Genomic DNA, 142133 nt, shown 5'->3' with positions numbered 1-142133 from the left:
TTTGTATCCATCCTTACTCATTGGAGCAACTAGTTCTGTAATTATTAAACTCAGATGGTCATAGTCCAGAAGTGCTTATGGTACTTTAGCACAAGTCTTTTATTGCTTCTCCTCCTAAACTACTTGGATAACTGTTAAGAAACTTTACATGCACATTCACCACAAGGTCTTGTTGGTCCTAAATGAAAATTGTTCCACATGGACCTCCGGTATGGCAGCCATGCAGAAAATCATCTTATTATCGTTAATCATTACTCCTCCAGTATGGATGGGCATATCAATATGGAATTTTCACTAAAAAACTTTTTATGATGTCTAGTTGATCTTAAATGAAAATGGTGCCAATCTGACATCCAATATGGACACCAGAATAACCATCTTGAACATCATATTGCTACTTGACCAGAATAAAAGTCATATCGACGAGGGGTTTTCACCAGAATTATGGTAGTCTAGATGGTCCTGAATGAAAATGGTGCCAGTCTGACCTCTAAAATAACTACCATCAGTGTCCTGAAGATATTCTTGTTGGTACTCCTCCTGAATGGAAAGTCAAATCAACATGGAGTTTTTACAAGAAGACTTCTTATAGTGTTATTTGCTCCTCAATAACAATTATGCCAATCTCACTTCCAATATGGCCACCATGGTGGTGATCATGAAAATCGTGTTGTCACTACACCAGAAGAATTTATGGTTCTATCAATATTTCATCAAGAGTCCTCCTATAATATTTAGTTGCTTCTAAATTAATATAGTGCCCTGCAGACATCCATATATATGGTTGCCACATACTGAAACCATCTTGTCACTTATTTTCCTGAATGGATGGTCATATTGGCATGGGTTTTTCATCAAGTCTTCTAATGGTGTCTTCTTGTTGAAAATCTCATTGCTTAAGAATATTGTTATGGTGTCAATACACAGCAGTTAAAAAGAAGAAATTTTTTGAATTCCAGGAAATTACTTTTGGACTGTATAGCGCCAGTCCCTTGAAGGACTCTTGTCTGTGGATCTGTGTGAAACTTTGTACATGTTAAAGATATGCATATTGAAAAATATTTGTGCTTCTGTAATGTTTATAACAACTTGTGCCCCTTTTAAGGTCATTTCTGGCAAATTAATGTTATGGGGAGAAATCCCCCCACCACTTTAAAAAGAAGGAGCATCATTTTCTGAATATATGAATAATTTAACGAAGACAAAAGTATAGCATGAAAATATGAAATACGTTATTTTCGTGCATTTGGTTGATTTTTAGACGAAATGTTTAAGAAATTTGTGTGATTCACAATGGTGTGTCTTAGAATAGACCCTGCCATTTGTCCATACAGCTGGATGCACTGTGTGACATTAGTCTGTGAGTGCAACAGCTTTTAAATTTTGGGGTGGATTGATGTGGAACTTAGCAGATATTATGGTCATCATGAGAATATATGCATGCTGACAAACTACAAATGTTACGCGGTTATCTTTACTGTATACTCATCTCCATTATGTAGTGGGGGAGAGAGGCAGAGGTGTGTAGACAAATTGCACATCATTCGTCTTGTTTCATTTGCTTTTATGTCCTTAAACATTGCTTTCATTCACACGAGGAACGAATCAGTATGAAGCTAAAACAAATCAATTTTCAGCATGCTCAATCATTCCTTTGTCCTTGGGTTGGAGGTAATGTGTTTGATATATTGGCCTTGGCCTTCTTGTTGGAGGTAATGTGTTTGATATATGGTCCTTGGCCTTCTTGTTGGAGGTAATGTGTTTGATATATTGGACTTGGCCTTCTTGTTAGAGGTAATTTGTTTGATATACGGGGTTGGCCTTCTTGTTAGAGGTAATGTGTTTGATATATGGGCCTTGGCCTTCTTGTTGGAGGTAATATGTTTGATATATGGGCCTTGGCCTTCTTGTTGGAGGTAATGTGTTTGATATATTGGACTTGGCCTTCTTGTTAGAGGTAATTTGTTTGATATACGGGGTTGGCCTTCTTGTTGGAGGTAATGTGTTTGATATATGGGCCTTGACCTTCTTGTTGGAGGTAATGTGTTTGATATATGGGCCTTGGCCTTCTTGTTAGAGGTAATGTGTTTGATATATGGGCCTTGGCCTTCTTGTTAACTTAAACTTCTTAGCAAGCTTGAATCAAATGATTGAGAAAATGCTGGCATTAAAGCCCTTCTGTCTTGTAAAAAATGATGCACCATCAAACATGAAATCGTTACTAAATTAGAACAACATTTAAACAATTATAATAAAAGCTGTTAAATATTTACCATTCAGGTTTCAACAGATTACATTAAAATATAGTAGAGAGAACTTTTGAACTTCACCAGCGTTGGACCTAAATTGATAAAGCATCTTGACATCAAGGACTTTCAGTTTTATTCATAAAATGCCCATTCGAAATCGAATATGGTCACTGTTATTTATAATAGCAAAATGTTAAATAATGTCACAGTATTAACCATTTGATAGATATGTCAGTGGAATGAATGAAGATCATTTAAATATATGCCGGAGATAATCTCTGTCAAATACGACTATTACTATACAAAGGAGAGAAGTTATTACTGGCTCCAAAAAAGGCTTGATCAATTTCAAATGGATTTGACGGATCATCATGACACTAATTAAGGTCTTTCAAGATCATACAAAGGATGATAATATTGCCCATACTAAATATAGAACAACAAACTTTTCATTGATTTAACATCCTCCTAATGTTGGCGCGATTAATCAAATAATCGGGTACTCGATCATTCGATATATATGATAAGAGTGGTTAATGATAGAGGTTAGATAATGTTTTAGGATGGCCTTTTCTTTCATGCAAATTACATGTACTCATTTACACTTCTTTTAGAGCTACAGTTTGCTCAAGATCAACTACGTAAGCATGATGTCACCAAAGTATGCTCTCTACCAAGTTAAAAGAGGATTCGATGACTTTCCCCTCCACTGACAATTCCATCGAGGATGTGATGGTTCTGGTGACACCTACAATAAAGCTTACAAATTGTCTGATGCACCTTCACATTAATTGAATTTTAGTGCACTAATTTGGTCCATTTCCGAGAAATAGAGTAACATTTTCTTTTGGTTAAGAACTGTCTCTTTGATTCCACTGTATTTAAAAAGATGTCGACTGAATGGCTTGTCTTTCTCCCATTCAATAACAGCATGAAGAAAAAGAAACAATGATCATAATTATTTTTTTACAAATATTATGATTTCGTTTTGAAGCCAAGTTATCAAAATAAAAGGAGCATGTAGTGCAATGTACGCGTCTTTTTGCGCATTTGTCTTAAAAAGATTAAAATTGAAAGGAGTTATTTATATAGTTAGTTCGATGATCTATAATGGCTTTGAATCAATTATCGATACAGTCTGACACCATGGACCGCTCTAGTGGCCTAGTGGTTAGAGCGTCCGCCTCGCATGCGGGAGGTCATAGGTTCGATCCTTGGCCGAGTCATACCAAAGACTTACAAAAATGGTACTTACAACTGCCTCGATTGGCGCTCAGCATTAAGAGGTTAGTGTTAGGACTGGTCGGCCTGGTGTCAGGATAATGTGACTGGGTGGGACATCATGCTACATGTCTGCGGTATGATGCCCCAGTACTAGACATCACTATAAACTGACACACTGCAGACATCGTAGCGATATGACTGAAACAAATTGTTAAAGCTACGTTAAAAAACTAAATCACACGTAATCGATACAGCCTGGCACCATGGTCTTTCAGTTTTGTACAATTAAATCCAATCCACCCTCAAAGAAAACAAAGAAAAACAAGAACTACCAATCTTACAATAAGCTTGTATAATTATATTCGCACTATTGCTGATATAGTGTGGTTCAGGTCTATTTATCCGTCTGTAAGAACATCCATTCCTCTGACTGTCAGTGTTCTACTTTTAGACTATGATACGTTTGCAGAAACAGAGGGAGGTCATATTCTTTTGTGATGTCTTAGGAGACTGAGTAGATGACGAGGAAACTAATTCTGCAGTCCTCTGGATAGGAAGCCGTGGGGGTCAAAGGTCACATCATCGATAATATGGTAAATCACCAAACAATTTCACAGAAAACATTTTAATTTGTTCAAATTATGCCACTCTTCCATTACGTATGACCGCTATTGCACATAATAGAAAACGTTTAAATGCCTTGCCCAGTCAGTCACCAATCACTATTTTCAACTTCTGATAAAACTATGGACTAATTCCAACGAAATGTGACAGACAGCATCATGGTGTGGAGGCGTTTCATGTTTGTGCAAAAGATTCTGAGTCATCATTAAATATGGACGTATTACTAAAATATATAAACATTTGAACGACTTCTCAGAAGCCGATGAACATAGTTTTACCAACCTTTAGAGGAGGCATTCTGGCATGAATGTCCTTCAAATATATGAAAATAATGCCCATCGCTCGCCATATTTTACCCTTCTTGTAAACAATATAAAATTCTTTAAAAGACCACTAAACTGCCTCTAGATAAAATTTAACGAAATTTCGCATAAAGCATGCTGGCATGGAGTCCTTTCAAATTCATGCAGATTATACCGATCCGCTGTCAGGTATGGCAGCCACAAGTAAAAATAACTTTAACAAACTTTGTTTTATCGACTTTGTTGCAAAGAGCACTGAAGTGAGTTTAACCAAATTAGGAGTCACCATTGCAAGTTTGTATAAATTATTACCAATCTGCCATGAAGCATGACTGCCGTTACTTTAAAAAAAGATGAACAAAAATGACTTCTCAAAAAGGAATTTAACCAACATTCACATAAGGCATCTCAGCATAGATGTGTTTAAGACTGGTACAAATTTTCCCGATCCGCCGTCAAATATGGACACTCTGACTAAAAAGAGAAACAATCTTTAACGATTTCTAAAAGCTTTTGAAAATACTTTAACAACAATTTTGTTGGCACTATCCTGGTATGGATTGGTTTGTATTCAACGGCACTTTCAGGACTTTTTTTTAGCTTTGTCATGCCGAAGAAATGGGAGCTATGTGTATTTCCCATAGAACACCAAGGCAGCCGATCCGGGATGGCCGAGATGGGTATCTAACCCGCCTCGTTTGGATTACGAGTCCGATGCCACCTGGACCTAAGCTAGTAATAGTGTCCATCTAATAAGCCGATTGACATCGTTTCTACATATATTATAGGACTTCATTGCAAAATGCTTATTGTACACTTCCATCAAATGCTGTAATACGCTGTTTGTTTTCTTAACGTGGAGGTAGAACAAGAAATTGTATTAAGGTTTTTGTCGCTTTAAGTCTAATGCATTTAGACAAGGATACTTCAAGCAAATGATCATCCAATTTTATTTTTAGATGCACTAGTTTTCTGTATTTGGCCACGTCGGTTGTTTTGCATGACATGTCCGCATCGTTGTCAAGCTTTAATGGACCCCATACCGGAATGTTTTCCATCGAACTTGGAAACATTCTGATTGGCGGCTTTTAACAAGTGTTTTAAAAAGCTGTTTATTTTTTATTCTGTTATGTTTTGGATGAACCATTATCATTTATATCATTTACTGGCCGTTAATATTAGTAACAGGCCATACTGGAATGTGGATAGGCACTGTTTGCACAAACCTAAAATGCCTTTATGCTATAATGATTTCTTCCAGATTTATACAGATTTAGTTCAGTTTTGGTTTTTAAGAAGTCCTTTAAGGGATTTTCTGTTCTAAAACAGTTGTTTTCATAACCAGTGAACAGAATGCGAATGACTTTTATTAAATATTCTACTCACCTTTGTCTTGGTCATGTTCATCCTGCATTCGGTTATTACACAGATCTAAGCCCTCTGAGCGATCTCAAACACACCTTGGCCCCTTGTTTTGTTTTGTTGTGGGTTTGTTTTTTGATTGTTTTTTGAGGGTGGAGGGGAGAGGCTTTTTTTTTGTTGAAAGGATGTCTTATTAAACTCCGAATATCGAAGCATATATGAAGAAATCACAGGGAATTCTGAGCTCACCAGTCAATCTTCAGTTGAACTATAAATTATGTGATATCTGCGAATGAGCGAGTATTTATGCCTATTGTTCGCTAGTAAAATAATTTTGAGTTCATTGTTGTTTAAGCATATTTTATCCAATCCACATAACCTTTGCGTTACCAGAAGCATCGTTGGTTCGTCTCATTACTTCACCGAAAATAGATGGCTTATCGAGCAACAACTTGTTTAAAATATGCGATTAAAAATGTCAGCGTCGTCATCAAAACGAAAGGTTAATTATTTTCCATTGTTTTGTACAAGTGTTAATGCAACCTCTACCACAAATGGCAACAACAACAAAAATCCTTCTTACAGACTTCACTGATAATTTAATAATTGTGGGAAACAGTTGATGTAGTTTCTTATCCTGAAAAGTCTAAAGTTAAAGTTAGGTGTATCATTTTTAATATAGTTACCATTTATATGAAAATCTTACACCCTGAACTTTCCCACATCATACATTCTACAAATATCTTCATCGTTCTTTTTTCTCCAGGAAAAGAAAACATTCGTCGAAAGTATTAGAACCGCAGATCCCTACTATTGGGTCAGCCCAGAATAACACTATGATTTTAAAATCTGAGCTTCATATTCCTAGGTAGAGATCTGATGGGAACCAGTTCATGTTCTGCTGACCTTGTGGTTCGCCAATCAAATCACACTTTCAAATTTCTGAATGTGACACAAGTGAGTCGGAACATATCGCTAACAATGGTAAATCGTCTTAACACAATTGACAATGTTTTATCTAATAGGATTTTAAAAATAAATGAAATGGAAATTCCAAAAATAACCAGAACATATACTTGTATCGTTATCTATCAGATCTCTACGTATGGCTGTAGAAATTTAATTTGAATCAGTTTGCACAGAATGACTACCTGCTGTGTCTTTTTTGGACAAGGCACATTACTCCAATTGCCTCGGCACTAAATAACCTACGTGAGTTGCTGTGCCGTAAAATACCAAACCAAACTAAACTATTAACTCAACCATGAAAGCAATGGTGTCTTGGCTTTCATCATATTTTCAGATCTAGTTCATAGTGAGCTTCATAAACATTGCCAACTAAAGTTCCAGTCAGTATCAATGTGAATTCCTATCAACCATGCATTTCAATGAATCTTTCCATTACGTACGCAGTTGTGTACGTGTACGGTATTCGATTCCTAATACTAACTCTTGAACCAAAGCAGTTCAAAGATGGCATACAAGATACGAGAACAGCTCTAGCAACAGTAGTTTGCGCACACTGATGGACAGTTAAGCCGTCAGCATTGATCGCATCTACATGAGCTCCTGCATGGATGAGGGTCTTCATAATGGAGTTTTGTACGCATGCATCAACACGTGAATTGCTGGGTTCGGAAGCTTTATGTAATAGAGTGTCTCTGTTGTTGTTCGTACGGTTGACATCGGCTCCGCATTTAATTAGCTCCTCGTACAATGAAATATTAGGGAATTTCATGATCCCCAACTGGGCAAGATAAATGTCAGAATTGAGACAGTTAGGTTTCCCTGTCTGCATATACGTCCATGTATCTTAGCTGGTCTATAAACCCTGTGTGAGCAGGTCCTAAAAACAATTCTCGTATGGCCAGCGCTTCCATGTGAAGCAAAACGTCATCGTCTTGAATACGATACAGATCCTCTAGCGTGTTACATTCGGTGTGATTACCATAGGCAGCTGTTTGCCTAACATAGGGTTTCAGAATTTTGCTGTTGTCTCTCAGTACCATTGCTCTTCGATAATAATAAAAAAAATGGTCAAAGATTATTTATGTCTAGTATTGCTAACCTGAAGCCCAATAACTCTAAGGCTTGTATTTCTTCCTCTACCGTGTAGAGATTATTAGAAACAAAGAAATCGACTGAATCATATTTTGCGAATCCCGCAGTTCTCATAATAGGAGTAAAGCCAAGATTATCTTTCATATCTATCCCGGACCTACCAAAGCACAGTAATACATCCATAACCTCAACATCATCGCGTTCTGAGTCAACACAAAGAGCTGTCAAACCTGGAGAATCTTTGCTGCCCACATCAGCTCCCTGTTCACATAAATACTTCACGGTTTGAACATTACCGTTATATGTAGCAAACATAAGACACGTATTACCGAACTTACTGCATGCATTCACACTGGCGCCGTGATGTACAAGATATTTTACTATTTCCAAACTTCCATTATAGCACGCAGGACATATTGGCCTGGAGTTAATTTCAGTCTGAGCATTAATATCTTCACCGTATTGAAGCAACATTTTGACCAAATATAAACGATTGAAAATAAGTGCACACCACAATGGACTAGCATTTACAACAAGATGTTTGTCAAAACAAATATCTCCTCTGTCTTCTATGTTTGTCTCGGGTACATTTAGAAGCAGACGAACGATATCCTCGTGTCCGTTACTTATGGCAATAATTAGAGGAGTCACATTATGTCCATGCATATCTGTTGGATGGCTAAGAATTTCTCCCAATATCCCATCGGTCTCCGTGTTTGCAAGCAAAACTTTAAGACGGATGTTCTTCCATCTCTGGTAGCGAAGAAGATTTTCTTTTTCACTACTTTGAAATATGCCTGCCTCTCATCCATATTTTTGGAATCGGGCTTCTGAAATGAGAATGAATTGGCTTGTAACAAAGGATTGATAAGCATGTTAACTTTACTACCAGTGAAAATGTGCGAAATGTTGTGGAACAGCAATTTTGGCAGTAAAGGAATAATAATAATAATAATAATAATAATAATAATAATAATAATAATTGTGGATGTGCGAAGCAGATTAAATGATTGACAGGACGTGTCTATTGCATCACAACATACAATATTTTGCACACTTTTTATTATCAATACTCTTTCAATGATGTGAAGGAACAGCCCATGACGCACTGCTGCATGTCGTAGAGGAAAGATTAATGATGGCTCAGTGGTTAGCGTGTCAGATTCGCGACCGAAAGGGTGCAAGCTCGAATCCAAGGAATCATCTTCTGTCGGCTACCGTGGTGAGTCCCTGGACAATATACTGATAACTACTTGTACTGATGCACCGTAAAACTAACTCAATTCAAGCTGATTATAAATTTGATACAGTAAATAATTCCTACCCCTGTACTCGTATTTCTGTACCACAAAACACCCAACCAACTAAATTCAAGCAGTTTATAAATCTGATAAAATAAGTAATTTCTACATTTATAACTACTCGAATTTCTGTACCGTAAAAGATCCAACCAGCTCAATTCAAGCAGATCATAGATTTGATACAATAAATAATTTCTACCATTTTCAACTATCAGTTTAAAATGTTGCAAATATATATTAGGAATTCATAACAAATCCTCTAAAATAGGAGCATGATGCGAAATTGGTCGACTATCCCATTCCGCTTCATTTACTAAAAGGTCTGGGTCGGTATCCTACTAGAATTAAATTATTAAAATTTCTGTGTCGGTATCATATTCGACTTCATTTGTTTAAATTTCTGGGTCGTATCCCATTTTACTTCATTTTCTCAAATTTCTGAGTAGTTATTGCGTCCGTTTTATGTCAGCTTTTAGCCAGTATATCATTTTGCAGGGCAGATAGATGAAACCAAGAACTGTTTATTTCCAGAGGCAAATATTTTGTATAAAACTAGAAGCATGGAGGGAACGTCTCGATATATGTTCACTTGCGATTTTGTAGGCCTCACCAAACAAACAAACGAGTCCACATTTACCGTTAATTTAATGAAGAAATGAAGAATACCATAAATCATTGAAAAGCCTCAAGGCACTAAAAGGTTAACTACATAAAGATATACACTGGATGACTTACCAGGCTAAATACTTGGTATTTGACTCTGAAAGGAAAGCACAAAACGCTCACATGACAAACTTTCAAGTAAGATCACAGTATTTAAATGCAGAAAAAGTATGATACAAAAATAATTTTAAACATTTCATATATATTGGTAATTTTGTCCAGACCAAGTAGAATCGAAATATCACTTTCTATACATTTGTAAGCATTATAATTCTTGGAAAATCTCTGACTTGTTTGATAATCCTGAACGACAACAAATTAAAACAGTAATTATGATGCTGAATTTGCAATTATTGCGTTACAACTTACAGTACAATTATTATACCAATGCATTTTCATATATGCTATATAATTCATTAAATTTTTAGAAATAATGCATTTGAATTTAGCAAAAAAGGACTATAAACCAGAAAAATATATATATATTTAAATACCATATTTACAGTCATATATGGAAACATTGCAAATCATGTTGTACTACCTTTAATTGGCATTTTGGGATTTAATATGGAATATACTATACTACATTTGTCAGTCTTAGTAAAAACATTGTCTTTTGTCATTGTCAAATAAAGGAACTAGTTGAGAATCCAGACGTGTGTTCACACCCCACCACTTTACCTGAAAACTGATCTAGACGCAAAACTTTACCAATAATGTATGATTGGCGGACGAATAGACAATGGTAACTTTATTCGCTACTCCTATCATGATGAGTCCTAGCAACGTCGTATATTGAAAAGTTTACGAAAATACATGTGTATATGTCATGATGAGATAGTTAGAAAACCTCTCGTTTAACCAACTCACTACAGTGAGTTTACCAACCTTATGAGCCTCTGTTTTTGAGAGGTTCGACTTCTTTTTAAAAAAAACAATAATCGGCAGCTAAAAAAGAGTTTCAATGTTGTCTTGTTAATTTGTTTCCTTTGGCGGCAGCCATGAATACGAAAACGATCGGGCTTCGATCTTGTTTCGTTACATGTATCGCTACAGAGTCAATGTTGATAATAGCAGTTTTAATTAATAAAGGAACTGTTGACGTAGATGTTGGGTTTTTTTTTATGTTTATGTGTTGTTTCTTTGAGGGGGTGCTTTGGGGATGTTTGTTATTTTTTTTATTTTTTTTAAGTGACGGAGAAAGATCCAAGGAAGGAATGTTAACTCTTAATAGTTATAAACTTCCTGTAAATGCATTCGCGCCAGGAGCACTCAGAAAATAACAGTACATTTCCTGCACGTGTAGTAATTGGTTTGAGCATGTAATCTGTCTATCAACATCATTGTAAATTACGCAAATGTAACTGGTTATTATGTTTTGTACACCTGTAGTTCAGCGTCCATCAAACTTACTTTTTTCAGGTAATATTTTTTATTTTTATGCTTCTGATTACAGGTAATGCTCGTATTGTTTGTTTCACACAAAGAAGTGCTGGTTTGTTTATTTCTTACCGACTGCGTCGTGGGCAAAATGCAGGCAACAGCATTTGCATTCGGCAGTTGTCGGAGAAAAAGTAGGTCGTATGTTTAATAATCTAAGCTGTAATATTTTACAACAGTGGACTTGAAAACTAGTATTACTACTACAACAATCCCAAACCTATACAATGTATGGGTACAGAGGTAATTATATATCTACCGTCTATAGTCGCAAATAAGTTGAGTCCACGTGCGAACTACACAGATCATGATGCGCCGGTAGATCTGAGTGTCTGCAGTTTGTAAGTAGTAATCAGTAGAACAAACAACACAGGCACTGATCGGCCGGCGTATTATGCGACGGCAGATCAGGGTCTGTGTTGTCTGTAGTCGGGCTCGACCTATAAGCGAGTAGAGACGGTATTTTTCTATCTCAAAATTCAATAAACTACGTAAACAGTACCCATAACATTCAGAGAGTTGATTTAATTGTCACTCACAAAGTACCCCATTCGGAATTAGTATGTATGTCGGCGTGTGTGATTTACAGAAAAGACATACAGTTTGTTCGCCGGAAATTTCCCCGCATAAAAATAAACCCAATATATCCGAATTGCCCTGACTATTTCTGCGTTTGGATTGAATATAGGCTTGTCTGAGATGCTGCGAATGAAGAAAAGATCCTTGTTTTTAAAATAACCAAAGTGATCCGAATGGGAGATATCGACATGCATTCGAGGTGTGTGTGTGTGTGTGTGTGTGTGTGTGTGTGTGTGTGTGTGATTTGAATTTTTAACGTAGCTTTAACAATAGTAGTGAATGGGGTGAGATTAGCGACAGTGGGAATTAGCATTAAAAACACCCCCTGGGTAAGATTAGCGACAATGGAAATTTAACATTAACCACCCTGGGACACTCTAGGGACAATGGAAATTTAACATGGGCAAAAAAAGACATCCACTCTGGGGACAAGGGAATTTAACATTGGAGAAAGGAAATATCCATTCTAGGGACAAAGGCATTCGAACAATGGAAAAAAAATATCGATTCTTGGGACAAAGGCAATTGAACAATGGGAGAAAAAAATAATATCCATTCTAGGGACAAAGGCAATTGAACATGGGATTTTTTTTTTTTTTTTTAAATTAAAAAAAAAATAAAATTAAAAAATAAAAAAGGGGTAGGCAATGGAAAGTCAATCTCTTTTCGAGAAATGTGGGTGGCCCTGAAAAGGGCCTTTGGTTTCATCATCTTCTTTTATTTCCTCCACTTCTGTAGCCATCCTCTTATTTTTTCCATCATTCCTTTCTTCTTCTTCTTTTCTGTTTCCGGTATCCAGTCCGGGTGACCCATGGCTCGGAACTTGGCCTGTATCTTCATCCAGTTGTTATTCAATCTTTCAAACTCTAATTTCTTCTTATTATTCTCTTCTTCCTTTCTCTCTTTGCTCCATTTTTCTTTTCTATTCATCACTTCTACTTTCATTACCTCTCTAATTAGTTCTTCTGCTTTTATCAACTGGTTACAACCCCACTTTACGTACCACCAGTCAGTCCAATGAAAGCTGTTTTCTAGGAAGCTCCTGACTTCTGTGATATGATCCAAGGCTTCCTTTAAAGTACCTATTCTTACGTAAGGTGGGTCAATGAATCCTCTGATTCTTTCTACTTCTTCCTCAATCATTCCCCCTATTTGATCTTTTGTTACTCCAAGATTCTTCACATTGTTCAGGGTACCTTCAAATCTTCCTTCCTTATTCAATCTTTCTACTACATAAGTTCCATCCATGATCCAAAAATAGCTATGTCTCAAATCGTTAAATAATTTTGTCACCTCCATCTTCTTTGTTTATTCCTTAGAATGGTTTGAACGACGAATACTGTGGGTTCTTATAGTGAAAGCGCGGACGTGAAGGAAAACATCCCCCTACTTTTCTCATTTCATATAATATACTATTCACGTAAGTGAATCAGCAATAAACTAACCCCAAATCTACTATCCACACAATCGTACGTGATCGGTTACAAAACCTAAACTATACTCTTCACATACGCTAAGAAACAATAAACAAACCCCAAATCTACTATTTACACACCCAAATCATTAAAACAAAATCCATAATCTACTATCCACACAATCGTACGTGAGCGGTTACAAAACCTAAACTATACTCTCCACATACGCTAAGAAACAATAAACAAATCCATAATCTACTATTCACACAAACGTACGTGAGCACTTACAAACACAAACACACAAACACAAACACACAAACACATACACTCACACTATGAAAAAGGGTCAGTGTTTATATTCACACTACTCTACCTACACACATTGGCAAATCGATTGTTACTTCTTTTCTAGAGTATTGGGTAGCCCTGAAAAGGGCTGTTGGTTTTTAACTCCAGATGCACCTATCTAATGCCGGCACCTTCCTGGCCTGGCGCCACACACACATCTTTTTCCCCAGTCTCTTTTCACTCTTCTTTGGGGAAGAGCAGAGGCGGGATATGTGGCTTCAGAATCCCAATTTTCTGTCTCTGGGATTCTGAAATTTCTTCTCTCCTTTTCCTCCTCTTCTTTTTTTCTTCTTTCCTCCTCCTCCTCTCTCATCCTTCCCTCTTCGACAATGGCCTCCGCAGCCAGTTCGTTCAACAGGCGCCTGGCATATACCAGGTGCATCTGGAGTTCTAGAAGCTTTACAATTCTGGTATTCATTCTCTTCATCAATCAACAAGGCTAGCTAGACTGCCCAGCGAGTTTCAATTTATACTGAAAGCAAGGACGTGATGGAAAACATCCCCCTAAAAACATAAAATTGATCTTACCTAGATCATGACCAAAACAACCCGCGGACCTAAAAGAAACACTCACTCACTTTTTTATACTACCCATTACTATTCTAAAAAAATTTCATTAATCGCTTCAATATACTATCCACATACGCAAAGCAATCCAATCAAACCCCCAAATCTACTCTCCCCACACCTCAAACAGCCAAAAACATGATCTTAACCTACTATCCACACCAACGTACGTGAGCACTTACAAACACACAATCCTATACACAAACACATACCCTCTCACTATAAAAAAAAGAGTTAGTGTTTATATTCACACTACTCTACCTACACACATTGGCAAATCGATTGTTATTTCTTTTCTAGAGTATTGGGGTAGCCCTGAAAAGGGCTGTTTTTTTTTTGTTTTTTGTTTGCTATGGCAATCTTTTAGTTTCTAAGAATGCGACGTCCTCTGAGGATAGACTTTCTGACGATAGGTCTGCTTCTTCGGAAAGAGAAGAAGAACTCTTTGGTGTCGATACGACAATCGACAAAGCCTCTCTCAGGTTCAGGTTCCTGCTGCTGCTGCTGTTGTTGTTGTTGTTGCTGCTGTCTCTGAAGTCTGTACTTCTCTGTCCATTCTTCTTTCTCTCTGTTCACTTCTTCTCTGAAGAGCCCTTCTATCAGGTCTTCAGTGACTTTTAGCATTCTCACATTCTCTATCTCTTCTGGCTTCGGTATCAGACTGTGTCTGACCCTGTGCAAATTCACGTAGGCTTCGTTTAATTTAGCTAGTTTGGAGCACATCTTCATAGGAGGATGAGTCGACAATGGATGGTTAGACTGGAAACTGCCCCGGTTCTTAAAGTCAAAGCGCGGACGTGAAGGAAAACATCCCTCCACGGTTTTTTTCGAGCCGCAACGTTCAATGAGTGTCATGAGAGGGATAGTAAGAAGTCAAAGAGCATAAATCAACATTCTTATAGCCAAACAAACTACAAAGGCATTTTTTTTCAAAACACAACATTTTTTATTCAAAATCACTTAACACTAACCAACAATTCTAACATATTTTAAAAATAATCCAACCATATAACATCAAACATTAAAAAAAAAAATGACAAACATTTTTTTCAATTCACACTCTACTTTAAACAGGGCTGACAACGTTGTGAATGAAATTGTGATTTCCATTGTTGGAAGTCATTAGGCCATTGATGGACACTACGTTTCCTAGCTTGAGACAAAAGATAAGCATACTGGTCACAGAACCATCGATCTACTTTCACATCGTTTCTTGAAGAAGAACGAGGATCAAAATGAGTCACTAAATGTTCTAAGGAATAGCCCAGGCTGCGATGATGCAGAAAATACACACAATATTGTCCACACACCAAGGAATCTGTGCCTTATAATTTCACATTATTGAATCGGGTGGTCTGAGCATTTCTTCTCATAAAGTCAATGATATCGTCTTCCAAAGGGGGTATTCCATACGAATCGAAATATTCCACACATCCTTCTTGAGGAAAGTAAACGGCTACCCAGTGGGTTCCTGGGAGATGACTGTCATCCGTGTTGATCACATAAGCTTGATGGTCTTGAGGTTTGCGATGAGGGAGTTCATCTTTAGCACAGGCGACAGGATTCCAAGAAGCCGTGTACGAACTGTGGTTCAAAAGGTAATAAAGTTCCCAGGTATCCATTGATTTGTGTGTTTTCTTCTTCACAGGTAATAATAAGTCATCAATTCGATCCTGACTTTTTGCTTGAAAATATCTGACAAATAACCGTTTCTTCACTTCGTCTCCTCACTCTGATTCAGGGGAGCTTCGATACGATGGATCTCTTGAGTGGTTAATGGTGGACAAGAATGTTCACGCAAGTCTTTATACCACTGATGCAACACGACTTCGTCCGAGATGAGACTCCAAGCTTCGTCCAGATACTCGTCCAATTTTTCTTCTTGATTCAGCATCATGCATTTATCGTGTTGAATTTGACTGGGATGATCGTTTTGACATCCATAGCAATTTTTCTTGATCAATTCCGTCATTTTTTCGACCAAGTGTTTGGCAAAACAGGAGACTAAATGGGCTTCTTGTTCTGGCCATCGAGACTTCATCATGACAACTTCTTCGTCTTTGTCTTGGGGTTCTTCTTCCACGATCTCCTTACATTCCATCTCCAAAGTTTCTCCACTTTGTAAAGAGGGATAACAGTCTTCCATGGTTTCTAATAATCTAGAATGACTTCTCTCAAACTGTTGATTTCTATCGTATTATTGAATTCTGCATACAGGATGACGTTCACCGTTTCATCAGGGTCTCGTTTTGCAAACTGAATTTCCACACGAATCTGGCCGGATTTTATAGGGTGGAAATGTCCCTCGTCGCTGCCTTGGTCTGGAGTGAAATCGAAAGCCCACAAAGCATAGCCTCCTGCATAATCTTCGTACGATATGCCATGACTGGTGTTGGTTCCTCACTGTCCGGTAGCTTCGTACAAGGACAAGTACGACCTCAAGTAATTCTTCTTGTCAAAGTCGGGTTCGAAAGGTCGGGTACACAAGGTTTTGCCATCGCGACTGACTTCGATCTTGGACACGCCAAAGTGTTGAAAGTAGAAAGGATTTTTAATGGCAGCTCCGTTGAAGGCTGTATTCTCGACGATACCAACGATCAAACGTTTGGGTAACTGTCCTTGGAACAGATGATCTTCGATCATGGATCGCTGTCCCTTGGGAATGGTGAAGGTTTTCACTTCCACGCGTCGTATGGGATACTTGGCGGTCGTTCTGCTCAACGTCTGACTGATGTCGTTTCCCACTTTAGGTAACACTTCCACACGGCGTACGTAGAGTCTGGCTTCTTGGATTTTGGTTTTGTAATCGTCAGCACCAGCCATTAAATGGAAAGCGCTACTGCTACGATTCAGTCTCAGGCGGACATCCACCCCGTTCAGCAAATACTTTTCTTGCAACCACATTTCCAAATGCAAACGATCCATCAGTTCTAAACTCTGTCCGTCTTTGATTTTGTTTCTTCGTTCTACAAATCCCTCACTGTAATCTTTCTTTTTATCAGTTGTATCAGTTTCCAATAATTCAAACTGGCCTGCATCGTCAGCTTCCCATACCACACAGGCATTGAGAAGAGTGTTCTTGGCGTCTATTCCGTACGTCAAGAGATTTTCCAGGTAGGCACGATAAGGGTAAGTATCCATGCTGCTACTGACTAGTTTGTTATTCAAGTACAAGTCCACTCCACTGAACAAGGAATGCATGAAATTGTTGACGGGAGCTACTGCTTCAGTGTCTATATCACCTCCTGTCTTATCTAGAACTTTGACTTTCAGGTACAAGTAACTGCTATTCAGATCGATGTAATCTTCGGGCTGTCCTTTGATTTCAAACTCGATGGGAGCGGAATCGGTCAATGAGGAGACGGGGTGAAATTCTACCCATTGGGATTCTTGCATGGTCATCATGGTGGGTGGCATGGCAAAGAGATCCAGTTCCGACTTGGAACAAGCGCAAGACTCTCGGTGCATCATTTTTTTTTCTTGCTGTGTCTCAATAATCGAAAACGTCTGTCTCGAACGGTTCTTCTTTTCTTGGCCTTTCTAGCTTTAGACGTGTGAAGTCTGGTGAAAGGGTGTTTTCTTCGTCGTCTCTTTCTGCCTTGTCCTTGCTGAATGCCTGACTCGGTAGCGTGCAGGGCATTTATAGGTGTTTCGCGTCGGTCCAAAAGGTCTTTACCCGTTTGCAGCAAGACATTTTTGCCTGCCCTCATGAAGGCTTCTTTGGGGTTTCGTTTGTCGATGATGACATTTTGGAGAAATTCTTTGCCTTGCGTCAGTGCCGCATCTTTCAAGGCGTGCAATCCGCGTGTCACCATCGGTTTCAACACCGGAGCCACCGAACGAAAGGCCGATTTTAACATATCTCCTAAACCGTGTCCTCGCTGTCGAGCAACCCCTCGGTACACTGGATACATGACTTACGAGTCGTGAGAGAACCGTTTTCGAAAATGGAGTTTCACCGTGACTTTTCCTTTGGTGAATGGAATATTTTGTCCCAAATCTCCTTTTATAGCAATGTTGACCGTGTCCAAATACGACTTGCTGACGGGCAAATAGTGAGGATGTACAAATTCGCGGTGGACGTGATAAGTGTTTCCACCTTCCTCGTCATTGGTCGTGGCACTATCCACTTTGAAAGGAATGACACGCAGTAACGGCACAGACGTGTGTCCCACCACGTTGTACTCCACCACATCGGAATACGCAAAGATCAAATTCAGTCCTTGGTTCAGTTCTACCGGGTTTCCAAAAGCTCTGTAAAAATCCATATTACTGTTGATCTTGGGGCTCCAATTGTTTGCGACCATTTCTGCATGTCCACCCAAAATTTCAAACAAACTACCATTGAACCTGAGGGACAACGTTTGGGTATCCTGAAATTTGATCAGTAAGCGACGAGCCATTTTATGGTAGTCCAGGGTGACACTTTTTTTGATTTTGTTCAGGGCTTTGCCAAAGGCTAACTCGAACCTGGAAGCAATGGTATCCACCAAATGTTGGCCACTAACATAAAACCCTGCCAGAAATTTCAAGGTGTAGATGTTGAAGTCTGGATTGTTGGCTGGTCTTGTCATCCCTGAAATCCCGATGTCATTCATGGTGTCTTGTAATTATTGGTTCATGATTTCGACCTCAAAAAAGTTTTCAGTTTCAGTGATGTTTTCGATTTGAGTAGGTTGAATCATTTCCACTAAAGCCAGTTCCCAATGGGCTTCGTGATCTAACTGGATGGCCTGAGGTAATTTGGCCGTGTAACAGCACATCGTGTTCTTGGGAAACACCTCCATGGAACTGTCACTGGGTAAGGTTAAGTAAAATTGGTTTTGGTGACTCATAATTCCAGAGTTCTGTGGCTGTTCGAGGGGTTACTGGACGTCAGAGGCGTGTCTCCGCCTAAAATGGGGTTCTGGTTGTTGTTATTCGAGTGGTGACTGACACTGGCACTGGACACAAGGTTTTCGTGGTTCCCGTTCGAGGAGAATTTCAGGGAGGGATTGGGAAGCAGGTAACCGATGCAACTGCTAAATAAAATGGTCCACAATTGTTTGTCTCCTTGTTGCAAACTCAAATTGGCGATGGCTGCTCCGATGACACAATACACCACAAAGATTTGGCAGAAAAAGACGATTTGCGTTTTAGGCACACGTTCTCCACACCAGACCCACAAGGGTTGTTTTTGTAAATCTTCCACAGAAGAACTAGGTGAAGGAGTGGTCGACGTAGCTGCGTCTGTGTGAAAGGGCATGATGGTCACTTCTTTTTATAGTCGATGACTTGCGAAGCGTCGATCCAGGAATCAAAACTGGGTGGATATCCTTTCCAACGTACTTTGACTTCTTTGACACGTCGTTTGCCCACTTTACGGGTTCTGCGTTCGAGAATGCTTTCGATGTCGTACACGTCGTCTTCTTTTTTGGTGACACGTTGTAACTCGGGCAAATAAAACGTTCCTTTGAGCACTTCTCCGTTCATGTCTTCCAATTTATAGACGGCAGGATGACGGCCATGCACTCGTCCAGTGACGCGAAACAATTCGGTCGTCCAGTTAGGTAAGTAACCTTTGTCGAAAGTGCGTTTGGTTTTGCCAATGCGCACCCAATCTCCTACGGCCAACTCTCCACTTTTCTTGGGGACAGCCCTCGTCGGGGACGTACCAAACAGGCGCACAAACACCAGCACTTCGTTGTCGGGAGTCACTTCTTGCGGGGCACGTCCGATGCTTCGATGGTAAGATTGGTTGTACGCTTGCACCAGGTGCGGTAAGATGTCGATGTACTTCAGAGTGTGGTGATGCGTAAAATATTTCCACATGCGTTCTTTTAAAGTGCGTTGAAAACGTTCCACGATGCTGGCTTTGGTTTCGGGATTCTCGGTGGTAAAAAAATGAATGTCACGTTTCTTTAATTCTTTTTGGAAAGCTTGGTTCAGAAATTCGGTGCCTTTGTCCGTTTGCCATCGAAGAGGGTGACGACCGCTTTGTTTCAACACTCGTTGCAGAGCTCGCACTAACTCGTTGCTGGATTTGGAAGTCAAGGGCACGACCCAGGCAAATTTGGAAAAGACGTCGATGACACAAAACAAATATTTGTAGCCACGATTGTAGCTGGCCAAATGAGAGACATCGGCTAAATCGGCTTGCCATTGATGATCGATGCCTTCCACTCGGGTGCGACTTCTGGCAAACTTGCGTCGAATGGGTTTGTGTAAAGTGTAGGTAGCTTGTTCTTGTAACCATCGTTGCACTTGAGGTAAACGGAGACTTTTCAATCGAGTTTTGGCAGCACGATACAATTTTTGAACTCCTGCGTAACCTGCAGGATGCGAGGGATCGTAGTAAATGCTGGCTAAGACTTTTTCCATTTTTGTGTTTGTGTGTTAATAAGTCACCCACTCTTCGGTGATGCTACTTTGGGTGGGTCGAGAGTGTGGTTTAGAAACGGATTTACGTGTCCGATGGGCTACGGGACTAGAAGTCGAAGGTAGTGGTGGTGGAGGTGGCAATGGAATGGCTTTGGTCTTCTTTTCTTTTTTCACTTCTGGTTTCCCTTCTTTCTTTTTCACTTCTGTCGAAGGAGGAGTGGACATTATCTTTTTAACCCAAGCTTTCATTTCTTCTCGTTGGGGTGTGGGGGACGGGGTCAACAAGGATGCTGCAATCTTACTCGAAATGGGAGCTGCTGACGGTGTTTGAAACACTTCTCGCATCTCTTCTTCCTCAGGTCTTCGTGGGGGAGCATCTCTGGTGACCCCTGGGGATGGTAGTAGTGGTGGTGGTGGTGGTAGTGATGATGGTGCTGGAGTTTTCATCAGGGTCTTAAAATCTTTCAGAGTGGGTAGAGCTGTTTCGTCTAAAGCTTTCTGGTGAAAGAGTTGCAGTCATTGCAAGAGTTGACCGTACTTTTGCGATTTTTCTGTTTCGGACAAATCTTGGCGATCCATCAAGGACTGCAATTCGTGTTGTAACTGGGACATCTCGCTCAAATGGGGATTGGGAGGTAAATGCGGGGTGTGTTGTTCTTGCCAACGATGCTATTCCATCCATCGTTTGTAAGGCACTAAAGCCAGTTTTCGTCCTTCCAAGGGGTTGTCAGGGGTCGATTCTGATGGGACGTCCGAGGGCCTTTTTATCTTGCTCCCACCAGTCCTCCCAACATGGTTCCCAAGACTCCTTTCAGTAAGGGACCTAACAAGAGGGGTAAAATGCCTCCACGTTGGACCAACATCTTCTTCTTTTGACGAATGGGAATTTTCTTTTGAACCATTTGGCGAAGAACGTGACGATGTTTGCCTAAGCATTGTTTCTGGTGTTTGGACAAAGGGATCGTGCCTTTCAAGACGTTCAAACACCATTCGCACACGGTATCGATGACCTCTTTGGAGGCTGATTGAATGAGTTTTTTTCGTAGAGGTGGAGAAGCTTTGGACAGGACAGATAACATTTCCCCATGTTTGACTAAACGAGGAGGCAGTCCTTTCATTTTCTTTCCTTGGAGATATTTAGAAGAGGGATGCTTTCTGGAGGGTGACATCTTTGAGTCTTCAGGAGCACCAAAAAACACTGATACCCTACTTGGTCACACACCTTTTTTTATACTGGAACGCGTCGCCACTGATTGTCTTTACGTCGTATCAATTTGAGGACAGGCATGACACGTCGTGCATGGGAACGCAACGGACTAAATCGAGGCAGTTCTTGCTTGGACAAATCCAGTAAACTTTGTAACATGCCAGATCTTTCTTGGACTTTGATTTTGGGAGAAGGTACTTTGTGAGCAGCAGCCACTGCCACTAAATTGGAGGGTCCTGCCACTGGGGAAGTTCTTCTTGGGGTCATCAACGGAGAAGTTCTTGGTGTGATCAACGTCTCCAAGTACTCTTCAGTTCTTGGTGTCATCAACGGAGAAGTGGATGAACTTGAGGCTACCGGAGACACGGTCACCGCCGTGGCAGGTCGTGGTTTGCGAGTGTAAAGTTGCGTCCTGGCCGAAGTGCCTCTCTTGCGACTAGTTTTCTTCTGTGGACTTTCTTTTTCTGGGGGCTTCTTTTCTTTTTCCGGGGTGGTGTCTGGTAAGAGGAGGGTCCCGCCACTGGAGAAGTTCTCCTTGGGGACCTGGTCTTTTTCTTTTTCTTGAAGCTTCGTTTGACTTTTTTCTTGGGGAGAAGTTTGGGGGCATTAGGATCCCATCTTAAGAGAGAGCGAATGATGACCGCTAGAGTACCGCTCCCTCCAGGTTTCAAAATGATTTGTTTTTTGGTTTGAGTGTCGATGCGGGGATCGGCCAGTTGGGTCAAAGCGACTTTGTTTCGATCAAAAAAGCGTTTGGTTTGATGAGGAATGTGAATGATCCCTTGGAGTAATTGACGTGCCGTCACCGTGAACCATCGTAAGACTTCTTTGAGACTAGCTTCTAAGACAAGAGCTCGTATTTGTGGATTTTTTTCTCGACTGATGCCATACAAGGCACGAATCAATTTGACGGGAAGATGCGACTGAAGGGACGTCATGTTCAAAATGTGTGTGAGACAGACGAAAAGGGTCTGAGATTTTTATAGATTTTTTTTTGTGGAGTGAAATTAAGTCGAGGACGGAGACGTGTACAGGACAGGCCCTCCGTCTTGGCACCAGTGGTGAAACAAGTGGGTACGAAATCGCAAATCCTCGGGGGTCGTAGGGTTGCAATCAACGAGTAAATAGGCGTGTGGAGTTTGAGTGGCATCGTCGTACGCCTGAGTCAGCCAAGGTGTCCCTAACTGTTTGGCTAAGACTTGCACTTGCGATTTATCTCGAGGGCTTTTAAACAAGACCACGTAATGCGCATTGAGACTGATGGTGCGATGGGCTTTACTTTGTTGAAACAAATTTTGGGTGATGTAAACGACACTGGCATTACGGTGATGCCCTTTGCGCGTGAACCACAGTTTAATTTCTTCTTCGTCTTCTCCTAACATGTCGTCAAAAGTGACCAAATGGGTTTGACGGGAGTCAGAGACGATGCCGTCGTCTTCTTTAGGAATGCCTTCCACAAACACGATGGAATCGCCTTGACTTTCTCGCAAGAGGCTGTACGCCGATTGCCACTCTTTGTAACACCACACGATCCGCTGAGGTGGTCGATCGATCAAATGATGTTTATGTTCGATCAAACGTTTGACAAATTCGGTTTTGCCTGAACCGCTAGGTCCAGCAATGAGCATGTTAAAGGGATGACGAAGATACAAAGCCTCCCAACTGGCACGATCTAAGTGTTCGTCGATGACTTTGACAGTGGAGGAAGAGGGAGCAGAGGTAGCCATAGTGTTAGGAATGTCACTTGTGACACAAAAACAAAGAAGACGAGAGTTTATATACTTTTTTTCAGAACACGTTTATTGAATGTTTTAAACATGAATACGAAAGACAAAAATACATAAAAGCCAAAGACTTAACTACAACGATAAAAGGCACATGATAACCATCAACGTGGAATAAACACAAGTGTCTGTACAACATGTTTTGGGTAAAATTCTGACCAGTTCTATAGGGGGTAAGGTCACACAAGTGTCCTCCCGAAAGGGTCTTTCAGGTCTGTCCACGATAGTCCTGTCCTGGGTGACGGGTTCTTCTGGTACTGTCACTAACACAGGTTGAAAAGTCGCAAGGCTCACAATCGCATTCCACTTCAGAAGCCCCACACTTGAATTGTGCCTGTCTAAACTTGTTTTGTGTTTCTCTGAAAGTATTCATCTTGTTCGTTTGGTCCTGGTAGTCCCAATGAACTATCGATCTTGCCTAGGGTTCCTTTTTATATACAGACCAATATCGATGTGACCCGTAAGGTGAAATGATTGGGAAGTCTCACTCGCTTCTGGTACACGATTTGATAGACTTTTTCCAAGGGTCGACTGACGATGTGGTGAGTGGGTAAACGTACAATCTTGTTCGGTTGGTGAGTGGTCACTTTAAAGTGTCCATCCTCTCCCGATTGCAAGGCTTCTTTCAATACCCCAAAGTTGACCACACGACTGGTACGATAATTCAGAGTCAATCCTTTCACTTTACACGTCGTGTTACTTCTCCTTGTGGGTCCTGGTATTCGTAGCCGTAATTTTTGGGACCGCCACTGACGAAACTTAGAATCTTGTCGTTGGGATGCTCGTCTGTCCAGGCTCCTAAACGGTCTCCTTCGATGTCAGGGTGCTGTTGACTCGGGTGATGGATGTAAATGCAACTGTCCGTGTCAAAGTACAGGACGCGTTCCCCTAACAGTTCTAAAGCTTCGTACAATTTTAAGCGAGCATGGGCTGTCACATATGCCGCAATGATGACATTTCCAAAGGGGTCGTCTTGTACAAAGTCCAGATCTTCTTCGTAATTGACCAAGATCAAATCCTCACGAACGACGTCCACGTGTTTCATGTATTTGGTTTTGTCGTGAATCATCTGGAAGTAACGGGAAGGTTCTGTCAAATATTCCGTCTTGGGTAAACACGGTCGTTGTGCCATTTTACCTCACAAGCAATTTAACATCACTTTGGCAAACGATCGCCTGCCTTCGTTTTTCTCGATGTGGTCTAAAGAGATGCCTTCTTGTTCATAGTATTTCTCTTTGAATTTTATTTGGTCTTCGGGAGTGTGACACCAGGACGGATAGCCACTGGCTTCTTGCTTCAGTTTCAAAAAGGCATCCACGTAGTCGGCGAAAATGCCTTTCTGCGTGGGGTGACCCTTGTGGTATTGTTGTGTCTTGGGAAAGTGGCAAATTTTGTACACTTCTAACAGTTGGTATCCCATGTCCAGAGCTTTGAACAATTCTACGCTGACCCAGGTTCCCGTCAAGGCCCGTTCTTCCTGGGTGTGCTGACAAGGTTGGTCTTGGTTGCACGTTTCGGCACAAGTACGGCACAAAGGAAACATTAGTTTGCCTTGGCAATGGTGAGGTAAGATGGGATGGTATAGGTTCGTGGGAGGCAAAACTTTGCACTTGATCAGACTTTCGTATTGTCGAATGTTTTTCAGGTCGATGTGTTCCGTCAATAATTGCGGGTGCCCTGCAGGAAAGTGACAATATTTGCACACGTAGGGATACAGCGAACACACGTCCAAGTATTTGATTTCTTCTCCTTTCTCTTCGTCGACTTGGTACAGCAAACAGGTGGCATTGGTCCTTACTCCGTACAAACTATCCCTCGGGTTCAGGGGATCCATCAGCTTGTAACTTTCCACGACACGTTTAAACTCGGGATCGGTTTTCAAACGGCGATCGTATTCGTGTTCCCACATTTCCACCACTTGGTATCCTTGCTGTTCTAACTTTAGGCGTCGCTGACAAGTGTCCTGGTACAAGTCTTCCATGGTTCGTTGTAAAAACTGATTTTTAGTGCCACGGTCAGGGTAACAGACGGGACATCCGTGAAATAAGCAACCGTTAAACTCGTACACGATCTTGGGGTTTTCTAAGTCCCAGCCATCGACCGAATACGTTCCGATGGTCTTTTCACCCCCTCCGTTGCGGGCATGCTGAATCCATTTGTCTTCCTTGTCGCACAAATATTGTAACCAACGTAGGGCTTTGACCGAGTACTGACGTTTGACATAGTGGGTCGTTTGAGGACTGATGACAGCCACGGTGTTTTCAGGCATGAATCGTTGTCGATACACTAAGGAACACGCTTTGGCAATGGCTTCTTTCAAAGGATCGACCCCTCCGTGTTTCATGAACAGTTCTCGAAATTTTCCACAGCAACGCCGTAAAATGTCCACGTCCGAACGACAATACTTTAACATTTCTTCCTGAAAGTCAAAAGGGTCGGAGGCGTGAGCCTGGTACCAAGCGTAGAAAGCTTCTCGTTGTTCGGTACGCATGTTGTCGGGGTCGTAATAGTGAGCCTCAGGTAAATGGGGTAGAACGGCGTGTTGATTGGCTTCCGTATTGAAAAAGTGTGGAAAGTATCCTTTAGCCATTTCTGTCATTCCAAACGTTTTAGCATTCGACTCAAAGGCATGGCCAAGTAACTCATCGAATCTTTAAACTGCACTTGTCCCACTTGCATGAAAATGATTTTGGCTCCGTTCAAAGTGACTTTAGGACGTTCGATGCCTTGTTCCGTATAATACTTCAAAAGAAACTGTCCATCGTATCCGGAGAAATTGTGAGCCATCACTGTGGCATGACGATGACAATCTCCGTAACGTTCGATGTCCTCTTGGCTCCACGTCTTGTCGATGGGGTCTAAGACACATTGGGCAAAACCGGCTAACGTGTTCGGTCCTCGAAAGATTTTTTCCCGTCCTCCAGGAATCTTGCTGCAGTGAGGGCAATGACTGAAGATAGGTTCTTGAACGCACTTCTCGCACGCTCGATGAGCCACGAAGAAATTAGGAACGTGAATGCCAGTCTCTTGCATGCATTCGAAATCGAAAAAGATGAAATTGCCTTTCTTCTTGTGTCCATCCTCTTTCTCTGGTGGGGGTTGGTATTTTTGCACGTAGCATTGATGTTCCAAGTCCACGATGTGGTGACAAATGTGACATTTTTTTTCCCTGAACATTCGTGTGTCTTGGCACTGTTGGTACGTAGGCCTTGTCCACACGTAGGGCACAATCTCAGGAGTTGACAAGCACATTTCTGCTGTGAACCTTGCGTCTTCAGATGTTTTTGGTAACAGGCAGGGCTGACAAACGTGCTCAGACAAGCAGGACAATGTACTCTTTCAAAGAATCCCACATCTCGGTGATAAACCCTTCTGCTTTCTCCAATGGTACGTCGGACTTGAAATGTTTAAACTTCACTGGGTAGGTGTAAGCCGTGGTTCTAAATTTTCTAGAGGAGCGCTTTTCCATCTCTCGAATGGAATAGTACTTTTCAGGGTTGATTAAGGATAGTGAACTTTGTTTAGAGGGTTCAGATTCTGGTTCACTCATGTCCTCTTCAAAATCACTGGCATGAATTTGTGCCAAGACTTCAGCTCTGGTACGAGGCGATAGATCACGTTTCTGCCTCTTACTTTCTTCTTCTTTCTTCTCGAATGAATAGGATCGTTTCATCTTGAGTACAAAACGTCAAATGACTCAAGTTTAAACACCATAGACTAATTTATAGTCATGGCAAACCAGCGTATATAAAAAGGGTGTGTGTCTTGTCCTTTCACTATTCATTTCACTCTCAAACCGAGGACAACGATGGAAGAGACTAGCCAAATCGAACGTTTCATCAGAGCTTTGCGAGGGGTCAGTAGAAAATTCTCTTCAGACCAGCCTACGGACTACTCTCCATCCTTTCGAGATAAAAGTCAAGATACTTGCTATATCTGTCAGAAGAAAGGGCATTGGTCTTCAGAGTGTCCAGACCGTCAAAAAAGAACAAAAACAGGGGCTAGAAAAGACAAAAGTCAAGATACCTGTTATTATTGTCAAGAAAAAGGACATTGGTCTCCAGATTGCCCAAAAAAGAAACAAGAGGAGTCAGAAGAAAAGAGGGATTCTTCAGAGGAAGAGAGAGATTCTTCAGAGGAAGAAAGCAGCCAGGTGAAGAAAAAGAAACAGGAGAAGAAAAGAAGAAGGGAAGAAAGTGAGGAGGAAGAGGAGGAAAAGACTGTGACGGTGAAGAAATTGAAAAAAAGAGAGAGTAAAAAAAAAGAAACAGAAGAAGTTAATGTAATTTATAATGTGTTCTGTTGTGAATTGTGAATTGGATTGTAATTATGGAGAAAAGAATACATTAATTATATAAGGTAAGTGTCTTTGAATTTTGATTTTAAAATAAGAACGTACACTCACGCACTCATACACAGACACGTACTATAAGGGTAAAAATGTTTTTTTTTTTTTTTTTTGTTGATTTTTGAGTTATTGGCAAATTGAAAGGCTATCTCTTTTCGAGAGAAGTGGGTGGCCCTGAAAAGGGCCTTTTTTTTGGTGTAGGGGTGAGTTTAAGCAATCAACTTTAACTGCCTTAAGCCTTTGCCACGACCGAGGCCTACTTCTGATGATGATGATTGGGTTGAAATCACTAAGGGTGGTACGGTAGGCTTAGTCGCAGGGTTGGCGTGTTTAGCTCGGGAAGGTCGTATTCTCTTCGGTCGTGATAAAGAAGTCTGATACATTTGTTTCAGACTTCTTAACTCCGCTAAAATGTCCAACAGTACCGTGGCCGTTTGATTTTCACCCTCTTGTTTCTTTGCTGCTACTTCTTCTTCTTGTTGTTTTTTTTTTCTTACCTCTTCTTGTTGCTGTTGCTGTAGGAGAAAAGCTTGTTCCGCTTCCTTTTGTCGTTGCATAAATTTCTCCAATTCTTCTTTCTGTCTCTGTCTAAAATTATCCACTTGCGGTAATGAAGAATGAGACGAAGGTTCCGGAACAAATTCTTGCGAGGTAAGAAAATCCACAAAATCCCAATGTACCTCTTCTGAAAGTAAGTCCGGGTTCCCTTGGGGGGTCTCCACTGCTGGTGCACCCCAGTGAATCGTTTTCTAGTTTCCGTCATGTTGAATCACTGTCGCATAGATTGACTGCACACAGGCGCTAGCGAATCTATATAGACCACGTGACGTCACAGACTGCTCTCTTCGGATTGGATGCGGGCTGACTGAATTTTGTCACGCGTGTTTGGATTGGTCAATGAACCCAATCCGTTTCAATCCTTCCTCTCCCTATAAATAAGCGCAGTTCAGCGCAATCACTCACCTGTTCTCGGAGCCTCAAGATGTGGACCGACGTTCAATCTTCCACCCTTGTGTCAACAATGATGTTCAGGACGGACATACCCATGTATGTCCGGTCCAAGTGGACTGTTGTCGATAGGGCAGATACTAGTCTATGGATGAGAAGAGTTTACATAGAAAGACAAGGATGCCCCAAGAGAGTACTTGTGTATGGACCTGCAGTTAGAAGGAGTTTAAGAAGAAGAAGATGTGACAGATGCCGTCTATGTTAATATTAACATAAAACCAAAGGCCCTTTTCAGGGCCACCCACATTTCTCGAAAAGAGATTGACTTTCCATTGCCTACCCCTTTGTTATTTTTTATTTTTATTTTTATTTTTTATTTTTTTTTAAATTTTTTAAAAAAAAGACAAAAAAAAAATCCCATGTTCAATTGCCTTTGTCCCTAGAATGGATATTATTTTTTTTTCTCCCATTGTTCAATTGCCTTTGTACCTAGAATCGATATTTTTTTCCATTGTTCGAATGCCTTTGTCCCTAGAATGGATATTTCCTTTCTCCAATGTTAAATTCCCTTGTTCCCAGAGTGGATGTCTTTTTTTGCCCATGTTAAATTTCCATTGTCCCTAGAGTGTCCCTGGGTGGTTAATGTTAAATTTCCATTGTCGCTAATCTTACCCAGGGGGTGTTTTTAATGCTAATTCCCATTGTCGCTAATCTCACCCCATTCACTACTAACAATGTTTCAGTCATATCGCTACGATGTCTGCAGTGTGGCAGTTTATAGTGATGTCTACCACTGGGGCGTCATGCCGCAGACATGTAGCGTGATGACGCACCCAGTTACATTATCCTGACACCAGGCCGACCAGTCCCAACACTAACCTCTTAATGCTGAGCGCCAAGCGAGGCAGCTGTTAGTACCAGTTTTATAAGTCTTCGGTATGACTCGGCCGGGGTTCGAACACGCGATCTCCCGCATCCGAGGCGGAAGCTCTAACCACTAGGCCACCGGAGCGGTCTGCATTCCAGGTACGTTCCTTAGGTTAGTATCTTAACTGTCAGCATTAAAAAGGATAATGCGGACAACAGCTAAAATTAATCTATATAATTCGCAGTTACAATTTTGGGAAATTAATCATTGGCTCCGATACACAACACAGGCAACAGAAAAACACAATGGTTAAATGCAGTGGCGTCGCTAGGGGGGTGCGGACCGCACCGGGTGACACCATCTCAGAGGGGTGACACCAAAATGAAAAATTGCAAATTTTACAGAGCACACACTGCTCGGTCTAGTCGGATTTCATAAGCGGATAACCGATCATAGTTAAATACATGACTAGTAGACACAGCAGTGGCGTCGCTAGGGGGGATGCGGGGGGTGAGGACTGCACCGGGTGACACCATCAGAGGGGGTGACACCAAAATGACATTACTAAGGATTCTGTATGGTCTGTTACGGAAGGAGGACCATGGGGGTGACACCATGAGCTACCGCACTGGGTGACACCAACCCGAGTGACACCACTGGTTAAATGCTATGTACTGTACATATTTATCAGCATGCCGGTAATACGTGTTTTGAAAACTACTTTTAATCAAGTACCAACACATGAACTCGTAGATGCTACAAGCAAAACGGTATGTCACTGTTTGTTTATGGAGTGACGTGATGTTTGTGAAGGTATTCCCAGCCGTTCGAGTTTACCTTAAAAAGGGTCCATCCAAATTCGGTAGTAAACTTTCTAAAATATACACATGGCGCTCACTTATTTGTATGCATTTACATGTTCAGATAGTTCTGTAAGCTCGTCATTTACACTGGAATATCATTTTTCTGTATACTGAGCGGCTCCTGCGAAATGCTTAAGCGTTCGAAATGTCCTTTTTCTCAGGTTACTTCGTATTTCGTTCGTCTGTTTTCTCGACTCGGATTGAGCATAACACTTACTGTTTCAGTGGAGTACCTGTTCGCTTGATTCAACAATAATCATTTCTCTGTTTGATTTGTTTGAGATTTGCACATTGTAGTAACACGATGTTTTTATTTACGAATATTTTCATTTCTTTCGCGAAGCTGTGTTATTGCTATGATCGATCCAAATGAAGCGCAAACCCAATACAGTGTCGATAAAATAACCATAATAACTTCTATTATTATTATATTACCTTGAAAACTGTACCTGTACAGGAATAACCATCATTGTTCAGGAAGCAAAATTGAATATACGTCGCCCAATCTATTAATTTTTACCATAGGACGCTAATTTAAAATTTGATATCATCTTTTTTTTTTTTTTTTTTTTTTTTTTTGCATAATCCCGGGTGTGAGGAAAGGGAGTGCATATCTACAACACAAAAGGTAGCGTAAATTATGCTATTTAAAAATAAAATCGGTGCAAAGTTGAAAATCGTAACTTCTGGAAAACAATCGTTGCTACGGTGCAGTTAAAATCCAGAAATTAGATATACCGCACAAGCGTACACAATCTGGGTAGGGAGTATACATTAAAACGGCGGATATTTTATTTTACAATTATCCTGTCCATGATTTTGAACTTAAAGAACCCAAGAAACAGTCAGGTCTTTTAATCGAACGTACTCATGGCGTCACAGAAAATGAGACGCCTATATATAATTTGACAACCCAGGTAGGGTTCAATATATCAGTATAGCACTTGATCGATCAGTATATGGTGTGAACTGTGTAGTCACACTTCTTTTGTACGGACATTTAACTGCAATTCGGTCCCCATATGTAATCGACAGGTTACACAAAATTAATATTTCTTACACTGTTTCTGTTCGAATCCGTTTCTTTTTAATTCGAAAATGAAATACTTAAATATAAATAAGACAACACCTTCCATTTAGACTATTCAGAAAGAAAAAAATGGCAGGTCATGATCTCTAAGACTGTTTTCAAGGAGTACTAAACTAAACCAATTTATCGTAATTAGGCAAGCAAAAAAGTCATCAACATAATACAATCAGTGCCTTTAAGACTCATATCGTTGTCATACACCCTTGCTTAAAGATGGTTGAGAAGATGGAGACCAGATTGAAAATGCCATTGTAACACCCTCTGGGACCATCTAGAGCAGCCATTTTTACCACAAAAATTACAGACATACTAAAAACCCTCTTCCACGTCGAAACCTCTCCAAAAAAAATCGTTTTCTCCTTTATATTCCATTTCCACACAGAAAGGTTACATTTAAAAACCCGTTAGTATTTCAAATCGTACAGAAACTTGATTTGCACGTCCGTTTCCGAATGGAAGATTCCATAAACTGCATGCATACTTTTGGTGTGGTAACCATGTGGCACAAAGAATTCAGCGTAAAAAAAATACAGGTAACTATGTTTCCTTGCTAACTACAAAGACTCTACAGAATTTCAGAAGTTTGTTAGAAAACGTGATAGAAAATTTGCACATTGAGTACAAACTTTCTATCAGTATGTATGTATGTATGTGTTATTTTCTATAATCACTTGTTCATCCATTAATCCTTCAAGGCAAGAAAGTAAACCTTCTTTTTCGATATTAAATTTAGTCGTGGACTTACGAAAACTTTAATTTTTAAGATCCTAACATTTGTTGCAATGCATGTATATATATATATATATATATATATATATATATATATATATATATATATATATATATATATATACTAAGATTGTTGAGTTCAAGATAAAGTTTGCCACAAACGGTTTATCTGCAATTGTTTGGGGCCAGTAATGGAGAGCGTTAGCAGCACATTTAATGACAAAATAGGGAATCCGATAAACAAGTTTAAGGAAATTTAGTCGTAGCCATATACTGGTTTTGAGTATTCTCGTATCCCTTATAGGGATCATGCAACCCAATCTGGTACAGATATGTCGCTTATATGGAGCATGTAACACAGTCTGGAATAAATGTATCGCCTATAGTGAGTATGCAACCCAGTCTGGTACAGATGTGTCGTGCAACCCAGTCTAATACATATATGTCACTTTTCAGGAAGACTCTAAGCTTTTACGCAGTCAACAATTATCATCATGTCAACTTAAACGAAACTCTTTGATTAGATTGTACTTAGTTTACACTTGTTTTACTGCTTTGACATATACTTACATCCGAGTGTACGAGTTCTCCAATTTTACTTGGATTGCACTTACAAATTGCATGCATACCATGCAGAAAACACGCAGAGACGATAACAAGAAAACAGTCCCAAGTCTTATTGACATGAATCGGGACTAAAATGAGACGGACAAAACGTGAAAGACATTGACTTTATTCAATTACGACCTAATTCTCTTCAAGCGATGAATTTGTAGAATGGTATCCAGTTTTCATTAGATCTTCAAATACATTTGTCAGTTCATAATGGAACCGTTAGAATTAGTTCATTGCACAGAGAAGTGTTAGAAAATTAGTTTAGCCCAGAGTGGGCATGATACGTGCGTAGGTTTGTGTTCAAAAGCAGCCATGTACAGCTGCGGTAGAGTTGAGCCAACGTAAGTCTGATTTGACATGAAGAACTTGTTCACTTCTAAACGCAAGACCAATAGCTCATGGTCGTGAATAACACACTGAAGGCATGTTCCAATACGGTGAAGGTTAATTCCAGCACTCCTCTCAACAACGTTAATTGCGTCGATTCTTTCATTTTTATCCCTGAAGTTCTCACGTGACGAAGGGCCCAGGAGGCACCAGTATCGTGAAATATCAGTGCTGGGGTTGGATTTCCTCTCACATAAAACCAAGCCTTTTCCTAACGAAGCTTCCATCTTTTCCACATGTAATACATTCTATCGAAATAGAGTTTCACACCCTCATATATCACAATGTGACTGGAAATTTCTTCGCCAAAAGAAACCACAATCTATCCGGATTTCCTCGTGACAGAGACGTTGGAACTGAAATAATAGTTCCATGCTTTTTCAATTTCTCGGTCAATCCTTGTTTTGTAAATAGCAGTGGTTCCAATGGCAGCTATCGACATACATTCGATGTATAATCCGTAGGATTTGCCTTGACATTGTTAATGTGTATAGGCGGTGCGTGCGGGCTTGTTGCTATAACAGTTTCAGTTGGCGAAGACCGTCAATCGCAGACCAATGCAGGCAGTTATTTTTACGAATCCATTTGATGTCGATCTAGATTGCTTTCAACAAATTTGAGTCTCATATAGCACAATTTTTCTTAGTGGGATTAAATTCACAGCATCATCATCGATGGATTCTTAGCAATAACTTTAATATTGACAGGAATATTATCGAGGGATTGTTGGCAATAACTTTAGCGTTCACACGATCAATATCGACGGTTTGTTGACAACACATTTAATATTGGAAAGATTATAATTGTTGACAATAACTTTAATATTGACAAGATCGTTATCCAGATATTGTTGACAATAACTTTAATATTGTCAGGATCGTTATCAAGATATTGTTGACAATAACTTTAATATTGACAGGATCGTTATCCATATATTGTTGACAATAACTTTAATATTGACAGCATTATCATCATGGGATTGTTGGCAAGAACTTTAAAATTGCCCTGATCATTATCGAGGGATTGTTGACAATAACCATATAGTTCAAAGAATCGTTACCGAGAGATTTTTGGTAATAAATTTAATCCAGAGGCATTAGGCTTGTGAGATTTACATCAGTTTGATATACATTTATGTTCAACAAATGTGAAAGTGGGGAGGACTAGCGATTGTACTAGCCTTGGCATGCAACAGCCTTTCTATTCACAGCAGTAAGTATTTAAAATTCCACAACTACTCAACAATTACAAGAAAATTCATGCCTTAAGTAGATTCCTTGATATGCTTCTCCTGCCAGCTGCCATTTTTTCTAACGTTTCTTTCTTTCCTAGACAGTGAATTCAGTCTAGAGTAGCCTTCAAACTTCGTTAAAACCTAATGCTTGTCGACTATATCTGGAATTTTCGTACCGTTAGCTGAAAATCATAATTTTTTTCCCACCAAATTGAGATCTGGTCATTTCCCTACGCTTGCTAACAATAAAGTGAATTTTGTCAAGTTTCTTCAGCTCGGATAGATTATCATTCAACTTTAATTTTCCCAAGCTTCTACAGCTCAGATACATTATTATTCAAATTTATTAAAGATCAAGGACTGCAACATAAATCAGTTATAGCATATTTTATAGGTTTAGTCGCACCATATCAAAATACTATATCAAGAGATAACGATTTTCTGCATTCTGTGTAACTGAGATGGTTTATCTTCCCACCAACGTACTTATTCGTGGCCTTCGTACCATCTCATTTTTAACCTTGATGTCAAAGCTACCGAATTCATCTTGTATCTAGAGCAAACTATGGCCTATGACCTGATTTGATCCGTTAATTTACATCGTAGGGTATGGCTTTAAAAAAAATCACTTATCGAGGAAGTTGCCAATGCCTGATCTAGAGCCTGCGTTCACTGGATACAATGTACCCATTTAAACCAAACCTGTATTGGGAGTGTATCCTGATCAAACCGCTTGCGAATTTATACGTCTATGACCTCGCACTATTTTCAGCAGTTCGTATTTTTATCTCCTTTCCAAGCAGGTAAACAAAACCCTGCTGTATGTCGTAATTACCGTTATATCTACATTTCCCGGTATAAATTACCTATTGATATTGTTGCAATGGTTATCATTTCTATTTTCAATAAATATTTTAAAAAGATAAATGTTTTCTGTGATAGATGAAGAAAATGTAATATAATAACTAAACCGATAATCAAGCCGAAAACAAGTAAGTCAATCTGTCATGCAAAACTTGAAGGTCTGCAATCACTGAAAAATAGAAATTATGAGGAAAGAAAGAGAAAATAAGACCAATTTTGATCTTGTGAGAAGTGGCCGGTGAAGGTGGTGAATCCAAAGTTCGATCTAAAAGTACATGACATTCTGTTAGAAGTTATGAAAAAATTAAGGCCGATAATTCGAAAAAGAGGAAAAAGCAAAGCAATGAAAGAATAAACCATTTGGTCCGTCAAATCAAAGTGGAAAATATGGAAGTTGATGTCAAAACACAACATTAAAAAAAAAACTTTGAGAAATGTAATCTCAATTCGTACATTTCTGAATAGTTAAAGACGGACCCCGAGATAGGTACACAGTTCTCACCTACAATCTTAATGCTCATTTGTCAACTATCATCTTGTCAGTTAGGAAAACAGACGACAGCAAGTTTGAATCTGGCACCCTACAATCACCCATCAGCATCTTGGATAAAACTTTAAAAGGCAAAAGAACGACCACAATGCAATGAATCATGATGACGATGCACTTTGCCCTAAAAAGGGAGGTTCTAAAAGCTAAGATGAAATCATTGAAAAGAAGCAAAAGCAAACAGATGTGATTTTATATGTTGGTATTTGCCATTAATGTTGTAAGCGTGTTAATGTTGTGGGTGTGGGTGTATACGTAAAGCTGCGCAACTACACTAAGAACATAATTTAAATTGGTTTATAGATGTGTGCAAATGTGTTTGATTTTTTTTGCACAAGATTGTTCCAATTTTTTGGGTGGGAGGAGTCGAGTGTTGTAGATTAATGAAAAAAAATTATTAACAAAAGAAAAGTGTGGGGACATGCATACACTGAAGCAGATTTTTAAGTCCTAATGAATCGCATCAATTTGGATTGTCAGCTTATCATGCACGTACCGAGATGGATCAGCATTGTTGTTAGTCCATTTGCTCCTGTTTATTCAGTGGTCGGAATATGACCAGATTACCCTATATGAGACGCGATTAATCGAATAGCATCTATATAGGTCAGTTCAAGGTAAGAGGGTGGTTGTTGTTTTTAGTAGACCCCACAACATGGCGTCATTTAACCTGGATGAATTTACCCAGAAGTATGAAGTCCATCCCGAAACGGTGTCCTTCCTGAAAAGCCGGATAGCGGATGGTATAATTCCAGTATCCTCTCTTACCCCAGAACAAGCAAGAATAGGGGGTGAGACAATTTGTACCAAGTATGCTGGAACGGCTGAATTTGACGGTGTCGTGGAAGAAATTGTCATACCATCGCCTTTCGATCCAGGTACAATATATTATGTCAGTTATTAAATATAGTAACATTTAAAGTAATGATCTGTTACGTAACAGATAGAGAGAACTTTATTTACAGATTTTTTTCAGACAGAGAATATAGATACAGCATCTAAAGAAGTTTCATATTAGAAAGATCTCTCTACTCATAACTCTTCAAAGATCACCAGTTTTTGTTTAAATGTGTTCTCAGTTAAGAAGCGTACACCACCAGTAGGTAATTTTGGATTTTCTAAGGGAAAACAGTTTATATATATAAATTTGACCCTATGATTTAAGGAGTTTACTTTTTTACCTTAATTTTTTTTATTTTATATAAATACTGAAGCAGATTTGTAATATATATATATATATATATATATATATATATATATATATACTATTATTTAAGGTGGGTCGTGGGCAGTTTTGTCGTCCTCAGACGGTTTCGTGGGCAGATAAAAGTTCGTGGGCAGATTTCCATCTGCCCACGAAGCACGTCGTCCTTTTCTGCACTCTTGCCACAAATATCAATAAAATAAATGCATATTTATGCTGCTGAATGTTAAATATTCGATAAATATTCATCTGCAAAATAAATAATTGCCTTTTTACCTATTTATTTCCATTTTTTCATTAATGAATTGAATTGAATAGCACAACTTGAGTTACCTCCCATTATGTACTAGTATATATTGCACCTTAAAAATAGATTGACCCGGAAGTAGTATGTTTCAAATTTACTGCCCATGATGACAGGGGGAATCAGTTCACAATTAATACTTCCAGTTCAGTACCCACGAATGTAGTTCTAGTCTATTTTTAGAACATTTTTTCCTCTCTCATTTTGGTGGTGATAGAAGAGTTTTATTTATGCATTTTTGGTAGGGATTTAAAGGTAACTGTTTATTCTTCATAATATGAGCTCAGGGTGTTGTTGTATGTGTGTATTTCGGCGACAGTGCACAGTGAGTAATAAGGCCTTGGTGATGCTCCGGAAGTGAAATGTGTGTTCTGTTTACATGGTGATGTGTTGACAGTTCAGCATCTAAAAAAAGAGCAGGTCAACCTTTGACGAGAACTTCACCGTGAAGTCATCTTTGAAGGTAGTTTAGATTAGCATATGATTTGTATTGATTGTCACACAGTGGAAAGGTCAGTACTGAGAAACCAATGTAGATAACATATAGTAAAATTAATTGTGTCCTATGTCCTGTCAGGGAAGCATTGATTCAACTTTAAATTGCTATAATATTTTTATTATTAATGATAGACACATGAGATTTTCACACCTTGTGTATATTGACTGTAGCAATCCGAAAATATAATTAAAATTTTAAAAAATTAATTAATTTTTTTTTAAAATTAATTTTAAAAAATTTAAAAATTAAAAAAAAAAATTCCCTATAAATTCACAGAAATGGTATCTGTTGGAGATGACACTCATTATTATTAGCAGCAATGTATTCCTACACCATATTGAAGTTGCAATGGAGGATTTTTTTGAAAGCCTGTCAGCAAAAATTTCATTGAATTCTGTAATAGCACATAATAGTGTTTGTAAAATATGGACAGGAAATGTAACAGCCAATGGATTATATGGCCTATTGTCATATAAGGATCCCACAACAAACACGTGGAGGAAAAAACATGTTCACAGACTGGCACTGATGGTGAAGTTGAGAAGTCTGACTATACCAAAGGAGCTAGATGCATCCCATTTATGCCATAATAGTCTGTGTGTGAATGTGGATCATCTAGTTCTAGAGCGTCATTCCATTAATAATAATAGACAGTATTGCAAAGGTTATGGTCATTGCATTGGCCATGGTGACTATCCTGACTGCATGTTAAAGTTGAAATTGTAATATGGAATAAATTCAGGTATCATGATATATCCTTTACACCCACCCACATCCATATCAATGTATGTCTGGCATGGAAGGAAGGAAGGAAGGATGGATGGATGGATGGATGGATGGATGTATGTATGTGTTGAGTAACAAGGAGAAAGGAAAGAGTGTGGTCTTTATTTTAGTAGACCATGCTGGTATGACAGTGCTTTCTTAAATACATTCCTTCCTTCCTTCCATCTTTCGTTCCTTTTATTTATTCATTCATTCATTCATTCATTCATTCATTCATTCATTCAGCTAGTCTAGTAAGTCATGTCTTGTCATGTCATGTTATTTTAATATTGATTTTTTTAATCTTTATTTATTTTGCTTTTTAATTTCTATATTTGTGTCTTCATATTCAGAGAAAACTGTTTCGACCTCTCCATAGGTCTCATCAGGTGGTAGTAAGTAACACAACTGCACATAACATGCGTTGTGTTACCTACGGATTTCCCCACTACAGTTTTCCCTTCTGTACAATGTGTTATTCATGGTGTATTTGAGCGCTTTCATTTTGCACATGGAATTAAGATAACTTTTTCTGTCTGCAGTGTCCATTGGCTCCTGCTAAACCTTTGCATAGGAGTGATCGCCCTTGGTATCTAGCAGTCCTTTGCAGTAGTCAGACTTCCTATTGCCTTGCTGTGTCCTGTACCTCAGATGGGCCTGTATCATATTTCCTCGTCTTGTTAGAATACGTTTCCTGGTTTTGGGATGCTTTTGATACAACTGCTGGTAAGTGCAGTCTTTATCCATTGTCTCCAGTGATCTCAGAGTCCTTGTTGAAAGTTTACCTCCCAAGTGTGTCACTTTTTTTTTCAGTGATGATCCCAGGCTGTTATTGAGTCTGTGTATTGTTGAATGCACTCTTGCCTCAAAGTTTCTGGAATAGTTCACATTCTTAGGTAATGAAACACTGATTGATCTGTTCACTGCCTCACATTTCTGTGTGTTTGTGTTCAGTCGCAATCTTTCTACAACATCACAGGAGAGTTTCATTTTCAGAACTTCTAGCAGGATGTTCTTATCATTTTCTGTCATGTTGAGATGAGTCATTTGATGAGGGCCCAGGTATGCTGATCGCATCCACCAGCTGTTAGTACTTCCTCCCCCACAGACCTTTGAATAATGCCGGCATTTGGAGCAGTCCCCTGAATAACAGCGCAGAGTGGCATCCAATACTTGGGGAAGTTGACATTTAATTTTTTTAACATCACCACTATTGTCCTCCATCATTTGTTTGAAGATTAAACCGCAACGTGCTTTAATGTCTTGGCTGAAAATTTTCTGTTTGAGCCTTTTTCCTTCTCTTGTTCTTATTCCTGGAAACATGTTTTCACTAAATATTGCAGAATTACACCGTTTGAACTGTAAACGACCCAAATGGATGGGATCCGACAGTCTTTCTACTTTCCACATTGGATGCAGAATGGTATAAGCATTTTGGAAGCCAGCAGCAGCCTGTGCATCTCCATCTGTTGTTGCATGTCTGATGAGAATCTCTTGCAGAACAAATTTTTGTCCCATTTCTCTTGCCATTTCATACTCTGAATGTGGTGCAACTGGTGACAGATTTGCTGTGCAGTCAACATGGCCTCCTGGACATTTCACATCAAAACCTTTTCCCTTCAGCCATGCTCCAGTCCAACACAGCTTGTTTTCTATTGTAGTTCCCACAATGTATTGCTTCTCTGTAACAGTTTCGCAGGCAATTCCAACAGCTTGTGATGAACTTTGACCAGGTTTCTTTTCATGTCCAAAGCTAATGGCATTGTATCTCGCATCAAAAGCAACATTTATTTGCTCAGGATGCTGAACACCACGCATAACATTAACTTGTCTGACTAGTTTCAGCTTCTCTGTCATGTCCATTTCATTCAGCTCCACAGTTGCTTTGCCTACAATGTTGGAGGCCCTTTGCATAGATGTTTTGCTAGGTGGCGGAATGTCAGTGGCTGCAAGCAAGTATCTAGCCCTGGTGTTGCCCATTGGTGTATCTTGTAATCCAGCTTGAAACATCATATTTACAGCAGCAGGATTTGGCCCAGGTTTATTTGTTTTTATCTCATCATACAACTTATACTCTGGTGACTTAAAGCTGCAGTTTTTACACATCATAGTATGCTTCCAAGCAAGTCCCCATTTTATTTCATTAGCAATTTGGAACTCTGGTCTACCACATATGTTGACTTGATTGCCATGGCGATGAATGATATCATTCCACATTTCAACATTTTTTTTCATACAGATCATACGTGTCCCATCATGCTCATTCAAATTTGTCTCTTTCAGGTCCAGTTTTGCTTTGGATGATGGTTGTAGAATGTTTGCAGTCCCAGGTGTGCCATTACAGTCTGGTGCCTGAACTGACTTGAGACCCCCATTTGTCGGCTTTGTCACTGCTGTGAGAGAGAACTTGTCTGCATCCATTCTTCTTGTCACTGGAACAGATGCAGCACTGGAACTTGGTAGAGTATTATCAGTCAGATATGTGACTCCTTTGTTATGTGGAATATATCCAGGTTTAAAAAAAGTTGTCTTCCTCTTCTTGTACCCTTTCATGGTTTCAGTTACGATAACTGCATGTAAAATACAAGAATCATCCTCTCTCTCTCACTTATATAGTTAGGAGAAGGCATGCTAGCTTGGTTTCAGAGAACTTCACCAACTCTTCAATACTACTGGAAGCCTGACATCTGAAGACTCCTCCCCTTCATGGGTGGAAATGATGTCATGTACTTGGTTAGACCTAGCTTGCGTATTTAGATGCTACCAGATTTCAGGTGTTACCTTTCATTGACAAGCTTTGGTTTAATTGCTTCACACCTGATAAGGAAAACCATTGATGTTTATGACAAAGGATTGGAGAGACTTTGCCATAGAACAAAATTTGTCAACTTCAGGTTTTAAAATTTCATTAAAATTTAAGTTAAATTTAAATTTTCATATCAAAATATGTATGATTTTTTAAAATTGAATTTTCTAAGAAAGTTAAACAGTCTAGTTTAATTTCTAGTAATTTCCAGATTGGTGTTAGAACTAAAAACTAATTACAGTTTATTTGAAGTGTTTATCTTGATTAGCAAAATCACAATTAAACTTTAAGTTTTGTGCATTTTTGAAATTCGGCCATTTGGAATTGAGTTGTGTCTGTGTTACAGTGGTGTCAGCTAAAAGCCTGTATCTGTCCTATTCATGGATGAAAGTCCTTAAAACTTTGCAGCAGCATTTAAGAGACATTGATTTGATCATGGATGGAAGTTTTATCCATGGAGGTGAAATTGTCTAACCCTGTCAGGAATCAGTTCACAATTAATACTTCCAGTTCAGTACCCACGAATGTAGTTCTAGTCTATTTTTAGAACATTTTTTCCTCTCTCATTTTGGTGGTGATAGAAGAGTTTTATTTATGCATTTTTGGTAGGGATTTAAAGGTAACTGTTTATTCTTCATAATATGAGCTCAGGGTGTTGTTGTATGTGTGTATTTCGGCGACAGTGCACAGTGAGTAATAAGGCCTTGGTGATGCTCCGGAAGTGAAATGTGTGTTCTGTTTACATGGTGATGTGTTGACAGTTCAGCATCTAAAAAAAGAGCAGGTCAACCTTTGACGAGAACTTCACCGTGAAGTCATCTTTGAAGGTAGTTTAGATTAGCATATGATTTGTATTGATTGTCACACAGTGGAAAGGTCAGTACTGAGAAACCAATGTAGATAACATATAGTAAAATTAATTGTGTCCTATGTCCTGTCAGGGAAGCATTGATTCAACTTTAAATTGCTATAATATTTTTATTATTAATGATAGACACATGAGATTTTCACACCTTGTGTATATTGACTGTAGCAATCCGAAAATATAATTAAAATTTTAAAAAATTAATTAATTTTTTTTTAAAATTAATTTTAAAAAATTTAAAAATTAAAAAAAAAAATTCCCTATAAATTCACAGAAATGGTATCTGTTGGAGATGACACTCATTATTATTAGCAGCAATGTATTCCTACACCATATTGAAGTTGCAATGGAGGATTTTTTTGAAAGCCTGTCAGCAAAAATTTCATTGAATTCTGTAATAGCACATAATAGTGTTTGTAAAATATGGACAGGAAATGTAACAGCCAATGGATTATATGGCCTATTGTCATATAAGGATCCCACAACAAACACGTGGAGGAAAAAACATGTTCACAGACTGGCACTGATGGTGAAGTTGAGAAGTCTGACTATACCAAAGGAGCTAGATGCATCCCATTTATGCCATAATAGTCTGTGTGTGAATGTGGATCATCTAGTTCTAGAGCGTCATTCCATTAATAATAATAGACAGTATTGCAAAGGTTATGGTCATTGCATTGGCCATGGTGACTATCCTGACTGCATGTTAAAGTTGAAATTGTAATATGGAATAAATTCAGGTATCATGATATATCCTTTACACCCACCCACATCCATATCAATGTATGTCTGGCATGGAAGGAAGGAAGGAAGGATGGATGGATGGATGGATGGATGGATGTATGTATGTGTTGAGTAACAAGGAGAAAGGAAAGAGTGTGGTCTTTATTTTAGTAGACCATGCTGGTATGACAGTGCTTTCTTAAATACATTCCTTCCTTCCTTCCATCTTTCGTTCCTTTTATTTATTCATTCATTCATTCATTCATTCATTCATTCATTCATTCAGCTAGTCTAGTAAGTCATGTCTTGTCATGTCATGTTATTTTAATATTGATTTTTTTAATCTTTATTTATTTTGCTTTTTAATTTCTATATTTGTGTCTTCATATTCAGAGAAAACTGTTTCGACCTCTCCATAGGTCTCATCAGGTGGTAGTAAGTAACACAACTGCACATAACATGCGTTGTGTTACCTACGGATTTCCCCACTACAGTTTTCCCTTCTGTACAATGTGTTATTCATGGTGTATTTGAGCGCTTTCATTTTGCACATGGAATTAAGATAACTTTTTCTGTCTGCAGTGTCCATTGGCTCCTGCTAAACCTTTGCATAGGAGTGATCGCCCTTGGTATCTAGCAGTCCTTTGCAGTAGTCAGACTTCCTATTGCCTTGCTGTGTCCTGTACCTCAGATGGGCCTGTATCATATTTCCTCGTCTTGTTAGAATACGTTTCCTGGTTTTGGGATGCTTTTGATACAACTGCTGGTAAGTGCAGTCTTTATCCATTGTCTCCAGTGATCTCAGAGTCCTTGTTGAAAGTTTACCTCCCAAGTGTGTCACTTTTTTTTTCAGTGATGATCCCAGGCTGTTATTGAGTCTGTGTATTGTTGAATGCACTCTTGCCTCAAAGTTTCTGGAATAGTTCACATTCTTAGGTAATGAAACACTGATTGATCTGTTCACTGCCTCACATTTCTGTGTGTTTGTGTTCAGTCGCAATCTTTCTACAACATCACAGGAGAGTTTCATTTTCAGAACTTCTAGCAGGATGTTCTTATCATTTTCTGTCATGTTGAGATGAGTCATTTGATGAGGGCCCAGGTATGCTGATCGCATCCACCAGCTGTTAGTACTTCCTCCCCCACAGACCTTTGAATAATGCCGGCATTTGGAGCAGTCCCCTGAATAACAGCGCAGAGTGGCATCCAATACTTGGGGAAGTTGACATTTAATTTTTTTAACATCACCACTATTGTCCTCCATCATTTGTTTGAAGATTAAACCGCAACGTGCTTTAATGTCTTGGCTGAAAATTTTCTGTTTGAGCCTTTTTCCTTCTCTTGTTCTTATTCCTGGAAACATGTTTTCACTAAATATTGCAGAATTACACCGTTTGAACTGTAAACGACCCAAATGGATGGGATCCGACAGTCTTTCTACTTTCCACATTGGATGCAGAATGGTATAAGCATTTTGGAAGCCAGCAGCAGCCTGTGCATCTCCATCTGTTGTTGCATGTCTGATGAGAATCTCTTGCAGAACAAATTTTTGTCCCATTTCTCTTGCCATTTCATACTCTGAATGTGGTGCAACTGGTGACAGATTTGCTGTGCAGTCAACATGGCCTCCTGGACATTTCACATCAAAACCTTTTCCCTTCAGCCATGCTCCAGTCCAACACAGCTTGTTTTCTATTGTAGTTCCCACAATGTATTGCTTCTCTGTAACAGTTTCGCAGGCAATTCCAACAGCTTGTGATGAACTTTGACCAGGTTTCTTTTCATGTCCAAAGCTAATGGCATTGTATCTCGCATCAAAAGCAACATTTATTTGCTCAGGATGCTGAACACCACGCATAACATTAACTTGTCTGACTAGTTTCAGCTTCTCTGTCATGTCCATTTCATTCAGCTCCACAGTTGCTTTGCCTACAATGTTGGAGGCCCTTTGCATAGATGTTTTGCTAGGTGGCGGAATGTCAGTGGCTGCAAGCAAGTATCTAGCCCTGGTGTTGCCCATTGGTGTATCTTGTAATCCAGCTTGAAACATCATATTTACAGCAGCAGGATTTGGCCCAGGTTTATTTGTTTTTATCTCATCATACAACTTATACTCTGGTGACTTAAAGCTGCAGTTTTTACACATCATAGTATGCTTCCAAGCAAGTCCCCATTTTATTTCATTAGCAATTTGGAACTCTGGTCTACCACATATGTTGACTTGATTGCCATGGCGATGAATGATATCATTCCACATTTCAACATTTTTTTTCATACAGATCATACGTGTCCCATCATGCTCATTCAAATTTGTCTCTTTCAGGTCCAGTTTTGCTTTGGATGATGGTTGTAGAATGTTTGCAGTCCCAGGTGTGCCATTACAGTCTGGTGCCTGAACTGACTTGAGACCCCCATTTGTCGGCTTTGTCACTGCTGTGAGAGAGAACTTGTCTGCATCCATTCTTCTTGTCACTGGAACAGATGCAGCACTGGAACTTGGTAGAGTATTATCAGTCAGATATGTGACTCCTTTGTTATGTGGAATATATCCAGGTTTAAAAAAAGTTGTCTTCCTCTTCTTGTACCCTTTCATGGTTTCAGTTACGATAACTGCATGTAAAATACAAGAATCATCCTCTCTCTCTCACTTATATAGTTAGGAGAAGGCATGCTAGCTTGGTTTCAGAGAACTTCACCAACTCTTCAATACTACTGGAAGCCTGACATCTGAAGACTCCTCCCCTTCATGGGTGGAAATGATGTCATGTACTTGGTTAGACCTAGCTTGCGTATTTAGATGCTACCAGATTTCAGGTGTTACCTTTCATTGACAAGCTTTGGTTTAATTGCTTCACACCTGATAAGGAAAACCATTGATGTTTATGACAAAGGATTGGAGAGACTTTGCCATAGAACAAAATTTGTCAACTTCAGGTTTTAAAATTTCATTAAAATTTAAGTTAAATTTAAATTTTCATATCAAAATATGTATGATTTTTTAAAATTGAATTTTCTAAGAAAGTTAAACAGTCTAGTTTAATTTCTAGTAATTTCCAGATTGGTGTTAGAACTAAAAACTAATTACAGTTTATTTGAAGTGTTTATCTTGATTAGCAAAATCACAATTAAACTTTAAGTTTTGTGCATTTTTGAAATTCGGCCATTTGGAATTGAGTTGTGTCTGTGTTACAGTGGTGTCAGCTAAAAGCCTGTATCTGTCCTATTCATGGATGAAAGTCCTTAAAACTTTGCAGCAGCATTTAAGAGACATTGATTTGATCATGGATGGAAGTTTTATCCATGGAGGTGAAATTGTCTAACCCTGTCAGGAATCAGTTCACAATTAATACTTCCAGTTCAGTACCCACGAATGTAGTTCTAGTCTATTTTTAGAACATTTTTTCCTCTCTCATTTTGGTGGTGATAGAAGAGTTTTATTTATGCATTTTTGGTAGGGATTTAAAGGTAACTGTTTATTCTTCATAATATGAGCTCAGGGTGTTGTTGTATGTGTGTATTTCGGCGACAGTGCACAGTGAGTAATAAGGCCTTGGTGATGCTCCGGAAGTGAAATGTGTGTTCTGTTTACATGGTGATGTGTTGACAGTTCAGCATCTAAAAAAAGAGCAGGTCAACCTTTGACGAGAACTTCACCGTGAAGTCATCTTTGAAGGTAGTTTAGATTAGCATATGATTTGTATTGATTGTCACACAGTGGAAAGGTCAGTACTGAGAAACCAATGTAGATAACATATAGTAAAATTAATTGTGTCCTATGTCCAGGGGGTCGTTACAAAGAAAATCAAGGGATGGGGTTCTAACCTGTAACAGTATAATATGTTAATAGTGTTACAGGTTAGAACCCAAATCTGTTGATTTTCTTTGTAACGAGCCACTATGCCCGTGATTATTATTGTGAGAGATCAAAACTGCCCGGGAACCAGGATGTGGAGTGAATAATCTGCCAATGTCGCCAACAAGCACCATACATATATACTATTTATTTTGATCTCTAAGAAGTTTTCAATAATGCTAATTAGTAACATTATAATGAGTGAGCTGTTATATGTCTTTCGAAATACCTCTATTCACTATTGCTTGTCTTGAGCCCAAACTAAGAGGATTGTGGCTGTCATTAGAAATACAAGTGATACCATTTATTTAAATCCAGGCTTAGTAAGTTCATAACTTCACTTAAGTTCATATTATATGCTGCTGCATTTTCTTCTCTCAGTCTACCATTAACAACGACAACAAAAGAAAAATGGTGTTTACTCAGAATTTGTTCCTATATTTATCAAAACATTTGTTTTGGAACAGATATTTTGTTGGAAAAGCTGAAAGAATAAAATTGGGGGAAAATCATGATGGTATAATAATACAATTGTTTACTTATAATAAAAGAATACTGGATTTAGTGTACAACATCCTTGCAATAATTAAATGGCATTGTGAATATGCAGAACCCCAATTCTTTAATGTACATGTACTGTTTAAGGTACAAAACTGTTTTGCATACTTCATAACTTATTTCTCTAATAGTACAAATAATAGGAGACAGAAGACATTTAGAAAGAATTAATTTGTCAAAATAAGTTAAATATCAAGATTAGTTTAATGGACGTTTGAAAATTTACTATTAAAGTAAAATTGCCTATTTTTGAGAGAAACATCCTAATAGTAATACACGTAATTTTATTTAAATTAGCAGTAATGTAGAGGATGCTGATTTATTTATGAAATATACCATAAACGTGTGTTTCATGTTCATTACTCCAAAGTAAAATACCCAAGAACCACCTCAGAAAATCAGTAATGACATATTCACGTAAAACACAAAACACAATTCTAAAAAGGTGATGGAGATGCAGTTATCAGCTGTGAGTCACATAGCTAACACATGTTGAGTAGCAGACTGGATGATTGGTATGGAACGAATTGTATTTGCCTTGTCAGAATAGTTGGTAAAGATTTTAAGAGGACTTCCTGGTTGGAAAAAAGTGAATTGGAGAAATGTATTATTTTTTTCATCGTATGTGTCCTTGTTTCACTTCATTAATAATAATGATATGACTTTTGACAAATCTTTTTGTCCGAGTGACTCAATGCTGATAAGTGTAAAAAAAATGTCGAGGCTGCGACAGATGTGTCCTCTGTAGAAATGGGTGTTTATTAAACTAGGTCAAAATTAGGTAGTGTAAAAATAGGAAGTGGAACAATACACAATATGGAAAACGCTCGCTGTGGAAGACATTGGGCGGACATACAGACACATCAAGATGTATTTAATAAGATTCATACACATATTATATACTGTTGTATAGCTCTCCTTGTATGCTTCAGATTTATACTATAAACATTGAAGTGTGTGATACCGAGACAAACGGCAATGGAAGATGCACGTATCAAGGTTATGAAGATTGTTAAATTCACAAGCGATACAGAGTCAAATATACCAAAACTTTCATATTGCATTTTCTTACATTTCTACTATCACAGATCGATTTAGACTGATGCGAAACCTATCAATTTATATCAAATTTGTCAAAATCGGGGTTTATTTACTATTGTTATGAGTTATTCACCTGTATGGAAAACGATCGTATAGGAAGACATTAGGCGAAATGACAGACAAAGGAAGATATACTTAATAAGATACATACACATACTATTTACAGTTGTACGGCTTTAATTATATGCTTTAGATATATAGCAATAGCATCGAAATATGTAGTACGATCGCAAAACGGCAATGGTAGATTCACGTAGCAAGGATATGCAGATCGGTAAAGTCGCACCCGATATTCAGTAAAAAGAACAAAACCTTCTATTTTGCATTTTCACACATGTCTATTGGCACAGATCGATTTAGTATGATTAGAAACATATCAATTAAAATCAAATTTGTCATCTGATATCAAATGTGTCAAAACCGTTGTTTTTGCGATTGTTATGACTTATTCGCCCATATGAAAAACTTTCGTATAGGTCGGATCTAGGCGCACGGACAGACAAATAAAGACGTGCTTATTAAGATATATACACACATTTTATAATATTGTATAGTTTTAATTCTATACTTCAGATCTCTAATATTAGCATCGAAGTATGTGCTACAATCACAAAACGGGAAGGGTGTATTAAAGTAGCAAGCATATGAAGATCGGTAAAGTCGCACCCGATATTCCGTAAAAAGTGGAACTTTTTTATTTTGTATTTTCACACACGTCTATTGGCACAAATCGATTTAGGCAGATGAGAACCTATATATTAATATGAAATTTGTCAAAAGCTGTGTTTGTTTACTATTGGTATAAATTATTCACCTATATGGAAACCGTTCGGATAGGAAGGCATCGGGTGCACAAACAGACATATGAAACCGTACTTAATAAGATACATACACATATTATTTAATGTTGTACATCTTAAATTATATGCTTCAAATCTATAGTATTAGCATCCAAGTATGTGCTACTATCGCAAAACGGGAAGGGTAGATGCACATATCAAGGATATGAAGATCGGTAAAGTCGCAAGCAATAATGAGTCATAAATACCAACTTTTTTATTATTAATTTTCTCGACTTTTTTTTGGCACAGATCGATTTAAACTGATGAGGAACCTATACATTGATATTATATATGTCGAAATATATGGTTGTTTAAGATTGGTACAACTAATTTACCTATATGGAAAATCTTTGTGTTGGAAGGTATTTGGCGCACGGAAAGACAAATGAAGACGTACTTAATAATATATGTAAACATGTTATATGCTGTTGTTTAGCTTTAATTTTATGCTTGAAATCAGTAGTATTAGCATCGAAGTATGTTGTAACCCCCCTCCCCTTAGTACGCTACTGCAAGCAGACTTTGTTAAATGCTAAGAGACACTAATTGCTCGAAAATTATAATTTAAAAATATTTATGTATTTATGGACTCGTATATTATAACCTTATAATGCGCCTTCATTTTCCATCAGGTAGGTCTCCAGGTCGAGTTGTCATGAAAAACAGGAACCAGTATCGTACATTCTTTACTAAGCGACTTCTCCGATGGTGCAATGTGTCTATAGAGCGTCCGCCTCGGATGCGAGGGGTCGCGTATTCAAACCCCGGCCGAATCATACTAAAGACATAAAAATGGTACTAGCAGCTGCCTCTTTTGGTGCCGATCATTAAGAGGTTAGTGTTCGGATTAGTCGGCCTGGTGTCAGGATAGTGTGACTGGGTGGGACAAGTTTGTCTTATGTCCGCTAAAATGCAAAAGCCTACTGAACCAAGTCGAACAGGTTACGTATTATACAACTTATTTTCGAGGTTTCAGCGCCCCCCCCCCCCCTTAAATGCGTACATATATTATCAGTATACCTCCATGCTCAAGCCTATGCATTTGGGTTACCCCCACCCCCACCCCTCTATGCGTACATACTAAATGGACGGCCCCTAACCATTCATGAGATGGTATTGATTCAAATTTACGAGTGCGATTGTGATGTACGCATTTCCCTACACAAACACGGGATGGTATTATTCAACCGTACATGTCCACAAAACTATATATATTTATAGATATATGTATACAACCATGGTACATCAATTAGGTATCTAATTACATAATGACAGTGTAGTGGTTAGCAAATTTGAGAAATATACTTTTTTATTCAGACACCATGCCAAAAGGAAAGAACTAACTTACAGTTTACGCTGAACTAAATTAAATTTACTATTTTTGTTTCCAGCATGGTCGGAATATGTTTACATGTTTCATATTAGGAAACAATTTGCATTATGGCTAAGTATATCTAAGAAGGAAATAAGATGTTCTTACAAACTCTTATTTTGTTGGTGTATTGGTTACCTCTCAACATATGAACCATTCTTTGCCATCTCACGATTATAATCCGTATGTACTTAAGCGTTGTCTCATTTGTAGTGTTAATTTTTAAATGTATACTTTGCTTGTAAAATGATCCCACTTTATATAAATGTACAAACACCGCAATCGTGATGTGCTTACAGGAATACATTCTTCTGAGTTCTACTGAAGTCAGTTATTCAGTATAATTTGTAAAACGATATGGACTGATTGATAAAAGTGACTGTTTTCTTTACTTTGGTTTGTCGCAATATTTTTCTAACAAAGTACTAATATACACTGGTCACACATGACGCCCCAAAGAAGCAGTTGTAGTTAATTCTTTTTTACCTGTAGTAATGGGATTTTTACAATATATGGCTGTGGCAGATGTACGTCGATTATCAGACAATGGTCGGCTTTTGCACTATTCGCTTATTTCCCTACTTCGAGTGCGGACTGATTGACCGTTAAGCAAAATCTCAATTAATCTCTGCGATTTATGTGCAACGTACGATATTGTCCCCAGTGTTTATTTAATTCCATCATCGTTTAACAAAACTTCTTTTCTTATCCTCTCTAAATCAACTTTTGTTGACCAAAGACAATACATTTTATAAGCAAGGCAGAACGCAAAATCACATTACCCATCCACGAGTACAATGAAAATATGTAAACAAAAATAGTTAATAAAATTCCAAGGTATGTATAATATTGTAATATATTTTGGAGTATGCGCATTTGTTTACCGCTCTCCATTTTAAGGATTCCTTATATACTTGCTTGAATATGGGAAGTCGGTGCTGGGATTATAGTCTTGAGACCAAAATAATTAGCCAATTACTAGGGGCAAACGTTACGGAGTGAAGTGTAAGTGAGTTTCAAGATGACATGGTTTACTTTTGGTGAATTCAGGTAAGAGCCGCATGAGTATCCCTGTCACTCAGTAGTCCCTATTCAAATCTAATTGCGTGAATTGATCGTGTGACTCCAGGTGCAGTATTTATGACTGGAGATTGGTAAATTATACAATGGAATCAACAGAAAAGGACTGTTCCGCCGTCGGCGGGCGCCATTTATTGTTGCTGTGGTGGTAAATATGTTACAAAGTTACAGGCGAAATGAAGCTAAAAATCATGATTTAAAAGGCCTAAGGTGGCGTAGTAAAAACGGTTCCCTGTATTAGGTTGTTGAGTTGTATAGTTTCACGGCGTGAAATAATGGCGGTAAGTTACGGAAAGTTAACGAAGAGAAGCTTTGCAGTTGTGACATTGACATACAATTGGGAAGTTGGGATTTGTGGTCATGTATTAATTAGAGTAACATTACTGATAGATTGGACGCGTTGGACTTTCCAGTTTGCAGAAGTAGTTGTACAGGATTCCTTTGAATCGGGGAAACCTATGACTCGTAGCGGGATTCGCGCAAGGGCTTGACATCGCTCGGTCAAGAAACCCATTTGGTTGATACAATATTTCTTGCGTGAGCATAATGCAAATTTGTATATTGGCTTGCACTGTTTGCAGCTATGATGTACGATGTTAAGATCTCAGTCGGTCAGGATATTCTTTAACAACGGTATCTTTTATCCTAACACGTCTTTCAATACGGTACCATTTACCCCTTGCAATAAAGTATATCAGTTGGAGGTTGAGGATGAACTAATCGATATTGAATTTCTCTAAGTACTGTTTGGTCAATGTTCGGATCTCATTATCTTGTTATTGCAAAAAATATATATTGGTTATAATCAATTACACCTTTAGTTTTATGATTATTTAGACATTCTATATAAATCCAGCATGGTATCAGTTAATATTTCGACGATATTGTTATATGTGACCAGTACATTTGAACATGTATGATTATAAACAGTAAAATTAGGCATTTAAACTGTAGGAAAAAAAATTCTACTGAAAAATGTTTCATCAGCATAAAAAACTAAGGCTTGTCAAATCCGAGACTAGCAATATTTTATAGTACCTATATTTGCTCTTTTCAGGCCAAGTTCTCACGTAATGGCTTGTTTTAGTAAATTGCTTGTTTTTGTGTGGGGTTTTTTTTGGTGCTCCCACACAAAATGCGCATGCGCGGAATTTATTTTCCGTTGCCATGACGTATAAAAGTTACCGGCCATGCACCAACATTTTTCTTTATACATCAGATTTGCATAACATGATTAAAAGTAGTTATACTTGAACAAAAAGAACCAAAAAAAACCTATAAAGTGTACAGAAAAAATAATTTAATTTCTCGAAATAAAAGTATACATCACTGTTACTTAGATACGATTTTCCACCTATAGAGGACGCCAGCAGGAAATGACGTACATTTATCCCCACAAGACGAAGTACTGGGGGGGGGGGGCCGGCACCAGACAGACCCCCCACCCCACTTTTCCAAAAAATTACAGTGTTTTATGTGTATTTATCCCCCCCCCCCCATGTGTTGTATGTTTTATATTATGCAAAAGAATTTAGGTCAAAAAAATTTAATTCTCCTTTTTAACGGGGTATTTCTTTTAAAACCTAGTTTTATCTATAGGGTTGTTTTTCCGAATAGGTTTCCATCTTTCCATCACCTGACTTGAAATCCCTTCCCTATACTCTTGGTTGACCTTGGCTAGAGGTCGCCTATATCCCGTGTGTGCTATATATATATATGCTATAGTTTGTGTATGCTATATTTTGCTTCCATGTTGGGATAGCCTTTATTTTTTCCCAAATCTCCCCAGTAATCTTAGGACCTTATAATCGGATCAAGAAAAGGTTTATTTTTATTTATTTAATATATTTTTGAATTTTGGCTAAGTAACGGTGTATTATAATTTAATTAAGAAAAAAAAACTTAATGTGTTCTGTGTGCAAATATATTATGTCATTATTCACATATTGGATTTGTAAATTGAAATCCGCTGTACTCGAGTTGGAGTCCATAGACTTTTTTATTTGCTTGTATTTCTCCCACCTAGAGTTAGGCCGTCTCAAATTATTTATTGGATTTCTGCCAAAATCTCTAAAAATGGTTGTTCTTCCCACACACACACACACACACACACACACACACATACACACACACAGTGGGGATTTACCGTGCAGTGCGAGAGCTGCACATTTTGAGCAAATAGAATTAGAAGAGAGACTTATTAGATCCTTTGTTTTCGTGTATGTATGTAAAGTTTCCTATATGAGGTGTTTTTCCCGACTCTTTCATAGCCCCATGACGTCATTATCTCGTTCTTTTCCCATATAGTTTCTCTGTCCCGATAATTAGGATTTGTGATAGTTTACGTAATATCATTAAAGTCTATTTAATTATTTAATTTTAATTGTAATGGATAATAAAAAGAAACTGAAGCTGTTTAGGAAAATTTATAAGAATCTAAAAGGGTGGCGGCTACAGCAGATTCCAATCCGGGGTGGGGGTATGAGGGCAAGGGTTCACTTTGTGATGGTCCCCTTTAAGGGGAGATTATCCATTGCCCCATCTCCCTCCCCTTCTTTTCACCCTTTGCAGCCCCGTCCCTCCCATTCACAAATCTTCCTAGAAGTTCTTTTTTCTAATTAATTTGAAAGGATTACAAAAAAATTTGCCTATTCATTTTTTTTATGTTTATGACTTGGTCACACGCCATCATGGTTTTAGTTATGTTATCTGTTATTTTTCCTATTAAAGTTTTGTTAAAGTTGCCGTCTTGATATAAAACTTGGTTTCTTCTGTATTTTTATTTCTTGGATATCTCCATAATTAATTGTATCCTGTCTTGTTTCCTAAACTCGCACTGTGCCATCGCATGATATTTTGTGAAGTTCGCACATTTGCACATGAGATAATTTACATGTATGCATATGTCGTGTAGATATTTGAATATCAAGCTTTGTATTTTTGGAGAGCTGATGTTGGTCCAGTACCTCTAAGGTCTGTCCCAATTAACCGAGATATTTCCTCCTCTACTTTATTTTTAATTTTAGAGGTTAAATTTTCCCTTATCCAATTATATGTTTCCTTAGTTTCAATTCCCCAAAGTTCCTCATTTTCCCTATATTTACATAAAAGTTCCTTTATACTTCTAAAGGTCCTTGTTGTTTCTAGTCTTTTTACCAGTTTATTATTTTTGTAGATGTCACTTATGTTTTTCATGCTAAAACCAAACCAGTAAATGTATAAAGCTTCCTAAGGGGTTTTGGGTTGGATATTTACTTCTTTTACATTATAAATTAAATACTAGAGAGGAGGCCTAACTCGAATCGGGAGAAACACAAATAAATAAAGAAAGAAAGTGCGGACCCTGACTCGAATACAGCCTACCTCATTTTGAAAATAGACTTTAATGTGAGAAACACCACACCATAGTCAATCACATAAAACAAAAGGTTTTATTTTAATTTCAAATGGTAGTATACCGTTCATCTCGCCGGAATTCTAAATTGCAAATTAATTCAAAAGCAACTAAATTTATACCAGGACAAACAAATAAATTTGAAAAGTCCATAGAAAAATATATATTAAGACAACAGAGACAAATTTGACATAGTATTGCTGTCCCTACACACAGACTATATAGCATACACACACCATAGCATTGATACACATAGCATACACGGAACATAGAAAATTCTTGACAAAGATCACTAAAAATCAAGGATATGAAATCTGAAAATGGGAATAAGACCCATGTTTCAGACTACTACCCTTTAGAAAACACTAGGACTAATTATAAACTAAAAGTTTGATCAAAATTCCTTTTTTAAACTTTAAACAAGCACACACATCTTGGGGTATACAAGAGTACATGAAAACACTTTATTTTTTATGTGGTGGGGGTCATCTGTCTGGTGCCCCCCCCCCCATGATACTTTCGTAACTCATACCTGCGAAAGATTATCATTTGCACTCACATTGTATGTTCTTTAAAATAATGATTTTTTTTTTTATTTGCGAGATATCGTCGTATAGTTAACCTGGATACAATATAATCTTGGTCCGTTTGCACCTTGAAACTTATCATGCGTGAATGGCAGGCGCCTTCAAGCAATCTGGTGATATTTTCGTCTCTTTTGCGATATTTTTTTTATCTGACATTAGCGATACACACACAGTAAGGATGCATACGCATGCCGGCATCCGCTACATTTACGGAGTTCGTTGATATATTTTGTTCTGTAAATTTCGCATGATGAAAAAAGAAGGAATACATTATAACAATGCAAGGTTAGTTTCTTTTATTTTATTTTCAATCAAGTGTTTGTTTATTGTACCGTGCCGGGGCGGGGTGGGATGGGGGGGGGGGGGGCACAAATTCAACACAAAATTAGTTCCTTTATTATCTGCATGGAATAATGGAGCAAATATGATTGACGATATTGACTGGTAATAACAAGCTTTCAATTTACGCGCGCACACACGAAGACAACTTGAAAAATAGAAACAAACAATAAAATTAACTGGTAACTTCGCACTTGCTCAAGGCTTTGTAGTTACAATGGGGGGGGGTCTGTGCTATTATCTGGTTAGGCATGACTATTTCGCAGAAATACAAACAAATCTTTTGAGATGAGCATAAAATACAATTATTTCTTTTCCTCCATACATTTACGATGCTCTCAAAGGACCCACATATTTAGGTAAAAGTATGACCGTTACCAGGCGTTACCGAGTTGAAAATATGCCGAGTAAACTTACGAATTACGCCACGTACAATGTATAAACAACACTTGGCAACTTTTAATGATAAAAGATGGTGTTTTTATTTATTTACTTATTTATTTAGTTATCAGAACTCTTTCAGAATAACAATGTAACTGCCGATTATACAGCTCGCCTCTAAGAAGATTTTCGTAGTTTCCAACTGCCATGCATAAAATAAGTTTATGCCAAAGTGATCGTGACCTACAAAATGTTGGCCATTGTCACAGGGCATAAAATTCATAAAACAATAAAGAACATTCCTTTTTGTTCTACCAAAGCAGCGGAACCATAATGAGTTGATAAAACACAAGGATATTTGTTGTTATTTTGCAAACCATTGCTAATAAAATCAGCTTCAGAAACTATTATTATTGTCCGCCCTAGAGGAAAGATTTTACAAGGTGGAAATCACTGACTGTCAGTATCCCTGGAATGACAACCAGTATGACAACTATAACTAGTTTGTGCATCAGTAAATAATCTTGAGTAGCCACTGCACCTGAAATGCGTGCAGTCCATTCATCGAATACCTCCTATTCATTCATTGTATAATACACATTTTACTTACTAAGAATACCCTATCACAGTATAAATGTTTAGTCATAAATCGGGAAAGTTTACAACTGTATATGCATATTTATTTCTATTTTAACCGTACTGTCATAAAGGTACTTCTGTGGAGGCTAGTGTGTATATGTCATGATGAAAGCTTATGTCATTAATAGTTTTCTTTCTTTGCTCTTTACAAAAAATCAAAATAATAAGACTTTCGTTATCTTTTGTCAGATTTCATATTTTCTTGAGAATTTTTTTAAAAATGTATCTGGAAAGTAAACATAAAAAATACGATAATTTAAAAAATGAAATTTGGGTCTCCATCTAAAGAATTTATATATTCTTAGTTACTACTCAGTAATTTTTAATTATTCATAAATGATTGTAAGATAAATTAGTTTTACAGTGTAAAAGTGCGATTTTGCTCCATTTACAGAAGGGTTTACTTGCTATTCTCTTTGTATAATTCTCCCAGCTTTAAACTACAGATACAGAACATTACATAAGACAGCGAATTTCAGTCTTAACCTAAAGCTCGAGGCTGGAGAAGAGGTCACTAAATTACCGTTTCCATAGTTACACACTGGTCAGATAGAGCAGTCTCCCGCAGGTATCATTCCCTATAGATGAATTAGAGGCCAAGTAAACTGCCTTCATTTCATGAGCTATACTAGTGTAGTATAGATGAAATAAGTTTTAAATTGCAAAAGTTGTCTCTTTTGTAACCAAAGTGCAAATCAATAAAGAAATATAATGACATGTAAAATTACATGAACAGCAATGAAGGATCTTTTCACGAGAGTCGCAAAAGATTGAAACTATTTAACGAATTTCATAAATTTCATTTTAAATAAACTTAAATGTAAGATTATGTTATGTGTATCACATGACAGAAATGATATTCAATAAAAAGCATAAAAATAGGTTACATAATTGACTTTAAATTGCATTCGTCATTACACCTTCAATTCATATGTCGTCATGCCGGCATTTGCTGAGTTACTGGGTGTTATTAAACGTATCATATAGTTACGTATGATACTGGAAAATATCATATGGGTATATTAATCTTAAGAGGAGCAACATTGGCTCAGTGGTTAGCGTCTCAGACCTGCGACCGAAAGGATGCAGGTTCAACCCCTGCCATCGGATCAAATCCTCGACCTTATTGGAAAATAATGAGATAACAAGTACATTCTACAAAGACATGGAACCTATTACCTCCACTGAAACGTACGAAATGATCATCTAAATTTGCAACAAGTGATCAGGAGAAGTGCGACCTGTTGAACTCGGAAGTTTGATATGTTACACGTTTAAAAAATTATGATAAACAGTTACCGCATTTTGAAGTTAGAAATGAAACTTTTATTTCTGCCATCATTATATATAAACAAGAAATTATAGATGTAGTAACTAGTCTTGACCTAAACAAAACCGCTGGAACCAATCCAATAAGTAATAAACTTGTACAAGTATAGTTGAAGAAATGTATGTTCCATTGCAAATACATTTAAATAAATCACTCCCAGCCAGCGTGTTCCTAACACAGTGCAAGCTAGCGTATGACATACCGATGTATAAGAAAGGAGATAAAACACTACCGTCTAAATGCAGACTAATTGTTGACTTCAGCTAAATTATATACACTATTCATAAGTCCAACCTTAGAATATACTTCTGGAGTCTGGGATAATTGTTCTATTGAAGATTCGGAAAGATCAGAATAAAGGGGGGAAAATCAGATGGAAGATGCACGGATCGTTCCAGATCTATACCCATTAATTCTTCTAGATAGTCTCTTTATGCGGAAACTGCTTGGTTTGCACAACGAAGGAAAAGGAAGAGATTATGCATTATGTATTCGATTATAAATACTCAAGTACCTAACTATTTAAACGAACTTCTTCCACAAAGGAGATATGAGGCATCTAATTATCGTCTACGTTACTCTCAAAGTATCACACCAATCTCAACCAAACTTTATATTTTCACACGACCTTTTACCATATACGATTCGTCTTTAGAACTCTCTGCCTGATGATATCCGAAATCCTCCAAATCTTTCTATTTTTAAGAAACGTTTCTCTAATTTAACTAACGGGTCATCACACAAGCAGAAAGACATCTTATTGTAGGTGAGTAGTCACGTCACTTTTCAATGATAAATCTAGACTTAACCAAGAAGTGTATTGAAAGGTAGAGCGAAAGAGCTGGGATCTTTGGCATTAGGTAAGGGGCAATAGACAAAGCGTTCAACTTCTTCATTATCATAAGCACATGCACACGTGAAAGAGTTAACTAAATTCACCATGTAAAGGTCGGATTTCAGGAGACTACCTGCTTGTCTAAGTTTAGTATGTAGGATATTAAGGTGACATTTGTCAGTAGCGTAATTTTAGCGTGATGACCCGTTAGTTGAATTAGAAAAACGTTTCTTAAAAACAGAAAGATTTGGAGGATGAGAAACCTATAAACTAATATCAAATGTGTTAACATCGGTGGTTCTTTACAATTGGCATGACTTATTTGGTTATATACAAACCATCAAAAAACGGCAAGGGTAGAAGCGGGTAGCAAAGATATGAAGATCGGTAAGTCGCAAGCAATACCGAGACAAAAAAGGCAACTTTCAAGGTAGCATTTTCACACATTTATATTGACACGGGTCGTTTTAGACTAATGAGAAACCAATGACTGGATATCAAATAGGTCCAAATCTTTGTAGCTTTTTTTACGATTAACATGACATATTTAGCCTTATAGAAAACGATCATGTTGCAAGGATATAGGCGCACGGACAGAGAAATGAAGATGTACTTAATAAGATACATACACATAATTTTTACTGTTTTATTGCTTAAGTATATGCTTCATATCACTAGTATCAGCATCGAGGTATGTGATACCATCGCAAAACAGCAATACTAGAGGCACGTAACAAGGATATGAAGATTGGTAATGGTAAAGTCGCAAAGGATACTGGGTAAAATATATAAACTTTTCTAGGTTGCATTTTCACACATTTCTGTAGGCATAGATCAATTTAGACTGATGAGAAACCTACCAAATAATACCAGATTTGTCAAAATCTGTGTGTGCTTACGATTGGTATGACTTATTCGACTCTAAGATAAACGTTCGTGTTGTAAAGATCTAGGAGCACTAACATTCAAATGATTATCATCGAATTATATGGTACCATCTCAAAGCGGCAAGGGTAGAGGCACGTAGGTAGAATATAGAATATGATGATCCGTTGATGATCCGTAATATCGCAAGCGACACCAAGTAAAAAATATCAACTTTTTTACTTGCATTTTCACACATTTATATATTTCACAGATCAATTTAGACTGATGAGAAACCTATCAATTGATATCAAATTCGTCTAAATCGCGTTTTTAAAAAATTACTAATGTTATAACTTATTTGCCTATATGGAAAACGCTCATTGAGGAAGACATTGAGCGGACATACAGACACACAAAGATGTACTTTATAAGATGCATACACATATTATATATTGTTGTATAGCTTTCCTTATATGTTTGAGATCTATAATATTAAAATTGAAATATGTGGTACCGTGGCAAACTGCAATGGTAGAGGCACGTATAAGTCGCAACCGATATCGAGTCAAAAATACAAACTATTTTATTTTCATTTTCACACATTTCTGTTGGCACATATCGATTTAGACTGACGAGAAACCTAACAATTGATATCAAATTTTGCTAAATCGGTGTTTATTACTATTGTAATGACTTATTCACCTGTTTGTTAAACGATCGTATAGAAGACATTAGGAGAAAAGACAGACAAATGAAGACGTACTTAATAAGATACACACACATATTATTTACTGTTGTACAGCTTTAATTATATTCTTCAAATTTGTAGTATTAGGATCGAAATATGTGGTACAATCGCAAAACGGCAATGGTAGTTTCACGTACCAAGGATATGAAGATCGGTAATGTCGCACCCGATATTCAGTAAAAAGAACAATCTTTTTTATTTTGCATTTTCACACATGTCTATTGGCAGAGATCGACTTAGAATCATGAGAAACGTATCAATTGATATCAAACTTGTCAACATCGTTGGTTGTTTGCGATTGGTATGACTTATTCGCCTATATGGAAAATATTCGGTTAGGAAGGCACTAAACGCAAGGACGTACAAATGAAGACGTACTTCATAAGACGCATACACATTATTTACCGTTGAACAGCTTTTATTATATGTGTCAGGTTTATAGAATTAGCATCGAAAAAATGTGATACGATCGCAAAACGGGAATGGCAGATGGACGTAGCAAGGATACGATGATCGGTAACGTTGCAAGCGATACTGAGTGAAAAATACCAACTTTTCTATTTTGCATTTTCACCCATTTATATTGGCACAGATCTATTTAGACTGATAAAAATTTATCAACTGATATCAAACGTGTCAAAATCGTTCTTTGCGATTGGTATGACTTATTCGCCCATATGGAAAACTTTCGTATAGGTCAGATGTAGGCACACGGAAAGACAGATAAAGACGTGCTTAATAAGATACATACACATATTTTATAATTATGTACAGCTTTAATTCTATGCTTCAGATCTATAGTATTAGCATGGACGTATGTGCTACCATCGCAGAACGGGAACGGTATATGAACGTAGCAAGGATATGAAGATCAGTAAAGTCGAACCCAATATTCAGTAAAAAGTACACTTTTTTGTATTCTGCATGTTCACACATGTCTGTTGGCACAGATCGAGTTAGACAGATGAGAAACCTATATATTAATATGAAATTTGTCAAAATCGGTGTTTATTTACTATTGGTATGACTTATTCGTGTATATCGAAACCGTTCGTAGAGGAAGGCATTGGGCGCACGAACATACATTATGAAGACGTACTTAATAAGAAGATACATAAACATATTATTTACTGTTGTACAGCTTTAATTATATGCTTCAAATCTATAGTATTAGCATCCAAGTAGATGCTACCATCCCTAAACGGGAAGGATGGAAGCATCAAGGATACGAAGATCGGTAAAGTCGCAAGCGACAATGAGTCGCAAATAGCAACTTTTTTATTATTCATTTTCACACATTTTTTTTAATTATTTTTTTTTTTTTTTTTTTTTTTTTTTGCACAGATTGATTTAAACTGATGAGAAACCTATAAATTGATATCATATATGTCGAAATCGGTGGTTGTTTACGATTGGTACAACTTATTTACCTATATGGAACATGTTCGTGTAGGAAGGCATTTTGGCGCACGGAAAGACAAATGAAGACGTATTTAATAAGATATATAAACATGTTATGCTGTTGTTTAGTTTTAATTTTATGCTTCAAATCAGTAGTCAGCATCGAAGTATGTTGTAAACTCCCCCTCCCCTTAGTATGCAACTGCAAGCACACTTTGTCAAATGCTAAAAGGCACTAACTTTCTTGAAAATTATAATAATCAAAAAAAATTCCGGATTCGTATATTATAACGTTATAATGCGCTTTCATTTTCCGTCAGGTGGGTCTCCAGGTCGAGTTGTTATGAACAACAGGAAACAGTATCGTACATTCTTTGCTAAGCGATCGCTCAGGTGGTGCAGTGTCTGTACAGAGCGTCCGCCTTGGATGCGAGAGGTCGCGGATTCAAACCCCTGCCGAATCACACTAAAGACATAAAAATGGTACTAGCAGCTGCCTCTTTTGGCGCCCATCATTAAGATATTGGTGTGAGGATAATGTGACTGGGTGGGACAAAATGCTGTATGTTTGTGGCATGATGCCACATTGCTAGACATCATTATAAACTGTCACAATGAAGACATGGTAGCGATATGATTGCATTTTTTTTTAAAGCTACGTTAAAAATTACACACACACACACACACACACACACACACTTTGCTTAGTTATTTGCTATTTGAAGAGATGGAATATTGTTCATATTTCAACCGCTTTTTATTAATGATCATCGATGTGACCAACATATACGATAATAATACTCCCGATGATGATGATGATGGTTGTTGTTCTGATTTCTGTATTACTACTGCTCCATGGGTATATTATATATCGAACTTGAAAACAGAAGCACTACCAGCAATAAAGCAGCTTTGAAAACAAATCGCACTTAATCGATATCAATATATATTGACATCAAAACGAACGTCAAATGCTCTGTGCAACTGTATCGAAATGAACTATTACATGCTGGGTTTTTTTTTCTTTTTTTTTTGGGACAGTTTTAGACCGAAAAAAGTAGTACTTCAAGGCTCTGTCTATGGTATAAATATGTTCATGTACACTTTTCCATTGTAACTTTAAGTGTATAGACTGCAAATACGATGAAGCACAAATCGAGGACGTCGAGTGTTAGCATTGGAACAATGTTACTACTTCGGTCGAGAAGGATAACGACCTATATATGTATTCCTGCCCACTACCATGTAGGATGTATCAAACTGTATATTACTCAAGCGCTCTTTGTCGAGCGTGCTGGTGTGTGTGTACAAAAACAAATGGAATATAATAACTTTAACTGAAATATATACAATTAAATTCTATATAAAAGTGATGCGGCACCTGGGAGTAAAGCAAAAATGGAAGAAACAAATTTCCGGATCGCTACTATCAACAGCAATGGGATAGACAAAGCGAAAGCAGACAAAGTAGCCAAAGAAACAAACTTTGGTGTAATAATGATACAAGAAACACACTATAGAATTAAGCCAGAGTTCGAAATTTTAGTAGAAGACAAACTTAACGCAATAAAGATATGCAACAATTTTGCAAATAATGATATTAGAGTTGGTTGCAACAATAATATTTTTAAAAAGCTGGGAAAGGTTTGAGGAGGGGGGAATTTTTTAAGGGACGGTTGCTACGTGTTAAAATGTTTAATTGGCATATTATAAATGTGTACATGCCAGCTAATAGAAATAAGAAACTAATTTTAAAGAAAACTTATACACCTACCTACAACAATATTCGATGGAAAATCTAATCATAGGGGGAGATTTCAACTGGGTAACTATAAATTAAACCAGTCTAGCAGGATTGATAAATTTTACGGAAATTTTTATGATCCATTAATATATATTAATACTGCAATAACCAACCAAAAGCTATCAGACCATTTCATGCTCACTATTGACCTAAAAATGAAAAAAATAGAAAAATGTGGGTCAGGACTATGGAAACTAAATAATAAGATTTTAAATGACAAAGAATATGTCGAAATAATAATTAAAAAAAGAAATTTAAACCGTCAAAAATGAAGAAAATATTAATATAATAATTGATTGGGATGTTTTAAAAAACAAAATAAAAGGTATAAATATTCAGTACTCAAATAGAGGGCGGAAAAACCCCAGAAAAAAAAGACAAACACGAACTCAAATTAGAACTAAGCAAAACAACAAACGACGATGGAGAAAGAAAAAAAAAAACGATTGACAGACAAAATTAAAATCGTTGAAGAAGACGAAAATCAGGGGAGAATAATAAGGGCGGGAAAATTTACAGAGATCTACAACGAGGCAAAAAACGTATATAAGCGAGAAGAATTTAGAAAAGGGGGTGATACAATTTTAAACAATATCAAAATAAACAATGTAACCCATACTGTAAAAGAAGATATCCTAAATAATATTTCCAAATATTATAAAGAACTATACACCACACACCACACAGAACATATACTTCAGCACAATCGACAGCTACTTAAAAAATGTCGACTGTGAGATGACATCAGCAGTACATAGAGACCAATGTGATGATGTCATCTCAGATGAAGAAATCACAAAAAGTATATCAACACTCACAAAAGTCACCAGGGAAAGATGGACTCATCGTGGAATTCTACCAAAAGTTCCACGGTGAACTGACGCCGATCTTAAACGCTTTGTATAATAATATAGTTTTAAGTAAAAATAAAATGACTAAATCTATGAGGGAGGGAGTTATCACAATTATATACAAAGGGAAAGGGAATAGAGACGAGATTAAAAACTGGAGGCCTATATCACTTTTAAACACGGACTATAAGATTTTAAGTAGGATTTTAACAAATACAGTAAAGGGTAGGATAAACAAGATAATTAATGTAAATCAAACTTGTGGGGGAGGGATATACAAAACAATATTTTAAACATTAAAACTATAATTAACTACATAAATGAAACTGGTATGATGAGTGCTATGGTACTCTTCGACCAGGAGAAAGCTTTCGACTGATTTGAACAAAACTGTATAAAGAATGTTTTTAAAAAATTTGGTTTCGGACCCAATTTCCAAAATGGACCAAAATCCTACACACTGGGATAATTAAACGGGAAATGCACGAAAGAATTTGAAATACAACGATCAGTGATACAAGGATGTCCACTATCAATGCTAGAATACGTAATGGCAATATAAATCCTACGTCACACGATAAGAAACAACCCAGATGTGCAAGCAGGGGCGTATTAACCATTAAGCAGACTAAGCACGTGCATAGGACACCAGGGCCAAAGGGGGCACCACAAAGTTGAGAAAAGGGTGAAAAGAAAGAAAGAAAAAAGAATGAAGATTTGTAAAAAAAACTGATACAACTAGTGCAAATTGATCATGATGTTCTGTTTCTTGATCATGGTACACCCTAGGGTTATCTTCTCAGGTGTACGTGGAAAAGAGGGGCGCGCCAAGATTTGTCAGTGCTTAGGGCACCAGTGAGCCTTAATCCGCCCCTGATTATACAAGGCATACAAATACCAAACCTAAAAAAGAATTAAAAAATGCTCTAACATGCATATGATTGCAACATCTTTATAAGAGAGGGGAAATGCTATAAGCGTCGGGTTCCAAAATAAACCACAACAAGCACGAAATCTTAAAAATAGTTAACTGGAGGGGCAACCACCCTGGATTATCGCCCCCCCCCCCCACACACACACTTACTGAGAGACACTGTAAAGGCTCTAGGGGTTTACTTTGGCAATAAAAAAAAGAAGCTGTAGAAAATTATGAACATATTATCAATAAAATAAGAGAAAATGTGAAAATCTGGCCATGGCGCCATTACCTATCATGGAGCGGGCCCAAGTGGCCAAGACTTATTTATACTCAAATATTAACTACATAATTAAATCCATAGATATGGATGATACAATTTTAAACAAAACAGACAACGAAATAATAGATTATATATGGAATCATAAAATGCATCATGTAAAAAAAGAGACATTATATAGGGCCAAAAGTAGAGGGGGCTTGGGGTTGCCGAGCCCTCTACTACTATAATTAACTAACATAATCAATAGATTAAAAAAAAAATGCACTCAGACCCGGCTACAGCGTGAGAAGCACCGTACATCTACTGGTTCGGCTTCACCTTGAGAAACCGACCAGAGATATACAAAAATAACAAATTAATATAAAAAAATCGAAGTGCCACGCAAACATATGAGAACTAATTTTAAAATATAGAGACAAAACAGATTTATGCAAAATTTAATAAGTAAAAGTCACGCTTGGATTAGGGAGGAGGTAACCAAAAATATAAAATGTAGAGTAGAGCAGGACAACTGAGGGGGTAAATTGGACAAAAAATTGGAAAAATTGGGGAAAATAAGATCTGTCAAAACACAAAGTATAATTTTTAAATACCTGCACAACACCTGGCTAACAGGCGAAGAAACAATCAAACATCGTATGCTGAGGATAATGCCGAAATGCCCTTTATGTAAAACAGCGAACTTCACCAAACTACATACGATTGTCCAATGTGATAAATCTAAACATAATAGGATAAAGTTAATAATGAAAATTTGCAAAAAATATAAGTATAACAAAAATAACATTTTATTCATAGATTTAGACTACGAAAACAAAATCGTTCTAAAATGTATAGACTATATAGTAACTACGATGATATCCTGTGGACAGGTGATAAAGATTTTTAAATAAGATACGTGGTAAAAATAAGAATATTAACCACAACAAGAACTCAGTACGTCTTACGACGAATAGATACTTACCGTCAGGTTGATATAACGCAATTGATGTTGGAATTGGGGGAGAGAGGGGGAGGGAGGAATAGGTATTACAGACCGAAGGGTCGCGTAGCGCAATTGCGAGCTGATGCCATACCCATACCCCCTCCTCGCACCCCACAACAGCCATATTTCAAAGAAAATTTCAAATTCTATTTCAAATATTTCAAAGAAACCCATATAACTTTTTTTTTTAAAAGAGAAAAGGGAAGAAAGGAAGAAAGAAAAAAATAAAAGAATTTTGTAATTTAATTTTTTTTCTTCTTTCTCTGAAAGAAAATTCTAAAGACATATATAGGAAGGGATACAGGGAAAATATAAGGGGGAAGTAAATGGCGATGACATCATGGGGCTAAGTCACAGGGCTCAGTGAAGTGCATAGGCCCATCATGAGTCTTTGAAAACACCCAATGTAGAACATAAACAGACAAAATAAAGACACAAATACATACTGTATAACACTTAGTTTAAAACCCTACTAACTTCTCCCGCACTGCATGGTTGACCACTATAGAATAATGTGGTCTCATAAATACGTTTGGATCTTTCAATAAAGCATAATCAGATAAACTAAATAAAGGAGGCCTAACGCGACCCAGGAAAAACACATAGAGAATAAAGAAGCGTGAACCTTGGATCGAGCGTAACCTACCTATCAACATCTTTAAAGACTATTATGAGGAACGACACATATTATCACTCGAATAATAAAATAGGAAATTATTTTTTTTAAACAAAGTCTAAATAGTACACCATTCCATCGTCAAAATTAGAAAACCATAAAACAAATTAAAAGATACAATATAACATCATAAAGGAAGAAATACAACTGGGAAAGATATTTGATCTATACTTGCTGTCTCAAACATAAAGAAAATATAGCATACACACAATATAACACCATTACATATAGCAAACACTGAGACCTAGGCGACATATAGCAAAGGTTACAAAACATTTCAAGGGAATGAACTTCGAGCAAGGTGAGGGAAACCAGACTCGGACGAACAACCCTTTAGATAACACTATGGAAACATAAATACCCCATCAAAAATTCTAAAAACTAAATTTTTTATATAAAATTTTGTTTTAATAAAACGTAGAACACATCTGAGGGGGAAATACACAAATATAAAACACTTTTTATTTTTTTGGGGAAATGGGGGCATCTGTCCGTTGCCCCCCCCCCACTCCCAAAAAAGTGTGTGTGTGTGTGTGTGTGTGTTATTATACCCATTACATTACTTGCAAAATATATATGGTGCTGACATTTTCGGCAAGAGGGAGACCTACCGATATTCTGCATATAATTATTTTAATGTTTTTCAGAGCGAGAGTATTGGGGCCTGATCTGTTCAATATATTTCTCAACTGATACAGCAGGTATAATCAGAGGCGTAGCGGGGGGGGGGAAGGGGAGTACATATGTCCCCGGGCGCCAAGGTACAGGGGCGCCAAAATGAGGCTTACAACGTTACATTATAATAAGTAAACAAGGGTAATATTCAAAAATGTGATTAAACGGGGAGGGGGCTGGGGCGCCAATTTTATAGTTCGTCCCCGGGCGCAAAATATCATAGCTACGCCTCTGGGTATAATAGAGACCCCCCCCCCCCCCCGAGTTTGCCACAGAGCGCTCGTGTAATATACGGTTTAATACAAAATACATGATTGTGGGCAGGAATATACAAAATTTGGTCGATATACATGATCGTTGGTATCTATTCAAACGAGGGCCATGAAATACATTAGCAAATTCCTACAGTATTTTAAGGCAGGCGATTACGAATTATTTAAACCACGTTTTTCATCTGTCACAGATTTTATAATCATTTTGAAGTGGCTGCTTTATCTCGAGGAAAACGAGCGGTAAGTGTTATACAAAACAAAATCTTAATAGCAATTTGATCACTTTCGCGTCATTTGACAGTAAGAATAGTAATAAATAGAGGATAATTTCTTTTCCTACGTTAGGCCTAATACCTGGTATGTTTTTTAGTGTGGTACACACACAAAAAACAACCCCAAAACAACACTAACAACATTTTAAAAAACCCACAAAAACGAGTGCCGTGCCGAATCCACGGGCTAAAATGCTTTATTATCATTTTTTTTTATTTATAGCATCAATCACAAATTGAAATATATACAGTATTAGCGTTGGAAAAGAAAGTTTTCTTTTTGTTATATTTTTTTTCTCACCCTAGCGAAACACTTTCTGCAAATGACCTTAATAAAGAAAAATAATAAATTAACCTAAACCACTTTGAATGTCGACCGTATCTTTTATTTACACGGCATCATGCGCGGAAGAAAATACCAACTGAACCGGGATTTCAGACAGCAGATGAATTGAAGTTGATTCATTGAACATCATTAGCAATTGTACAATCAAACAGATGCAACAATGAAAAGTGGAACTATGAAAAATCGAGAATGTTAGATTTGCGAAGGATTTATTCCGAATCATTGTCTGCTAATAGAGAATTCATGTCAGTTGCTGTGTCGGCGATGCCCACACAGCGCGCCGTCCAAATGTGAAGTTGCGTTTTGCTGACAGACATAACACTGTGCCATAATTTATATGATGGCATGTAAAGAAGCTGCTTAAATTATAGTATTTAAAAGTTTCTTCATTTTGTAAGAGCTCAAGAAATTAATTCTGGTTTGAAAGACAAGATGACGGTAAAACTCAGAAGACGTAGCTGTACAGTACCGTTGGTGTTGGAGACGTCATAATAAAGGTAACTGCGTTAACTTCGCTTTTTGTTTGGTAATTTGTTGGATATTATCTTTTGCTGATCTTCTTTGAGCTTGGAGTAAATTTTACATTCTGAACATTTTTATTTGCACTTATCTGCTTAATATGTATTGCTGGGATATCATATAGAATATGAAGTCAGTATAATGGTACTATATTACATATTTGAATGATAAAAGACTGGTAAATGATATAATGATAAACTACAAAATAAATAATTTGCCCAATATCCCAAATATGTTAATTAAAACAAACATTGAATGTAAATTCAGATATAATGAGCAGTTGTAAGAAGTAAGAAATAACATTTTATCCATTGAACCTGTTATGTGTTATCATCATCAGTTTTAAAATAAACACATGGAGACAAGTTTGCTTAAATTCTAAAATTAACACACACACACACACACACACACACATATGGTATTTTAATCTAATACAGAAATGGTGACATTGATATATGCAGACCAATAGTTTTTTTCTTCTACAGATATAAATTAAAAAGCCTAATTCTGAGAGTTTCACCTACAACATTCATGATGGGAAAGGGCCACTAATTAAGAGCTGACATATGTGGAAGAAAAATACCATCCATGTTGAAAAGGGCTAGAGGTAATGTGAGAAAACATAATTTATCAATCTTATTTAACATTATTGTTGATATTTTATCTCAACTGGTCAAAAGGCTAAGTGGGTTTATGTAATGGTCCAGAGTGTGTTATTTATTTCACATCCCCTTCTGTCTTTCAACAGTAAGAAATTAGCTACTTTGGAGTCCATAGTTCTGATCAATTTGTTTATATAAAACTTGGTTTTGGGCTTAAATCAACATCTTGGATAAATCTAATAATGAGCAAAATCCAAGTATATACATGTGATCATGTATAAGATTAGTTGAGTTTTTTAACCAGCCTAAAAGCCATACTTTCACAATATAGGCTAAAATCATTAAGTTGTCCTTGAAGTTTGATGAGTGTTAACCATTAATAATAATAAGGTGATCTTTCATCTGAGTATGTTACCACTGCATGCAATATTTATACATGTAGTGCAGTTTTTACTAAACGTAGAATACATGCTTATATAAATGAGATCTAGATTGAAGAAGTGAAGATGCATACAAATACATGAGGTTATAACCACTACTGCTGATTCAAGTTTGATCATGCTTGGCCATTGGGCTTATAGAGTCAAGTTTCACAATGATGCTTATTATGAGTGTGATAAAGGTATGGTAGTGAAGTGACCTTGCATCTGATTGGCAGAGTTTCTTATGATTTGCACAACAGTGTTTATGATCCAATTTAGATCTGACTTGTTTAATTATTTGCTTGTATGTCTGAGGCTATAAGCAAAATCTATGCATATAATGTGGTGGTTCTACATCTCACTAGCCATTCTTGCTACTGCTCTTAAAACTATTTCTCATTAATTTCATCAGACTTGGTGAATAGATTTATCTCATCAAGATATAGCAAAAGAGCAATTTTGTAAAAAAAATATTCATTCATATTAAACTCAAATTCTGCATCTGATTGGTTGACCTTGCAAATACTATAAGGGCTCTATTTCTGACAAAAAGATTATTTTGATCTAATGTAGCAGAAATGCTTATATGATCAAAACATTGAACATATTTGATGACAAATAAGAAATAGTTTTTCATGCAAATTTGATAAACATTGATAAATCGGTTCATATCATTAAAAGCTTGGAAGAGTTTGATTACATGTGAGACCATCACATATTAATCATTCTTTATTTAGAGAATTATTTTTGTCAGGATTTAGTAAAATATGTAAAATCAATATGGACTGGTTTTGTTATGTACAGCAACACTAGTTGTTTACTGAGTACTGAGGGAATTGGAGTAAGGCAAGGGTACATTGCAGTAGGTAACCTGGTTGACTTGATAACAGGATTTTAACACAAACATTTTTATCAGGAGTCTAGCATACTAACCATTGATTCACTGCAGATCCTGCCCCCATTAGTTACCTTTTAATACATAAAGCATTTGGGTTTTTTATGTCACAAATCCCATAGGGATTAAAATTAACATCATAGGTCTCACTGGATAGTTTCGTATTTTGACATCCCTCTAATTTTTAAGGTAGAAGGCATGAACCTAATTATCACAAGCCTAGCATTTATAAATTTACACATAAGCTAAATCTATAATGTGGTTCAGATTTACTTTGAGTTAGGCATGGAAATAGGTTGGCTTGTTGGTGACTGCCTGTCACAGTTAGATGAGCATTGGAGATCATATGCGTAACTTAGTCTGCAAATGAGCTGCCGACTTTTATTTGTGTCTGCTACAGAGGTAAATATAAAAAAATCTTGATGGTAGAGGGGTGATGAAAAGTATGCTAATTTGTTATAGTACTAGTGAACTTTATTCATGCATAAGGCACATACTGATTCTTTTAGTTGCCTTGTCACAGAAAAATATTGAAAATAGCTATTTCTAGTAAAAAATGAATGTAAAATGTACCTGCATCCTTTGACCCTACCAGAACCAAACTAAAAGCTCAAATTTGTGCAGCTGCTTTTGCTCATCACAAACATAATTGGGAGTATAACTGCTAACCCTACCCTCTAGCACACATTTCATTCATTCATTGGATTAAAGTCACGTGCACCTTTCGGTATGTGCGACTGTTTAGTTTGTACACGTTTGTGTACTTTTTGAATTTAGTGATTAACTTATACAATGCCCCCAAGCAAGCAAGCCGAAGCCCAGGTGCCCCAAAAGGTCCCGCCCAGGCTCTCATCGCTGCAACCTTCTCCATCGTTGTACTCCGTTGGTGGTCTGTTTCTGCATCCTGCATCTCCTTCCTCTCTCATTTCAGGCAGTAACCGAAGCACACCAGCAGCAGTATTATGAAATTTTCGTTGCAATCAATGCCCAGTTCCCTATATTTATTGGGCTATTCCTGTACTATCTTGCCAAACATGTGATTGTCACATACGCTTCAGATATTCCTGAGTTGTGAATTTTCCTATCTTTTGTAAGGTCTATTAAATTTTGTGTACTTTGCGTACTTGAATTTTCCGAAAATTTTTTCACATCTAGTAGGCTTTTAGTAGCCCTTTATTTTGTTTTGGAGATCTCAATCTGGTTAAGTATTTCGTACGTGTGGCTTTAAACCAATCAGTGTGTTTCAGGGCCAGTAAGTTGTTGGTCAAAAGAGGGCTTTCGTGGGTCAGAATGAAAGCCCTATGTGGTAAAATTTGTTTGTAAAAAAGAAAAAAAAAAAGAAAAGAAAAGAAAAAAAAGGTGGGTAGGGAGTGTGTATGCTATATTTGTGTGATGGCTATAGACATTTTTGTTCGTTTTTCTGCTTTTCCCACAAATCCCGACAACACACATTCACGCTCAGTTTCTCATTCACACTTATAAGTAGATGGGGATGGGGGGTGGCCTTATTTCTTTTGTTTGATTTCGGGAAGGCAATTCTTTTCATACTGGGGGGTGGGGGTGGTTTGATTATTTGAGGCATACTCTTTTCATTGTTTCTGCCTTCATTCCCCAAGGTCTGCAAGTGTCCTGTTCTTTCTTCTTTTACTGCCTTAGGACGTTTAACTTCATCCTGTGCCTTTTCCTGCTCTTCTTTATTTCAGCTCTTTCTGCCTTATCCCGTGTCCGTTTCTATTTTGGTCTTCTCGTCCTTTTGATACTGCCATGTTCGCCGTGAGATGTTTTCTTCGAGGGAGGTGGTTTGATTGCCTTTGTTTCCCTTCGCTTTGACCACTTGGCTATTTACCTGTTATTTTTGTTTAGCTTAGCTATTTGTGATTTATTTTAATGTATATTTTTTTTTTTTTTATTTTTTTATATTTTTTTTATTTTTTTTTTGATCCTACGGGACCTAGCATGCCGTTATAATTCCGAAACAGTGATTTTGTAATATTTTGTCCTTATCTGGTTTTTATTGTTCGGGTTATGATCGGCTGTGCCAGCCTGTGAACCCACGATACCAAGCCGGCCGTCACAATTCCCAAACAGTGATTTGTAATATTTTGACTGGTCTTTGATTTACTTTTTAATATTTTTTTTTTTGTTTTTTGTTTTTTTTTTTTTTTTTCCTTTTTTTCTTTTTTTTTTTTTTTTTTTTGAACCTACGGGGCCTAGCATGCCATTATAATTCCAAAACAGTGATTTTGTAATATTCGTCCTTATCTGGTTTTTATTGTTCGGGTTATGAGCGGCGGTGTCAGTCTGTGAACCCACTAGCCCGAGCCGGCTGTCACAATTCCCAAACAGTGATTTGTAATATTTTGATTGGTTTTTTTCTTTTTTGGTTCGATCTTTTAGGTTTATTGGTTTTAATTTCTTTACATGGTCTCTCTTTATACCCAACCCTTCATTCGGTTTAGATTTGTCCCCTTTTGCCTATTTTGTTAATGAATGTCATGATGTTATTATAGGTCATTCCTATGTTATTGTTTTTTGCCACAAGTAACTCCGGGTATGTCCACCGTTCTCCTATTTGTTCCTGTTGAGATTTTAGTTCGGCCCTTTCCTGGTTGTATTTGGGGCATATATTTATTAAGTGTGCGATTGTTTCTGGAGTTGGGCAGTAGGGGCAGTTTTCGGTTGGTCCCCTTTTTATGTGTTTCCCTGCGCATCCTGCCAATAGTGTTTTACCTGTTCTTATTCTATTTATTATTGTTATATCGTATGGATTTTTGAAGGTCGGACTTTTGACTTTTCTACTTACTTTTTTCATCATCGTGTGTATTAGACTGTTTGCATCCGATTTTTCCCATAGCTCTTGCCACATGTCATTGATCTTGTCCCATGTTATTGATTTCAGTGACGCTGTATGCTATATTTTGGGCTTTTGGTTCGTTTGTGGCGTTTTTTGCTTCTGCATCTGCTTTGTCATTGCCTGGGATTATGGATGTGAGAGGGTATCCATACGAATTCAACGTGTTTGTTGTTTTTTTCAATCTCTTTAAGTAGCGATCTTGCATGATTAATCATATTAGGTCTGCTCTTGGATTGGTCTGTTGCTAACGATTGTAGTACACTGTAAGAGTCGCTTAGAATGACTGCCTTAGTTGTGGGGTATGTTTTGACGTATGTTAATGCCATTAGTATTGCCATGAATTCTACCGTGTATATAGCGCATTGGTCTGGGAGTCTTTTTCCAACGGCGACATCTAATTTTGGGATCACTATCCCTGCTGCAGTTTTATTTGGATTTTTGGTTTTTGATCCATCTGCGAAGATTTGCGTGTATGTCTCGTATTTGTTGTCAATGTACGTTAGTATTGATGCTCTTAGTCCTATCGGGTCATTTTGTTTTTGTCCTAGTTTACGTAAGCTAAGATCTATTTGTGGTGTGGGACAGGTCCACGGGGGGTCTGGGTAGTACCTTATTTTTTCTGGGTTGATATTTGCGATTTGAAATTTCCTTTTTAATTCTATAATTATTTTCCCACTAGGTATTTTTTTATTTTTTCCTTTTGTATCGAATGGTTTGTCGCATGCTAAGAGGGCTTGTAGCGTGAGGTGGTTGGGTTGGTGTATTGATATTCGAGTCGAGTATCGCAGCATCAATTCCTTCCGCCTTAGGTCTAGCGGGGGTTCTCCTACTATTATTAAGATATCTTGTGTGGGGGTACCATTTAGGACGCCGGTGCATACCCTTAGCGCTTTGGACTGTGTCTAGTTTCTTTAGTAACGTGGCGTTCGCCGCTCCATATACCTGGCAACCGTAGTCCAATTTTGCTCTTATAAGTGCTCTATATAGGGTAACGAGTGTTTTTTTGATCAACCCCCCAATTCACCCCTCTGAGGTTTCTGTGGAGGTTGATGTCTCGTTTGCACTTCGTTACGAGTTCTTGGATATGAGCTGCCCACGTGAGTTCGTGGTCGAATACCATACCTAGGAGTGTCGCTTGTTTTTCGAATTTGATGGGTACCCCCTTTAGGGTTAAGTTTGGAGTGGGTGGGGGGTGGCCACCTCCCGGATTGAAAACTATGCCTACTGTTTTTAGAGGTGACAATTTAAATCCCCATTTATCTGTCCAATTTCCTATATCGTTTAGTCCTTTTTGTAAGTGCTTGGTCGTTTCTCTGCTGGCTGGGTTGCCAGTTTTCCATACGGCGCTGTCATCGGCGAATTGGGATAAGTCAAGGTGGTTGGGTTTTACCGCTGTTTCCAGGTCGTTTATCATTATATTAAATAAAGTTGGGCTGATTACGCTTCATTGTGGCGTGCCATTTTCCAGTTTGTATCGTTCGGAGTAGTCTTGTCCTAGTCTGACTTGTATCTTTCTATCGGTTAGGAAGTTAGCAATAAATTTGTATATATTGCCAGTTATTCCGTATGGTTTAAGTTTACTTATCAGTCCCTTAGTCCACATTAGATCATATGCTTTTTCCATGTCTAAGAAGATGGCTGTAACATATCTGGATTTTTAAAATTTTTCTCTAGATGCTAATTTGACAGCGGTTTCTAGTCTCATGAGTTGGTCTATTGTGCTTCGGTAGTTGCGAAACCCGCTCTGTGTATTAGCTAGTAGTCCTTTGCTTTCTAAATGGTATTTCAGCCTGTTGTTTACCATAGTTTCCATTATTTTACATATATTGTCTGTTAGTGATATGGGCCTGTATGATTTTATATCGCTTGAGGGTTTTCCAGGCTTAAGAATCGGGACCACTACTGCCTTTTTCCATCTTATAGGTATGGTACCGGTTTCCCATATTTTATTAATGAGGTTAAGTGCAATTGTGACAAGTTTTTTGGGTAGGTTCTTGTACATTTCATACCCCAAAGTATCCTCCCCGGGGGATGTGGTCTTTTTGCCGGCGAGGGCCTTTCTCCATTCGGCTTCTGTAAACGGAAGGTTTAGTGGGCCGTCATTATTTCCTGCTTCCTTTATGTTGTCAGAGTTGCTTTCCTCAAATTGCCTTTTATGATTTTTAAACTTATCCTCTAAGTTGGTATTGCTACACATGTTGGCGAAATAGTTTGCGAATAATTCTGCCTTATGTTTGTTGTTTTGTCCAGGTATGTTGGGGGTTATTGATTTAGTTTTGCCTCTCATTTTTTTAATTCTTTACCACACCTCCTTCGATTTTGTGTTAATATCTAGTTTTGAGCAGAATTCTCTCCATGAGTTTTGTTTAGCTATCATAATAGTTTGTTTGGCAGTTTTTTCCTTTTCCTTGTAGTAGTTAAAGTCCCTATTATTTTTAGTTCTTTTGAATTTGTTTAGAGCTCTTTTTTTCTCTTTAATTGCTATTTTACATTCATTATTCCACCAGGGCACCGTGGGTTTGGGTGCTACTCCTTTAGTTTTAGGAATTGTTTCTTGGGCCATTGTGTTAATGGTTTCTATTAATTTGTCATTAAAGGTGTCAATGTCCCGGTGATATATGGTTTCTGGGTCGATTGAGTCACCTATCTGTTTGAACCTAATCCAGTTGGCCTGTTCGTATTTCCATCTTGGTGTGAAGGACGCTTTATTTTGAGGTATTCTAATTTGTATTTCTATATTTATAAGGTAATGGTCACTTCCCATAGGGTCGCTTTCATCAACTTGCCAATCAGAAATGCCTGTTAATCTTGGTGTGCATAGAGATAGGTCTATTGCTGATGTGTGGCCTGTTCTGTCATCTATCCGGGTGTGCATTCCGTTGTTTAGAAAAACTAAGTTGCATTTTTGTGCCCATTTTTCTAAAATTTTTCCTTTAATGTCCGTCTTTTGACTCCCCCATAGTTCATTGTGCGCATTGAAGTCCCCGCATATTACCACCCATTCTCCACAGTCTTTAATCATTTTGATTGTTTCGTCTGCACTTAAATTGCGCTGCTCATTTGTTTCATAGAGGTTAACGATTAGTACCTGCTTAGTTTGAGCGGTTATTTTGACTATCTGTATTTCGAAGTCATTGGGCGGTCTACTATCTGTTAATTTATGCATTTCTGATGTAATTCCATCTCTAACAAAGGTTGCTAACCCCCCTCCTCTTGCTGTGGGGGATCGATGCTTTAGGTATTTGGTGTTGTAGCCTATGATGTTTGGGATACGTGAGGTATAATTTAGGTGGGTTTCCTGTATGCATATAACATCTGGTTTTCTTTCCTGTTCAAGTATTTTGTTATTTAGTTGGTCAGCGTGGGCCCTAAGGCCGCGTGCATTCCATTGCCATATTTTGATTTCTGCTCTGGAATCCATCTCTAGTGCAAAAAGTCTTAATAGTTTGTTTAATTTACTGTTGTTTTCGTTTTATGCGTGTTTCCTACCAGTGAGGGTGCTACCTATTTATTTTGTTTTTGGTATCCTGATTTTTGTTTTGGCCTGCTTATAGTTTACCCCATGGGAGATCATATATTCGACTATTAGGGCTTCTCTAAGAGCCCTGGGGCATTCTGCGTGGTTTGGTTTGTGGTTACCACTACAGTTAGCGCAGTGCTGATTGGTGGCGCTACATGTTTTCCGGTCTGGGTGGTGAAGACCACATTGATTGCACCGGAATAGGTTTCCGCAACTCTTAGAGTAATGCCCCCAATTTTTGCAGTTGCCACAGAACCGTGGTTTGTTTTTGAAAGCAAAAATTTTTTTAGCCTTGAGTTTTTCAGCTATTTTGATAGTTTCTGGGGTGGCGCCCTTAAAAAAGAGTACCACTGCAGTGCTATCCTTTCCCCTTCTTGTTTTTAGGCGGATTGCTTTCTCTACTTCCTGTCCTTTACTCCTTATGTAGTCTACTATTTCATTGGTTTTATTTTGAGTTGATACGTATATGACTCCTTTGTTGTGTGTTTTTGGGGGGTTTGGGTCTATGTGTTGTTTTGTTCTGTTGTGTCTAGTGACCTGAACATTTATTTGGTCTATTCTTTCAATTTCCATATATTTGGCAATCTGTTGTTCAGTGGTGCATTTGATTATCAGCAAGTCGTCTCTAGTGCTTTTAAGCGTGAATTCTCCTTGGTGATGTTTGTTCAGTTGCCATGCTATGGTTTTAAAGGCTAACTTCGTTATTTTGGAATTTACTCCCTTGACGAAGAGAGTCAGTTCAGCGGGGTGTTTCTTGTTTTGGATATTTTGCAGACTGGTCTTTTTTCCCCTGGTGTTTGTCTCTTTAGCTGACTTTGTTTCGTTGTCCATAACCGGCTTGCTGGGTCTTGTATTCTGACAGTTAGTGTGTTTCTTATTCTTTCTAACTGGTATTTGGGATTTGGTTTTCCTATTATTCTTACCTTTTGTTGAGTCGTGTGTGACTGCTTTATTTGTGGTAGGGTGAGGGCGTTCTGTTTCATCTAGTAGGTTCTCAGTTTGAGTCCCCTGGCTGCTAGTGTTTTTAACCAGCGTGGTCTGGGTTGTTTTTGTGCTTGTTGAGTATTGTTCCTCAGTTTGGGTACTCATGTCGGATGTAGTTTTGCGGTTACTCGGTAGATTGTCCACATTCTCGTTTACGCTTGGTGACAGGTAGAGTCTACTCATCGAGTCAGTTGGGGTCGAGTTGAAAATTGGCGTTAAGAACTGTATCTGTCGTTTTTCTCTTAGGGGGGATGAGACTGCTTCGGAGTAAGTTTGCCTTAGTTTATCTGCCTTTAGGTTGACCAGGCAGCTGAGATAACTATTTGATGATGTGACATTAATTTTGTTGTTATCCATCTTGAGTTTCTTTATTTGATGTAAGGTATATATGACGGGATATTTCTTTAGTTTTAATCCTGGGTTTGTTTTGATTTCTTGCAATTTATTTGAGTTTAATTCTAGCTTAAAGCTATCTGTCTTAACTATACTTTATTCTACTTAGTACTATGAAAAAGCAACAGCTGTAAGGGGATATGCAAATAGCTTTTATTCTGATTTGTGTAATTAATTATTATATTACTATTATCCAATTTAAACTTATTGAAGGCCCCGAGTGGCCGAGTGGTCTAAAGCGCTCTTCGTTACAGATCACTGCCATCTCACCTCTGTCTGCGGCGGTTCGAGTCTAAGATTCAGCCAATGTGGGTATGTGAGAAAGCTTGCCAGTAGCTTCTCGAGGGTCGGTGGTTCTTTCCCGGGTTTTCACGGGTTCTTCCTCCACCATTAATACTGGCCGCCATGTATAGCCTATCTTGTGCTGAAAAATGGCGTTAAACCCCACAACAACAAAAAAACTTATTGAAAATTATTTTCTAGCCAAATGGTCAAAGTAAAAGGTTTTACTTACCCCGATCCAATTTTCTTTTTAAGATCTTTAGAGTTTTTAAATACAGCCTTCTAATTATACAAGTTTCATTACATTGGTCAATAATTAGTCACATGTGATGACACTTGTAACTAATCAAACCACAGCAACTGAGAGCAGACTAAGCACTGATATTTATATGGTACAGTGGCAATATACAGTCTGTCTGCCGCAACACATGAAACAAACTGGACAAATCTGAAAGCCTTGAATTTGACTTTATTTATCTGTATGGTAGAACAGAACCTGAGTTGAAAAGCTTTTAAAGAAAGACCTTGATATCAAACCTAATAATAACTGCAGGAGTTATATTATGGATAATTAACCATTCTCTCAGTTTCAAACTGGGCATTCCATCCCATGGGGTTCTAAATGTAAACCAAGTGTAACTGATATCCTAATGAACTGTAAAGACCATAGCAGCACAACAGCAGGGGACCAGGTATGTCCAGATCCAGAAATCACAGACCAGTTTCAAACTGATGATGAACCACATAAAAATTACACATCTGCTAGAACTTATGTTATGAAGATAACTTAAATTGCATTATTATTAATCCTCCTCCTCACATTCATCATAATTGAGATGCATCATATATGTTTTATTGTAAAATAGTTTATGCAACATAATTCAGTGAAGACCTTTGCTGCCAATTTACCAGTGAACCATTTGTTTCAATGAACATATTTTATGTTGTAACAAGGAGCATCATTTAAACATTATGATACACTTATCATACCTGTATATGAAATCTTAATACTAACACTTATACTTGCAATACTACTACTAATAAAAACACCTGCATTGATAATTTGATTATGTTCAATTGGACTTGTATCTAAATGATCACCAGCTGTATGAAAAGACATATTTTAATATATAGATATTGGATGGAATACTAGTTACCACAATTGAATAGTCATATGATAAATGATATATTATTTTAAACAATTTATATTTGCAGTGAAACATACTTTTACATTATTTTCACTTAAATTTCATTTATAGAGCAGTATACTCTGCATTCATTAAATTACTGAAATGGTTATAATACAACAACAAATACTGCAACTTCCAGAATCACAAAAATCAAAAGATATAAACAAAAACTTCCCTACATGTATCAACAGTTGTCACTTAATAGACAGAACTCTGAAGATTTAGAATAGGATGTTAACAAATTAGGTATTCAAGTTAAAAAGAAAAAAATACCAAGTAAGCTTACTACCAAAAAATCAAACAATAACAGTGAATTTTAGTACATTCCCAGGAAACAGAATATATGATTTTTCTTAACTTGATCTGATACATCTTAAATCTATAGAAAATGATTCATATTGTATGACTAAAATATTATGTAAACAAAAATTCCATCACTTTTTTCAGATGCAACATGCATACCCCAACCCATCCTTCTTGATCATAAAGTATACCAGCATTCCACTATAAGATGGGGAGCTGTAGTGGCTCAGTGGTTAGCTTTCTGGACCTGTGAAATAAGGTAGGTTCAAATTCTACCATCAGACCAACCTGGGTTAGCTACCATGGTGTGTCCTTGGGCAAGGCACTATACTTAAAGTGCCTTGGCACTAAATAACTTACTTGTGTTGGTTTACCATAAAAGGCCAAACCAAACACAAAAAAACAACAACTTTAAAATATGAGTTTTGTCAATACTAAGTAATTGAAAATCATACTGAAGAAATGTTTTTGTTAATACAGATTAATGGATCTAAAAAATCTCTTTCTTCTGCAGGAGTTTAAAATGTTAAATTAAAAAGGTCATGGTACACATTGCTTTGTTCGTACACATCAGGCTCCGTAACCCATATCCAACTAAAAATTTTAGTAGAGTCTGAATAAAACATATTTTAATCTGGATGATAATATTCTTTCTCCATTCATATATTACACCACCAAGATTGATCCAAATAAGATTACATTTTAATATAACACTGAGGATGAGTATGCCTCTTAACAACTTACAAATGTGGAGAGAATGGAGTTAAACTGAACTTTGATTTCTTTTCAACCATAGCACAAGATGATCATTTATTATGAAAAAACCTGAATAAAGTTGGAGTTCATAACCATGACAGTCTTGATACAATATAAATTCAATATATTATTGTTGTCTTGAGGTATAGTTCTGTATATTACAATCTCACACAAGATCAGGGTATATTTTAGTACTATACAGTTAATTCGGGATTGTATTAATACCTATTCTGGTGAATGAACATTAAATAAGATTTACTATTTTGGAACCAGTTGCAATAAAGTTTACTAAACAAGAGAAAATATGACTTTACTATAATATCTAAAATGTAAAATCTGCAAACAGAATACTTGCTTGACTTTACACTTCAACTATATCATAATATTTATTTGAAATGAATTTATACAAATGGCATTAAATTTGGTTTCAGCCTGGTAATGACAATGGTAGTAGTGAATAGGGACGGTCTAGGGACTAGGGAACTTCCATGTTAAAAAGGGTATATCCACTCTGGGGACTATGTAATTTAACATGGGAGAAAAAAAAATATATCCATTCTAGGGACAAGGGGAATTTAACATGGGAGAAAGAAAAAAAACTATTCACTCTAGGGACAAGGGAAATTGAACATGGGGAATAAATCGTGGGACTGTCTTGGGACTAGGGGAAATGGAACAGGGTCGGGACCCTATTTTAATAAGGTCCCGACCTGATGGGTCTATGAAAATGGAACAGGCGAAAATTGAAACAGGGAGGGGTCTCTATTTTTTTATTATTTTTTTAAACAAAAAAATAAAAAAAGGGGTAGGCAATTGAAAGTCAAGATCTTTTCGAGAGATAGGAATGGCCCTGAAAAGGGCCTTTGGTTTTATGTTAATATACCCTTAACATAAAGGGCATCTGTGACATCTTCTTCTTGACCTTAGGCTGTGCCTGACTGCAGGACCATAGATTAAGACTCTTTTGAGGCATCCTTGATGCTCCACATAAGATTCTTCGCATCCACAGGCTGGTGTCTGTCCTGTGGATAACTGTCCAGTTGGATCGGACATACATTGATATGTCCGTCCGGAACATCATCGAAGACACAAGCGTTGAAGATTGTACATCGGTCCACATGTTGGGGTGCTGAGTAACAGGTGAAGGAATGCAGTGAACTGTACTTATTTATAGGGGGAGGAAGGATTGAAACGGATTGAGTTTGTTGACCAATCCAAACACGCGTTACAAAATTCAGTCAGCCCACGTCCAATCCGAAGAGAGCAGTCTGTGACGTCACATAGTCTATATAGATTCGCTAGCGCCTGTGCGTAGTCAATCTAAGCGACAGTTTTTCAACATGACGGAAACTCAGAAAACGATCAGTTTGGGTGCACTGATGGTGGAGACTACCCAAGGGAACCCAGACTTACTTTCAGAAGAGGTGAATTGGGATTTTGTGGATTTTTTTACCTTGCAAGAATTTGTTCCTGAACCTTCGTCACCTTCTCCTTCATTACCGCACATGGAAAATTTTAGACAGAGACAGAAAGAAGAATTGGAGAAATTTATACAACAGCAAAAGGAAGCGGAACAAGCTTTTCTCCTACAGCAACAGCAGCAAGAAGAAGAGGTAAGAAAAAAACAAGAAGAAGAAGACGCAGCAGCAAAGAAACAAGGGTGTCAAAATCAAACGGTCACGGTACTGTTAGACATTTTAGTTAAGAAGTCTGAAACAGATGTATCAGACTTCTTTATTACGGCCGAAGAGAATACGACCTTCCCAAGCTAAACACTCCAACCCTGTGACTACGCCTACTGCACCATCCTTAGTGATTTCAACGAAATCATCATCAACAGTACGCAGTCCAGAAGTAGGCCTTGGCCATGGCAAAGGCTTAAGACAGTTAAAGTTGATTGTTTAAACTCACCCCTTACACCAAAAAAGGCCCTTTTCAGGGCCATCCACGTCTCTCGAAAAGAGATAGGCTTTCAATTGCCAATAACTAAAAAAAAACATTTTACCCAATAGTACCTGTCTGTGTATGAGTGTGCGTGAGTGTAGGTTCTTATTTTAAAATCAAAACCCAAAGACACTTACCTTTTATAATTAATTTATTCTTTTATAAATATTTACAATTCACAATTCACAACAGAGCACTTTAAAAAATTCATAGACTTATTCTGTCTCATTGTTCACTCTCTGTTTTTTTAATTTCTTCACCGTCATAGTCTTTTCCTCCTCTTCCTCCTCACTTTCTTCCCTTCTTTTCTTCTCCTGTTTCTTTTTCTTCACCTGTCTGTTTTCTTCCTCTTCCTCTTCCTCTGAAGAATCCCTCTCTTCTTCTGACTCCTCTTGTTTCTTTTTTGGGCAGTCTGGTGACCAATGTCCTTTTTCTTGACAATAATAACAGGTATCTTGACTTTTGTCTCTTCTAACCCCTTTTTTTTCTTTTTTGACGGTCTGGACACTCTGAAGACCAATGCCCTTTCTTCTGACAGATATAGCAAGTATCTTGACTTTTATCTTGAAAGGAAGGAGAGTAGTCCCTCGGCTGGTCTGAAGAGAATTTTCTAATGACCCCTCGCAAAGCTCTGATGAAACGTTCAATCTTGGTAGTCTCTTCCATTGTTGTGCTCAGTTTGAGAGTGAAATGAATAGTGAAAGGACAAGACACATACCCTTTATATACGCTGGTCTGCTATGACTATAAATTAATCCATGGTGTTTAAACTTTAGTCATTTGACTTTTTGCTATCGAGATGAAATGATCCAATTCATTTGAGAAGAAAGAAGAAGAAAGTAAGAGGCAGAAACGTGATCTATCGCCTCGTACTAGGGCTGAAGTCTTGGCACAAATTCATGCCAGTGATTTTGAAGAGGACATGAGTGAACCAGAATCCAAACCCTCTAAACAAAGTTTACCACCCTTAGTCAACCCTGAAAAGTACTATGACATTCGAGAGACGGAAAAGCGTCCCTCTAGAAAATTTAGAACTACGGCTTACAAATACACAGTGAAGTTTAAAGATTTCAAGTCTGAAGTACTGTTAGAGAAAGCAAAAGGGTTCATCACCGACATGTGGGATTCTTTGCTCACCACACTCAAGCGACAATGTCAACCCGAAGAAGATGATCGCTTGAGACTTTCCATACAACATGACGGCTTGAAATCCCCTGTTTGGATCGAGTTTAGCAGCCCTGCAGAATTGACCACTTCCAAAGTCATGGACAAGATTCAACACGTGCAACAATCTAATGACCAGTTTGACATCACCGATGGAAAAGCCACACTGGACATGACCCACGTCTCTCCTCCTCAAGGGACCGGACAATGCAGAAAGACCTTATTGGTCAACAACCTTCGCATTACCAAAACAAGTCTTGTCCAAATTAACAATTTTCAAGACCACATGTGTTTAGCCCGAGCCATCGTGGTGGGATGAACCTATGCCGACAAGAACGACACGGTAGAATGGAAAAGAGCCTGGGAGAACATTCGAAAATCGAACCGAGCCAAACAACGAAATGAAGCAGAACTTCTGTTACAACAAGCATGCCTGTCCAAAGACACATCCTGTGGCATTCCTGAGATGCAAAATTTGCAAGATGCCCTAGCTCCACGATACACCTTGAAAGTGCACCCTCAAGAAGTGCGCGGGTCTCTGTTGTTTCGAGGGAAAGACTTTAAGGATGGAAAATACATTCACCTCTATCATCACGATGACCATTTCGATACCATTACCACTATCACTGGATTCCTGGGATACAAATATTACTGTGAGAAATGTGACTTATGATGGTTATAATAATCGAGAGCAACACAAACATTGTGGATCGAAATGCTCAGGATGTTTGGCCTCTCAACCCTGTCTGAGCGAAGGGCAAGAACCAGTGCATTGTCCTGCTTGTCTGCGCACATTTGTCAGCCCTGCCTGTTACCAACAACATCTGAAGATGCAAGGTTCACAGAAGAAATGTGCTTGTCAACTCCTGAGATTGTGCCCAATGTGTGGACAAGGTCTATGTATCAACAGTACCAAGGCACACGTATGTTCAGGAAAGAAAAAATGTCACATTTGTCACTGCATTGTGGACTTGGAACACCAATGCTACATACAAAAATACCAATCCCAACCAGAGAAAGAGGATGGTCACAAGAAGAAGAAAGGCAATTTCATCTTTTTCGATTTCGAATGCATGCAAGAGATCAGTATTCACATTCCTAATTTCTGCGTGGCTCATCGAGCGTGCGAGAAGTGATTCAAGAACCTATCTTGAGTTATTGCCCTCACTGCAGTAAGATTCCTGGAGGGCGTGAAAAAATCTTTCAAGGACCGAACATACTAGCCGATTTCACACAATGGGTCTTAGACCCCATCGACAAGACGTGGAGCCAAGAGGACATCGAACATTATTATGGAGATTGTCATTGTCATGCCACGGTGATGGCTCACAATTTCTCCGGATATGATGGACAGTTTCTTTTGAGATGTTATACGGAACGTGGCATCGAGCGTCCTAAAATCACTTTGAACGGAGCCAAAATCATTTTCATGCAAGTGGGACAAGTGCAGTTTAAAGATTCGATGAGCTACTTAGCCATGCCTTTGAGTCGAATGCCTAAAATGTTTGGAATGACAGAAATGGCTAAAGGATACTTTCCACACTTTTTCAATACAGAAGCCAATCAACACGCCGTTCTACCCCATTTGCCTCAGGCTCACTATTACGACCCTGACAACATGCGTACCGAACGAGAAACTTTCTACGCTTGGTACCAGGCTCACGCCTCCGACCCTTTCGACTTTCAGGAAGAAATGCTAAAGTATCGTCGTTCCGACATGGACATTTTACGGCGATGCTGTGGAAAATTTCGAGAACTGTTCATGGAACATGGAGGGGTTGATCATTTAAAAGAGGCTTGCACCATTGCCAAAGCGTGTTCCTTAGTCTACCGACAACGATTCATGCTTGAAAACACTGTGGCTGTCATCAGTCCTCAAACGACCAACTATGTCAAACGTCAATACTCGGTCAAAGCCCCATGCTGGTTGCATTACTTGTGCGACAAGGAAGACAAATGGATTCAGCATGCCCGCAACGGACAGGGCGAAAGATCATCGGAATGCATTCGGTCAATGGCTGGGACTTAGAAAACCCCAAGATCATGTACGAGTTTAACGGTTGCTTATTTCACGGATGTCCCGTCTGTTACCCTGACCGCGGCACTAAAAATCAGTTCTTACAACGAACCATGGAAGACTTGTACCAGGCCATTTGTCAGCCACGCCTAAAGTTAGAACAGGAAGGATACCAAGTGGTGGAAATGTGGGAACACAAATACAATCACCGTTTGAACACCGATCCCGAGTTTAAACGCCTCATGGAAAGTTACCAGTTCATGGACCCCCTGAACCCAAGTAATAGTTTGTACGGAGGAAGGACCAATGCCACCTGTTTGCTGTACCAAGCTGACGAAGAGAAAGGAGAAGAAATCATATACTTGGACGTGTGTTCACTGTATCCCTACGTGTGCAAATATTGTTGCTTTCCTGCAGGGCACCCACAATTGTTCACCGAACACATCGACCTAAAAAACATTCGACAATACGAAGGCTTGATCAAGTGCAAAGTTTTGCCTCCCACGAACCTATACCATCCCATCTTACCTCGCCATTGCCAAGGCAAACTTATGTTTCCTTTGTGCCGTACTTGTGCTGAAACGTGCAACCAAGATCAACCTTGTCATCACACCCAGGAAGAACGGGCCTTGACGGGGACATGGGTCAGCGTAGAATTGTTCAAAGCTCTGAACATGGGATACCAACTGTTAGAAGTGTACGAAATTTGCCACTTTCCCAAGACACAATAATTCCACAAGGGTGACCCCACGCAGAAAGGCATTTTCGCAGACTACGTGGATGCCTTTTTGAAACTGAGCAAGAAGCCAGTGGCTATCTGTCCTGGTGTCACACTCCCGAAGACCAAAAGACATTCAGAGAGAAATTCTGGGCACAAGAAGGCATTACTTCAGATCACATTGAGAAAAACGAAGGCAGGCGATCGTTTGCCAAAGTGATGTTAAATTGCTTGTGGGGTAAAATGGCACAATGACTGTGTTTACCCAAGACGGAGTATTTCACCGAACCTTCCCGCTACTTTCAGATGATTCACGACAAAGCCAAATTCATGAAACACGTGGACGTCGTTCGTGAGGATTTGATCTTGGTGAATTACGAAGAAGATCTGAACTTTGTAGAAGATGACCCCTTTGGAAATGTCATCATTGCAGCTTACATGACAGCTCATGCTCGCTTAAAATTGTACGAAGCTTTAGAACTGTTAGGGGAACGTGTCTTGTACTTTGACATGGACAGTTGCATTTATATCGATCACCCGAGTCAACAGCACCCTGACATCGAAGGAGACCGTTTAGGAGCCTGGACAGACAAGCACCCCGATGACAAGATTCTAAGTTTCGTTAGTGGTGGTCCCAAAAATTACGGCTACGAATACTGGGCCAAACAAGGAGAAGTGCACACGAAGTGTAAAGTGAAAGGACTTACTCTGAATTATCGTACCAGTCGAGTGGTCAACTTTGGCATATTGAAAGAAGCCTTGCAGTCTAGAGATAGTGACCACCTATCAACCCAACAAGATTGTACGTTTACCCACACACCACATCGTCAGTCGACCCTTGGAAAAAGTCTATCAAATCGTGTAGCAGAAGCGAGTGCGGCTTCCCACCCACTTTACTTTGCCGTATGGACATGTCGGTATAAAACATTGGTTGTAAGAGGATAGCCACCCACCAGAAGGATGACTTCGCCGCAGCAAGAATCGAGTGAGAAATCCAGTGAGAACTCCAAGTTCAAACCCTACCATTTTCCAGTCTTCTTACCTGACTATTGTGATTGTGCCCGTCGATTGGACATGTTTCAAAAATGGCCTACGGATAGGGAAGGATTACCTTCTTCGTATGTTTTAGCTAGAACAGGATTTGTCTACTTCGGACCCGAGTCAGGATTGGGATACGAAGTACAGTGTTTCGCTTGCGGACTTAAGTTACGAATGGATCTATGTATCTACAAAGATTCAGCTATTCTGGAACATACTCGATGGTCTCCGCACTGCCCTTACCTTTCAATGGCCTTTCCACCCATTAAACTACGGTACAATTATGATGGTACCTTAGAGACGGTACCTTCCAAAACTAGACGTAAACACATTGCATCCTATTTCATTGTTGTTTCTTTTCCACATAATAGCTTATTTTTTATAAAATGTTAAACTTTACTAATCTTTTTTCAAGATCACTTTAGTTTGCAAAAATACATCTTGTCATTTATTGGCATTCTACATTGAATTTTGTAAACTAGCTATAAACCTGACCTAATTACTCAACTTAACTGCTGACAGAAACAGTCTACAGTAAATGTATTTCATTTCTATAGCTCGATGGATAAACATTACATCTTTTAAAGCTGTGCACAGAATAGGCCGACATATCACGAGTCAGGAAAACATGGGGGTGGTATCCCCTGTGTCCAAAATTAATATCATTTTGAATAGAATATTCTAGTGACAATTGCCTCTTTTCAAATGGTAAGCATTGCTTTTTTTTATTTTCATTAATCTGTCAAATTCGGTATGCATTTTGCTTTAATATTTGAGATGGAAACCTTAGGTGCATAGAAATGTCAGACAGCATTGTACATCATGGATGGTGTCCAACATACTTTTATGATCATAAAACAAAATCCCATTTTTTAGTTATGGCCACTGATTTAAAAAATATTCATCCAAGCTAAATATAATAATAATAATAATGAGGACTTTGTATAGCGCCTAATCTTTAGAAGCTCTAAGCGCTTTGCAACATTAGACAACATAAAAACATACACAATGATATGATTACAAAAACAAACACCATGAAATTAGAAAACATAAAAAACATGCTGAGAATATTTAAGGTAGTTAACATTATTAAGTCATTAAGTTTGTTTTTGTAGTCAAAATAAGTAGTTTTGAGAGCACTCTTGAATGGGATCACTGCGTCTTTGTGACTAAGTTCAGTGGGCAATTCATTCCATGTTGCTGGGCCCTGGTATGCAAAAGAATGCTGTCCATGTGACTTTGTTTTCATAGTGAGAATAATGAGTATATGATTGTCGGAAGAGGAGTGTAAGTATCTTGCTTGTGTGTACACATAGGTGAGGTCGGATAGGTATGTTGGACTAGAGTCTGTCAGTGAAACATAGCACAGAGAACTAATGTTGTGTTTGATTCTGGATCGAATGGATAGCCAGTGTTGGGTACAGAGCAGCGGGGAGGTGTGCTCTGATTGTGGTACTCTTAGTATGATCCAAGCAGCTATGTTTTGAACTTTTTGAAGTCTCTGCAGTAGATATTAAGATGAACCAGACAGAACTGAGTTACCATAGTCCAGTCTTGAAAGCAGTAATGAACACACAAGTGTTTTAGTGGCATCAACTGAAAGATATCTGAGAATGGAGCTGATGCGTCTCAGCTCAAGATACGCAGCCTTGCATATGTTCATGACATGTTGGTGCAATGTGAGAGTACTGTCCAGAGTAACACCTAGGTTTTGTACTGATTGTGTGAATTTAATGTTGGTGTTGCTGATATTTATTGTGTGAGGTAAAGGATGTGAATGAGAAAGTCTTTGATAAGTAAGTATGGCTTGATTTAAATTGTGTTTTTCATGTGACTTGCCAGAGATTTTTAAATGAATTGATAAAGTAACTTGAGACACATTTCAAAGTACATGTTTTAAAAATATTCCATTGATTATTGCTGGCATTTAGAAAAATGCAATGCATCCTTTGTTGTGAAACTTATTTTAAAACATTGTATTACTCATGCAGAAGCCTGCTTGAAAACTAATGGCAAAGCAAAGGCAAATGGAATGGAAGAGACCATATCAGAGACCCTCAAATATGCACCCAACCAACGCAGAATGATAAAAAACAAGGTAATCCAAATGACTCTTATTTCATCAATTTTGGATTCAGTTTCGTCTTTTAAAGCATAGTATTTGCAAAGCGGATGCATTTCTAAACTGATAACAAAATCAGCTTATCCTATTGCCCAGGACTATCAGAGCTAGAGTCCAGCTAACTACAATATGCATATATCTTGTCTGATCGGACAAGTGCCTCCATTTGGAATTTTTATTCACATGAAATATTTGGATGAAATAAATTCATCTTTGTGCAAATTGATTGCACCATCCACTTGCCAGAAATGACAAGTAAGTGCAAAGTTATCTTGTATCATGGCTTAACGATAGTAAGGGAAGCACAAGTGCAGTGAAGAAAATTTCATACATTTTTATAATGCTGATTAACATGACTTCTGCATATGTAACTAGTGCTGAGATGATATGACTTTATTTAAGCATTACAATTTTGTTTTAATTTGCAGGTGCCTGAGCAGAAGAAGTAATAGATAAACTTTACAGTGGAGTTGGAGACTGATTCTGATTCATAATCTTAATTAAATCTAGAAAATAAACATTAAAGTCATATTAAAATATCTGTTGTATTGTTTCCTTCTTTCATTTTTCTCTTAAAAACAAATGTCTGAACCTTTAGTCTGTAAATTCAGTGGATTCCTTATCAGCCCATCTACTTTTACTTTACACCATGCTACTTTAAAAAAAAAATGAATTATCCCCATTGGGGTAGGTCCCCCCAACCCCCCACCCTACTTTGTCAACTTACCTGCCACATTTAAATCTAATGGAAGGCCCTGCTGTAAAGCCTGTTAGTAAAACTACCCAACAAGAGGATTTCATACATTTGCAACTCCTAGATGGATGGTAATGTTTTCATTTTTGTAATGTAGATTTGGACATTCTTGCCACCAGTATGGAATATGTGTTTCAGAAACACAAGCAGCTTTCATCAGATTTGCATATAGGTTTTATATGTTGTGAGTATGTTGTAGGAAGTTTTTTTAAATAACATCATATGAGATGATGCCAGTGGAAATGGCAGAAAAGTGTCTGTATTGTTCACCAACTACACCTTGTTCTTACAAAATGTGGCTGTTACACATTCCCATGATGATGTCACTGACAGCCATCAGTGAGGAATGCCCCAACAAGCATAATACAAATTGCTTCCATTGTAATTGTTACAATTCCATTCTGACCACTCCGGTGTCCTAGTGGTTAGAGCGTCCGCCTCAGAAGCGGGAGGTCATGGGTTCAAACCCCAGCCAAGTCATACCAAAGACTTACAAAAATGGTATTAACAGCTACCTCGCTAGACGCTCAGCATTAAGAGGTTAGTGTTAGGACTGATCGGCCTGGTGTCAGGATAATGTGACTGGGTGCAACATCATACTACATGTTTGCAGCATGATGCCCCAGTGCTATACATCACTATAAACTGCCACACTGCAGACATCGTAGCAATATGACTGAAAAATTATTCAAGCTACGTTAAAAATCCAATCACACACACACAATTCCATTCTACGATCCAGAACCAACACTAATTCCGTACTACAGTTCTTGCATTTCAATCCAATTTTGCTTTTGAAATGTAGTGCCACTCAATTCATAATGAACCCATTCATTTCAAACACTCACAAATACTTATTATTCCTGTCTACAACTGAAAAATATCTATATAAAAAAACGTGTAACTGTGTTTTATGCAAGGGCATGGAGATGCACAAAAACTTGCACCTGAAGCTTGAATAAAACCCCGACTGTGGATAAGACTTTACCCATCGATTACCCCAGCTTGGGGATAAATTCCGACCGTGGCGATTTATTATATATCCTATGACTGCTCCAGCTTGAGGGCAAAATCCAAGCACATCCCTAAAAAGATAACAAGTATAGCGGCTCTTTACCTTCTGTAAATGCCACTTGAGCTTCCTGATGCTGTTGTATCTGCCATTTGACAGAATCATGAATGTGGATATATTTCTTAATTGCCTCTAGTTGTTGAGCTAGTTTAGCTGTATGAAATTCCTTTGTGCAGACTCACTCATTATTAATATTACAACAGTGATTTAATTACACATCACCTGTCAGCACACCGATGATAAGTCAGTTATTTTATAACACACCAACAAGCTTGCCACTTGCACCCCCCCCCCCCTTTTTTTTTTATTTGGGCACCTGTGGACATGAATCTGCAAGGCTCAAATTGTCATTTTTAATATAAGATCTCAACATTTTTAAGGCCTTAATTTTAAAGACATCCTTAAAACCCCCAAAAGGTTATCAACTGGATCACCAGCCTTCGTTTAGAGTAACAGCAAGTATATATATATATTTAGGTCTAAGGAAACACAATAAAAATGTTTGATTTAACAATGACATATTTGCCTCAGGTCTGTGATCCTGAAGTGAATATTAACTGTCCATTTATTTTCTTGGCTTTTCTTTACTAGGAAATTGATTATAGAGATTTCTGCAATGGTGAAGGCAATGTAAAAATTGGTTACTATAACATACTTTTTACGCCATGTTTGAAAAAATAAATCCAATGGAAAGGTTATAGTCTGAAAATCTTCATTAAATTAAGTTAATATAGGGGAAAAAACTTTAAGAGTTCATAAATATTTTTCAGTGCTGAATAAAGATATAACATAACACTTTCTGCTGTGATTTTAATAGTTTCTGAGAGCATGAAAAATTTCTAGAACTATAATGTATAAATGTTTTCAAAAGATTATATTAATATGAGGGAAAAATCTGTTATGAAATAAACTGACAAGATCTTGTATGAATTCATGTTATCTTTAAATATGATATTTGTGTGAAAATATCTGGAAGAAAAAACAAGATGGTGCCACTCACACATACAATGTGGTTGCCACAGTAGCCATATTAAGAAACTTTTTATCGCTACTTCTGAATGGATAATTGTGTCAGCGTGTCAACATGTGTACAAAATACTTATGTTGATGTCTAGCAGGTCCTGAATGAGAATTATGGTGCTGTACAGACATCCTATAAGGCCACCAATGTGGCCATCCTGAAAATCTTGGTATAACTACTTCTCCTGAATGAATCGTCATATCAGTGAAAGACTTCTTATGTCTAGTTGGACGTAAATGAAAATAGTGCCAATCTAACCTCCAATATGGCTGTTTTAATGGGCATCTGGAAAACCCCTTCCTTGCTACTTCTCCTAGATGGCTGGTCATTTTGACATTGTGCTTTCACTAGATGACCTATTTGATGTCTGGTTGGCCGTAAATGGAACTATGCATATGGTTTTGATGTCTAGTTGGTCCTAAATGTGGTTTTTGCTGCTCATAAACTTCTAATGGTATTATAGTTGGTTCCTTAATGAAACTGCTGTACAAAATTAAAAGGCCTTCTCACTTTCTGTCAAGTTGGATACAATTATCTTTACCAGCTAGGATTTCTTGATCCTCTTTTTTATACATCAACCCTTCGCATATGTAGTTAGCTAAAACAGTATTTTGAACAATTAATTGCCCTCTTGCAAATAAAATCCCAATTGCATGCTTTTACCAGTGTGAGAGCTCCTTATATAAGTAGCTAAGTATTCAGTAACTGAATTTCCACATCCACATGCATCAACTCAGAATTAAAAGTTGCAAAACATATACAAATTTGAAAATCTTGAGACATGTGTCACTTTGCATGGTGGGTGTTATGATTTAAATGCAACAAGGAAATTGAATTAGGGTTAATTTCTTTAAGCTGTATTCAATCATGGGGCCCTGGATTATAGAATGGTCTAGGCATACACATCACTAATCAACTCTCTCTAGTCCAACCAATGTGTGTATATGAGAAAGCTTGCCAGTAGCGTTATGTGTGTTGATTTCTTCCAATAAATATGTTGGCTGCCATGTAAAGTCTATGATGTCCTGAAAAATGGTGTTAAGCTCCATACAAGCAAGCTAAACAATCAATGATATAATGGAACAGTAGACACCATTTTAGCTAAATATGCCAAGAATTGATTTAGAGACTTGGTTAGTGATGATGACTTAAAATTGGCAAGGGATTAAAAAGATAAAAGAAATGACCTTTCATGGCACTGTAATATAACAAATGAGGAAAAACAAAAGTTTATTGCATTTGAACCTTTTGTTTTTTCACAGTTTCAATTTAAGTCATAAGGCCCCTTATTTTGCCTTACCAAACATATAGCAAGTTATTACCTCAAGCCCTAGCACTAATAATGCCTCACAAGTAAGCAGTCTTTTATGAAGTCTCAGGTCTGAGTATATGTCTAGCAATACTTATGTCCAGTTTGTTTATAAAATTCTTTCTCACATGGTACAGTTTTCAGAGAGACACGATAAATTCAACAAGTGTGGTAATGAAGGGACAGGCATTCTTTATTTATGCACACATCCCAAAGGGACATTGCTATGTTTGAATCAACACTGAACTGAAGAATGGAGCATCAGCTGCATCAATTAAAATATTGTGGCCCACACAAAATACTGCAAGGACTATAATCAATTTATGAGTGCAATGGGCATGAATTACTGTAGCAGACTGGAGGAAGTAATCCGAATTTATTAATATCTTGAAGCTAAATATAGTAAAGTTTTCATCTATAATCTGTGGAATCATTTTTGCACACAGTTTGCAGGATTTGTCTTTGGGTCATCGTTTTTCTTTTTCTTCATCTTTCTAGCTTATGGTATCTTGATAAGTCTTATGGTGCCGTGCAACTGCACTTGATGATTACCACAGCCAGTGACATTGTATCAAATCTTCTGGGATCAGATGATTCAATGCAAATTCCACATAACCTATCACCATCCTCATGTTTGCCATCTGACTTACTAAGTTATTTTGCCTAAATAATAATAAAAACAATCTGGTCTGATGTATTGATAGCGTTCTGAATGACCATAATATATTCTCTGTATCTATCCTAGAAAATCCTGAGTGGATTGCTGTTTGGTTTTAATAAACCAAAGTAATCCAATGAAAGGCATTTTACAGACACAAGTGTCTGTTTCCTGTATGCAGTGATTAAATGATAGTATTATGTCTTTATTTTTTTAAAACTGATGATACATATGATCACCTTCAATGTGCAATATTAGTTATGTTAATTAACGAGTGGGCAATATTTGAATTTCAAAGATAAAAGTGTATGCCATGATCACTTTAGTAGGATGATTTGTCAAGTGAGGTTATCTTTTCTGTTTGAATAAATATTGTTAACTAAACTATTTTCGCAAGTTATGACATAAGAATGATTCAAAGAAAGAAAATTCATTAAATTGAACATATAAAATGTAATACTGCAACAGAGTCTAGATGAACTATTTCTTCAGAGACACAATCCAGACTCTGTGGCAGCAAAATTATCAAATAGGACACAACTAAGAGACAATCACATTTTCAGTCACAATGGTTTGACAATTATCAATGGCTTGAATTCATTGACTGTGAAGGCAAAGTGATTTGCAGTTACTGCAAAAAAAGTTCCCAAACTGTCACAGATTTTAAATTCTACCAGTGGACTTGTAAGTGTAACTGACAAATTCAGGATTTAATCAAGCAAGTCTCATGATAGTATTATACCTAATAAAGCAAAATGTAGCACAGTATATTCATGACACTTAGGCCAGCATGTACAAAATATTCCTCAAGTTACAGTTGCTAGCACTCCACTAAGAAATGTCATTTTATAATAAATAAAAATGTAATGGAAAAAAAAATCGATAAAGTGATTGCACTCTTTAACATAGCCTACTACCTAACTCAATAATGAAAATGATTTGGTTCATTATATCTTTGTGTTTTATGGAATAAATGCATACATCTGATTGAATTTTAGGCAAGAGACTGAACTTTTGGGTTAAGTTAAAATGTATGTGGAACAAATGCATTTTCTAAAACTACTTGTATCAGTGTGCATTGTGACTTTTCTTTAAGATAACTCTAAATGGTACTGGGTATATATCATTTTCTTCAACTGCACACTGTTGTCTTCCATTTGATTTGATGACTTACAGCTATACTGTCTACACAGTAGGCCTCAACGTCAGGAAAAATTCTGTATACTTCAGTTACAGCTGAAATAAGTTTTGCATTAGTACCTGAATCAGACAAAAAAGGTTGTGTTCTGGTGTGTGAATAGAAATGGCTAAAAGTAATATAGACAAAAGCCATTAGAGTACACAAGTTACATATGAAAACCACCAATTCACTTGCATGTGTGGCATACAAGTTCAAAGATTTGCTTCATGTTTATTTCTGTACACACATTGTTCAACTCATAAGATATTTTAAGAGCTATTTCTCTATTGTATGCATAATTCATTTACAAATGTGATTAGTGGGCCACACCGAAGGCCATACTATTAGTTCACTTGGCAATATGGTAACGTCAGCTGAAAAGCATAATCATCCATTAAAAGAGCATTATGATATGAACATTAGGTATTTAGGACATATAGATTTTTCTTTTCCAAATGGAGTCCAAGTAATTATTGCCCAATCCAGGTATAATTTTGTACACAAGTAAAGAACAAAATAAGATAAATCTTCATTTATTTGCAATTGACAATACACTTCTTAATGAATATACACTTTTGCATTTATTTTGTATCACTTGAATAAACAATATTTCTTTCAGTTCATTTTAAACTTTTATTTTATATCACTTGAGTAAACAATATCTCTTTCGTTTCATTTAACACTTAGAAACAGGTTCTTCCAGTTACAATAATCAACTCTGGAAACAATAAACAAACTGGAACTTTTGACCTAATTATATTACATTTACTAGGGTTAAAACAATAAATTCCTTAACATAATAAATTAACAGTTCCAGTTAATCAAACACAAAATCACCTTTTATACAGGGTGTGAACTGTTAATATTTACAGGATAAAGCTTATAGTTTCCAAATTGATTGAAGCTTACATGTTGCAGTTGCTGGCACATATCTATTTCCAGCATGGTTTGCATACATTCCACCTTTAATAATTTTGTTACTTCCCTACCCCACCCCATTCAGTAACAAGTATCAAAAATCAGGCTCATTCTAAGGCAAAGTCTGTAACTTGTGTACCACAGTCATCAGAGAGACAAAGATGCAAAACTTTATGATGCCTGTCAAAGGAAGAAAACAGTTTGTTGTTTACCCAAGTTTTGAACCAGTTAACTTGAATTCTCAGACCATCAATTGCTACAGCCCCACTAATTACAATTGTTAGGGAATAATGAGAACTCACCTTCAGTTATCTGTGTATATATATAATTTTAATAACCAAGAATACCGGATGTCTGGGAACATTATAGCATTCAATGGTAACGTCAGAACTGAGAAGAGAGAATTAAACAAGCATAGTACATGACATAATATATCCATAAACTATTGACTGGGAAAAATACTACAGAACACCATTTCTGCTTGCAGTAAGATGTTGAACCTATATGTCATAAATATCAGGTTGGACATCTAGGACCAGTAATATTCATAATGGGCAGTACCCACCCCCCACCCCCCACCCCAAGTGAGAAGGGCCTGATTTGTAATCTAAGCCACCCAACCTATCACAGCCTTTATAGTACTTGAAACAAATATTGAGTAATAGTAAAACAAACTCTGAAAGTTATTAAAACCAATTTGTTATATTTCCATAACTCTGCATAGTTAACTGTGCAAGCAGATTTAAACATATCAGTGTATGACAGTTAAATTGAGCTATAGCATCGATTAACAGAAGCTACGAATTCATCAACAAGCAGTGAACAATCATCTTCACAATAAATGTCAAACATTAGCATCCATAAGCTGTCAAGACAAGTTGTTACACTGGATATATAATCATCCATTTATTTCAAACAAGCTGTGAAAAACGAACCTCACGTCCGCTATATGTACGCTGGCCATTGCAAAGGATGCTTTAATAGATTAATGTTTATCGTCGTGTCTTGACAACCATTTTGCGCGCGCACACCGGAAAGTCATGCTATATATTTGTTACTTGTGAACGTATTCGTGGGCAGTACGCTATATATTGTTCCCGTGACCGTATTCACGGGCAGAATGCTATATGTTTGTTCTTCGTGAACGTATTTTTGGGCAGTTACTTTGTCATCTTCAACCTAAAGGTCAAAACTGCCCATGAAATATATATATCTGCCCACGAACCGAAAACATGAATAGGACTATAACATAAGTGTATATACTTATTTTCAACATATACATAATTACTATGTAAGAAATACAACCTATGTATATGTATTTTGATTTGAAATGTAAACTATATCATGTCCTTCCCGTAAACCCACTTTCGGGATGACTGCCCACAACGCACCTAAAACGTGTATATATATATATATATATATATATATTAACCGATTGGGAGGGGAATGGACTAACTTGTGTAAATGTAATAATAAATTTAAATAAGCTCAAAGGGACCTTTTTATTTTTACTATGAAATTGTGATAAGATGCTTAATACAAGAAATATGACTACAAGAGAATGTATGTGTTTGATTACGTTTAACGTATGCAATACACAAATACTATAAAATGCTGGCTTTCATAACCTTAACGTAATCATTCAGCAAGAAATGGACGACCCACGGAGTCAGTATTTTGAAAGTTAACCCTAAATTCTTAGTGTGGCTGGAGATACCTGCTTATTCATGTGGCACAATATAATAGCAGTGAATTGAATTTGTTTGAATTTATTCCTATTGTTCTACTATATATATGTAATTCCAGTCTATTTTTTGGAGAATAAAGAAGTTAAAATTTGTAGACTTGTCTTATTTTTATAAGTATCAATGAGCTTTTTAATGACATTTAATAAAGTTCTAATATAACTACCTCAATACAGTGTCCTTTTTATTTGGTGGAGAGATGTTGATAGATGCGCTGATGATGACAGCTATCTGCCGAATCGAATTTCACTCCTATTTATACTCTTCGTAAAGTAATCATGTGACGTAAATTTAACCAATCATTGCTTGTTCGGGACACCGAACAGGTCTGATAGTGCCGAACATATACTCTACAACCAGCAACACAAGCTGAGGGTTAATATACAATTGAACTATCATCACTTGTCCGTTTACACTCTGTCATTAGCAAATAGATAAACATTATGTATTATGTCGTGTCCGTCAAACGTCAACGTACTCGAAATCGTAACCAAGAGAGTTAAGCTTGGGTGAAGAGTGCACAACTACCGATGAACGCCGATAAAATTGAAAATATATTGACCAACATAAAAATGAAGAGTACACCATTAAATATTGAAAACATACTTATTCTTGTATAAAAGGCCATCATTTACAATCAACAAGTGAAATTTAATCAAAAATGTGAACTTGACATTTACTGTGTGGAACCGGTCATGTGATCTAGTGTCGGCCATCTTTCCTGCAGACGTATTTTCATGATGTCAGCTGTTAGAATCATCGAGCTTCGGGCTATTCAAATGATGATTTGGTTGGGAATTTAAGGGTGATAAACATATTTCTGGGTGTGACAAATTCATACAAAATAAGATTCCACAAGATTTTGTGAGTATTTAACGATGTGCGAGGTTGAATTCGATGACACATGTTACCACATGAACGGCAATCACACTTGACATAGAACATGAACGGTTTAATACAGATATCAAGGTAAGTCGCGATTTATACAATTATAATACATTACAATGTTTATATTAGTTCTTTCAGCAGTTTATATATTCATTGACATGAACAACATGTTAAATTTATGACATAGAAGAACCACCCTCCCATCCATCATATTACCACTTTAGAGCGCCCAAGTCTATTTATATATATATATATATATATATATATATATATATATATATATATATATATATATCGGATTTTACCTTTCATGTAATTATATTTTTATATGCCTTTGGATAAAGTTACTCGGTACTAATAATCCTAATAACCCTGGAATGTGTTGATGAGCTGCTTAAAAAGTGTTACAATGCAAAATTATAGTACTTTAAGCAAATCTAAATGTATATAAACTAGGTAGTGTTAACAGGTTAGGTTCATACCTTTGACCTTTGGCTCAAACATTAAGAATTAAGGAAATGCGTTGCCTGACAAGGCATAATTAGCAACATTAACAAATTCACAGACTTTTATAGCGAGTAAGCCTAACAAATATATATATATATATATATATATATATATATATATATATATATATATATATATATATATATATATATAATTCGTGCCCAATAATTGTTATATAAGATAATTGTCATATGTAATTATTTGATTATACGATGAAATATATGGAAAATTAGCCAGATCCATTTTAAATTTTATTAAAGAAATGACTAAACAACATATTTCACAAAATAGAATATATGTTTGAGGAAATATGGTGTTTAAACTTGAAAGGAGTATGCACTATTCATTTTCCTCATAATGGCCACGTTTCACTGAAACGTGTGCCTAAGGTTTTCATAAGTTCAAGACTTGTGTCGCTGAATTCATTCAATGTGAATTCATTATTAAATACGTATGTGTATATCAGGAATAAATTATACGCATTCAAAACACATCGAAACTAATTTTGGCTTAAGAAATTCTTTAATTTTTAACTTTGTGTATATATATATATATATATATATATATATATATATATATATATATATATTAAACGCACACACTTCATATCTGAGTAGACACGAGCTGTCATTTTACTTGTCACCATACGATTATAAAAAAAATATACGAATGGGGATGAGGGATTATACTCGTTTATGTTTGTAAATAAGTCATCCTTTTATGTGGGTCTCGACGAATATGCCTTATTTGAAAAATATGTGAAGTACTTTCAAATAAGAAAAAGCATGTAAACCAGTCTTAATGAAAATAATAGAGTAACCAGTAAACCAGTCTTAATCTAAAGAATAGAGTGTACAAACCAGTATACCGGTATAAATCTCTTTCATCAGAACCAGACTTGAGTAAACCTAGGTTTACACAGTTAGGTGTATAACCTAATGGAAGTTAATACAGTGTATATTTGATGTCTGGTGGCAATACTTAAGCTCTGTTGACTTTCCCATCCAGTTAGCCGTAGCGTATACAAACTCTGCCGCAAACAGTAGGGCATAAAAAAAGTAATGGCTACATAAGGCATGGCCTAAACACAGACATTAAACTTTCTTATAAACAATGACTTTTATTGGCATATTTCATTCAAGTTATGTCGAACTAAGAATTACATCACAAGATCAAGGCAATGAAATAACATTACACTGAAAAAATTATACTGTAGAGCAAGGGATTCGAACCGCACCTTTTACGCAAGACGGTGGACATGTTAAACCTTACCCAAAAGACTCCGGAAGAATCATGTGACATGAAATGAGAGTCCTTCCAGACCATGCAGTGTATATTGCTTAATTATCGTACTGCAACTGTGTTGGTAAAGTTTGTAATGGAGTTTCGAAAAATGTTTGGAACGAATATTTAAGTTGTTTTGTCTCACATGTGCAGTATTTAGCAAACTCTCTCTCCCCCCCCCCCCGCCTTAATAGAAGTGAGTTGGCAAATTAAGGCTGTACTCTATCTCCTTAGATCTGTTCCAGTGTCAAAGACTTGAGTACAAATGGAACCTTTACATGTCGGAACATTCACCCCCCCCCCCCTCGTGGAATACGGTTATTTCCATCCAACATTCTACTATTTGACAAAATCTGGCATGTCATGTTGAACGGTATACGATGTAAAATTGATCAAGCAATCGATTGCAAAGAGAATTTTTTAGATGACGCAGTGTGAAATGTTTTCACAACAATCGTTGCCCTCACACCTTCATAGAAGAGGGTTAATATATTCGTCATAATCGTTGGCGAAATTGAGGCTGTGATATATCACCTTTTTATCAATTTCAACGGAAAAGATTACGCAGTTGAAAAGGTGCCATATCATGAAAATATCGTTACGTATAATCCTTTCCATTATCTTCGCCTACTAATCAAAATATTTGTAAAAATATTTATATAACCAAATTGCTGGTTAAGCTTGAACGGATGATAACGCCTGCTATAAATGAAACCTAAAATGATAATAAAGTTTGTATTGTGTCACTAACAAACAGAATGATATAAAGGAATATATCTGCATCGGTTTGATTCAGTGTTCACCTGACTTCGTATAGCCGAGTGTAACGCTGGGGGCGTACCAAGACAGAGTAGCTTGCAACCTAAATATTAGTAAAATTATGCACAGGTGTAAAATGTCGATACTTGATTCTATTACAGATACAGAGAGAGACACAAATTTCTTTTAACTAAAACACACGAAATTTACATTAACGGATACTAATACAAAATTTGGCTGATAGCTAAATAATCGAACAATTTTCTTTTGTGTTGATCCTGCACTACTTCTATTCGCATGTGCATACCAATCCATTCAAGGATCTATCACTGACATAGTACTGATTATTTATGTTGTTTTATGAATGTGGTTGCCAAAACATTTAGGGCTGCAAACATGGATAAAACTTTTTAAGTATCTGGCAATTTTTTTTTCTTCTCCGGAATATTGGCAAATTAAACTACAAATTACAACATCAGTCGGTGGTAAAATTACACAAGTTCACTGGCCTGACACTAAAATGGTGGATACAGTCAACATTATAACGAAAGGTTTTGCAGAAGTGCAGCCGTATTCCACATAAACATCACTTTTTTTTGCAGATGGATTACCGGTGACGCTGTATACGTCTGCCTGCAGTGATTCCTCAAAAGCTGTACCCATTCTGGTGTATTTTCATGGCGGTGGTCACGTGCTTGGGTCAAGGAAAACTTACGACACGACTTGCAGACTGATTTCTAGGTGAACATCTTACATGAAATATCTTTCAGACAGATGAGCCAACAAGGGGGGGGGGGGCAAGGGGGAATATATATCTGGGACCCGGGCCTGTATGGGGGCCCGGGCCGAAGAACACTTTTTAATTTTATAAAAGAAACATTTTGTTTGCACAAGAACAAGAAAAAGCCCGGGTGTTTCTTACCCCAGGGCCCGTGATCGCTGTCTATGACCCTGTCAGACAGACACATGCATACGCACGTACATAAACACTCAGTTATGTAACAAATCGTTTAAATATGGTTGTCATACTGTATGATGCAGTGTTTCTTTTTATAGAAGATACCAAAGCAAAATTGTTATGCCATTAGTAACTCATTCCATCTGGAAATGCTTTCCTAAGTATGTATGTATGATCGTATTTTCCAGTGTGGAATATCGATGGAAGAAAAGATCTCTTTCTCACATTCCGAGGTGTTTATGATGTGTTTTCCAGTGTGGAATAACGATGGAAAGCGTCTCTTTCTCACATTCCCAGGTCTTATGATGTGTTTTCCAGTGTGGAATAACGATGGAAGGCGTCTCTTTCTCACATTCCTAGGTGTTTATAATGTGTTTTCTGTGCAGACTGATATCATCACATGACGTTCTATTATGAGCACAGTGCACAAAACCTAGAAGAAGAAGAAGAAAAAAAATCCCTGATTTTCATCATTATTTTGGCATTATTTCACAACAATCAATATAAACGTGGTCTGCAGCACTTCTACATCCAAAATACGAGCTGCAGTTGAAATTCCCCCCCCCCCCCGCAAACAAAACGTTTGCACTGACTGACCTAGCTATATGTACATGTATAGTAAAAAATGAATTTTTTGTCATTATTATTGTTGCAATATCAATCTCGTTATTATTTATGAATCGAAGACTATATCAGTATTTTCCTCTGTCTTGTTTATTCTAAGGGATAAGAGTGGATTTCATTCCGCGATCTGTCTTCAGTACCCAGTTTGGCCACTGTGTATTGCCATTATCTCGATGGTATCGGCCATTTTTTTATATTGTCACATTCTGAAAAATATTATTTTCTTTATACTTAGGTTACATTTTTTTACTGATCGTTTTGCTTTTTCGAAGCTTGTTCAGTCTTCTCAATAAGCCAATTTGACTACGTCAATTATTTTTCATCCAGGAATGTGCTAAAAAATTATCCTTCAGGATACATCGATGTCGGATTTGTATATTCCATCCTCATGACCAGAATTTTTCATTTTCTTCATCTACACTTATGTACAGGAAAGGTTATATTAATATTTCATCACGTGACTGTTGTCTTTCAAAACAAACTTCTATTAAAATCATATCGCACGGAAACTAGTATTAACTCCCTGATATATATCACCACTTGAACATTTATTTACAGTAATCAAGATAAACATTAATTGTTATACAATTACTCCCGAAAACTTGCAGCCGCTGAAATAGTGTCCCGCTAACATCACGTTTTGATGGACACACAGAGACTCTACAGTCCGTTTTTGAGTCAAGAAAGCCTTTGTTGTAATCGTTACGTCCAATCAGAGACTCGCGTGGACATGTAAAAGATTCGACATACGAGTGTCTGGTATACTGCTATATTGGTTTTCTGTTAAGTATACGTTAAAAAATATAAGTGAAACAACAAATACATCTCACCCCATTTCCTTTTTTATGTCTACATATTTCTGCAATGATTAAAACCAAAAAAATACTAAAAACTTAAAAAGGATATAATGTGCAGGCCTCGATCAGTTATTGAAAATACTTGTGTGTATATCGTATCAATCACCATTGCGTAAGACATCATTTCATCTCCGTTGCCAATAAAATCGCTTTTCTACTTTCTGGGAAAGCCTCTTCTGGCGTTACAAAAAAAAAATCAGTTTTGCTAGACCCTCGTACGCCGAAGATCTCATTAAGCCACGCAAGCCTGATTGAACGAGACCTCGCTTGTGCTTGTTATAATTTTGGTTGTTGTTGTTGTTGTTTAAATTCTTCTTCACATTATTATTTGTGTATTTCCAGCTTAAACCTAACTTTTTACGCTCTACCTCAAGAAGAGGAAAGGTTATATGGCTTTTTTTTTAAACGTTAAAGTTGCATCAATATTCACAACACTTGATTTTGACTTCGACACTCATTTTTTTTTTTTGTTCAGAAACGTGCGAAAGATAATCCTTTATTTTGTAGTGGTGTTGAATCTGTAAAGTCAAACTTTAGAATTAGAATCTTGCGTCAAACAACCGATGTACATGAAAGATTATATAGTGTGAAATACCACAGAATGCGGGGCAAATAATTTTCCCGTGAAATAATCACAAACTTTATAATCCGTCTTTATGGCAATAAAACCTATAACATTTTTTTTTTAAATTAATAATAAAAAATTAAAGAAGTAGATCTATGGAAATTTGATATAATCACATCTTTGTTTTGCTTCCCCATTACATATGGACACAATTAGACCGTTAATCCTTCGAATACATACAGTGACCTGAACTTATTATTATTATTATTATTATTCCGAAAGGGATAGCGGTTGTATTGTAGTATCTGTGGAATACCGGCTTGCTCCGGAACACAAATTTCCTGCCGATGTAGATGATGCAAAACTTGCGACGGAATGGGTTTTAAGAAATAAAACTCGCGTAGGTAAGTATTAAAAATACATCTTAGAAATATTCAGATTGTCCCCCCCACCCATTTATATAAATCTGCACCATCGCTTCTAAGTAAGCGCATCAGCTATCTGGCGATTTGCTATCAAATTTTGGATATTATCTTTACGCCGACCAGCTCAAAGGACCGGTATATATGTCATGAGTAACAAACTAGTACCAAACACTTGGCCTCATTACTCAGTTTACTCTTTCTAAATTTGCATTACAAGCTGAAAAGATATTTTTCTCCGTTCTAAATATCCAGAGAGAATTCGGTTATTTAAATACCGAGTTCAAAATGTCTAATGCTGTCTTAAAATCAGTAGTATAGTAAATTGGTTCCGAAGTATGAGAACACGACTGCTCTGACACAATAGAAAGTGTACACGTAAACTTTTGTAAATTATTTTTAGGTCTTTCGTCTACTGTAAGCAATTTTGTAGCTCTTGGTGAATGTGGTAGTCTTCCTTTATGTCTAACATATGTTAAATGTAATACGTATTGCCGAATGTTAGTGCAGATGTATAACCACGGATATCCCCCCCCCACTTTTATATGATGCTTAACTGTCTTTATGATGCAAGTAATGTAAATTAGGATACTTATGTACAGAATTTAGTGTTCCGATACGGTTCGGGAGTAATTTAAATTTCAGAAGAGTTTTGGAATACTGTTCCTTTTGTTAAAAATTTTTTAAAATAAAAGGTTTACGGACTGTGTGATGCTTGTATTGACATGTGTACATAAACGAATCTCCAAACGAAATCGATCATAAATATTTTCAAATCCTATTAAATGTAGAAATATGCTTAATTATAGATATGACATATTACCTAAGATATTCACTTCCTAAATTTATATGTTCGAATTATATACTTAATACTGAATAAATTTGACAATAGTTGGAAGAGCTGAGAGGTATTACCCGACTATGATGATGACACAGCTATTCCCGTATGCAAATGTATGGAAAAAGTATTTCGATATATTTATACACGGCAATGCCTATCTTACAGAAATATACAAATACAGACATCCTTCTTATCAATAGTATTGCCGTATACATTCATTATGCATTCCAACGATAAAACTAGGACTAATTATATTGTTGATGATATTGCACGTGTATACACATTATAAATAATTACAACCATTTGTAATGTTGGTGACACTTTACTTGTATAAACATTATACATAATTACAATCATTTGTATTGTTGATGACATTGCACGTGTATACACATTATAAATAATTACAATCATTTTTATTGTTGGTGACATTTTACTTGTATACACATTATAAATAATTACATTTATGTGTATTGTTGATGACATTACATGTGTATACACATTATAAATAATTAAACTAATTGTATTGTTGATGACATTACACGTTTATACACATTATAAATAATTACATTCATGTGTATTGTTGATGACATTACATGTGTATACACATTATAAATAATTAAACTAATTGTATTGTTGATGACATTACACGTGTATACACATTATAAATAATTACAAACCAACTATATTGTTGATGACATTGCACATGCATACACATTATTAATAATTACAAACCAATCGTATTGTTGATGGCATTGCACGTGTATACACATGATGAACTTAATAGCATTATTGGCTGCGGCTTGAATTACGGGGGAAAAGTGTCAATCAGTCAGTAATCATTTTATTCCTATATTCTAATTAGCATAAGTATGATTATCCTGATACTTATAAATGTATAATTCATACCGTCCATTCATTTTTAACATATAATTCAATTATCATAATATATTATTTCTGACCCAAAAATTGCATAACACAGCGGTAAAGACTTCATTCGGTAAAGTTTTAACTGGGTGGTGCCGTGGTTGATTTTCTGTTTCGACACGTGCAAATACTATGTTGCCTTTTCAAACCGCATATTTGTTCTGGATTCCCTGTACCTCCAAACCACCTTCCAATGACATTAAAATCACACAGAGTAAACGTTTTATTTGTTATGACGTTTTGCTACAAAGAGGTGATGAAAAAATTTAAACTCAGATGGCACATTTTGAATGCTAATTTAGACGATTAATTCCGAGCAGGTGGTAGAGAAGACAGCAAAGTTGGGGTTGGTGGAGATAGCGCTGGCGGGAGCCTGGCAGGTACAGTCTGTCATGAAGTAAACGGCCTAGACTTTCAGGTAGGGTCGCAATCTCTTAACAGTCCAAGATAATCACCCAATTACAAAGACAAAACCATGTCATCACATCAGGACTTAACACATTGAATTATAGAAAAATTTCACTAACACATATTGGCGGTACATCGCTTTTATCTACATGCGTAAATTTTACTTGACTTGTCTATGTAACCAGCAAATTTTCTTGCAAAAATATATCAGAGCAAATTCTCAACTGTTAGTTTTCGAAAAAAGCAGTAATGGAAATATTCCAAAAGATGAAGAAAGGAAAGGGTAAGAAGAGTTGCGATGATAAAGCAGGGGAAGTAACTGTAACCTACCTTCTAAGCTTTAGCTTCCGGTATATGTTGTGAACGAGTTTATGTCTCACGGGATAGTTTCGTATTTTGACACCTCCTAATTTTTAAGGTAGAAGGCATGAACCTAATTATCATAAGTCTAGCATTTATAAATTCACACAGAAGCTAAATCTGTAATCTGGTTTAGATTTACTTTTCGTTAGGCTTGAAAATGGAATGGCTTGTTTGTGACTCCCTGTCACAGTTAGACTAGCACTGGAGATCAAATGCGTAACTTGGGCTGTAAACGAACAGCCGACTTGGCACACGTATTTATGTATATCTGCTACAGAGGTAAATATCTAAAAATCGAGATGGTTGAGAGGTGATGAAAAGTATGTTGATTTGTTATGGTAATAGTGAACTTTATTCATGCAAAAGGCACATACTGATTCTTTCAGCTGCCTTGTCACAGGATTATATTTAAAATAGCTCTTGCTGTCAAAAATGAATGTAAAAAAGAGGGGTTGGTGGCAGCGTTGGTTGAATATAAAATCCACCAGTTGTATAAAGAATTAACCTGATTGCCGCAGTCAAAATCTCACATGCATGCTTTCTACAAAAATTATTAGTTTGTTTTTATTTGCATCTTCAGTGTAAAATTATTCTCATTTTTCTGCAGTAGGTCATTGTCGGCTGAAAATTCATCAGATAAGTGAGACCTTATACAGTTGTTTGTCCTCCATTAAATCATTTACGATTATTGAAAACATCCAGGAAGCATGACCGGATACAAATTATGTTATTAATTTTTATGACTGCTTTACATATTTCAGGTTCTTATATACCCCAGTGTTGGTCTCACCCAAAGGTTTCCATCATTTGAAGAATTTAAGAACGGACCTATTATTCCAGGAGATGCTTTACAATGGTAAAGTCAAATTCCATGACAGTCTCAATGCCAGAAATACAACACCTGTTGAAAACTAGCTGAGAATAATGCAATGTCTGTCCGTCCATCTATGCAAATGTTTGTCGTCTAACTCATCGCACACCGTTGAATACGTTACACTTTGACGTATAAATTAATAATGAATTAATAATCATTTAAGATACTCGATATTATAACCTCGTGTGCAGTTATTGGTTAGAAGAAGCGCATGTAAATATGTATCCTAAAGTTATCTTTGGAATATGTCCTTGGAAGTGACTGTACAAATATGAATCCGAAAGTAGTTTTTGGAATATGTCCTTCGAGAGGAGTGTAGAAATATATACCCGAAAGTTGGCTTTGGAATATGTCCTTTGAAGTGAGTGTAGATATGTGTATCCGAAAGTAATCTTTGGAATATGTCCTTGGAGATGTGTGCAGAAATCTGTATCCGAATGTTATCTTTGGAATGTGCCCTTGGAGATGAATCTAGAAATGTGTATCCGATAGTTACTTTTTGGAATATGTTCTCGGAAGCGATTGTAGAAATATGTATCGGAAAGTTATCTTTGGAAAAAGTCCCCAGAAGTCAGTGTAGAAATGTGTATCCGTAAGTTATTTTGGAAATATGTCCTTGGAGAGGAGTGTAGAAATGTACCAGAAAGTTGGCTTTGGAATATGTCCTTTGAAGTGGGTGTAGAAATGTGTATCCGTAGGTAACCTCTGGAATATGTCCTTGGAGATGAATGCAGAAATATGTATCCGAAAGTTATCTTTGGAAAAAAACGTTCCCAGAAGTGAGTGTAGAAATGTGTATCCGAAAGTTATTGTTGAAATATCTCCTTGGAGAAGAGCGTAAAACTATGTATCCGAAGTTAATTTTGGAATATGTCCTTCGAAGTGAATGTAGAAATATGTATCTGAAAGTTTTTTTTCTGAACATGTCTTTGGAGGTGAATGTAAACATATGTATCCGAAAATTTTCTCTGGAATATATCCTTAGAAGGGATGTGTTTATATGGAGTGAAAACATGGAAAATAGCATGACGCCCAGTCTGTTGTCATCATAATTATGATTTACAAGACAAAAACTAACATGCAAAAAACACTTTCTGCCATTCCAACCACGAGTTGTGTCAGACAATAGCAATATCTCCATTCCAAAATGTTACAAATATTTGATTGACTTGAAAATATAAATAATAATTTTCTTAATCAAATAACACAGTAGTAGTTAAGTGGGATACCCTAGGGACAATGGGACTTAGCATTAAAAAGACCCCTGGGACACTCTAGGGACAATGGAAATTTAACATGGAGAAAAATCGTGGGTCACTCTAGGGACAATGGGAATTTAACATAGAGTTTGGGACTGTCTAGGGACAATGGGAAATTAACATGGGAATAGAGTTTGGGTTTGTCTAGGGACAAGGGGAATTGAATATGGGATTTTTTTTTTTTTTAAAAAAGTTTTTTTTAAATTTAAATTTAAATTTAAATTTAGAAAAGGGGTAGGCAATGGAAAGGCTATCTCTTTTCGAGAAATATGGCTGGCCCTGAAAAGGGCCTTTGGGTTTATGTTAATATTAATATTAACATAGATGGCATCTGTCACATCTTCTTCTTCTTCTTCTTAAACTCCTTCTAACTACCGGTCCATACACAAGTACCCTCTTGAGACATCCTTGTCTTTCTATGTAAACTCTCCTCATCCATTGACTAGTATCTGTCCTATCAACAACAGTCCACTTGGACCTGACATACATGAGCATGGCTGTCCTAAACATCATGGAAGACACAAGGGTGGATGACTCAACTGTGGTCCACATCTTGAAGCGACGAGAATAGGTGAATCAATGCAGTGAACTGTGCTTATTTATAGGTACAGGAAGGATTGAAACGGATTGAATTCATTCACCAATCCGAACACGCGTTACAAAATTCAGTCAGCTCGCATCCAATCCGAAGAGAGCAGTCTGTGACGTCACGTGGTCTATATAGATTCGTTAGCGCTTGTGTGCAGTCAATCTATGCGACAGTGATTCAACATGAAGGAAACTCAGAAAACGATCCATTGGGGTGCACCAGCAGGGGAGACTGCCCAAGGGAACCCGGACTTACTTTCAGAAGAGGTACACTGGGATTTTGTGGATTTTCTTACCTCGCAAGAATTTGTTCCAGAACCTTCGTTACCTTCTTCATTACCGCAAGTGGAGAATTTTAGACAGAGACAGAAAGAAGAATTGGAGAAATTTATGCAACGACAAAAGGAAGCGGAACAAGCTTTTCTCCTACAGCAACAGCAACAGCAACAAGAAGAGGTAAGAAAAAAACAACAGCAACAACAGCAAAAAGAAGTAGCAGCAAAGAAACAAGAGGGTGAAAATCAAACGGCTACGGTACTGTTGGACATTTTAGCGGAGTTAAGAAGTCTGAAACAAATGTATCAGACTTCTTTATCACGACGGAAGAGAATACGACCTTCCCGAGCTAAACACGCCAACCCTGTGACTAAGCCTGTCGTACCACCCTTAGTGATTTCAACCCAATCATCAGAAGTAGGCATTGACCGTGGCAAAGGCTTAAGGCAGTTAAAGCTGATTGGTTAAACTCACCCCTACACCAAAATAAAAAGGCCCTTTTCAGGGCCACCCACATTTCTCGAAAAGAAATACAATTTCAATTTGCCAATAACTCAAAAATAAACCCCACCCATTTTACCCTTATAGTACGTGTCTGTGTATGAGTGCGTGAGTGTAGCTTCTTATTTTAAAATCAAAACTCAAAGACACTTACCTTATATCATTCATGTATTCTTTTATCCATTTTTTTACAATCCAATTCACAATTCACCACAGAACACTTTAATTAAAAGTTCATTGACTTCTTCTTTCTCCTTGTTTAGTCTCTCTGTTTTTTGAATTTCTTCACCGTTTTTACCTCATTTTCTTCCCTTCTTCTTTTTTTCTCCTGTTTCTTTTTCTTCACCTGTCTTCTTTCTTCCTCTTCTTCCTCTGAAGAATCCCTCTCTTCTTCCGAAGAATCCCTCTCTTCTTCTGAAGAATCCTTCTTTTCTTCTGACTCCTCTTGTTTCTTTTTTGGGCAATCTGGAGACCAATGTCCTTTTTCTTTACAATAATAACAGGTATCTTGACTTTTGTCTCTTTTAGTCCCTGTTTTTGTTCTTTTTTGACGGTCTGGACACTCTGAAGACCAATGCCCTTTCTTCTGACAGATATAGCAAGTATCTTGACTTTTATCTCGAAAGGAAGGAGAGTAGTCCGTCGGCTGGTCTGAAGAGAATTTTCTAATGACCCCTCGCAAAGCTCTGATGAAACGTTCGATTTGGCTAGTCTCTTCCATTGTTGTCCTTTGTTTGAGAGTGAAATGAATAGTGAAAGGACAAGACACACACCCTTTTTATATACGCTGGTTTGCCAAGACTATAAATTAGTCTGTGGTGTTTAAACTTGAGTCATTTGACGTTTTGCACTCAAGATGAAACGATCCCATTCATTCGAGAAGAAAGAAGAAGAAGAAAGTAAGAGGCAGAAACGTGATCTATCGCCTCGTACCAGGGCTGAAATCTTGGCACAAATTCATGCCAGTGATTTTGAAGAGGACATGAGTGAACCAGAATCCGAACCCTCTAAACCAAGTTCACCACCCTTAGTCAACCCTGAAAAGTACTATTCCATTCGAGAGACGGAAAAGCGCTCCTCTAGAAAATTTAGAACCACGGCTTACACCTACACGGTGAAGTTTAAAGATTTCAAGGCCGACGTACCCTTGGAGAAAGCAGAAGGGTTTATCACCGAGATGTGGGATTCTTTGCTCACCTCACTCAAGCGACAATGTCAACCCAAAGAAGACGATCGCTTGACACTATCCATAGATCACGACGGTTTGAAATCCCCTGTTTGGATCGAGTTTAGCAGACCCGCAGAACTAACCCCTTCCAAAGTCATGGACAAGATTCAACACGTACAACAATCTAATGACCAGTTTGACATCACCGATGGTAAAGCCACACTGAAAATGGCTCACGTCTCTCTTCCTCAAGGGACAGGACGCAAAAAGATGTTATTAGTGGACGACCTTCGCAACACCAAAACAAGTCTCGTCCGAATTAACAACCCTCAAGACCAGATGTGCTTAGCCCGTGCCATCGTGGTGGGACGAACCTATGCCAACAAGAACGACACGGTAGAATGGAAAAGAACCTGGGAGAACATTCGAAAATCGAACCGAACCAAACAACGAAACGAAGCAGAACTCCTGTTGCAACAAGCTGGCCTGTCCAAAGACACACCCTGTGGCATTCCTGAGATGCAAAAATTGCAAGATGCCCTAGCTCCACGCTACACCTTGAAAGTGCACCCTCAAGAAATGCGCGGGTCTCTGTTGTTTCGAGGCCAAGACTTTAAGGACGGAAAATACATTCATGTCTATCATCACGATGACCATTTCGATACCATTACCAGTATCACTGGATTCCTGGGATACGGTTATTATTGTGAGAAATGTGATTATGGTTATAACAATCGAGAGCAACACAAGCATTGTGGATTGAAATGCCCAGGATGTTTGGCCTCTCCACCCTGTCTGAGCGAAGAACCAGTGCCTTGTTCAACTTGTCTGCGTACGTTTGTCTGCCCTGCCTGTTACCAGCAACATCTGAAGACGCAAGGTTCACAGCAGAAATGTGCTTGTCAACTCTTGAGATTGTGCCCTACCTGTGGACAAGGCATACTTACCAACAGTGCCAAGGCACACGTATGTCGAGGAAAGAAAAAATGTCACATTTGTCACCACATCGTGGACTTGGAACACGAATGCTACGTGCAAAAATACCAACCACCACCAGAGAAAGAGGACGGTCACAAGAAGAAAGGCAATTTCATCTTTTTCGATTTCGAATGCATGCAAGAGACTGGCATTCACATCCCTAATTTCTGCGTGGCTCATCGAGCGTGCGAGAAGTGCATTCAAGAACCTATCTTCAGTCATTGCCCTCACTGCAGCAAGATTCCTGGAGGGCGTGAAAAAATCTTTCGGGGACCAAACACGTTAGCCGATTTTGCCCAATGGGTTTTAGACCCCATCGACAAGACGTGGAGCCAAGAGGACATCGAACGTTACGGAGATTGTCATCGTCATGCCACGGTGATGGCTCACAATTTCTCCGGATACGATGGACAGTTTCTTTTGAGGTACTATACGGAACATGGCACCGAACGTCCTAAAGTGATTTTGAACGGAGCCAGAATCATTTTCATGCAAGTGGGACAAGTACAGTTTAAAGATTCGATGAGTTACTTGGCCATGCCTTTGAGCCGAATGCCTAAAACGTTTGGAATGACAGAAATGGCTAAAGGGTACTTTCCACACTTTTTCAATACGGAAGCCAATCAACATGCTGTTCTACCCCATTTGCCTGAGGCTCACTATTACGACCCCGACAACATGCGTACCGAACAACGAGAAGCTTTCTACGCTTGGTACCAGGCTTACGCCTCGGACCCTTTCGACTTTCAGGAAGAAATGTTAAAGTATTGTCGTTCCGACGTGGACATTTTACGGCGTTGCTGTGGAAAATTTCGAGAACTGTTCATGGAACACGGAGGGGTCGATCCTTTGAAAGAAGCTTGCACCATTGCCAAAGCGTGTTCCTTAGTGTACCGCCAACGATTCATGCCTGAAAACACCGTGGCTGTCATCAGTCCTCAAACGACCCACTATGTCAAGCGTCAATACTCGGTCAAAGCCCTACGTTGGTTACATTACTTGTGCGACAAGGAAGACAAATGGATTCAGCATGCCCGCAACGGAGGGGGTGAAAAGACCATCGGAACGTATTCGGTAGATGGCTGGGACTTAGAAAACCCCAAGATCGTGTACGAGTTTAACGGTTGCTTATTTCACGGATGTCCCGTCTGTTACCCTGACCGTGGCACTAAAAATCAGTTTTTGCAACGAACCATGGAAGACTTGTACCAGGACACTTGTCAGCGACGCCTAAAGTTAGAACAGCAAGGATACCAAGTGGTGGAAATGTGGGAACACGAGTACGTTCACCGTTTGAAAACCGATCCCGAGTTTAAACGCCTCGTGGAAAGTTACCAGTTCATGGACCCCCTGAACCCGAGGGATAGTTTGTACGGAGGAAGGACCAATGCCACCTGTTTGCTGTACCAAGTCGACGAAGAGAAAGGAGAAGAAATCAAATACTTGGACGTGTGTTCGCTGTATCCCTACGTGTGCAAATATTGTCGCTTTCCTGCAGGGCACCCGCAATTGTTCACGGAACACATCGACCTGGCCAACATTCGACAATACGAAGGCTTGATCAAGTGTAAAGTTTTGCCTCCCACGAACCTATACCATCCCGTCCTACCTCACCATTGTCAAGGCAAACTGATGTTTCCATTGTGCCGTACTTGTGCCGAAACGTGCAACCAGGACCAACCTTGCCATCACAGCCAGGAAGAACGTGCCTTGACGGGAACCTGGGTCAGCGTGGAATTGTTCAAAGCTCTGGACATGGGATACCAACTGTTAGAAGTGTACGAAATTTGCCACTTTCCCAAGACACAACAGTACCACAAGGGTGACCCTACTCAGAAAGGCATTTTCGCCGACTACGTGGATGCCTTTTTGAAACTGAAACAAGAAGCCAGCGGCTATCCTTCCTGGTGTCACACTCCCGAAGACCAAATACAATTCAAAGAGAAATACTACGCACAAGAAGGCATCTCTTTAGACCACATCGAAAAAAACGAAGGCAGGCGATCGTTTGCCAAAGTGATGTTAAATTGCTTGTGGGGTTAAATGGCACAACGACCGTGTTTACCCAAGACGGAATATTTGACAGAACCTTCCCGCTACTTCCAGATGATTCACGACAAAACCAAATACATGAAACACGTGGACGTCGTTCGAGAGGATTTGATCTTGGTCAATTACGAAGAAGATCTGGACTTTGTACAAGACGACCCTTTTGGAAATGTCATCATTGCGGCTTACGTGACAGCTCATGCTCGCTTAAAATTGTACGAAGCTTTAGAACTGTTAGAAGAACGCGTCCTGTACTTTGACACGGACAGTTGCATTTACATCCATCACCCGATTCAACAGCACCCTGACATCGAAGGAGACCGTTTAGGAGCCTGGACAGACGAGCATCCCGACGACAAGATTCTAAGTTTCGTCAGTGGTGGTCCCAAAAATTACGGCTACGAATACCGGGACAAACAAGGAGAAGTGCACACGACGTGCAAAGTGAAAGGACTGACTCTGAATCATCGTACCAGTCGAGTGGTCAACTTTGGGGTATTGAAAGAAGCCTTGCAATCGGGAGAGGATGGACACTTTAAAGTGACCACCTATCAACCGAACAAGATTGTACGTTTACCCACTCACCACATCGTCAGTCGACCCTTGGAAAAAGTCTATCAAATTGTATACCAGAAGCGAGTGCGACTTCCCAATAACTTCACCTTACCGTACGGTCACGTTGGTATTGGTCTGTATATGAAAAGGAACCCTAGGCAAGATCGATAGTTCATTGTTCATTGAAGTAACTTACCATGTCGTTGACGAAGAAGAAACCAGATTGGTTAGGAGTCAAATGTTGGACATCACCGAGACCAGGGTTTTGAGGCTTGGACACAAGAGGTGGCCCAGTATGCACGAGAGTTATTCAAGGAAAAAAGTTACTTTTCAACCTGTGTTAGTGACGGTGCCAGAAGAACCCGTCACCCAGGACAGGACTGTCGTGGACAGGCCTGAAAGACCCTTTCGGGAGGACACTTGTGTGACCTTACCCCTACTATAGAACTGGTTAGAACTTTACCCAAAACATGTTGTACAGACACTTGTGTTTATTCCACGTTCATGGTTATCATGTGCCTTTTATTCTTGTACTTAAGCCTTTGGCTTTTATGCATTTTTGTCTTTCGTATTCATGTTTGAAACATTCAATAAACGTGTTCTGAAAAAGTATATAAACTCTTGTATTGTTTGTTTTTCGTGTCACAAGTGACATTTCTCACACCATGGCTACCTCTGCTGTCTCTGCTCCCTCTTCCTCTACTGTCAAAGTCATCGACGAACACTTAGATCGTGCCAGTTGGGAGGCTTTGTATCTTCGCCATCCCTTTAACATGCTCATTGCTGGACCTAGCGGTTCGGGCAAAACCGAATTCGTCAAACGTTTGATCGAACATAAACATCATTTGATCGATCGACCCCCTCAACAAATCGTGTGGTGTTACAAAGAGTGGCAATCGGCGTACAGCCTCTTGAGAGAAAGTCAAGGCGATTCCATCGTGTTTGTGGAAGGCATTCCTAAAGAAGACGACAGCATCGTCTCTGACTCCCGTCTAACCCATTTGGTCATTTTCGACGACATGTTAGGAGAAGACGAAGAAGAAATTAAACTGTGGTTCACGCGCAAAGGGCATCACCGTAATGCCAGTGTCGTTTACATCACCCAAAATTTGTTTCAACAAAGTAAAGCCCATCGCACCATCAGTCTCAATGCGCATCACGTGGTCTTGTTTAAAAGCCCTCGAGATAAATCGCAAGTGCAAGTCTTAGCCAAACAGTTAGGAACGCCTTGGCTGACTCAGGCGTACGACGATGCCACTCAAACTCCACACGCCTATTTACTCGTCGATTTGAAACCTACGACTCCCGAGGATTTGCGATTTCGTACCCACTTGTTTCACCACTGGTGCCAAGACGGAGGGCCTGTCCTGTACACGTCTCCGTCCTCGACTTCATTTCACTCCCCATAAAAAATCTATAAAAACCTCAGACCCTTTTTCGTCTGTCTCACTCTCAGTGCGAACATGACGTCCCTTCAGTCGCATCTTCCCGTCAAATTGATTCGTGCCTTGTATGGCATCAGTCGAGAAAAACATCCACAAACACGAGCTCGTGTCTTAGAAGCTAGTCTCAAAGAAGTCTTACGATGGTTCACGGTGACGGCACGTCAATTACTCCAAGGAATCATTCAGATTCCTCATCAAACCAAACGCTTTTTCGATCGAAACAAAGTCGCTTTGGTCCAACTGGCCGATCCCCGCATCGACACTCAAACCAAAAAACAAATCATTTTGAAACCTGGAGGGAGCGGTACTCTAGGAGGGGTCATCATTCGCTCACTCTTAAGATGGGATCCTAATGCCCCCAAAGTTATACCCAAGACAAAAGTCCAACGAAGCCCCAAGAAGAAAAAGACCAGGTCCCCAAGGAGAACTTCTCCAGTGGCAGGACCCTCCTCTGACCAGACACCACCCCGGAAAAAGAAAAGAAGCCCCCAGAAAAAGAAAAGTCCACAGAAAACTAGTCGCAAGAGAGGCACTTCGGCCAGGACGCAACCTTACACTCGCAAACCACGACCTGCCACGGCGGTGACTGCGTCTCCGGCAGCTTCACGTTTGTCCACTTCTCCGTTAATGACACCCAGAACTGAAGAGTACTTGGAGACGTTGATCACACCGAGAACTTCTCCGTTGATGACCCCCAAAAGAACTTCCCCAGTGGCAGGACCTTCCAATTTAGTGGCAGTGGCTGCTGCTCACAAAGTACCTTCTCCCAAAATCAAAGTTCAAGAAAGATCGGACATGTTACAAAGTTTACTGGATTTGTCCAAGCAAGAACTGGCTCGATTTAGTCCGTTGCGTACCCCTGCACGACGTGTCATGCCTGTCCTCAAACTGATACGACGTAAAGACAATCAGTGGCGACGCGTTCCAGTATAAAAAAGGCCTGTGACCAAGTCGGGTATCAGTGTTTTTTCGGTGCTCCTGAAGACTCAAAGATGTCACCCTCCAGAAAACCCCAAGGAAAGGAAAGGAAAGGACTGCCACCACGTTTAGCCAAACATGGGGACATGTTATCTGTCCTGTCCAAAGCTTCTCCACCCCTACGAAAAAAAACTCATTCAAACGGCCTCCAAAGAGGTCATCGATACCGTGTGCGAATGTTGTTTGAACGTTTTGAAAGGCACGATCCCTTTGTCCAAACACCAGAAACAATTCTTAAGCAAACATCGTCACGTTCTTCGCCAAATGGTTCGAAAGAAAATTCCCATTCGTCAAAAAAAGAAGATGTTAGTGCAACGTGGAGGTATTTTACCTCTCTTGTTAGGCCCCATACTGAAAGTCTTGGGAACCATGTTGGGAGGACTGGTGGGAGCAAGATAAAAAGGCCCTCGGAAGTCCCAAGATCTCAGAATCGACCCCTGACAACCCATGGAAGGACGAAAACTAGCTTTAGTGCCTTACAAACGATGGATGGAATACCATCGGTGGCAAGAACAACGCACCCCGCATTTACCTCCCAATCCCCATTTGAGCGAGATGTCCCAGTTACAACACGAATTGCAGTCCTTGATGGATCGCCAAGATTTGTCCGAAACAGAAAAATCGCAAAAGTACGGTCAACTCTTGCAACGACTGCAACTCTTTCACCAGAAAGCTTTAGACGAAACAGCTCTACCCACTCTGAAAGATTTTAAGACCTTGATGAAAAGTCCAGCACCATCACCAGTACCAGTACCAGTACCACCAGTACCCGTGACCAAGACAGAAAAAGGAGAAGAAGAGGAAGGGTTTCAAACTCCACCAGAAAAAGTACGCAAGTTAACAACACCACCTACCTCCAGAATTGGATGGATTAAAAAGATGATGGCCACCCCTTCTTCCTCACAAGAGAACAAGAAAGTGAAGACAGAAGTGAAGACAGAAGTGAAACAAGAACCGATATCCCCCGCTCAGACATCCTTCTCCTCTTCGACGCCTATTGCTGGCCGCACACGCAAAGCATTGCAATCCAAGAAAATACCCCAAGAGAAAAAGAGTAGCATCCTCCAAGAGTGGGTGTCTTATTAACACACCAACCAACACAAAAAAAAATGGAAAAAGTCTTAGCCAGCATTTACTACGATCCCTCGCATCCTGCAGGTTACGCAGGAGTTCAAAAATTGTATCGTGCTGCCAAAACTCGACTGAAAAGTCTCCGTTTACCTCAAGTGCAACGATGGTTACAAGAACAAGCTACCTACACTTTACACAAACCCATTCGACGCAAGTTTGCCAGAAGTCGCACCCGAGTGGAAGGCATCGATCATCAATGGCAAGCCGATTTAGCCGATGTCTCTCATTTGGCCAGCTACAATCGTGGCTACAAATATTTGTTTTGTGTCATCGACGTCTTTTCCAAATTTGCCTGGGTCGTGCCCTTGACTTCCAAATCGAGCAGCGAGTTAGTGCGAACCCTGCAACGGGTGTTGAAACAAAGCGGTCGTCACCCTCTTCGATGGCAAACGGACAAAGGTACCGAATTTCTGAACCAAGCTTTCCAAAAAGAATTAAAGAAACGTGACATTCATTTTTTTACCACCGAGAATCCCGAAACCAAAGCCAGCATCGTGGAACGTTTTCAACGCACTTTGAAAGAACGCATGTGGAAATATTTTACGCATCACCACACTCTGAAGTACATCGACATCTTACCGCACCTGGTGCAAGCGTACAACCAATCTTACCATCGAAGCATCGGACGTGCCCCGCAAGAAGTGACTCCCGACAACGAAGTGCTGGTGTTTGTGCGCCTGTTTGGTACGTCCCCGACGAGGGCTGTCCCCGAGAAAAGTGGAGAGTTGGCCGTAGGAGATTGGGTGCGCATTGGCAAAACCAAACGCACTTTCGACAAAGGTTACTTACCTAACTGGACGACCGAATTGTTTCGCGTCACTGGACGAGTGCATGGCCGTCATCCTGCCGTCTATAAATTGGAAGACATGAACGGAGAAGTGCTCAAAGGAACGTTTTATTTGCCCGAGTTACAACGTGTGACCAAAAAAGAAGACAACGTGTACGACATCGAAAGCATTCTCGAACGCAGAACCCGTAAAGTGGGCAAACGACGTGTCAAAGAAGTCAAAGTACGTTGGAAAGGATATCCGCCCAGTTTTGATTCTTGGATCGACGCTTCGCAAGTCATCGACTATAAAAAGAAGTGACCATCATGCCTTTTCACACAGCAGACGCAGCTACGTCGACCACTCCTCCTTCCCCTAGTTCTTCTGTGCAAGATTTACAAAAACAACCCTTGTGGGTGTGGTGTGGAGAACGTGTGCCTAAAACGCAAATCTTCTTTTTCTGCCAAATCTTCGTGGTGTATTGTGTCATCGGGGCAGCCATCGCCAATTTGAGTTTGCAACAAGGAGACAAACAATTGTGGACCATTTTATTGAGCAGTTGCATCGGTTGCCTGCTTCCTAATCCCTCCCTGAAATTCACCTCGAACGGGAACCCCGGGAACCTTGTGTCCAGTGCCAGTGCCAGTCACCAGTTCAACCACAACCAGAACCCCATTTTAGACGGAGACACGCCTCTGACGTCCAGTAATATCCCCTCGGACAGCCACAGAACTCTGGAATTATGAGTCACCAAAACCAATTTTACTTAACTTTACCCAGTGACAGTTCCATGGAGGTGTTTCCCAAGAACACGTTGTGCTGTTACACGGCCAAATTACCTCAGGCCATCCAGTTAGATCACGAAGCCCATTGGGAAGTGGCTTTAGTAGAAATGATTCACCCGACCCAAGTCCTCAATGTCCTTCCCAATCAAAATTTTTTTGATGTGGAAGTTCATGACGAGCAAATGCAACAGTGGATGGATAGCAATGTCAAATATGACAAGAAAACCCGTACACAAAAGTACACCACCTATCACTTGTTCATTCCCCCAGGCTATTATTTTAGTGGTCAACATTTGGTCAGCACCATAACCTCCAGGTTTAATGTCGTGTTTCTGAAAGCTTTGGAGCATGTCAACAAAAATGTCACCATGGAGTACCACAAAGCAGCTCGTCGCTTCTTGATGAAATTTGAACGAAGTAAAATCGTGTCCATTTTATTTTGTCCTGAATTGTTTGACATGTTGGGCGGAGACATGGACATGAGAAAGGCCATGCTCAAGAAAAACGAATTACCCATCGTTTACGACAACGAGTCTTTTAGCAAGTTATTTCGTGCCCCGGTAGAACTGAACCAAGGACTGAATTTGATGTTCGTGTATTCCGATGTGGTGGAGTACAACGTGGTGGGACACACCTCCGTACCGTTACTGCGTGTCATTCCTTTCAAAGTGGATTCTGCCACGAACGCTGACGAGGAAGGTGGAAACACTTACCACGTCCACCGCGAATTTGTCCATCCTCACTATTTGCCTGTCAGTAAGTCGTATTTGGACACGGTCAACATTGCTATAAAAGGAGATTTGGGACAAAATATTCCATTCACCAAAGGAAAAGTCACGGTGAAACTCCATTTTCGAAAACGGTTCTCTCACGACTCGTAAGTAAGTCATGTATCCAGTGTACCGAGGGGTTGCTCGACAGCGAGGACACGGTTAAGGAGACATGTTAAAATCGGCCTTTCGTTCGGTGGCCCCGGTGTTGAAACCGATGGTGACACGCGGATTGCACGCCTTGAAAGATGCGGCACTGACGCAAGGCAAAGAATTTCTCCAAAATGTCATCATCGACAAACAAAACCCTAAAGAAGCCTTCATGAGGGCAGGCAAAAATGTCTTGCTGCAAACGGGCAAAGACATTTTAGGCCAACGAGAAACACCTATAAATGCCCTGCACGCTACCGAGTCAGGCATTCAGCAAGGACAAGGCAGAAAGAGACGACGAAGAAAACACCCTTTCACCAGACTTCAAGCGAGAAAGGCCAAGAAAAGAAGAACCGTTCGAGACTTAGACGTTTTCGATTATTGAGAAAAGAGACAAAAAAATGATGCACCGAGAATCTTGCCCTTGTTCCAAGACGGAACTGGATCTGTTTGCCATGCCCCCTACCATGATGACCATGCAAGAATCCCAGTGGGTGGAATTTCACCCCGTCTCCTCACTGACCGATTCCGCTCCCATCGAGTTTGAAATCAAAGGACAGCCCGAAGATTACATCGATCTGAATAGCAGTTACTTGTACCTGAAAGTCAAAATTCTAGATAAGACTGGAGGTGCTATAGACGATGAAGCAGTAGCTCCCGTCAACAATTTCATGCATTCCTTGTTCAGTGGAGTGGACTTGTACTTGAATAACAAACTGGTCAGTAGCAGCATGGATACTTACCCTTATCGTGCCTACCTGGAAAATCTCTTGACGTACGGAATAGATGCCAAGAACACTCATCTCAATGCCTGTGTGGTATGGGAAGCTGACGAACCTACCAAGTTTGAAATATTGGAAACTGATGAAAAGAAAGACAACAATGATGGATTTCTAGAACGAAGAAAGAGAATCACGGGAGCCGACACAAGTTTAGAACTGATGGATCGTTTGCATTTGGAAATGTGGTTGCAAGAAAAGTATTTGCTGAACGGGGTGGATGTCCGCCTGAGACTGAATCGTAGCAGTGCCGCTTTCCATTTGATGGCTGATAGTGACGGTTACAAAACCAAAATCCTAGAAGCCAGACTCTACGTACGCCGTGTGGAAGTGTTACCTAAAGTGGGAAACGACATCAGTCAGACGTTGAGTAGAACGACCGCCAAGTATCCCATACGACGCGTGGAAGTGAAAACCTTCACCATTCCCAAGGGACAGCGATCCATGATCGAAGATCATCTGTTCCAAGGACAGTTACCCAAACGTTTGATCGTTGGTATCGTCGAGAATACAGCCTTCAACGGAGCTGCCGAAAAAAATCCTTTCTACTTTCAACACTTTGGCGTGTCCAAAATCGAAGTCAGTCGCGATGGCAAGATCTTGTGTACCCGACCTTTCGAACCTGACTTTACCAAGAAGAATTACTTGAGATCGTACTTGTCCCTGTACGAAGCCACCGGACAGTTAGGAACCAATACCAGTCACGGTATTACGTACGAGGATTATGCAGGAGGCTACGCTTTGTGGGCTTTCGATTTCACTCCAGACCAAGGCAGCGACGAGGGACATTTCCACCCTATAAAATCCGGCCAGATTCGTGTGGAAATTCAGTTTAAAGACCGAGACCCTGATGAAACGGTGAACGTCATCCTGTATGCAGAATTCGATAATACCATAGAAATCAACAGTTTGAGAGAAGTCATCCTAGATTACTAGAAACCATGGAAGACTGTTATCCCTCTTTACCTAGTGGAGAAACTTTTAGTGTTGGATTATTGTTAAAAAATGTTAGAGTTCTTGTTGTTTAGTGTTAAGTGATTTTTGAATAAAAAAATGTTGTCTTTTGAAAAAAATTGTTTGATGTTATATTGTTGGATTATTGTTAAAAATGTTAGAGTTGTTGTTTAGTGTTAAGTGATTTTTGAATAAAAAATGTTGTGTTTTGAAAAAAAATGCCTTTGTCTTTTGTTTAGCTATAAGAATGTTGGATTGATGCTCTTTCATTTCTTACTATCCCTCTCATGACACTCACTAAACGTTGCGACTCAAAAACCGTGTGGGGGATGTTTTCCTTCACGTCCGCGCTTTAACTTTAAGAACCGGGTTGTTTCCAGTCTAACCATCCATTGTCGACTCATCCTCCTAAGAAGATGTGCTCCAAACTAGCTAAACTCAACGAAGCCTACGTGAATTTGCATAGGGTCAGACACAGTCTGATACCGAAGCCATAAGAAATAGAGAATGTGAGAATGTTAAAAATCACTGAAGACCTGATAGAAGAGCTCTTCAGAGAAGAAATGAACAGGGAAAAAGAAGAATGGACAGAGAAGTACAGACTTCAGAGACAGCAGCAACAACAACAACAAGAGCAGCAGCAGCAGCAACCTGAACCTGACAGAGGCTTTGTCGATTGCCGTATCGACACCAAAGAGTTCTTCTTTTCTTTCCGAAGAAGCAGACCTATCGCCAGAAAGTCTATCCTCAGAGGACATCGCATTCTTAGAAACTAAAAAGAATGCCATAGCAAACAAAAAAACAGCCCTTTTCAGGGCTACCCCAATACTCTAGAAAAGAAATAACAATCGATTTGCCAATGTGTGTAGGTAGAGTAGTGTGAAAATAAACACTAACTCCTTTTTAAAAAATGTGAGGGTATGTGTTTGTGTGTTTGTGTTTGTAAGTGCTTAAGTAAGTTGGTATGAATAGTAGATTAAAATCATGTTTTTTGTTTGGTGTTTGAGGTGTATATTTGGAGTTAGATTGGATTGCTTTGCGTATGTTGATAGTCTAATGAAGTGATTTATAAAAAATTTTAAAATAGTGATGGGTAGCATAAAAAAGTGAGTGAGTGTTTCTTTTAGGTCCGCGCGTTGTTGTTTTTGGTCATGATGTAGGTAACATCAATTTTATGTTTTTTAGGGGGATGTTTTCCTTCACGTCCGCGCTGTCACTATAAATTGAAACTCGCTGGGCAGTCTAGCTACCCTTGTTGATTGATCAACACCAAAAATGAACACGAGACTGTCTAAACTGTTGGAACTTCATGTGCATCTGGAATATGCCAGGCGCCTGTTGAATGAACTGGCCTCGGAAGCCATTGTGGAGGAGGGAAGGATAAGAGAGGAGGAGGAAAGAAGAAAAAAAGAAGAGGAGGAGGGAAGATATAAAGAAGAAGAAGAAGAGGAAAGAAGATACAAAGAGGAGGAGAGAAGAAACAAAGAAGAGGAGGAGGAGAAGGAAAAGAAGAGAAGAAGAATAAATTTCAGAATCCCAGAGAGCGAAAATTGGGATTCTGAAGCGACATATCCTGCCTCTGCTCTCTCCCCCCAAAAAAGTAAAAAGTAACTGGGGGATAAGATGTGTATGTGGCACCAGGCCTGGAAGGTGCCACCATTAACCAGGTGTCCATGAAGTTCCAAAAAAACAGCCCTTTTCAGGGCTACCCAATACTCTAGAAAAGAAATAACCATCAATTTGCCAATGTGTAGGTAGAGTAGTGTGAATATAAACACTAACTCTTTTCTAAGATAGTGTGAGGGTATGTGTTTGTGTGTTGGTGCTTGTAAGAGCTAAGGTATGTTTGTGTGAATAGTAGATTATGGGTTTCTTTATTGTTTCTTAGCGTATGTGGAGAGTATAGTTTGGGTTTTGTAACCGCTCACGTACGATTGTGTGGATAGTAGATTATGGATTTTGTTTATTGTTTCTTAGCGTATGTGGAGAGTATAGTTTGGGTTTTGTAACCGCTCACGTACGATTGTGTGGATAGTAAATTATGGATTTTGTTTATTGTTTCCTAGCGTATGTGGAGAGTATAGTTTGGGTTTTGTAACCGCTCACGTACGATTGTGTGGATAGTAGATTATGGATTTGTTTTTTGTTTCTTATCGTATGTGTTTGTGTGTTTGTGTTTGTACCCGCTCACGTACGATTGTGTGGATAGTAGATTATGGATTTTGTTTATTGTTTCTTAGCGTATGTGGAGAGTATAGTTTGGGTTTTGTAACCGCTCACGTACGATTGTGTGGATAGTAGATTATGGATTTGTTTATTGTTTCTTATCGTATGTGTTTGTGTGTTTGTGTTTGTGTGTTTGTGTTTGTACCCGCTCACGTACGATTGTGTGGATAGTAGATAATGGATTTGTTTATTGTTTCTTAGCGTATGTGAAGAGTATAGTTTGGGTTTTGTAAGCGCTCACGTACGATTGTGAGGATAGTAGATTATGGATTTTGTTTATTGTTTCTTAGCGTATGTGTTTGTGTGTTTGTGTTTGTGTGTTTGTGTTTGTACCCGCTCACGTACGATTGTGTGGATAGTAGATTATGGATTTTGTTTATTGTTTCTTAGCGTATGTGTTTGTGTGTTTGTGTTTGTGTGTTTGTGTTTGTACCCGCTCACGTACGATTGTGTGGATAGTAGATAATGGATTTGTTTATTGTTTCTTAGCGTATGTGAAGAGTATAGTTTGGGTTTTGTAAGCGCTCACGTACGATTGTGAGGATAGTAGATTATGGATTTTGTTTATTGTTTCTTAGCGTATGTGTTTGTGTGTTTGTGTTTGTACCCGCTCACGTACGATTGTGTGGATAGTAGATTATGGATTTGTTTATTGTTTCTTAGCGTATGTGGAGAGTATAGTTTGGGTTTTATTATATGAAATGAAAAAGTAGGGGATGTTTTCCTTCACGTCCGCGCGTTGTTTGGTCATGATCTAGGTAAGATCAATTTTACGTTTTAGGGGGATGTTTTCCTTCACGTACGCGCTTTAAGTATAAGAACCCACAGTATTCGCCGTTCAAACCATTCTGCAAAGAATAAAAAAGAAGATGGCTTCTAACCAAATGGACAAAATACAAACATTACAAGACGTTTTAGACAACTTAGGAATGATGGAGCAGATGTTGATAAGACTGGTTGAAGACCATTATTCCTATAGTCCCCATCGTGTAAAGATGGAAATTAATAACTTAAAAAAGGTAAAGGACAAGATTAGTGGTGTCATGAAAGAGATAAAGGAGGAGAAGGAGGATGAAGAGGAAAGAATAAGAATAAGCAAATGGAACGAAAAGATTGAAAAAGAAGAAGAAAATGAGAAGAGGAAGAAAGAAGAGGAGGAAGAGAAGAAGAAAGAAGAGCAGGAGAAAAAAAAGAAAGAAAAGAAGAGAAAGAGTGTTGGAGATAAAATAAGAACTTGGTGGAGAAAAAGAAGAAACTAGAAGCAGAAGAAAACCCAAAGGCCCTTTTCAGGGCCAGCCATATTTCTCGAAAAGAGATAGCCTTTCCATTGCCTACCCCTTTTCTAAATTTAAATTTAAATTTAAATTTAAAAAAAACTTTTTTTTAAAAAAAAAAATCCCATATTCAATTCCCCTTGTCCCTAGACAAACCCAAACTCTATTCCCATGTTAATTTCCCATTGTCCCTAGACAGTCCCAAACTCTATGTTAAATTCCCATTGTCCCTAGAGTGACCCACGATTTTTCTCCATGTTAAATTTCCATTGTCCCTAGAGTGTCCCAGGGGTCTTTTTAATGCTAAGTCCCATTGTCCCTAGGGTATCCCACTTAACTACTCACAGTTCTTTACCTGCATCACGTGTGTGATATTTGCATTTTTATTGATTGTACGTGGCCAAAGATCACGCGATAAAGATAGAACTGATTTTTTAAATTTTAAGTGGTTTCATGGTGTTCTTGTTCTCATTACCGGATATTGATAATTTAATAATAATCTGAAATTTACAAATGGTCTCTAGGTGTACCCATACCAATACACAAGATAGCAAAACTTAAATTGTTAAGTGGTTTCTCACTCTATCATACCATACTACTCGAGTACATGAATGGTACACGGTACGAATTCAATTCCTAAAGTAAGCCTTAGGAAACTTTATCATATTGAAAACTCAGTAGGTTTAGATTTTTACAAACTCGGGACCAAACATATACATGTATCTCACAGCATAGAGGCATCATTGATGCAGGATTCTCTGTTGAGAAAAACATACGAGTCATGACATTTACAAAACTACATGTTTTTGAAAACTAAGTCACCCATTCCGCACTTTACTCTCATTACGTTGGTTTCTAAACCAAGGTGGTAAAAATAAACTGTATCAGTATAATATGTTCTCCCTCATATTTCAGTTAATGAAAAACACATACCCGCGAACTGACATTGATTCCAATTATACACCAGGAACCAGCAAAGTGAGCCATCTCCAGACTGAAATCCATAAAAACGACAATTTTTTTTAAATGGCTATATGCAGTCAATATCTTGACAAATGAACGCACTAGGATGTGAGATTTAGTGTCATCCTCATGACCATATGCAGTCAGTGTATTGACACATGGATGCGCAAGGACGTGAGATCTCATGCCATCGTCTAAGCTTTATTGGAGGAAAATTGTATACTCTTTAATAAGACGATTGAAGTTAAGTGTCTCACTTTGATTGGCCGAACTACATGTACTTTTGTATTTTTACTCTGAGTACATAACACATCTGTTGTTGTTGTTGTTGTTGTTGTTATTATTATTATTATTATTAATCAAGGGTAAATCAATTTTAGATCAAAGATGAATCGAGAACGATATTAATCTTTTTTTGGTCTCGATTTTTTTTCGGAGCAGAGAGAACTTTATATTTTTACCTGTTTATATTTATGTTTATATTTATGTTAGTCGGCAAGCTACTCAAATAGGAAGCTGCATTTGGCAATTCCCTTATCGGTTTACGACTGTTCTTTGAACACTGATATGCTTTAACGTCATGCAAAGTTTACACTTAAATGTTTAACTTAAAGGAAATGTTTACACTTTCTCTTAGGGTAAGGAAATTTTTAGTGAGTGCTTGCTGTATGAAAGTTTCACCAGTACATGTATTCACAATAATCCAGTTTGGCATCTCTCCTCGTCGTTTGTTCGAAGAATAATCCTTCACTATCCATCAGCGTTGGATTGGTAATTCCACTCTCGTGATCTGAATTCCGCGTTAGACACGGGTTGAATTTTCTCTCCCATACCGATGCACATGAAGGATTATATCAAGCCTCTATTTTCACCCCAACCCCTACCCTGTAGTAAAAGTTATCTACTGTTTAACACGCGACTATCTACTGCAGGTTTACGAAGCACTACATAGACGAGAAAGCCGTCTCCGATATCAGAGTGAATCAAATACTTCGTCCGTCTTTTGACAGCCTTCCACCAGCTCTTATTATAGTTGCAGATCTTGATCCTCTGCGCGACGGATGCTATGGTATCTTATATATAAACATGCATATTGTCTTTCTTTCTGTGTGTAACGATTGCCAAACAAGAGGTCGCGGGTTCGAACTCGCTGCGGCATCACATATTTTAAATACTTTTTTATTTTAGTTTTCAAACTTTCTTTTCAATTTTTTCATCACAATATATTTATTTTGTTTTACTTTTTTTTATTCTCGTCCTAAGACGGGCGATTAACCTAGTCTTATATATAAACACCCACATTTGTCTTTTGTGTGTTTCTTTGTGTCACGCTTGCCAAATAAGAGGTCGCGAGTTCAAAACTCATGGCGGAATCCAAACTTTTAAAATACTTTTTTGGGGTATTTTTTAATCTTCAAACCTTCTTTTTAACAGTCATTCCCAAAAAATTTTGTATACTTTTTTTAATACAATTTTATGTTGAAACTTTATGATATAACTTCTGTCTGCTAAACAAGAGGTCGCGAGTTGAAAACTCGCGGCATCCCATTTTTTTGGTACTTTTTTATATTTATGTTGAAAATATTATTTTAAGCTCGCACATCCCAATTTTGTAAATTGTTGTTAACGTTTTTATTCCCGTCCTAGGACGGACAATCTTCCTAGTAACATTTATAATCGTGGACGGATGCTGTGGTATAACATTTATAATCGAAGACGGATGCAGTGGTAAAACTTTTGCAGTCGTGATAAATTATCATACAGATGGTATTCTCACAGGTAGTATTTAATCGCCTCATTTAAGGACAAATATTTATTGATGGCACTTAAGCCTCAGGAGAGAGAGAGAGAGAGAGGCGTCACTGCCGCGGCGTGTCTATGTGCAAGGTACTTTATTTCCATTGTCTCGATTCTAAATAGTCTTCCAGGTGATGATGTGGCATTAAAAAGCCCAATCAATCAATCAATCAACAGTAAACCTCAGCTAGGTATTCTTCTTGTTGCAAAAGTGTGAATCAGTTAATAATAACCAGATAACATTTGTTAATAGCACGTTCATTGTTATGTATGTGTACAAACGTGTCACATAATATCAAACAACATTTTTAGAAACCTACAGACATTCTATTTCTTTGTACTTTTTTTCCTTAAAAGGAGTATCCTAGGTACCCCATTTGGTAGAGCGTCGGAATAGCATTCCATGGGTTAAAGATTCAGTACCTGTAAATGCCAACCTTCGTAGGCTTTCGCGGCGTGTACTTGAGAAAAGTACGTACTGGCGTTTCCTCGTCATGATATAAGGCGTTGGACTAGTGACCAGAAGAGTACGGGTTCAGTTCACATCATCGGATCAGCCACATCGGCTGGCTACCATAGTGTGTTCTTGTTGCAAAACGTTTTACTTGCCTGGGTACGATATAACCTTCCAAGTGTAACTAACTATGCCATTAAATACGCAAGCTAAACCTTAAGTTATTTATACTGAAAATATCACATTTAATTAACTTGTGACTTCATCCCCAAGTGTACGTCGGTAAATATGTATTGCTTGATATTCTATATATTCAGCCTTGCATGAAAAACTGAAGGAATCAGGTGTCAAATCCGAAGTTTTAACAGTGAAAGGAACACCACACGGATTTTTCTCTTTTCCAGGTGAGATTCGCTTAGAACTAACAACAATATATCATCCTACTTTATTACTTGATGAAAAAATGAAACAAGTCAGAATGTTTCCTACATAAAATGCCATTATAGGTAACTTACCAGTCAATTGCAATCCCCCCCCCCCCCCATTTACTCGATTCTGGAAGCTGATTTATGTTGCTAAGGCAGTGTTTCTCAAACTTTTTTGTCTTGCGGCGCACCAAAAAGATCTAAAAAATTTCACGGCACACCTGAAAAGATTTAACAATTTTAGTGGTGAAGAACTTATTTATTTTTACATATATATTTAAAGTTAATGTGAAGGATGTGCCTGCTTTCGAGAGCAAATTAGATTGAAGCGAGGCTCCAAAGTCGACAAACAAGCGCGCATTCATCGTCGATTTTAAAAAGTCTCTCTCTCTTTTTCGATTTGATTTCAGTCCATGCTGAAAATCCAAACTCACAAAACAACGAAGACACAAATGGCAGAATTACTTTGATTGCTTTTGAATTGATTGCAGGAGATGACTTCTAGATTGAGATCCAAAACTCATCCAAGTTCTTTTCGGGAAATGTTGACTGCACAAATTTATCGTTTTTTAAATCAATGAGCTGTTCTTCTTCGGTTGTAAGATTTGTAGTTTCGTTGTTTCCGAATGGATTGACCACCCATCCATATTCATCGCTTGCATGTGATGGGAAGTAATGCTGCAGTGCCGATTGTATAATGGGCTGCATGTATTTATTATTAGACTATAATTATAATTAGAGCGATCGAGTTTTCCTGAGATCTCGCACAAGTTTTGCGTTACGAAAGGAACCAATGAATGACAGACTGACAGAGATTGCGTTTTTATATATGTTACTTTCTTAACTTTTGCGACATTGATTTACCATTTAATTTTTCGATATGTTTAAGGTTTCAAAACGCTAGCAATTTTAAATATTTTTAAAAACTCCCACGGCACACCTGCAAATCTATCGCGGCACACAGTTTGAGAATCACTGTGCTAAGGGCATCATTTTAACAGCAAATCTATACTTCTTTTTTAAATTGACATTTCAAATGTCAGGATTTTAGATTCCCTTTAACACCACTTGACAGTGTTTTGGGTATTATCCCCAATTTGTTTAAAGGTCCTGATTCCTGTATATATATATATATATATATATATATATATATATATATATATATATATATATATATGTCTGTGTCTGTGTTAAGTCTACCTACTATTATAAATAATTTTCTACAGAATCCAGGGATAGCACTTTCCGTTATGTCTGGTGTATATTTATAATTCTCTCTCTCTCTCTCTGTATGTCTGTGTGTCTGTTTGTCTCTGTCTGTCTGACTGTCTGTCTGTCTGTCTCTCTCTCTCTCTCTCTCTCTCTCTCTCTCTCTCTCTATATATATATATATATATATATATATATATATATATATATATATATATTCAAACCTGTCCTGTAACATGTGGTCATCAGCGGGCACCTGGTCATAACGGTAACTTTTATTTCCTCTGTAATTTTCCCTAAATAAAGGTCTTGAATCAGCGGTCACATGTCTTCCTTGTCAGTGTCCACATATTTCTTAACCAGTCAGTGGTTTCACCCTGCCTTCGACGTCACTGGAAGGTATCAGCAGTGGCTGCTCCATGTATGCAAATTAAATTTCTTTTGTTGGCATGTTATACATAAAGGTGTATTAAGTGATTCGATGTTTAAACGTTTCATATTAAATTGTACTTCGTAATCCAGTGAAACGCAAGGGTGTCAGCATGTCGGCTTCGAAAGCATGGTGATTTGTAACCTTACAGTAGGTACACTGCACTAATGGTATCCCTTACGGTTTAATAATCCGGGTCTTATCTGAATCTTCACACCCCGTTTTTGATATGTGGACATTTATGTTGGGATCTAGGGTCAGAGTCAATTGCCTATCGAAAAGCTGGAGTTTGCTGCCACCGTTCGTTACTTGGGTGACGCTCGCCAGTTATTATGTATGTTTGAGAGAATGGCGTATGTAATGTGTAGTTGTTTGCATTTGAAACATGCACAGTGGAGAGAATGCTGGCATACCTCTATGCTACTTTGATGCAATGTGGTCAACATTTCTTTGGATATTGTACTTGTGGAAATTGTACATGATCTAAGCACACTGCTAACTAAAATAACTGTTCTTTGTGCTACAAAAATCAGCCTGAATTAGTTTAAAATACCAGGTTCTGAAAGTGAAATGAATGAATTATCAAATATGTAAAATGTAAAAAAAGGTTATTGGCTCTTTATTTTACAATTTACCTCTGAAGTTCAGGAAGTGAACATGACCAAGTGGAGCTAGCAGTTTTCTGAAAGGTGTACATATGGAGTAAGGCCAAGCTTGTATACTTTATAAACAATACCACACCCATCAATCATACACCAAAATATAGGTAATTAAATGTTCTTTGAAAAATGCGTAATATATACAATGTCCTTTTTAAATAGCCAGTATAACCAGTGAGGAAACCCCGGAAAATTCTTTTTCTTTAAAATTCTAACTCTATGCAAAATACGAAACTGTAGAGCGCCATCTTGTGGAAATACCTTTCACTCAAATTCATCTGTAATGGCTTCTCTTTGGTACGTAATCATACTTTCGGTGTAAAAGTTACAAAAGCATCCGTTTGAAGTCAATTACCTCCACCATTTTCGGCAGATGTACAATGCACCACTGTTACACGCTATGGGTTAGTCAGGATTGCACACTAAAGGATGCAGCTCATGAAATCCAATAGATGTCGTTAGAACAAAGCACTAAAATATCTGCTCGATCCGCCAAGGTGTAAATAGGGTTAACGTATTGGAACCTTGGCTACATAATAATATTTCACCTGTCCTGTTTATCTAACATTTTAAAAAAAAACAGCAAAAGGGTTCTGTAAATAACATTCATTATGAAACAAAAGACAAAAATCTATTATGTATATATAAGACCATAGTTCATTCCTTATTCAGTGTCTACTCGGCGCTTCTTGGCTTGTCTCTTGTATTCATTGAATGGAGCTCTTGTCACTGTCCAGCAATATGTATACAAGCATTGATGGGCTCCATTTGCCCTGATAGCGTTTCTCCGTTGTTGCAGTGTCTCGGTGAAATCGCTCGCCGTGCTAGTCGCTCACTGCTCTACAGTTCGGTGGAACAAAATCTAGATGAGAGTACAAAAATGTACCTTTAGTGACATTTGCAACTAAGGCTTGTGTATGCCTTGAGGAGGTTTTCCACCAAATCCCTGTAGTTGTCTGCCTTGTGTTGCCATTAACTGGAAGGCTTTCCATGCCGCCTTTTTGCTTGCCGCATAGTGCATAGTTAAATGCATCATCTCGAAGAAGTTCACGAATCTGAGGACCAATATAGACACCTTCCTTTATCTTAGCTTCACTTAACCTTGGAGATTTTCCACGGAGGTACTGAAAAGCGTGTTGTGTTTTGTCCATGGCCCTGACAAAGCTCATCATCAGACCCAGCTTGATGTGCAAGAGCGGTAACAAAATTTTGCTTGATTCAACAAGTTATAGATGCTGAACACTTTTCCTCCCAGGCTCCAATGACTGTCGGAGTGGCCAGTCTCTCTTGATGTAGTGGAAGTCTATCCCACTGAATCTCTGTGACAGCACCTTCCCTCTTAATGAAAGAAATGAACGAATCTTATAATGTCACTATTCAACTTGGACTTGGGTATTAACATTATTGCCGTAGCTATTTACATGAGAGAGAAACGTTCATTGTTGTAATGACTTGTCACTTTCTTTGATTCCAGTTAAAGGGTAAATTAATGATGTTGGGACACATGCTAGTATGTTTAATTCTAATGTCTCTTTTTCCTTTTTCTTTTGTTTTAGGTCAGTTTAAGGAGTGCTTCTCAAAGGCCAACGAACGGATTGCTAGTTTCATGCAGTCACAACTGTAGATCACACACACACACACACACACACACACACACACACACACACACATATATATATATATATATATATATATATATATATATATATATATATATATATATATATATATATATATATATATACAAGTTTGAAGAGAAACTGTTTGCTAAATATAAATACACGGATTACTATATAGTTGTATGGCTTGGTTCCAATTGTCTGAAGTCTTTTTTATCGTGGAAATAAATAAACTTTACAGGTTTGATTGATATGTATGTTTTAAAATCATGGATAAAATGGTTATTTGCTGTTTGGAAGCCATATTAGTCTAACATTGCATGGAAGATTAATAACTGTTGTATTCAAATGTTTGAATTGCTGTTCAAGAACGGGGCGCCAAAGGGGACATATAAAGTTCAAACTTCTATGATATTAAAAAATAGAGAGCTTATGAAATGTGTTTAAGTATAATAACTGCTTGTATCAAATCAGTCTTGTATATATTTATCTATTAACCTCTATACCTATTTATCTGTGCCACTTTCCCTCTTGATGGGAGTGTAATCTCTCGATAAATAATTACACGAGTCTTCTCGTTTTATTCTGCCGATCATCAACATTTCAATCAATTATGCATCTTCATACAAGCGTGATACTAATAGGACCGTCCCTAATGATTTTGTTGTACAAAAGGATATATCAATGCATAAAAGAAAAAAATTCCTTTTCGGAAGCATGCAACACTGATATATAGGTATTTAGCATGGAGTGTCTTGCCCTCTGCGACTTCCACCACTTAACAGTGAAAAACCAAACTTGCAAAGTATCACATAGATACAGTCCGGACAGACGGAAGCTAATCTTTATTTGATTGGCTGAAGCATTATGCTTTTGTGACACCAGCCTTACTCAAATCAGAATTGGAACAGTACACAATTGTTTCCCTATATATTCTCTAATTTGATTTTCGGTAATCAACGTTCCAGCATGTACAAATACAAATAAATCGTATGTTAATTGAAAGTAGCCTCATATATAAACTAACAGTTAAGTTTGTGACATATGTTATCCTGCGTTATTTAGAGAGGCTGTACTGTACACAAAACAGCGTGCCATGGATCACAGATTTCACTTCCGGGCTGATATTAGTGCCTAATGTGCAGTGTAGCCAAAGTACATATCGACAGTCACACAATATTCCTAATTTTCTTTCAATCATTACCAAGAATGCTTACATCCAAGCTTAGATTGGCCACCAAAATAAAAGAGGGAACAATACTGCAAAACTAGATACGGACTAAATCTGGTGGGTAAGGACCCGGAAGTAATTATTATGATCTGAGTTATATCAGGTCAACTTTTTTATGGCCAGTTTTAGTATAACTCTTACATTTTCATGCCACAAGTATTTTAAATGTACTCACGAAATCTTGTTGATTTTGATGGCAATCAAAGAGTGGGGTAACTGCCAGAGACTGTGTTTGTTAGTGTTCAGCAATATGCAATTTTTAGACCAACTGCTTTGAAACCCCAGAACTAAATTTGCATATCTTTTTTAAAATATAGGAATTTGTCAATGCATGTAAACCTATTTCAAGTACAATATAATTTCTGTCCAAACATATTTGAAATGGAAAATATTCATATATTTAATTTTAATATAACTTGAATAAAAACTTTAAACGTTGAAAAGTCTCTAAAAATATTTAAATTAATATTTGATACAAATTTAAAACACAAAACTGCAAAATTTTCAACATTAAAGTTGACAAGTTGACCAATTAATGATATTTAAGACAAATGGTAGCATGAACCTGTGCAACTTTTAACATTTTTGTTAAACAAATTGCAGCATGCGTAATTAATGTGTATAGGTGTAGACACTTAGAAAACAATGTCAAGTGCCCTGCTCCAGATTTATTGTTTCGAATGCTCAGCCGTTTGTTTGGATAGATAATCACACACTCAAATCAATTAAAATGATGGACTCAGTACTTTTATAGCAGAGATACAAAGTGTTTCAATATCAGTGGCCACAAAATGTCATTGTACAACTCTAAGGATGGACGTGTTGACCTCTCAGATAAAGATCGAAGCCATGGTTTAAGGTATTATAAGCCAGTGTGGTAGTATGAACTAATCATGGTGTCTTTTGACTTTTATATTGGACGTGTCCTAATATTGCCCTGGTATTGCGACCAGACTCTAGATGAGCATCCATGTTAATCCAACTCTTTCGCCTTGTTACAAATACATAGACATACCTGAAAAGAAATGACACGTGTTTCTTTAGTCATACAGAACCCTAAAACGTAGGTAAATGAAGTAAAAATGTGTTAGATGTTGTTTCCAAAGTGTCATTAAGTGCTCAAGCACATAAAAAAAACCCCATTAAACTTTGCATAGTGACACGTATAAATGTGAAGCAATAGACGAATATTAAAGTGATTATTCATCATTCAATTATATGAAATTTCCAGAAGAATGTTTATCTGGCATTTAGATTTTAATAATTGATTAGGAATCCCGTCTTTCATAAAGTTTAAGGCAATGTAGTCAGGGTGAGGGTTGATCACTGACGCAAAAATTAGTATACAAGAGCATACATGGAGGTTGAGTAGCAGAGAATTCACTAAAGGTTACTAAATTACTAAAGCTAATTCAACAGGAAAATAACATCTTTGGATACTTCAAGTGCATACAGCATATTATGTGCCTGACAGATAAACTATAGATACAAGTCAACTATAGATGCAATCGGATCCTATATCATAAACTATAGATGCAATCGGATCCTATATCATAAACTATAGATGCAATCGGATCCTATATCATCAACTATAGATGCAATCGGATCCTATATCATAAACTATAGATGCAATCGGATTCTATATCATCGATAATAGATGCAATCAGATCCTATATCATCAACTCTAGATGCAATTGTATCCTATATCACTGACTATAGATGCAATCGGATGTTATATCATAATCTATAGATGCAATCGGATCCTAATGCATCAACGGATCATAGATCATCAACTATGGATGCAGTCGGATCCTATAGCATCAACGGATTATAGATCATCAACTATGGATGCAGTCGGATCCTATAGCATCGACTATAGATGCAATCGGATCCTATATCATAAACGGATCCTAAATCGTCAATTATGGATGCAGTCGGATCATATAGCATCAACTATCGATGCAATCGGATCCTATATCATCAACGGATCCTAGATCGTCAACTATGGATGCAATCGGATCCTATATCATTGACTGTAGATACAATCAGATCCTATGCCATCAACTATGGATGTAATCTGGTTATATATTATCAACTATAGATGCAGTCGGATCCTATATAATCGACTGTTGATGCAATCAGATTATCTATCATCAACGAAATGTAAAATTATCATCACCAAAAATTCTAAACAAGGATGGACATTTTTTTCATGTGTGACCATTGACTTATTAAGAGCAATTATACAAAGTTAATTCAACTGAACTGTTTGAACATTTCTTGTGTATTTTTCAAGAGCGTCAGTTACAATGTATAAAGTAAATGAATGAATAGAATGTGATATCAGCTCTGTCAGTCCATGTTTGAACCTAAACAAACAATGAAAAAAGAGGATGCTTTGTGTTAGACTTTACTTTATTTTCCAACTTTCAAGTAAATAAGACCTGCACACGTTAATTTTATCCCTTTGATATATACTTCTTTGAAGATTTCTCCTTTTTTATGACAGTTCAAAATGTTTTGGTTGATACAATTAGAGGGTACCTTTTTAGCGTCTCGATCTCCGCCATCTAATTTATGTAACGATGTTTACAAACATTTATTGTAAGTTGTATAAGGAGATATATGTTGGAAATATATTACACAATCATAAGCACATAAATTTACTGCTTTGACCTGTATTAAATATGGTATCAAAAAAAGATGTCTTCGTGTTGTTTGTGATAAAGAACCCATTCTGACTTTTGAGTGAGGAAAACATGAAAATGGTGCTGTGGAAGCATTACGGTGACTTGAGCATAGTTTTTAGATCTTCGTCGATTGTAATGCGCGGGGGTGTCTGAGCAACTGCGCGAACGCGCGTAGCTTAGAGGAAACGTTGATCGCTACGATGTCTGCAGTGTGGCAGTTTATAGTGATGTCTAGCACTGGGGTATCATGCCACAGACATGTAGCATGACGTCCCACCCAGTCACATTATCCTGACACCAGGCCGACCAGTCCTAACACTAACCTCTCAATGCTGTGCGCCTAGCGAGGCAGCTGCTAATACCATTTTTGTAAGTCTTTGGTAATGACTCCGCTGGGGTTCGAACCCACGACCTCCCGCTTCCGAGGCGACTCTCTAACCAAGCGGTCGGGCATTAATGATTAACATTACTAATCATATGGAAAAAAGTGAACCAGCCGAGAAACTGTTAAACATAAAATAGAGTATGTATGAAAATATCTTACTGACTTTGTGACACGCATTGATGTGATCTAAGCTGGAAGTACATATATAACATGAAAATGGAATGCAGGGTTGGGTGTGGCGTTGTGACCAAAAATCGGAAGAAGAAAAATATTTCACCTGTAATTCATAATTCAGTGTTTTCGGTTTCATGCTGACCATAACAACAACAAAAAGTAACGAATACCTAATTTGAACTTCTCCATGTATGATTTTGATCTTACTTATATGTTTGTATACGTTGTTTATACAAATTTTATAACATATAACATGCAACAGCAAAACAAATTCGAAAGTAATTGTGTGCGTTTATTTCGTTGCCGGGAATATGCCTGTATCTGAGGGCAGGTACATGAATCCCATGCGACTCACACGCAAGTTTTGAGCCAATCTAGAAAAAAATATCGACAATTTAACGTATAAAGGGAAATAACTCTTGCAGACAAGGAGATTAAACTTATGAATTTGTTTCCCTTGTTTATTGGACCGGACAGCCGGACAGTTAACACTTCTTTACTTCTTGTGTTGCTTTTTTTACTTCTTGTGTTTTTTTTTAAAAAAAAATTTAAATGTTTAATTTTTATTTATTTTTTAAAACGGAGCACTTGTGTTTAGGACTCACGGTACTAATTCGGTTGCCATAGTAAACCTATGCAAACGTCATGATATTTAAAATTCAGTAACTTTAAATTTCTGAATGCTCATGATCAAAACCTATAGATGAATCCTGGATGACAATTTTGTGTAGAGAAAAGGATATGAGCCGCGGCATTTTCTGGACCTACATGTGTTTGAAAAATGTGCTTTCAATTCCGCACCAAAGAGTCGGGTGCTAATTTCAGTAATAGTGTTCCAACCTCAAGACTGTTAAAGGGCTGAAATTCCATCAATAAAACAATGTCTCTAAGAAAAAAATGTACAGTTATACCCAGGATAAGCTCTCAAAAGATTCTTTTTTACTAAAATGTAACCTTCATTATCAACCAATCCTCGCCAGGCAAACACAGATATATTCTTTTTTTTCACCAATTTAAAGACTGGTTTCCATTATTCCACACCATTAGTACCGTGAGTCCTTTAGGCGTGGATTACATGCAAGATTTAGTTACTTCGAAATCGAAAAGCTTGACAACGTGCAAAACTTCGCACCTCAAAAGCTGAAGATCTGACAAAAAGGAGCTCCAATAAGCGTAGTCAATATTAGGTTCTGCAAAAATACACGTTTGCACAATTTTTACGAATAATTTTTCTTAGTTTAACTTGCAGTAAAGGCAA

At 37.9% G+C, this 142133-nt stretch overlaps 1 protein-coding gene and 2 long non-coding RNA genes across 6 annotated transcripts; all 3 read left to right on the top strand.

Moving 5' to 3' along the window:
- The first annotated feature begins 36580 nt into the window (after nt 1–36580).
- Nucleotides 36581–140327, top strand: LOC149805042 (uncharacterized). Of its 3 annotated transcripts, XM_089946827.1 has the most exons (10): nt 36581–36857; nt 103973–104111; nt 106657–106778; nt 108882–108979; nt 110094–110188; nt 130735–130818; nt 130852–130871; nt 132371–132457; nt 136333–136410; nt 136523–140327. In XM_089946827.1, exons 1-9 carry the CDS (start codon nt 36635–36637, stop codon nt 136398–136400), a joined length of 936 nt encoding a protein of 311 aa, XP_089802953.1. In that variant the 5' UTR covers nt 36581–36634; the 3' UTR covers nt 136401–136410; nt 136523–140327. The 3 variants fall into 3 exon arrangements, with proteins under 3 accessions (XP_089802953.1, XP_089802950.1, XP_089802956.1); XM_089946824.1 differs by having other exon boundaries at nt 130735–130871; XM_089946830.1 differs by lacking the exons at nt 132371–132457; nt 136333–136410; nt 136523–140327 and adding an exon at nt 131957–132307 and having other exon boundaries at nt 130735–130871.
- LOC149805044 (uncharacterized) lies at nt 41088–45639 on the top strand. Its single transcript, XR_016417480.1, has 3 exons — nt 41088–41210; nt 43728–43911; nt 45469–45639. It is a non-coding gene; the product is annotated as an uncharacterized LOC149805044 (long non-coding RNA).
- Nucleotides 69000–91796, top strand: LOC149805043 (uncharacterized). Of its 2 annotated transcripts, XR_016417482.1 has the most exons (5): nt 69000–70049; nt 70557–70678; nt 81661–81775; nt 91145–91251; nt 91704–91796. It is a non-coding gene; the product is annotated as an uncharacterized LOC149805043 (long non-coding RNA). The 2 variants fall into 2 exon arrangements; XR_016417481.1 differs by lacking the exon at nt 91704–91796 and having other exon boundaries at nt 69002–70049; nt 91145–91551.
- Nucleotides 140328–142133: the final 1806 nt, after the last annotated feature.

This window comes from Sinohyriopsis cumingii, chromosome 2, assembly GCF_028554795.1.
Source record: "Sinohyriopsis cumingii isolate HCF-2022 chromosome 2, ASM2855479v2, whole genome shotgun sequence".
Lineage (NCBI taxonomy): Eukaryota > Metazoa > Mollusca > Bivalvia > Unionida > Unionidae > Sinohyriopsis > Sinohyriopsis cumingii.
Note: the sequence above shows the minus strand (reverse complement) of the source record. Positions and strands in the feature narration are given on the sequence as shown.

Coding starts and splice junctions, on each gene's coding strand:
- LOC149805042 (XM_089946824.1), top strand. CDS start 36,635: ATGGCGTCATTTAACCTGGATGAATTTACCCAGAAGTATGAAGTCCAT. Junction 108,980..110,093: donor TAAACGGCCTAGACTTTCAG/GTAGGGTCGCAA, acceptor TACATATTTCAG/GTTCTTATATACCCCAGTGT. Junction 110,189..130,734: donor CCAGGAGATGCTTTACAATG/GTAAAGTCAAAT, acceptor TATCTACTGCAG/GTTTACGAAGCACTACATAG.